Genomic DNA, 144,179 nt, shown 5'->3' with positions numbered 1-144,179 from the left:
TTGTTTTCCCCCCTCTTTCCTCTTTCCCTTCTTTCCTTTCTCCTTTTCTTCCTTCCTTTTATCCATCCTCAATCTCAGTAACTTTAAATAGAGCATTTCTTGGCCTGTTCCAGTCTCTTTATTAGTTAGGATTCCTGATTGCAAGTGACAGAAACCAACCAGCATAAGTAAGAAGGATGAGGAAGAGGGGGGGAAAGAAATCGACTAGCTTGTGTAGCTGGGACTGAGAATACCAGGGACTAAGCTGGTCTCACCTAGATTCAGGTAGTCAAACACAGATGCCATGGACCAACTATTGTTTCCAAAGTGATGGAATACTCTAACTTGGCAGACCTGGGTCATAAACCCATGTCTGTGGCCAGGAGGACTGGATCAGTTACCAAAACAAGGGTGTGTGTGAAGGTTTTACAACAAAAGAAAAATAAGTGACTGTAGTCCGCTACATGAAAGAACCAGCCAATGAGAATGATAGCAGCCCTTGTTCTGTGCACTTTGATACACAATAAAAGTTATGACCAACCTAGATAGTATATTCAAAAGCAGAGACATTACTTTGCCGACTAAGGTCTGTCTAGTCAAGGCTATGGTTTTTCCTGTGGTCATGTATGGATGTGAGAGTTGGACTGTGAAGAAGGCTGAGCGCCAAAGAACTGATGCTTTTGAACTGTGGTGTTGGAGAAGACTCTTGAGAGTCCCTTGGACTGCAAGGAGATCCAACCAGTCCATTCTGAAGGAGATCAGCCCTGGGATTTCTTTGGAAGGAATGATGCTGAAGCTGAAACTCCAGTACTTTGGCCACCTGATGCGAAGAGTTGACTCATTGGAAAAGACTCTGATGCTGGGAGGGATTGGGGGCAGGAGGAGAAGGGGACGACAGAGGATGAGATGGCTGGATGGCATCACTGACTCGATGGATGTGAGTCTGGGTGAACTCCGGGAGTTGGTGATGGACAGGGAGGCCTGGTGTGCTGCGATGCATGGGGTCGCAGAGTCAGACGCGACTGAGCGACTGAACTGAACTGAACTGAAGGATATTTACAGAAATACATTTTCTTTGCTAAAAATCCAGATACTGTAAAGATAAACAGTGTTCTCTGAGTAATTAGTTGAAAAGATTGTACTAAAATCCTGTGGTGTGAGGTGACATCAGCCAAAGTGAACCCATATTTTCATTTTCGGCTTGCCATTAATGTCACCCAAACTCTTGGGGAGTCTACAATTCATACTCTGGCTAATAAATACTCAAAAGTCTGTCACTTCCTGATTATATGTGATATCTGTGTCAAGTGACAGTGAAGTTCTGGGGATCTACAGAGTGAGCCATCTCCACATGGAATTATCCAGACAGGAACACTAGAGTGGGTTACCATTTCCTTTTCCAGGGAATCTTCCTGATCCAGAGATTGACCTCTCATCTCCAGACCCCCTGTTCTTGCCAGGAAAATCCCATGGACAGAGGAGGTTGGCGGGCTACAGTCCATAGGGCCACAAAGAGTTGGACGTGACTGAGCACGTGCGCACACACACACACACGATATCTGAGTGCTGGGAATATTATATAATAGTGTGCTTCTGTGCACTTCCCAACCGTGTTCAGTGAAGTCTTATTGGGAAGTTGAAATCAGCTGTGGTGGGAGTATTTACATCATGGAAATAGGCAAATGCTACACACTAGGGCTTTTTATTTTTATTTCAGAGGGATGGTTGTTAAACATTTACCAGCATGCTAGTGTGTACATGTGTGCACACACATACATACACATGCACCATCCCACAGTGTGGAGTTTTCATGTGCTTTTTAGCACAGATAACATCTCCTATGTCTCAGCATCACGTGTCAAGGAAAACCTTGTCATGCATCAAGATATTGTGGTATATGCATCATTCACAATTGAAGTTTCTTATCAAGATACTTATCAGCTTACTGAGGCAAGTAGAGAAACTACTAGACATCACAGTGTTTAGATTTCTCCCTCAACTTCCTTTTAGGGATTCCACTGAGAGGTTTGTTCTTAGTAGCTCAGTCATTTCTGACTCTTTGTGACCCCATGGACTGTAGCCCGCCAGGCTTCTCTGTCCATGGAATCCTCCAGGCAAGAATACTGGAGTGGGTTGCCATGCTCTCCTTCAGGGATCTTCCTAACCCAGGGATCGAACCCAGGTCTTCCGCACTGCAGGGAGATTCTTTACCATCTGAGCCACTAGAGAAACCCTTCATTGAGAGAGGCCTCACCCAAATAAGATTCCTGCGTCTACTCTCTTAAGTGTAGCATTTCTTTTTTCTGTTATAAAACCACATTTAAGAACATTGTTGGCACAGAACCAGAAGTCTTGCCAATTTCCCAAGTCCTTGAAAGAGTAATCACTCAGTAGCCAAGGATAAATTTACATTGGATGACTTTTTTGGCCTTTCTTGCTGACAGAAATATATTTATGAATTCAGTACCTTCACTGTCCTATTATTTCCTTGCTTTGTAAAATTAAGCCAAGCATCAGCTCAAAATAGAACCAAATCCTGAATAAGTACTGTTTTAAGGCTGATGTAATTTCTCGCTTTTTTTGCAAGCTGCGGTTGAACGTGCATATCTAACAGACCAGCTCTATACAGGAGGCTAGCCAATGCTTTAGACTTTTAATCTACTTAATGAGATAAAGGTTGAAGTGAAGTGAAATGAAGTCGCTCAGTCGTGTCCGACTCTTTGCGACCCCATGGACTGTAGCCTATCAGACTCCTCCGTCCATGGGATTTTCCAGGCAAGAGTGCTGGAGTGGATTGCCATTTCCTTCTCCAGGGGATCTTCCCAACCCAGGAATCGAACCCGGGTCTCCCGCATTGCAGGCAGACGCTTTACCGTCTGAGCCACCAGGGAAGTGAGATAAAGGTTAGGCATAATTAAATATCTTTGCCATTGAATCTCTGAATGCAATAAGCAAATGACTGAGTTAAATCCATCCAGGGGATAAAGTAAAAATATTTATCAAAGTAGTGATTTTGAGGGAATAGCTCTCCTTCCAGTCAAACTCAAAATGGCTTGGTGCTTTGGCCAAATGCCTGAAAAATATGTAACAATTTTAGCATATTCTTAGTAACAGCAGTCATAAAGAGTAAATGGAAAGATGAATTCCCTCATCTCAGTCTTCTGTGAGCCCCAGGATTTTCCTTTTTTAAAAAATTTCCATATTGTCCTATATGCTTTCTGGAAGAATGTTGGGAGGCCTGAAGCAGTACATATCTTGGAACAGCAAGGGTCAAGCATTCTAACTTTGACACACTGAAGATTTTCCTCCATCTGATAAACTAAAAGCACCACTGAGGACAAAGATTATTTGCTCCCAGAAGAAGAAAGTGCTCAGCTCCAGATGACAGGGATCCCCACGGTCAGTGAAAGAGTTCTGCTGCCTTAAATCCTAGCCAGAACCTTTGCTGCAATGTCCTGGTTCCAGTTCAACATGGGATTTTCAGTGTTGGTGACGGCTTACATCACCTGTTGCTCTTTACCTGGAAAGACAGGTGGGAACAGCTGCCTGGGCAAACATACCTTTGCATCCGGGCTCACTGCTGTTCTCTTCTGCCTGTTGACCAGAAAATAATTCATCTACCTGCTATCCAGTACAATAAACCAGACTGACAGGATTCCATGCAAATAATTCCCTAAGATAGTCCGTACTATGTCTGAGATCAGGGACATGAAACCAAAAGGAAGGGAGTAAGTGAAGGCACAGGAGCGGAAAGGGGCTGGTAACCAGAGCTCTGTGTAAGTAAGGTGAATCACATGGTGTCATGTGATGGTAAAAGCAATTCCCATTAGCTGCTCTGATGCCCTCATTCTAATGTCCCAGAGATTTCCTCTAACCTAAAACTTTAGTCCTAAGGGCAAATTTGTTTGCTGCTTAGAAATAGGAAATGGAAGTGAGAATGGTGGTCAAGAGATCTTTCCTCATCTGCACCACTCTCTCTTTATACATGTAAATGTATGTGTGTGTGTTCACATGTATGTGTGTGCCTATAAACACACATGCATGTACACAAATACACAGGTACACACAAACCCTCTCTTGTATGTCTATATGTGTAAGTCCTGATATCAGCATGTCTCGGACCATGTTTTGCTTTTAACAGACATTTTTCTGGATCTCTCCTTTCAGAACATGGTATTATGTGTTTGAATTGTGACCTATGTTCTGTGATCTTTCACCTCCATGTTTATTTTGAGGCATTAATCCTTGGCATTAAGTTTTAAATATTCTACATGTTAAATTCCATCAGTATGTTCCATGTAACAGAACTCGTATGGGTCCAATATCCATAAAGACAGTGTTTGCTTAAGAATAGATTCTGTTTCCTTGTTGACTCACTTTGAGCCCTAGAGTGGAATGTCCTGCTCTCAGAGGCTGCCTGATAAGCATCAGAGTTGCCCTGTTTGACTAGAAGGATGGGGAGTGGACACAGGAAGACTATAGTACTTAAGCTGTGACAACCAAGTCAAGCCCTTTCCTTGGCTCAAACCAAGAGACAGTCCTCTGTGAGAAAATGCAAGCGTAGAAATTTTCAGTAAGACCAAGAGGAAGCAGAGGCAAGTCCGTGAACCATAGATGCTAGGGAGGGCCAGGCAGAACTGCAGTTTGAAGGAGCTGGGCCTGAGTCCACGGGCTCCTTGGGTGAGAGCCAGTGGAAATCTGTGTGGCTGACATGGGCCCGGAGGGTCTCCATAGCTATGAGCTCCTTTGTCTAGACCAGTGGACATCGCTGCCCCTCTCCTGAGTCCTGAGATGCTCATGAACTCCAAATGGATGGGCCTGTAAGAGACAGATCTGGGGGCTGAGCTGCTTAGGAGAATCCAGACACCACAATGAGCACAGACCTTGAGTCTGTTAAGAGCCTGTGAGGTAAAGGCTACTCATTCCCAGCTATAGCTTTCCCATATCCACTGACCTTGAAAAAATAGCAGATGGAACACGAACAGCTGGGCTCTTTCATGCCACAGCCCCCAAAACCCGTGAAAGCCTTCCGTGCAGTTTTCCCCACTGGCGGGTTTTGTGCCTAGAGGTGATGCCCCTGAGCTTGCATCATCTGTGATTTCTATTTAAAGGCAAATCCCAGACAGAGAAATGTTTGTCGTAAATTATTACAGCAATGTGACACACGGCTTTTCTGCCACTGAGGTCACTCTGCCATAGGCCTCTAGCTTCCTTCTCAATTGCTGTTCATTCCAGGAGGCTTCCTCAATTTCAGCAATTCCTGTGCATAACTGCCCGCCCAGCCATTTATCACTGCTAACAGCTCAGAGAGCTGTGATCTTTTACATCTCCACACAATGGTCTGAGTCTTGGAAGCCTTCCTAAACTCCCCGACCCCCTCTGCCTGGCCAGGGCCTCTCTTCCTTTCCGAGTGCCACACATCCCTCTGCTAGAATCCTGAGGTTGACCATCCAACAGATTCATTAACATAGCAATCGCAGGAAAGAAAAGAAGGCCGAGTCGTCCTGGTGAATGCTGAGCCTTGTTCTGAATCCTCACAGAGAATCTTTTTTTGTTTGTCTGTTTTTACCATTGCAATTTATTTACTTATTTTGAAATATAGTTGATTTACAATGTTGTGTTCATTTCAGGTGTACAGTGAACTATGTAAGTAAAATGTATATTCTTCTTCAGATTCTTTTCCCATATAGGTTATTATAACATTTTGAGAATAGTTCCCTATGCTGTACTGTGTCCTTGTTGATTATCTATTTTATTTATGATAATGTATATATGTTACTCTCAAATTCCTAATTTATCCCTCTCCCCTTCCTTTCCCCTTTGGGAACCATAGGTTTGTTTTCCATGTTTGTGAGTCTGTTTCTGTTTTGTAAATAAGTTCATTTGTATTATTTTTTAAGATTCCACATGTAAGGGATATCATATCATATTGATCTTTCTCTGACTTATTCCACTTAGTATGATCATCTCACATAGAATCTTGATAGACCTATGAGCAAGAGATTGGAGATACTGTTTTGCAAAAGAATTTCAGAAAGTCAGAAGCATGGAAGGGAACCATCTGGACAGAAAGTCATGCGTTGCAAAGCCCTACTAGAATAAGCTCCGCTCTAGGGAGAGGTCTTAACTGAAAAAAATAGCCCACAGCTGTCAGTCATTCCAGCCCCATTCCAGCTGGTGAAAGCATTTGAAGATTTTGAGTGGGACTTCCCTGGTGGTCCAGTAGCTAAGACTGTGCTCCCAATGCAAGGTGCTGGGGTTCAATCCCCAGCCAGGGAACTAGATCCCACGTGCTACAACTAAGACCTAGGGCATCCAAATAAATAAATAAAAGTAAATATTTAAAAAATAAAAAATAAAAATTTTGAACGAAGGCAAGAATTCTTTTTTCTTCCTGTCTGCGGTGCCCATTACTTATTCTCTTAGGACTCAAAGCTTTTCTTTAGATCTAACTTTTGGAGCCAGAGGATCCTCTTGCATCTTGTAGACATTTCCCTAGTTTTTGATGGACCCACCCTGGATTTGAGGGTGGGAAGCAGGGTGTGTTAGTTAAATACAAAGTCCCAGGGGATGCATTTTTTGAGGAAACAGGCCTGCATGTGCCTGCTTCTATCCCAGTTTTTGTTTTTTCCATGGATGCGTCCCGCCTGAGTGGCCCTCCAGGCCGACACACCAGCCAGCTTGTACAATGGCCTGTGAGGTGTTGCTGGGCAGATCCAGGACTCTACAGGAGTCCACAGCGAACAGAAAGGTCTGAGCATGTGGGATCTGGACAATGGACCGTCCTGAACTTAAAATTACGTGTTGGGAACAAAAACTATATTATATAGAGATTTAAGGAATTCAGTATTAAGATAAAAGACCAACAGTACTATGAGGGGAAAGCTGATTTTTGCCCCACCTACTTTTTTGGGCCACAAATTCCAGAAAACTTCTGGAATTGCTTATTCTAAAAATCTTAATCAGAAAAAAATCTAAAACACATTTCCCCTTCCCAACCACTTACAAGTACTAGACCTGGAACATAAATCCCAATAAGCCAATCGCCTCTTCCTCCTTTGCTGCTGCTGCTAAGTCGCTTCAGTCATGTCCGACTCTGTGCGACCCCATAGATGGCAGCCCACCAGGCTCCCCCGTCCCCGGGATTCTCCAGGCAAACACACTAATAAGGTGCATTTTTGCTTCACAAAATGCAGTCACAAGAGTTTCTTTCTCTTTACAATTTATTTTGGTAACGAGTTGCTGCAGAGAAGTTTAGTGATAGATGTGCTTGCTCTGCACTGATCCTCCTCCTTTAGCAGCCCAGTTTCCTCTGATCAGAGAGCAAACCAGGTGCCTGCATAGGAGAGGAGCACCTGAGATCACAGGCTCCTTCCTTAGAGGGAGGAAGAGTTGCCATTTCTTAGCGGTCAAAAGTCATGGTCAGCTCATGCTATTGGTCTGGGTCCCTCACATCACAGTAACAGGGGTTGTCATGGGAGCAGACTCATTGGAAAAGACCCTGATGCTGGTTAAGATTGAGGGCAGGAGGAGGAGGGGGCGACAGAGAATGAGATGGCTGGATGGCATCATCAACTCAATGGATATGAGTTCAAGCAAACTCCAGGAGATAGTGAAGACAGGAAAACTTGGCTGCTGCAGTCCATGGGGTCACAAAGAGTCAGACATGACTTAGTAACTGAAAGACAACCACAGCATGGCAGCAGGGAAAGGGGGACTGAGCCAGGTGACTTGGGTTTGAAAGTTGGAAGCACAATGAGATAGCACAGGTTAGAGGTACAGGGATGGGCAGGGGTGGGCTCAGGGCCTGCAGATGCTGAGGGAACTAGCTTTCCTACTTCTGGCCCCTAAGTGCTACCAGGCAGGGCTGACCTGTACAATTCTGGGGGCCCCATTCACCCTGGCTCCTGGGTCTGTGTCTTCCCAGCCCTGCTGCCTGAGGGGAAGAGGTGCTGAGGACTGGGCAGATCTATGACTCTGCCCCGCCTCCACCTGCTGTTCCAGTGTGCTTCCATTCAGAGTTGTGTGGCAGATTGTGCCAGAGTCCATCTCTGAATGCCCCATGTGGGCAAGAGTCTCTTTCTGGTTTGGAGACGCTCTCAGGCTGCCCCAGGTAATGGGGGATGTTGTAAGGACACACCAGAGATGCAGAGATGGGGGTCCTGCAGGAGCCCAGGCTAGAGGACAGAGGGTCCTCATGGAAGAGAGGATAGAGTTCGGGAACTGGAAAGAGCTAAGATTTCTCTGGGGTCTGTTTTGCAGCTCCCTCAGGATGACAGTTTGAATCCACAAGGAATCACAGTGGTGGCACTCTTCCTGTCTTTCCTTGGATTTTCCCAGCGTCTACCTACCACCTGTATCATGTTGCACCTTCTACATCTTTTTTCTACCTTAGAGACTTCAGTTCAGTTCAGTTCAGTTCAGTTCAGTCACTCAGTCGTGTCCGACTCTTTGTGACCCCATGAATTGCAGCATGCCAGGCCTCCCTGTCCATCACCAACTCCCAGAGTCCACCCAAACCCATGTCCATTGAGTTGGTGGTGCCATCCAGTCATATCATCCTCTGTTGTTCCCTTCTCCTCCTGCCCCCAATCCCTCCCAGCATCAGAGTCTTTTCCAATGAGTCACCTCTTAGGGACTTCTGCTAGTCCCAATTCAGGGGTACTCGTGACTTCACTTAACCCCTAACTTTGCTTAACTTGTGGACTCTCACTGCCCACTGCCAATCAGTGCTCTTATGTCTCATTGTCAAGATGCTCCAAGAGACAGACTCTAACTGGCCCCGGGTGTGTCACCAACAATCCTTTGGGCAGAGGCTTTCATTCCGGGCCATGCAATGAACCTTCTGTGACTTACCTGTTCCTTAGCAAGGAGGGGTGGGGGTGAGGAGAGGATGTCAGTGAGGGATTCCCAGTGAAAAACTGGCTTGCAGTAGTTGACAGTTCCCTCCAGAATGTAGGACAAAATGTGAAAAGGCTGAAAATGAGATTTTCTCTGATTCCAAAACAACCCGAAAGTACCCCTGATACTGAGGCATTGTGGGAGCCTGCTTTTAGCAGAGAGGTTCCCAGAACATCTCTGGCATTTCTGCCAACAGCAGAGCCTGTAGATTGCTGGCCTGAAAGCAGCTCGCCGTTGTCTAAAAGCAAAAGAAAAAAAACCCAAAAGCCAAACAAAAACGCCCTCCCAAACCTTTGCTCAAGGCTATGAATACTAAAATTTGCCAAAGGAAGTGGTGGCAACTGCATTACTTAAATCCTTTCAAAATTGCCTGAATAAAGCACTTCACTCAGACATAAGGAGAATAGACTGGCACTAACCCTGCAGGGCATCCATAAGATGACCTCAGAGGGTTTTTCTTTTTCTTTTTTTCCTGCATCTGGTTTCTGTGAAGGAGAAAGAGTAGAGCTGAACCAATGAAACAAAGAAGTAAGTTCATACCCCGTCCCGCCCCCAAGCCCTTTCATCTTCAGTTGGGTTCTGATTGCAGATTGTCTTCACCAAAGAAGTTTTAAAAGCATCCACACATCATGTCATCTTAAAATACTGTAAGATCATCCTTTCCACTTTGCAGAGAGAATTCATTTCCAAGAGCTGTTCGTGTTTCCATTGCTCCTTCCATAATTACTTCAAATGTCATGGTGAGTGGACTCTGAATAATGCTCCAGATTCCCTCTGGTGCCTCGACAGGCCCTCCACCTTACAGCTGCCAAATGGAGCAAAATGCGCCTTGCACGGCTTTACTACGTCTGTTATGAAATAATGGTGGTTTGCTCTTTGAGATCCAAATTATCACAGGGCAGCATCTCAGGCAACAGCTAGAATTCTGAAAAGGAAAAGTAGAAGGAAATAGGCATCTTTTGCAGAAGATATGGCTTTGCTTTCTTTTCTTCTTCTTTCATTCATTCTTCAGTTAGAAAGCAGATAAGGAGGTATTATTTATTGAGAAGGAAGTGTAAGTATTCACTACCATGGTAACTTATGTTACTGTTGGCACTATCCAGGCCAATTAAGGGCCTTTCATAATGCTCATTTTCTTTCTAGGGGCTGGAAAGCCACTCAAGTCAAGATAGATAAGTATCTTACAAGCCCTGAACATCAGGCTTTGAATGTCCCTCTGGTGACTTTGCTGAAAATCTTACTGTGCACAACAGAGTCCAATTTACTCCCAGCCTGTGCCCTGGATGGCACCCAGCTCTGGGGCTGGGAGGGGAAACAGCATTTAGTAGGGTCAGTCTTACCATCATACCCTTCTGCAGCTGCTGCCCAGCACTCTGCAGTTAGATTTTAAGTCTCACTTTTTTGATTCTGTGAGATTTTCCTTTCCTGGCTCTTTGCCCTTGGTCCCTGGGTCAGACCTCTTTGGTGCTAAAACTGCTGGTCTGATGATAACTGCGAGTTTATCCATCTGCTCATCTACACAGTCACCTACCCATCCATCTGTCCATTTATTGCCTTCCTACTACACACCACATGCTATATTTGGTGCCACAGATATGGAGGTGAGTAGGGCATAGTTTCTTCCTTCAAGGGACTCATCGTTTCATGGACCAGGCAGACAAATGAAAAGGCCAGTGATTTTATATGTGGACATATAAAAGTCACATTATATGAAGGACTTACAGTGAAACATTTCATGCCCACTCCTGCAGTGCAGAGCCCCAGTTCCCTTCCTCACTAACTTCAACCAATTAGTTAGCAGGCATCCTTCCAGGGATACCGGGCACACCCAGGTGTCATGGTGAGGTGGGCATATGCCTTCTGGACATGGGGCCTCTGGCTGAAGCAGGTAGTGTACAGTCACACTAGCTGGGCCCACGGGGCTCCGTCCCACTCCTGGAACACTGGCAAACACACTCGCTCTTTCAACTCATTCTTACAGCTGTGGGTTATTCCTCCCAGGCTACTATATTGTGTATGATGTGCCCCAGTCCCTAACTGTCTGCTCATCTGGATACTTCCTTGTTTCCACAACCACTTCTTTGGAGGTGACATGAGGCACCCTGAAACTTGCATTCCAGATCCTACGTGCATCATTCCTGTTGCCTCTTTGGAGGCCCGACCCCTTCATTTCACACTTCATTATCCATGAGGGGTGTTCACCATCATGCAAAATGATGGGTAGGAAGGAAGGTCACACAATCAGGTTAAAAAGTGATTGTTTAGCTCAGGGGAGCATAGCTGAGTGCTCGTGACTCATAGTCTGGAGAATATACACACTAATGGAGGATTTCTAGTGGAAGGATTTTGTAGGTGTTCAGCACTTACATTCATCTAGTATGCAGTGGGACAGCTACATGTTGGCTAATAGCTGGTATATTTCTGATTAGCTGGTGTCCATGCCATACAGATTGGAACCATTTCAGTGATTAATAGTGTTAATATAAATAAGTACTTCACTGGATAGTTTTAAATGAATAATGCATGTATTTTATGTATAATCAATTGTCTAAATTAGTTCTGGGATTTGAAAAGCATTTTCTGAATCCCTTTAGCCTTCCCTTGGAAATTTCTCAGGGGTGACCTCCTTGAGTAAGCAGTGGGGCCAGGCAGTCCGGCCTTGGGTCTCCCTCCTTCTCCTGCCTCCATTTCCTCAGACATCTGCTCTGAGGTTTTGCCTTAGGTTCTGAGTTAAGATTTCTTTTGAAGAAATTAGAAATAAGACTGAAACCCTTTGAAACATACAATCCCCATCCTCTGGTGGTATTTCTAAGAGGGCCATGGGGGTGCATGGGGAAGGACCCCTAATCCAGTCTTAGGGTATGACATGGATCAGGGAAGGCTTTCCATGAAAAGTGATTCCTGAGTGTGTGTAGGGTGTGGTCAGGTGATTATGTATCTTCTGGGCAGAGGTAGCAACACATGTGAAGTCCCAGAAGCAAGGCAAAGAAAGTTCAGCTTCTTCAGAAAAGTTGCAAGGTGTTCAATGTGGCTGGAGCATTTGGTTTAAGATGAGAGTGAAGGGCTGCCTCCTGCCTACTCCTCCTTGACAGTTTCACATCTTCAACCAGTGCTCTGGCCATGGGCAGTACCTCCCAAACTCTGAACTTCAAGCCTGTAAGGGTACCAACTATCCCTGCCTGTCTTCTCAGCGCTGCTGAACTTTGACCCAACCACATTCACTGCTTCCAACCTGACTCAGTCTGAAAGACCAGACATTGAATCCAATTAGCTCACCTGTGCATTTGCTTTTTTTGGACGTCTGTGTATACTCATCAACTTTCTTGATTCCTGAGCCCTGGCACCTGATTTGTTTAAATTGAGTGCTGAACATCCACTGGCCACGACCTAGTTTTCTGACTCTCATTTGGTTTCTTAGTTGAGTCTTTGGACAAGAATGTTGCAATGGACTAATGCAGCAATCTTCTAAATGCTCAGCACCTTACAGCAAGAAGGGGCAGCCCACTTAGGAAGACAGATTTTGGTTTCAGTCTGAAATGAAGTGAAATGAAGTCGCTCAGTCATGTCCGACTCTTTGTGACACCATGAACTGTAATCTGTCAGGTTCCTCTGTCCATGGGATTTTCCAGGCAAGAATACTGGAGTGGGTTGCCATTTCTTTCTCCAGGGGATCTTCCCAATCCAGGGATCGAACCTGGGTCCCCTGCATTGCAGGAAGACTTCTCACTGGCTGAGCCACAAGGAAAGTCTAGCCAACCCTTAACAATTATGGTGCTTGCTTCTGAAGAACCAACAATTCACAGAAGAAATAAAAAAAGAAATAAAAATATGCATAGAAACAAATGAAAATGAAAACACACCAAAACCTATGGGATTCAGTAAAAGCAGTGCTAAGGGGAAGGTTCACAGCAATTCAAGCTTACCTCAAGAAACAAGAGAAAAATCAAATAAATAAACTAACCCTACACTTAAAGCAACTAGAAAAAGAAGAACCCCAGGGTTAATAAAAGGAAAGAAATCATAAAAATTAGGGAAGAAATAAATGGAAAAGAAACAAAGGAGACCATAGCAAAAATCAACAAAGCTAAAAGCTGGTTCTTTGAGAAGATAAATAAAATAGACAAACCATTAGCTAGACTCATCAAGAAAAAAAGGGAGAAGAATCAAATCAACAAAATTAGAAATGAAAATGGGGAGATCACAACAGACAACACAGAAATACAAAGAATCATAAGAGACTACTATCAGCAATTATATGCCAATAAAATGGACAACTTGGGAGAAATGGACAAATTCTTAGAAAAGTACAACTTTCCAAAACTGAACCAGGAAGAAATAGAAAACCTTAACAAACCCATCACAAGCACAGAAATCGAAACTGTAATCCGAAATCTTCCAGCAAACAAAAGCCCAGGTCCAGACGGCTTCACAGCTGAATTCTACCAAAAATTTAGAGAACGGCTAACACCTATCCTACTCAAACTCTCCCAGAAAATTGCAGAGGAAGGTAAACTTCTAAACTCATTCTATGAGGCCACCATCAGCCTAATACCAAAACCTGACAAAGATGCCACAAAAAAAGAAAACTACAGGCCAATATCACTGATGAACATAGATGCAAAAATCCTCAACAAAATTCTAGCAATCAGAATCCAACAACATATTAAAAATATCATACACCATGACCAAGTGGGCTTTATCCCAGGGATGCAAGTATTCTTCAATATTCGCAAATCAATCAGTGTGATACACCACATTAACAAACTGAAAGATAAAAACCAAATGATTATCTCAATAGATGCAGAGTAAGCCTTTGACACAATTCAACATCCATTTATGATAAAAAAAAAAAAAAAAAACCCAGAGTGCAGGCATAGAAGGAACATACCTCAACATAATAAAAGCCATATATGATAAACCCACAGCAAACATTATCCTCACTGGCAAAAAATTGAAAGCATTTCCCCTAAAGTCAGGAATAAGACAAGGGTGCCCACTCTCACCACTACTATTCAACATAGTTTTGGAAGTTTTAGCCACAGCAATCAGAGAAGAAAAAGAAATAAAAGGAATCCAAATTGGAAAAGAAGAAGTAAAACTCTCACTGTTTGCAGATGACATGATCCTCTACATAGAAAACCCTATAGACTCCACCAGAAAATTACTAGAGCTAATCAATGACAATAGTAAAGTTGCAGGATATAGAATTAACACACAGAAATCCCTTTAATTCCTATACACTAACAATGAGAAAGAGAGAAGGCAATGGCACCCCACTCCAGTACTCTTGCCAGGAAAATCCCATGGATGGAGGAGCCTGGTGGGCTGCAGTCCATGGGGTCGCGACTGAACGACTTCACTTTCACTTTTCACTTTCATGCATTGGAGAGGGAAATGGCAACCCACTCCAGTGTTCTTGCCTGGAGAATCCCAGGGACAGCAGAGCCTGGTGGGCTGCCATCTACGGGGTTGCACAGAGTCGGGCACCAACTGAAGCGACTTAGCAGCAGCAGCAACAGCAACAATAAGAAAACAGAAAGAGAAAGAAACAATTCCATTCACCATTGCAATGAAAAGAATAAAATACTTAGAAATAAATCTACCTAAAGAAACAAAAGACCTATATATAGAAAACTATAAAACACTGATGAAAGAAATCAAAGATGACACAAATAGATGGAGAAATATACCACGTTCATGGATCAGAAGAATCAATATGGTGAAAATGAGTATACTACCCAAAGCAATCTATAGATTCAATGCAATCCCTATCAAGCTACCAATGGTATTTTTCAGAGAACTAGAAGAAATCATTTCACAATTTGTATGGAAATACAAAAAACCTTGAATAGCCAAAGCAATCTTGAGAAAGAAGAATGGAACTGGAAGAATTAACCTGCCTGACTTCAGACTATGTTACAAAGCCACAGTTATCCAGACAGTATGGTACTGGCACAAAGACAGACATATAGATCAATGGAACAAACTAGAAAACCCAGAGATAAATCCACGCACCTATGGAAACTTTATCTTTTACAAAGGAGGTAAGAATATACAGTGGAGGAAAGACAATCTCTTCAACAAGTGGTGCTGGGAAAACTGGTCAACCACTGGTAAAAGAATGAAACTAGAACACTTTCTAACACCATACACAAAAAAAACTCAAAATGGATTAAAGATCTAAATGTAAGACCAGAAACTATAAAACTCCTAGAGGAAAACATAGGCAAAACACTCTCTGACATAAATCACAGCAGGATCCTCTATGACCCACCTCCCAGAGTAATGGAAATAAAAGCAAAAATAAACAAATGGGACCTAATTAAAATTAAAAGCTTTTGCACAACGAAGGAAACTATAAGCAAGGGGAAAGGCAGCCTTCAGAATGGGAGAAAATAATAGCAAACGAAGCAACTGACAAAGAATTAATCTGAAAAATATACAAGCAGCTCCTGCAGCTCAATTCCCCAAAAATAAACGACCCAATCAAAAAATGGGCCAAAGAACTAAACAGACATTTCTCCAAAGAAGACATACAGATGGCTAACAAACACATGAAAAGATGCTCAACATTACTCATGATAAAAGAAATGCAAATCAAAGCCACAATGAGGTACCATCTCACTCCAGTCAGAATGGCTGCTATCAAAAAGCCTACAAACAATAAATGCTGGAGAGGGTGCAGAGAAAAGGGAACCCTCTTACACTGTTGGTGGGAATGCAAACTAGTACAGCCACTATGGAGAACAGTGTAGAGATTCCTTAAAAAACTGGAAATATAACTGCCATGTGACCCAGCAATCCCACTGCAGGGCATACACACCAAGGAAACCAGACTTGAAAGAGACATGTGTACCCCAATGTTCATCCCAGCACTGTTTACAATAGCCAGGACATGGAAGCAACCTAGATGTCCATCGTCAGATGAATGGATAAGAAAGCTGTGGTACATATACACAATGCAATATTACTCAGCCATTAAAAAGAATGCATTTGAATCAGTTCAAATGAGGTGGATGAAACTGGAGCCTATTATACATAGTGAAGTAAGTCAGAAAGAAAAACACCAATACAGTATATTAACGCATATATATGGAATTTAGAAAGATGATAACAATGACCCTATATGCGAGACAGTAAAAGAGACACAGATGTAAATAACAGTTTTTTGGACTCTGTGGGGAGAAGGCTAGGGTGAGATGATTTGAGAGAATAGCACTGAAACATGTATATTGTCATACGTGAAATAGATCACCAGTCCAGGTTCGATGCATGAGACAGGGTGTTCAGGGCTGGTGCACTGGGATGACCCTGAGGGATGGGATGGGGAGGGAGGTGGGAGGGGGGTTCAGGATGGGGAACACATGTACACCCATGGCTGATTCATGTCAATGTATGGCAAAACCCACTACAATATTGTAAAGTAATTAGCCTCCAATTAAAATAAATAAGTAAATTAAGAAAAAAAAGTTACGGTGCTCTCTTTCCAGTTTGCTAAGATGTCTTTGGTACCAAATTGTAGTCTAGCCTATGACATTTTAGGTTAAAGTCTAGTCTTTCATTTGTAGGAAATGTTCTATCCTCTTTTCTTCACATTGAACATAGTCAAAGGGGATCTCCAGGTTGTGAAAATTTGCAAATGCCAGCAATTTCTTCCCTTTGTGCAGTGTTGAGCATCATGGTGGGTGCCAGCAAGGGAACTTCGGGCTTGTCAAGATCAAAGAGCTCAGTCCAGAGTCTTTCAGGAGCACTTTCTAATGAAGAAACCATCAGGTCCTACACTGCTTATTATGGTCTCCAAATTGTTGATTGTGACAAAGCAAATTTTGTGTACAGGAAACAACCACTTCCCTTCTCCCTTAGGAGAACCTAAAAAAAATTTGATCTTAGATAAGAAGCCATAAATAATTAGATAAACAATTACTCAGCCTTTGCCTTTTTTCTTTTAATCCTATAATGGTACTTTAGCAAAAACATCAAATACCACTCTTCCTCTTCAGTTTTCAGAGTGGATAAAAATAGGAAGAGAATTCAAATATTATAAGTGCTTGGTCTTTAAGACTTTCATTAGTTGTGAAAAGACGCTATTATGGATGCATTTCTGTCTCCTGATTTGCTAACCCTGCATGACTGCACAACTGAATGCAGATTTTCCCTAAGCAGAGAATAAGACCATTTTTACAGTATGCCATTGGAAACATAAATTTCCAAATATATGAAGTGCTTAGATTAAAATGATGCTTTTAGATGTAAACCCTAGCTCTGATATTTAGTTTTAATTTTCTAAACTTTAACTTCTCCCAAGCCCTGAAGAAGTTAAAAGCCAGGTCACTCTCTAAACAGAGGTTGGGCTTTCTAATATACTGTAATCTTTAATGGGAAGAAAAGTATTGGCAAGGCTCCATACATGTTAAGCTGAATTATCCTATATAGCTTTCTAGGGGAAGTCAGGAATAAAAATATGACCTGTCAATGTGGACAATAAATATTTGCCATGTACTTAGTGATAGATTAGGCATTTACTATTTGGAAACATTCTTGAAAAGAAAGTAGAAGTCATTTGACCATGGAGAATATGACTATCCATTGACAAGTGAAAAGAATTTCCAGGATTTGAAGTTACTCGGAACAAGACTTAATATTTAACATTAGTATTGTATACATTTTAATATTTTATAGCCATGACAATACCTGCTTGTGATTTGAAGGTAAAATATTGGATAATGTGCTCTGCCTAGTAAACCCTATTTCATGAAAAGTATTAAGTCGGAAGCTCTGTTTAATGCTCTAAAGTAGTTGTGTAATTGTACCTTCTATTTTATTAAGCCTGTTGGTGGTAGTAGAGTTGATTGCATAAACACCCTCCTCTGTGCCTTCCTGTGGTGCTTTTGTCATTCATTTATTCACTCTATTTAAGTCATTCATTATTCATTCATTCTACTTAACACCTGTTGAGCACCTAGAGCTGCCAAGCTACTGAGTAAGGTACAAGGACACAAAGTGAGTAGGCCTGGGTCTTCACTCTCCAGGAATAAAAAACAATTGGAACCAGAGTGTTTGACCTGCTCTGACTCAAGTGTGAACAGAGTGCAGAGGAACACTGGGTCTTGGGTCTTGATGGGGGCCTGGTCTACATAGTCCTACTTGATGCAGGATTTACCACAAAATGCAGACGAGAGGTTATCATGAAAGAGTCCTGCCCTGGGCATTGGGAAACTTATGTCTACTGGCTCCATGTCCAGCTACTTAACTAGATTTGTGACCCTGAGCAATTCAACTCCTGGAGTTTTCTAACCTGCAAAACAGAAACAATAATAGTGCTTTACTCATCACACAGAATGGTGGTTTAGAGGCTCAAATGAGCTAATGCATATAATTGTATTATGTAATATTATTTGCACTATAAATACATATATAATATTATTTACATTGCATAATTATATGTACTTACCAAGCGCCGAAGAATTGATGCTTTTGAACTGTGGTGTTGGAGAAGACTCTTGAGAGTCCCTTGGACTGCAAGGAGATCCAACCAGTCCATCCTAAAGGAGATCAGTCCTGGGCGTTCATTGGAAGGACTGATGTTGAAGCTGAAACTCCAATACTTTGGCCACCTGATGCAAAGAGCTGACTCATTTGAAAAGACCCTGATGCTGGGAAAGATTGAGAGCAGGAGAAGAACAGGACAACAGAGGATGAGATGGTTGGATGGCATCACCAACTCGATGGACATGGGTTTGGGTTAACTCCGGGAGTTGTGATGGACAGGGAGGCCTGCATGCTGCTGTTCATGGGGGTCTCAAATAGTCAGACACGACTGAGCAACTGAACTGAACTGAACTGAACACACACACACACACACATATATATACACATATCTTTCCTATATGGGGACTACATATTATTATAACCACTTCTCTTCCATAATAAAAAAGGGGGATAAAGAATTTGAAGAGGACCCAGAAGAGGTGGATAAGAAGGTAAAAAAAGAATAAAATGGGAAACTTGAGACAGTTGTACAGTAAACACAGGAGGGGCTCCAGGTGTTTCCTATATTTACCAAGGCCAAACAAGAAGAAATGGATTTAAATTGCAGCGTGAGGGGTTTAGGTTAGGAATAAGGATGATTTGATTTTCTCTAAAGAGCTGTTAAAATACTAAAATGGCCAGTGAAAGAAGGTTCTGCTGCTTCTCCTCCGGGAGTTTTTAAAAATAGAAAGAAGAGAGCCATCTTACATTGGGTCAGTGGTCAGTGTAGAGGATCCAAGCAGAGTTCAGGTACAAGGAATGTCCAGGTGATACTTGGAACATGTACAACTTTATAGTATTCCTCTGGAGGAGAACCAGAATGTGGAGAAGTGCATCAGGGCCCCAGTTACCTTCTGGACGAAGTGGATGGAAAAGAGACACTTTCTCTTCTGCAGACCTGTTTCTGTTATTCTTTTTTCCTTACTTGGTATAATTTCAGATGTTTCACACCTATACAGCCTGAGGGCCATGAAAGATTTGCTTTAGGACCAACCAAACACACAACTGTTTTCTCTGAAGCACTTGAATGGATCCTCATTTTTTGGTGGGATTCTCTATTTTCATCCTAATACTATGTGGAGTGCTGCACAGGCCTAGCGGACACTGGGTTAACCTAAGTCACCAAATTATAGCTCTCACCTTACTGGAGTGTATTTCAGGGACTCCTGGTATGTGGCTGTCAGGAAACCAGGTACACTCGGACCTAAAGACCGTACTTAACTTGGCTATTTTCCAGGCTCTGTAAAGTGACTAAAATGAAACAGAACCTTTAAAACATCCAGGTACAGACCTAGACCAGGCACAAAGCAAAAGACAGTCCGTATAACCAGCCCCAGTTTACTTCAGAGAAGCCAATTGTCCTATTGGAGATCTTCTGAAATGTTCTTGAACCCATACCATGATTAAACTTGGCTTTCATCCTCCAAAGAAATGAGAGCCTGCAAACGAGCTGTGGCCTATGCTAGGTTTGTCCCTCTGGCTGTGGGTTTGTCTTGCCATTCCTTCCTTGGCTATGGGAGGAAGAGTTCAGCACCAGATGATGACCCAGTGGGTCCTCTATCCTCCAGGTATGTTATTTGTCATTCCTGAAATGGCACTGTTCTTTCTAAAACTTATTTTCGCTCAGATTATACCATAGCTGGGAGCTATAGTGATGCTTTTTTCTACCTCTCATGGCTAGAGTCTGCCTCTGTATTTGTGTAGCCAACAGGGAAAATGGCAGAAGTCGGAGGGAGTTTCTGTTGTAACTGTCTATTTTTAGTGGCTCATAAACTTCCCAATATTCCTTTGGCCTGAAGCTACACATGCTTGGTGTCAGCCCAAAGGGAAGTTATCTTGGAAAGTTTGAGCAAAGTACTCTCCATTGCTGCTTAGACTGGGTAAGGGAGAGAGAGAGAGAGAGAGAGAGAGAGAAAGAGCTTTTGCAACGTCAGATCAGTAACTTTGGGGCTGGTGTGGAACTGGCCACTGGAATTCTGTGTGGGTCCATCCTCCCCTAGCCCCCTATTAGAGGTGGGGCTGCTGGACTGAACACTTGGGGGCCCTTTCATAGGCTGCTTCTTGTCAGAGGAAAGTGGCCACACCATTGCCCCTGAGTTAAGGGCAAATACTAGGGCAGTTAATAGGCTGCACTGTGGAATTAAAGAAAAAACTAGATCAGAACTCAGGAGACTCCCAGTTTGCCTCTTACTATGAATAGCTGTGGGGTCTTGGACACATCCAGTCCCTCCCTGAAGTTCAGTTGCCTCCTCCATAAGATGAAGTAGTTAGGCCAGCTCTCAGTGCTAAGTGTGCTCTGGAGTAAGTGGATAGAAATGTATTTCTGCTTAGGATGAAAATACTCAAATAATTGTGGGGAAATTATCTTCATCCTTTAGAGGCATTGCTCGTAAGAAACCATTGAGACCAAAGGTAGGCTTTTCCTGTAAGGAGAATAAAAATTTGAGGCTCTAGAATACAAATATATAGCGGATTTCTTGTTTTGAAGGGTGGAGATGTAGCAAAGATATTAACAAAAATGAAGTGATGATATTTTTATATGGTCATTCTATGTAGTTTCCCAGAAGTAAAGCTATTTATCTGTCAAAGCAGATGAAAGCCAAGGTCAACTCCCTTTGCTCAAAAAATATGAAAACGTTCATTTGTTTATTTATTCATCTATTTATTTCTTCAACTAATATTTACTGAATGCCCACTAAGTTTTACCCTTTCCTCTTGGAGTGGGAAAGGAAATGGATAGGGGGAGGGAAAGGTAAGGGGAAAAATCTGGCTGACCTTCAAGTCACAGAAGGTGGGCTTGAGGCCTCTGGAGTGCCCTGAATGTGAGAATGGTGTCCTCCAGGGGGGCTTAAAGCATCGCTGAGCAAACAGAGTGACCGATGCCTGAACTGTGTGTTTGTGCTTCCTATGGGCTTCCGGGTTTCAGAGGCAAACCCCCCTTGCTGACTGGCTGAGATGATACCAGGGCTTTGCACTCAGAAGCAATGGGCAGGACGCCATCACACCTACATCAACCTTCTCGCTTCCTTGCTCTGTCATCCATGCCCATGGGAAGCTCTGAGTTCCCACATGTCCTTGGCCAGGAAGGTCAGCATGGACACATCTGTGTGTGTCGTGGGGTGGGACTGATAAGCGCCAGCTGCTGGATCCTATTTGGCCCAGAGTGCCACATCCTCTTCCATATCAGCTACTGCAACAAAACCACAGATCCCAGTCTGCTGATCAGAGCCAGCTTTTAAGAAGGAGAAAGAGACAGCGCCAGGAGCTTGATTGATTTTCTTACCAACCAGGTGAGACTGCTGCTGGCAGGAGCGGCAGAGGGGAAATGGTGACATCTTTTTTCTGAGGCTTTGACATAAAACCAAGAGAAAGGAATACCTATATTCTCACTAACCTGAGAAACTGATAGCAGAGCATAGAGTAGTCCTTCTCAAGCTTTAATGTGCATACAAGTCACCTGGGGATCTTGCTAGAAGGCAGGTTCCAAGTCAGCACAGCAGGTCTGAGATGGGGCCTGAGAATTTGCATGAGTAACAAGCTCATGGGTGATAGCTACATGGCTGGTCCATGGACTACACTTTGAACAGCAAGGCTTTATTTTAGTCTCCCCAGGAATCCTCCTCAGAGGGAACCACATGAACATGAACCAAGCTAGACCAATGATAATATCTCAACACAGGTCAAGAGGCAGCACATGAGCCAATCAGAGTTTTGCCTTTTTTAAAAAATTGAAGTTTGGGGATTCAACATAGACCCAAGGAAAGGAAGCCCTATCCTCTCTATTTGCTAAAGCATGAGTGAGAGCTGCTACTGGCATGAGTAGAGCCCTGAGAAGATGCAGCAGACAGGTGGGAAAGTGAGCAGGGGGCAGAAATCTGTGTTCAGTGTCCTGGTTCCAGCTGTGTCTATGGGCAGCTCCTCCAGGCCTTTCCTGCGGTTTCCTCGGTGAGCCTGCAAATTACTGTCTGTCTCTTAAACCAGTGGTTCTCCAGCTGGCTGCACGTTGGAATCTGATGTTGGGCCCCTCACCTGGGATGGAACTTGGGCAAAGGTCATTTCTAAAGGTCCCCAAGTGATTCTGATGTGCTGCCAGGTTGGAGACGGTGTTTTTTTTTTTACTTTTTAAAGTGTAGTTGATTTATATTATTGTGTTAATTTCTGCTGTACAACAAAGTGATTCAGTGATACATATACATTCTTCATGTATGTTTGTACACACATCAGTTCAGTCGCTTAGTCATGTCTGACTCTTTGTGACCCCATGAACTGTAGCACACCAGGCCTCCCTGTCCATCAGCAACTCCCGGAGTTTACCCAAATTCATGTCCATTGAGTCGGTGATGCCATCCAACCATCTCATCCTCTGTACACACATACACACACATATATGTATATATTCTTTTCCATTATGGTTTATCACATATTGAGTATAGTTCTCTGTGTTGTGCAATAGGACCTCAGTGTTATCTACTCTGTTTATAATAGTTTGCATCTGTTAGCCCCAAACTCTCACTCCATCCTTCTGCTTTTCCCACATCTCCCTTGACAGCCACAAATATGTTCTCTATGAAACCCACTCTCTTAATACTCGTTCAGGTTGTGTACGTGTCAGTAGCACCTGAGAGATTCCTAAACTGGGTTCTTAGGAGCCACTGAAGCCGAAGAGTCAGACTGAGCAAGAGGGTTGGGATAGACTCCCTGGGAGGACAGCATCTACAGAGGGCCTGAAGAAGGGGAGACTTAGGACCGCTCTCCACCCTCCGGTGATCTCTCTGCTTCCTAAGCTCTCTGAGTGCCATGGGACACCATCTCTGAATTATGTGTACTACTGAGTCTTATTTTGGTCTCTGAATCCATGGGGTTAGCCCTTATTCCAGATTGTATGCTCCTCTAGGGCAGGGGTTGCATCTCATGCCTCCTTTGTTTCTTTCAAAACACCAGTCACTGTACATGTACTTGCTAACATTCCCAAATACAAGGTGATAAATGGATATCCAAGCATGCGCCATAAATGACTGGCCACATCTTTCAAACCCAAGTCTCCCTGACTTCTTCCCTGATTGTGAAGAATTCCTAAGGCAGTTCACCATGTTCTCAGCATGTGTTTTGGAGGCAGCCAGGCGAAGTGTTTATTTTATAGTCTAGACCCACATCTTAGCCCAGAGTGGCTGGAACATGCCAGAAGTGGGAGATCAAGGGGATGGCAAACTCTCTTGCCACTTCAGGTTCAACAGCTTGTTCTCTTGAAATAGAAAGAGCTGCTCGGTTTGTGGGTTGTTTTTTTTGCCCCCTAAGTTCACATCCTTTTCTCAGAAATGCAGTTGCCTGTGGAAAACTGACACTCCCTAATGAGCCCTTAACAGCTGTTAGCCCCACAGCAATAGTAATTATTCTCCAGGCTTCTTGCTAAATTCCAGTGATGGCTTCTGCCAGAACCAGAGAGCACATGCACACTGGAGGTGGCAGGAGATCCCTGAGCTCTTCGGGTGGGATTCTCTGCCTTCCCTAGGGAGGATTTGGCCTGGGCGGCTTCCAGGCAAACCTTCTGTGATGGAGGTGAGGAGACCAGGGAGTGTATGCAAGGTTCTCAGGCTGCGCCTTAAGCCTGTTCTCCCAGAGTCAAAGAACCCGAGGCACAGTCAGAGACTGGGCGGATGACCCCAGCCTTGCCAAGAGGAAAAAAAAAAAAGGTACATGAAACCTGTTAATATATAGCAAACCTTTCACAAATTAAACCCCAACATTCTTTCTCCTTCAGTATTTTGTAACTTTTGACCAAAGCCCTTGGGAAGGAGTCCAGCATTAGGCTGTGGTCTTCTAGGCCTTCTACCACCAACTTCCTGTGTGACAATTCAGCTGATTGGCCTGGGCCTCTGATTTCTTACATCTGGATATCCACCTGTTCTAGCAACAAGATTTTTACAATTAGGCAGAATGTTCATTGGATAAGGCATGGACAGTCAACAGTCCTCAAATCATGTGTGGGAAAATAATTCCCTGGTGGCTCAGATGGTAAAGCGTCTGCCTGCAATGCAGGAGACCCAGGTTCAATCCCTGGGTCAGGAAGATCCTCTGGAGAAGGAAATGGCAACCCACTCCAGTATTCTTGCCTGGAAAATCTCATGGATGGAGCCTGGTATGCTACAGTCCATGGGGTCACAAAGAGTCGGACACAACTGAGCAGCTTCACTTCACTTCATTGGTAAGAATAGGAAGGGGCTATTTCCAAGTGACTTGAATGGTTTGGGTGTCGTTTATTTTGTGGAGCCAAGGCCAAAATAAAGGGCTAATTGGGGAGGACTTGTAGCTCCCTGGTTGTTGCCTTAATGTTTCAAATGGATCCCTGTGGCTTAGTAAACTAGAGAGTTCATTTTTCTAACTCACTTGAGAGTTTCCTCTGGGCTCTGTTTCTCTCTCCTTTCTCCTTTCCCCAGTCTTTACCAGAACACCTGGGAAAGGCACGGGGGTGGGGATGTCCTAGATGGGTCAGCTGCTGCCCACAGCACATGCTGTAAGGGCTTTAAGCAAACAGTGCAGGATGCCTATCCAGGGGGCTGCCCCTCCCAGGCCATTCCATAGAGCTGGAGTCCAGCCAGTTCTTTCCAGCTGGCTCGGAAATCCAATGCTTCAGTGATTGATCTCACCATCTGACTCCAAAAGCCTTGCATGCCGGGGTGAGAGGGACATCTCTCAAGAGTGTGTTAATCCACACTTCCTGATGAGGTTTCCAAACACCAACTTCAGTTTTTTTCTCACTTGGTTGTAGATCTTTCTCTTGATCATCTGAAAACATCATTTGGTGTTACAAAATGAGTTTTGTACTCTTTTTCCCTAGAACGTGAAGAATTCAGAATCTGTAGTTTGGATCCTTCATGGCCATTCCTTTCTGTTGCCACATATCAGTTCAGTTCAGTCGTTCAGTCATGTCCGACTCTTTGTGACCCCATGAATTGCAGCACGCCAGGCCTCCCTGTCCATCACCAAATCTCTGAGTTCACTCAGACTCACGTCCATCGAGTCAGTGATGCTATCCAGCCATCTCATCCTCTGTCGTCCCCTTCTTCTCCTGCCCCCAATCCCTCCCAGCATCAAAGTCTTTTCCACTGAGTCACATATCAGAAGGAGTTGTAATTGTTTGTGGTGTTGTTTAGTCGCTGAGATGTGTCCGGCTCTTTTGCCACCCGCCAGGCTCCTCTGTTCATGGGATTTCCCAGGCAAGAATACTGGAGTGGGTTGCCATTTCCTTCTCCAGGGGATCTTCCTGACTCAAGGATCCAACCTGCGTCTCCTGCATTGGCAGACGGATTCTTTACCGCTGAGCCACCTGGGAAGCCCAATTGTTGTGTGTGTCTTCATTTGACAATGATCTCTTCATAGACAAAAGCTGGGCTATATTTATTCCCACTGATTCAGCAACTAGCAACACAAGGTTCTTAGAACACAGTAGGTGTTAACCAAATGTTTTTGAATGGCTGCTTTGCATGAACTACATGAGGGTATTATGATGATTTCCAGGAAGAGTGGAGACCATCAAAAGTCAAAATGTAAGAAACTGCATGGGGTTTTAAGGTATTAGTAGGGGAAATAACATTTGACTCTTGAGTTCAGAGCCTGAGATAACTTTTGGTGTCAGTATAATCCAACTTTTGGTTAAACTGTTTTTTTAATAAATGACTCCAAAATCTTTTAAGATAACATAAAATCCTATGAGGCCTTAAACATGTAGATGTAAAGAGACTGTATCTTCATTTATCCATTCATAAGTTTTTGTCAAATGAATGAATGAGTCTCTTAATAAACAGAAGATACATAAATTCCCTTTAATTATCTTTGAACTCCATTATTTTTTTAAAAACCTACCTTTAAATGAGATAATATACACAAACCTACTATGATGTGTGGCACATAATGTCATCTATTTTGGTTATTTTATTGTGGATAATGAAGTGTCATGCTTCCCCATTCAGTACAAATCACAGCTAATGCCAAGAACTTCCCCACCCTTATGTTTTATTAAAAGAAAGTTAAAAATAACTTTTGGAAAATTCTGTAGCTAAATATACAGAATAATTTCTTATATCTGAAGCACTTTCTGTTTTGTAGCCCTTTTTTCTTTAGGAACAGTTTGATATAGCAAGGCAACAAATATTACCTTCAATTTGTAGATGAAAAAAAAAGAATGGATGGTTTAGGAGAAGAATTTGGCTAGATCTCAGGTCCCAATCTCTCTCCAGGGACCTCTGAGTTGGTAGCTTATTGTTGTTATTCAGTCGCTAAGTCGCGTCTGACTCTTTGTGACCCCATGAACTGTGTAGCACACCAGGCTTCACTATATCCCAAAGTTTTCTCAAATTCATGTTCATTGAGTCAGTGATGCCATCCAACCATCTCATCCTCTGTTCTGCCTCATTCCCTTGGCTTTACATGGAACCTGGTGAGGACAGGTTCTTGGCCCCAAAGGCTCCTAGAAAATGGGGCTGGAGTAAAGGACTGAGGAGAGAGGAGAAATGGAGGGAACTGGGGAATTTCATTACTTACTGGTGTCTTCAAAACTCCTGAGAGGTTTCGGCTAATCCCATCAGGGAACTATAGAGGGTCATCACCACTCAAGAGGGTCTAGTGTTGTTTTTATTTTTACTTATTAAAAGAAGTATTTGTTTATTTGGCTGCATCAGGCCTTAGTTGCAGCATACCGGGTCTTTATTGGGTCATGCAGGAATCTTTCATTGTGGCGCCAGGGCTTACTTATCACAAGGCATGTGAGAGTCCCTGCTGGCTCAGATGGTAAAGACTCTGCCTGCAATGCAGTAGACCTGGTTCAGTGCCTGGGTCAGAAAGATCCCCTGGAGAAAGAAATAGCAAACCAGTCCGGTACTCTTGCCTGGAGAATTGCATGGACAGAGGAGCTCGGCAGGCTACAGTCCATGGGGTCACAAAGAGTTGGACCTGACTGAGACACACACACACACACACACACACACACACACACACTTGGGATCCCAGTTTCCTGACCAGGTATGGAACCCATGTCCCCTGCATTGCAAGGCAGACTTCCCACCAGGGAAGTCCCTGGTGTCATTTTTAATAATCCTGGTGAGTGAGATCTTCTCACAGGACACACAGTCTCCTCACCCTCCACCCAAGACTTCTCCATATCTCATTAGTGAGACTGGGCTCCATCCTCTGTGCCAGCCCCCATGGGTGCAGGGGGAGCCTCCCTTCTTGCCTCCCTCTCTCCATAGGAGGCACAGGAGGCAGTTTCTGACTTCACATGATCCTGTTGTCCCCAGATATGGGCATATGAGTCACACCCGTTTTGAGGACCATTTTGCTATTTGGGACAGGAAGACAGACAGGAGATGACGAAGCTTACAAGATGCACAGAACCCCCATCTCCGGAGCAAGGCTGGAGTTAGAGGGAGGTGAGTGAGGCTGAGTCATTCAAGTGCAGGGTCTGATCTCATCTTTATTTAAAATGTGGATATTTTGTTTATTCTGGATTTTTTTTGCATTAAAATTATAATTGCCTTGATTACTGGCTTCTTTGCCCCCCACCCTCCTTACATTTTGACTGAGTCAGTAGTATTTAAATCACCAGGACTGTCAGACTGGTTAGCTGTTTTTTCTTGAGGATCTCAGAGCATGTCAAGGCCCTGGTACTTCCATCATGTCACAGAGCACCTTGTCACCTGAGTTAACACAGAGGCGCAGGGTGGGAACTTGACAAGTACAGCTTCCCCTCCTTCCACTTGAGTGTGGAAGTGTCTCAAAGCCTGAGCCATGACTAACAGGCTTCAAGTGAATGTGGTGGTTGAGCATGTCTGGGATCTATTCTCCACTGAAATGGAAGGGCTGTCTTTACTTCGGAGGGAAGGAAGCTGTTTGCTTCTTCCTTTGAGCTCCCAAAGCACTTTGTTTTCCCTAAACGACAGCTCCGCCTGCTCGTGTTCACATGTCTGTCTCTCTAGACTGTGCTTCTCTCTATGTGTGGATGCTGTTTCCTCCCAGCACCCAGCACAGTGCTGGCCCTGGACTTGCCCAGTAAGTGTTTGCGGAGTGAAGGCATCAATTGGCTGTGTTTCTGTATTTGTATTATTGTTCTCCAGTTTGCAGGTCACCCACCCGACGAGTATGGGATTTGATTTTATCATGATTGTGCCCCTCCTACTGTCTCTCTGCAGCTTCTTTGTCTTTGGACGTGTGGTACCTCTTTTTGGTGGGTTCCAATGTTCTCCTATTGATGGTTGTTCAACAGCTAGTTGCAATTTTGTTGCTCTCGCAGGAGGAGATGCGTGCACATCCTTCTACTCTGCCATCCTGAACTGGAAAAAAAAAATTTGGCCATGTTTCTGACTCAGAAGTTTTTGAGTAAGTTTTGTATAAACTTTTGGTTCCAAAAATTCTGTAACAAATCAGAACTGAGTGCTTTCTGTGAATGCTCTCTCTGGCTCTCACTTTCCGTATTGCCATTTGGGAGAGTTCAGTATATGTAGGATCTAGCCATTTAGGGATGTTCTTAGGAATTGTCTAGAATGCCTGTCACTGAAGACCGTTATTTTAGCAGCTGAAAATTTTTTTGAGTTAATTGGGAACTTTTCAGTTACAAGCAACAGACTCCAGTTGAAATTAGCTAAAACAGGAATTAGTACAAATAACAGGGGTGCAGAATCTAAAATGATGTAAGTAAAACCCCATCTCTCATTGAGGAAGATGGTTTTTAGCATCTCAAGTTTCACTTGCAACCTACTTTCAACTTCCCTTGAGCTCTACCAGGAAAGTGCTGGCAGAGACTCAGCCAGGCAGTCTCTGCCATGCTGAGATCACATGCCCAGGATCACACGCTCACCAGAGAACCCATCCCTGAGGCCCAAGGGATGGGCTACCTTGGACAGGCTTGGGTCATATTCCCATACCTGTGGCTAAGGGTGGGCCTGGCAATCAGGTCCACTTGAACTGCATGGCCTGGGAGGCAATGGGGGTGGGTCTGGGCTGGCAGAAGCAACAGATGCTTGCTACACTTGTTACACTGGGCATGCGCATTTTCCATTTATTTTTCCGTGTTTGCATTCAGTCTTATTATCTTATCTTTATTTAAGTTGTGAATTCAATTATAATTGGATCCTTTTTATGGTTTGGTCTTTACCTTTCTTTTTTTTTCCTTTGGTAAATGTTTTCAGGCCTCTCCTGAGGTAGCCTGTTTTCTTGTTTCCCACTCTCCGTCCTTGGTCTGCTTCCCTTTGTTTACCAATATCTCCCCCATTTCAGTCCTCAGTTCAGGGTTGGTCTTCATTATCCAGGGTGTATCTTAGGCCTCTGGTTATAAACAGCAGTACGGAGTGTGTGTGTTTTGTTTCCAGTCCTGATTATCTTCAGATGCCACTTCTGATGTCTTCTAGATGGTTTCTGTCTGATTTCACAGAGCCTGCTTCTGATAAGCCCCCTGGGATGCTCACCGAGACTGTGTGGTGAAGTCACGCCCCTTTGCCTGGATATGCAGCACGCTCTCACTCCACCAAGCATTCGTGCTGTCATCTCGGTCGGAAATGACCTTGCCTGGCTAATTTCTCCTTGTCCTTCAAGTGTGTAAGCAGGCATCACCTCCTTCAGGGAGCCCCCTGTCCATCCAGACTGGGCTAGGGACAAAGTTCTCTCCTCATCAGCTGGTATAGCCATTTATGGAGCCAGTAGTTTATGACTGGAGTCAGTTTGGATTGGTCAGTTATATATCTTGAACCCCCCTATTATGTCATGTATTTTGTTGTTCTGTATTCATCTGTTTATCTTGCTCTCCTGGTAGACAGTGAGCAACTTGAAAACCAGGACTGTCTTTTAACTCTATTCCTAGTGTTGGGAACAAACTAGGCCCTTTGATAAATTTCTGGAGAATGACCTAACCCCTCCACTAAGGATCTCTTAAGCTCTGCCTTAGGTCCCCACTGTCCTCAGGGCTCACACTTGTTATAGCATCACTGCTATTTGTTTATGCATCTCATTTCCGCTGAGACATTGGTTTTTTTTTTATTATTTATTTATTTATTTTTTCCCGCTGAGACATTGTAAAGTTCCTGGGCTAACCAACTACGTCTTCATTCAAATTTGTTATCTGCCACTGAGTCTGCCACCTGCCATGTATATAATAGGTGCTAAAAAAGTGTTGTAAAAATATTTTAAACTCTACAAAGTTTCAAAGTGGCAGTTTGCTACATATCCTTTTGTTTTTAGATCTACTGAAGTGCTTGGCTAGTTTCATATGAGGTGAACCATGTGATTTTTGTCAGCACTTGGTTTGGATGTTCCTTAGATGCTCTCAGATACCAGACGGCTAAGCAGCATGACTAGACTTCGGATCCTCTTGATATTATGATGACAACAAACTCTGAGAGACAGTGAGCACAGTCTGGACATTCTGTGCATCTCATGGCCTGAAATGTGTCTTTATTAGGCATCTTGCAGATGGGACTTAAGTCTTTGAACTGGATTCTAAGACCTCAGGTTGGTACTGGATGTAAACGGACTGGAATTTGTATCCAAAACTGAAGGTGGGGTGGGATCAAGTACACGTGGGTAGAAGGAGAACAAGAACTGGTTTGCAAGTAGAGGATTCAAAGGGAGCAGAAGCTAGGGAGATGCCGAAAGGAAGTACTGGAAAGACTGCAGAGGCAATGAAATGCAGCAAGGACCTTGTCTCTGCAAACCTACAGTTGGGTTTGTGGGTGGAGAGGGATTGTTTGGGGGCCATGGGTGAGCTCTGAAAGAGCCAGAAGAAGTTGACCTCTTGGCTTTATGCAGCAGCACGCTTAAGGGCCACCTCAAACATACCATGTATGTCAAAGGACATGGTATAGACGGAATGATGAGTTTCCCTGAATTGGTCTTAGCCTGGTGGCCTTTGGGGCACAATGCAGTGGAGGAAAGATGGGTTTGTTGTTCTCTTCTGTGTTCTGAGCAGCCCAGTCTCTGACAGCCAATAACTCTTCCTTGTCCCAGAATGAGGCTGAACTAGCTTACATAAATATGATAAATAATGTGTCAGAAGGGTCCAGATAAAGGAGCTCAGACCCAGCCTTGGTTACCCAGCCCGTGATTCACACTGGCTCAATAGCTGTGGGCTCACAGCCTGTGCTGGATAAATGAAGGGAGACTGGGATGAAACTCCAGGGAAGAGAAGATGGGAAACCTCGATTCTGCATTTTTATAATACCCATCACGGGGAGCAGGATTAGATATGGAGAAAACAGACTCGATCCACTTTTCTCTCGGGAAGGAGACACTTTATTTCTTAGCCAGCTTACGTCAGAGTAAAAGAAGAGAATTTGATAAAAACAATGTCTTTATTTCCTATGTCTATTTCTTTGTTCCAAAAAGAGCTCTAACGTGTTTTCATGTTAGGTTCAAAGAAGAGACTGTCCTGGAAAATCTCAGCTCTTTTGGAAGGGCAACTGGGATGTGAAAGCCCTGCTTCTAAATCTTCACCCTGTTAAGCTGAGCTCTCTGGCTCAGGTGGTTTTTAATTAAAGCAATTTATATTCAAAGAATGTGCACGCATGCAAGCTCACACAAAATCAATGAAGTCAAGAGAGGAAAAACAACTGATGTAACCAAGAAGTACTTACAAAGAAGGGCAAAAGAAAATTTTTCTGGTTTAATTTCTGTTTAAAGTATTTGTACACATTGCTTTATTTCAGCCAAAATCCTAACAGCGTTGCATACTGTTTACTATTCTCCCCCTCCCTCACTGTTCTCCCTAACAGTATAAGGCTGAGTTCATCCTAGATTCTGCATGGCTTCTTGCTTTTCTTACATTTAAGAAAGCACACAGTTTGGGTGCTTAGTAGAGCACATGGAATCATTTGCTGCCGCTCTCCTTCCACCAGCTCAATGGGAGTGAGGTATTAATGAGAGCGTCCCCTTAAACAAGCTGCAAAGTTTTGTCATTTCCATGAGGTTTGCTGGCATATGAATATATCCCCACATTCTTTTATGAAATACATAAATGTAATCAAATAGTTGCTTTGGTTCTTTTCTGGAGGCAGAAGGAGAAAAATGTCAAACTCTCATTGTTCAGTGTTTCTAACAGACCCCTTTTGTATAACTGCTGACTTTCCAGCACAAAGTTCCAAACTGCAGATAATAGCTTAAAAGGCTATCTGAACCCATTCTGTTATGTAGATGAAAGGAAGTCTTTACAATTAATCTATGGCATCTCTGAATAAAAAAGAAGGGCACTCATCCAAGTCATTTCCTTGGGCCAAGGCAGTGAGTGAACAGAACGAAAATGCCAAATTCTGCTGCTTGAAACCAGAGTTTGACATGGCACAGGGGCAGCCGAGAGCAACCAGATTTTTGCTTTTGACCTGTCACTGTTTGGAAATCTAGAACAATGTGTTATTATTCAATGTTGTCAGTAAATTTAATGTAAGGCATCTGACTAAAGAAAGTGTAGCATAAATATTTAGAACCTGTTACATTGCTGGTTTACAATAAAATATCTTATGAGACTTACATATTTAAAAGGAGATGAAATAATTCTAATTTAAAAATTAGAAGATTATCTTAGAAGTTCCCTGGTGGGCCAGTGGTTAGGACTCAGCACTTCACCTCTATGGCTCAGGTTCAGTCCCTGGTCAGGGAACTAAGACCCTGTAAGCTGCATGGCATGGCCAAAGTAAATAATTCAGACGACTGTCTAAAAAGCAAGGGAAGCAACTAAAAACCTATGTTTGTCAAATTGGAATGAACATACTGGGAAATATGAAGGACATGTCATCCTAGAAAATAAATCTTATAATAAAATTGTGTCTCCAAATTGTATACTACAACAAATACAATATTAAGAAATCAAATGAAAGTTATGATAGAATAAAAGAGATTTTTAAAAATTTCAGTTAATAACATCAGTTAAAATGGTATCTGCCATTCAGGGCATTTGGGTCAAATGATTTAGGATTACTGAGTTATCAGAACTAACAAGCATTTAGGGGGATCAGCTATAAATAATTATGCAGATCAATACTGTTCTGTATACAGGCAATTAATGGAAAATGTAATAAAAAAACAGATCCTGTTCACAATAAGACAGACATACACAAAATATATAATACATGAGAATAGAAATATTCTAGACCTATATTTAGGGAAAAAACCTATTTCCTTTTGACATACGGAAAGGAGGATTTGAATACATGGAGAAACATGTTCTAGATTTCTACTACTAAAGACACAATATTATTAATAAGTCAGCCTCCTCAGTTAAGCTTTAATTACTAACACATTCCTAATGAAAATTGCCAATGAAACTTTAAGGAGAACTTGACAAAAGTGTTCTTTTTAGTTTTTATGACTGGGATCCTATCCATTGATCCTTATACTGGTTGTCCAATCAGTTTAGTACATTGCCTTGTATACAATGTGTGTACAGCGTTGTATATAGCTCTGTTTAGTGCTGGGTCTCTTGGAAGCACAAATGCAGATGTTGAACTCTAGACAGTATTTGGTCACAAGGTGGTCATCCCAATAGTGCAGAACATTCTTATATTATTTTTTTTTAGATCATAATCTTAAGAAAAACTCCAAATCAAAAAATTCTTTCATAACTTGTGAATCTCAGTTTGAGAAATATTGCCCAAATGTATTTTAAGTTGTAACTGATTTTTTTTTTTTTTTTTTAAGTTCAGGATAACAGAAGGCATTGGGCAATCTTTTGTGATTGCTGTAATGAGATTCTGTGACCATTGATCCATATTTTCGACACCCATCTTGGGCTTGAACCAACTGTTCCTCCTTTGGAGATGGGCACTGAGAACCCTATTCTCCAGATGAAGAAAGTCAGGCAGCGAACAGCATTGCAAGGCTACAGAGACCATCGTGGGGAAATTTAGATTAGAGGTCAGAGTAGTGTCCAGTTGAGAGGAAAAATGAAGGGTAATCACACAATTGCTCAGCCTTGGCAGGCGCTGACAATCACTTAAGCTGTACCCATCTCCTTGTGCCTAGAAAGGACTCATCGGTATCTTAAGCCACAGTGCCCAGAGCCTCATCTAGTGCTTGTGCTAAATACACACTCCCTGGGTCTTGTGCCCTTGGGTCCTATTCAGTTACAAGGGACTGAATGAAAGCTAATTGCTTGTCTGAGACCTAGTTACAGGTCCCGAGTTTAACAGGAGCTACTAGTCCTTCCCAAGTACAGACGTTCCTTCTTGAGCAGCTGCCAGGAGCTCAGCGGCTTGGGAGCCCTTCAGATAAATAGCACCTGAGGTTATGTTGCCTCAATCACAGCATGTATGGGCACAACCCTCAGGTATTTGGGCTTGGACTTGCCTTTCAGTCAGACTGGAGAGAATGTTTCTTCAAATTAGACCAAGTTATAACCACTTCTCCAGATATCAGGGTAACATCACCCTAGCCATGTGTGCTAAAATTTTGCCTTATCATTGCTTCTCTCTCTCGAAATCTCTCTCTCCATCTTTGTATACATATTTTTTTCTATGAATCATTTGAGGGTAAGTTGGTGATGATTCCCATAATGTTTATTGTTGTGTCCTTAGTCACTCAGTCATGTCTGACTCTTTGCAACCCCATGAACTGTAGCCTGCCAGGCTCCTCTGTCCATGGGATTCTCCAGGCAAGAATCCTGGAGGGGGTTGCCCTCCTCCAGGGGATCTTCCCGACCCAGGGATTGAGCCCACGTCTCTTACATCTCCTGCATTGGCAGGTGGGTTCTTCTTTACCATTCTTGCCACTTGGGAAGTCACCCTAGCCACAGACACTCTTTTAACCAAAAGAAATCAGCAGAGAACACATCAGAGAGGCTGTGCCAAGTAGATTCCCAATGAGTGTTAAAGAAGATACCATTTAGTATAAAATAAAGCTTTCTTCTGTAGAAACCTATCTGCAATTCAGCAGAATAGTATTAGAAAATAATTTCAGTTCCACAGTTCTTATTCTTAATTCTAATGAGAGCTGGAGTCCTATTTTTAAATTACCAGATTTGACTGATTTTCATGTATGGGGTATCCTTCTGAAGCTTGTCACAGCAAGGCAAGAAGGTTACCCTCTTCCATATTATGTTATTTTGTTTGTCTTTAGTATCCCCACAGTAGGCTTAATACATTAATTAGAGGGATTTGACCTACAGTCTTTAACAGGGAGCTTCTTAAGTTAGTCAAAGTTTGAAAGACAAATATTTATAAACATGTTCCTACATGTTTAAAAGGGAGGATGTAAACCAAACTGTTAACAATGATTGTCTCAGGGGAGTGGTATTGGACAGGGTGGAAAATGTCACTTTCTGTTTCTTACATTGCTATTGTCCAAGTGTCTTTGTTTAATAATGACTCATATTTTAACTTTTTAAAAACATTGTTTTTATTTAGCATAACTTCTTCATTCAGTTGTGAAAAATTAAACTGGCTTCACACTCATGCCAGGAACAAGTATGATTCAAGGTGTATTGGAGTAAGTTGATTTGAATTGATTGACTTTAGGAGGAACTGATATATCCTAGGGTAGAGTCTCTGCTGTGAACAGGAGGCTTGTTTTCACCCAGTGTTTTTCTAATCTAAACCTCTGGATTAGAAGTAGTATGAAACCAGGAAGACTGCAAGCCCTTGTGTGGATCCTGGGTGGCAGTGACTGGTGGTCACCATGTTCTGTTGAAAGTTAGACAGGACCCAGCCCCAGTGGAACATGATGTCAGGACATAGTCACAGAATCTCCTCAGCCTCTACCACTTTAGGATTTCTGGGCAAATAGAACCTCCATGGTTGTGTTCTACTACACAACCCACTGAATTGTAGTATGTTGGGTTGCTTTTGAGAAAAAGAACATGCACTGATCTGGTCTGCTGGGAAAAATACTTGGTGAGATTTGGGGGACTCCTGATCCCATCCATCCTCTGCTGCTCCTAATCCTTTATGGGCCTCAGTTTTCTCAGCTCTACACATATGAGAAGATTGAATTTTACATGCTGCCCAAGGTCTATTTTTGCATAAAAACTTTATGGCCTCCATAGTGGTCCATAAACCAAGAATTCTGAGTAGTGAGTACCACATAGTTCCTCTCTAATCCTTTTTTATTTTAAGCCCAACTTTTTTTTTTTTTTTTCTGTGTTGGGTCTTTGTTGCTGTGCAGGCCTTTCTCTAGCTGTGGCAAGCAGGGGCTGTGCTTCATTGTTGTGTGGATTCTCATTACGGTGGTTTCTGTTGTTGCAGAGTACAGGTTTTAGGCACGTGGGCTCAGTAGTTGTGGCCCGTGGGCTCTAGGGCATGAGGGCTCAGCAGCTGTAGTGCATCAGCTTAGTTGCTCCACAGCATGTGTGATCTTCTGGGATTAGAAGTTGACTCATGTCTCCTGCACTGGCAGGTGCATTCCTAACCACTGGACCACCAGGGAAGCCCCGAAACCCAACTTCAACAAAACACAGCAACTCAGTCAGATATGTCTGTTACATGTCCTATGTAGGATGTCATGTCAGAGGAAAGTCAGTCTAATCTGCTTTGTAGGAATGGCAGTGGGAGAACTGAGAGGGGTATTGTGCTCAAGGTTTCTCATGCAATACACACGGATTCGCGATTAGGATGTAGCCCTCCATACTCCAGCCTGGAGACAAGGCTGCCTTCAAGTCGGTCTTCAACAGCGCAGTTTCTTAGAAATAGAGACCACATCTCCCATTTTCCTTCAAGCTCCAAGAATAGGGATGTATGTAGCACAGTCAGGGCAAGGTGGCGCCATAATTGATATTCTTCTGGCCAAGGCATTCCCACCCTGGTGGGGGCCACTCTCAGATGGGTTCCTGAAGTGAGTTGGTGAATCAGTCTTGGCCTGTCCCTTGTGGTATTTGAGCTGTCCCCAAGGAGCTCTTGTGGAGAGTTGGGGAGTGATACTGCATTCAAAGTGAGTGCATGAAACTTTGGCTATGTGTCATGCTCAGCTTGGGTCACTTCTAAACAAGCATGGCATTTCATGATGACAACTCTATTACACTCTATATTGTTCAAAATAACAGAGGTCAGAGTGACCTTCAGAAGCATCTGATGGGTGAATGCTAACTTGACCACTTCCTCAGATGTACATCCATATTTCTTTCTTCTTCTTCCTCTGTTTCTCTTCTATACTCTTTCTATTTCTTCCTTCTTATCTGACTGACGGCTTCCCATGGTACTCATGGACAGGTATTGTGTGTTTCTGTTGGCAGCTCAGATTCAGAGATGCTACTGAGCTCTATTTGTCAACCATCTATGACTTCCAGGTATTTTCTAAATGTCTTATTGAACATCTCTAGAACTAAACAGTCCTTGGCCTTCTTCTGTAACTGGCCAACAGACACTTCCCTTGTGTTCATTAGAAAAGCTTTGACTGAAGGTCATTTCTGTTTCAAGACATAACTGACTGAAAACCTTCCATATTCCTTACGACAATAAAAAGTCACTCTTAGCTTTCTATTTTCAAAGCCAAATATCCCCAATTTCTTGTTACTTCTCTTGTAAGTCATACTTTAATAATTTTAATTATTCTTGGAACCCTTGCTAGGATCTCTGTATCTCTTTCTTTTCTTAAAGGGTGCTAAAATGACCATGTATACGAAGAAAAATTTGATTAAAATAACCAAAAAGTTTTTCTAAAACCTACCTCTTTAAAAAAATCACAATTTATATAATACATTCCTTTTCATTTAGACCTAATCATTGGATTTTTAAACGATGGTTTCACAGAGGTAAATTATACTTAATTATACATAATTTTTCTTATCAATATTTCCATAATCTCGTTTAAAGTAGAAGGATTTTGTCTAAAAGCAAACTACTTTTCACCCATATGCTTTTCAGATTAGGTTTTTCTGTTTGCAAGGAACAAAGACTGCCCTGAGTTCTGTAAGTCCATGGGGTATGTCCAGGTCCCTGCAGACCACAATGGAGCCTGACAGCACCAGCAAGCACAGCCACTATCTTGCCTGCTTCTCGTGTTCACCCGTGTATACATCCTCTCTCCCTTTTATGTCTGCCTCGTTCTCCCCTCTAAACTGCCTGCCTTGCCGTGCTCACTCAAAGAGTCTGCTTCCATGTGCAAGCAGCTGTGACTGTGCCCACGGCCACAGTGGTCCTTTCCCTACATCACAACTTTTCACCTTGACTTACTGTTGCCACTGGGTCATTCTGTATTCCAAAGCAAATTCCCAGGAGTGGGAATCTGATAAGCCCAGCTCATCTTTTCACTCCAGCCTGTGGACTCACTGTGACCCAAGGGTGACCCGACACCCTGGATCGGGTACTCACCCGTGTCTAGTCATCTGTGCTGGGCGTGGGAGCTGGTAATTCAAGGAGCACAGTGGGGAGCAGATATCTGGCACTGCGATTGATAAACGCCTGGCACTGCGACTGATAAACACCTGGCACATCTAAACTGAATGATCCTTATAGAACTACTTCCCCCATTTTCTGAGCGTTAGTTTGAATTTCTATTGTTTTCCCTGATATTAATTTCACTAAAGTCATTATCATATAAAAATTGAGGGCATATATTCTAACTTTTTCCTACCAAATACTGATATCCAATGAAATAGATTCTAAGAATGAACCCCGTGAGATTTTCTCCACACCATCACAGGTGGACACTGTTCCGCTGAACACTACTACCTTCTGAGTTTAATCTGTAAGCCCCTACTCTAATTCAGACCAAAATAAAATCAGAAGATAACACTTTTTCTTGATTGATAAATAGTCATGTTACTGGTCAAGCAGGTGGGTCATGCATGCTGGCTTTGGAGCCAGCCCACCTGGGATCAAAATCTGGCTCCAACACTTCTGATTTATGTAACCTGGGGGACTTATGTGACCCTGCTGCTCATGACTTTTCTCATGTATTAAACAGGATTACTGAGGATATTAATGACAGGTTTTTGCAAAGATTAAATGAATGAATCAGTGAAAATGTTTGCTACTACAAGGCAAACATCCCATGAAATTTAGTTATTATTGTCACAACTAGTTCCATAAACTTTGTTGAATACTAATTGTGTAGCTTAAGCTAGTTTCAGGTGGGAGTCTGTGAATTTTACAACTCTGGTGGTCTTAAGAAAATGCACCTAGACTTCTTGTCACTTTCTACTAGTTTATGAGCCTGTAATTTTATTATAGAAAGAAATTAGACTGATTGGTTATGCTAAGCTTTTTACGGAATCATCTGTCATCTTCATATATATTATTTCATGAATTTTCTGTTATGAATCTTTTCAAATGCCTGGGATCAAATTGAGAGCAACCGCATGATTTTTCATTGCCTTCCAAAATAGTAGGTATGTAATTTATTCCAATTTAAATTTCCTTATTTTAATATGAAGTGTTTTACAAAACTAATTCTTTGAATCCTATAGAGACACTGCTCTTTGCATCATCTCCCCCCACCCCTCACCCCCGCCTCGTATTACCTCTGGGTATAGTAATTTGAAGCTGAGAGCATATTGGTGTGAAAGTCTACACTGAAATAGACACAAGAGTCACTCTTGAATCCAAGTTCATGAACTGTGAGAAGCCTAATAAGCAAAGAAATGCTATATTGCTCGTGTTAATCTTGAGCTAAGCTGCACAAGTTCTGCTCCAAGGTTCTGTCACAGTAAATATACTCGTCTTGTTAAATACACATCCCAGGTTCACTGCCTCTAAACAGGGAGCCTCTTCTAACCTCATGGTAAACATTTTGATTAGTGAGAAGTGTTTTCACATTTGCTTGTTTCAAGCATAAGTGTTTTTTCTCCTTTTCACAGAAAAACGGGGATAAGGCAATTTCCCCCCATTCATTTCCATTGCAGTTTCAGCTAGTATGTAAATACAAGGCTTGGAGGAGCAGAAAATGTCTTAAATTAACACAGTGCTTAAACTGCATTGCCCAGTGCTGGGGAGTGATGGGAAATTGGCATTCCTGATGGAGCTGTGGTGAATATTCATTTTTCCATCTGGAAATGAAGCACATGCCATTTAGCAGATTGAAAACTGGTGTGACTTCGGCCCTGTAACTACGTCAGCTTTACAATCGTGAGAATGTAACGCACATTACAAAACGAATGTGTTGCTGTAAAAGTATACAGACGAGAAATAGAACTGAGTTGGTTGCTGACGCTAATTAAGTCCATTTTTCAGAGGTAACCACCACATTAAGAACACTCATGGGTGGGGATTCAGGACTCCACTTTGATCATTATTCTGAGGGGCCAGAGGAACTTGGAAACCTTCTCTGCTCATTTCTCCACAGGATTCCAGTTTCTATAAGAATTGCCAGGATCTTCTTAGAAATATAGAATATTGAGGAAATGGAAAGAAATTGAGTCAGTCAAAGACATACCTTATGCCATAAATAAAATCCTGTAGTTAGACCTTGGATTGAAAACCTCCTGGGGACTGACAGCTCGTTCCTCTGTTAGAACTGCTCTCTGGAAATTAATGGGCTTGGCTTTGTATCTCCAACTGTTCTGCACAAATGAACCAAACTGGGAATCAGTTGGAGTCACTGAAGCTTAACACAACTCCAGCTATTGTTTACATGGCTCCCATGAAACCCCCGATGCCAAACTGATTAGATTTACAGTTCATTCGATAAGCTTGTCTGCTCATGGCACATAAGGCAGTGAACCTTTTCACAAAATGAAACTAGAGCTGGAGAGAGAGAGAAAAAACAAAGCCTTTAATGAAGAGGGAGGCTGAGAGACTTTGGTGGGAGAGCTTTTAAGTTTCTAGGAGGGCTCCTTTGTGCTGAGACTGTTCTACTTGGTGTTGGAATGACACTCTGCAATTTGCCCTCCTGCTTAACAGAAAGTCTCTGCTGCCATTTGCAAATTCATTGTGATGATGGATACGTATAATGCTGAAGGGAACTGTCAAAGACTCTTTAAGAAGAAGTGGGTCAGGGAGCATCATGTGAATCCGTGGAAGCCATCTCCAACCACACAATGGCAGACAGAGCTGCTTTTTGTTCTTCCCTTCTCCCCATACTGGAGGCTGTGAGAACCATAGAAAGCCCACTGTATTTGCAAATGCTTTGGACCTATTATTGAGTGATTGGGAATTAGTCATGGAGCGATGAAATCATCACTCCCAAATTCTTTCTAATCACCTTTTCAGCAAGTATAACTGATCTCATTTCTTTAAGCGCATGACTCAGTAGGTTAGTCAACCACATCCTGGCACTGTGGACTTGCTTCCACTGAGAAAGATGGCAGAGGACAGGTCAGCTGAGTGGAAGTTAACTCCCACCTTCAGAGGAATCCCACACAGGAACTTTATACTACATCTGTTTAGATTATCTATTGCTTCATCACAAACCACCCTGAAACACAGTGGCCTGAAACAATCACCACTTTATTAATATCTATGGGTCTGGAACTCAGGTAGGGCTTAGATGGGTGATTCTTCTGTTTCATATGGTCTCAGTAGGGATTACTTGGTTTCCAGCTGGTGGCTGGATAGGTTTGTAGGGCCAAAGATAGTTGTAGGGCCCATTCCCACACCTGGCACTTTGGCACAGATGGGTAAAACGCTGAGCTCACCCAGCCACCCCTCCTCTGCCCTGCTCCGTGTTCTTCTGTGGCTGTTCCATCATGAAAGGTGGACTTCTTACATGGTAGCTCAGGGTCCAAGAATGAGTGTTTCAAGAGTCCCAGGAATGAACGAGCTCTATGGTTCATTATGCTTTAGCCTGGAAAGTCCCAGAATGTCATATCTGCTTTCTTGACCAATTTTTATTGGTCAAAAAAGTAACAGAGGCCAATTCAGATTCAAAGGTAAGTGAAACAGACCCTACCTGTCAATGAGAGGAATGTCAAAAATTTCTATGGTCATCTCAAGTTTGCCTCAAACACTTTCTTGTGATGATATAGAAAGAATTCAGTATTATGTCATTTCTCAAATCCTTTACTCAATAAGAGGGAAAAAGTAAAGGAAAATTCTTAAGAAACTCTTACACACATACTGAGTACGCACTGAGTGCTTACTATTTAGTAAACCCTCATATTCATTGAGTGCTTAATAATATTCAGTAACAATTGAGAGATTTGTACAATGAAATATATGGCTGAGAGTAACTGTACAGATTTCAGGTAGATAGCACTTGGCTGACAATTTTACTATCAACCTTGAATAAATCACAGAGAACTGATAAAACAATATAGTCTGTATGTATTAAACTGGGACTTACACATTGGATGGCATTTCCTCTTGTTTGCCTTGTAGGTCTTTTATCTTATTGCTATAACTGTATTCCCTCACGCACTACCCATGTCTCCAGAATTCTACGTAAGCTATAATTGCAACTTGAAACCGTATCATATCATCTCTACAGGTGCAAACAGAAATCCATTTCCTTCAGTGTTTTAATTTTCATTACAGTAAAAAATATCACATCTGTAGCATGGCTTCAAGTTCAGAAACCTCAGCTCTGTCTGCTAGGATACTCCATGCATGCTTGTCTCAGAAACCTTGTCCTGAGAGGGCCTAGCTGGCATCCTCCTACGTAGGCATGTCCAGGTGTCATGGGAAGAGGGCAGGGGGCAGAGCTGGCCCAGTCATGTACTGTTGTGTACTACTGGGTGGGTCAGGTGGTGGAGGGGGAGGTTACAGAAAGCTACCACCTGAATCTTTCCTATTTCGGGCCACCATGTCTTTGCTTTGTTTGGTGACTAAAGGACAAGGTAGACTGAAGGTGATAACATTGTTAGCACTTTGGGACAGTAAACCAAAGAGTGAAGCAAACATAGTTTCCAATTGTGGGAACCTAGCCTGTTTAGAACCTGGCTGCTTTCTTTGTTCAAAGGAGTTCTGGATTTGCAGCCATCATGCTCTCCTCTCTAATCCACCCTCCTCCTCTCCCCTCTCCCTCCAGTCTCCCCCACATCTTTTGATCAGGATGTCCACTCCAGATTAGGCAATCCACTTTCACTTTTTCTAGCTATCTTCAAATTGTTGGCAGGATTATAGTATTAAAGAGCTTGACTCTAAAATGGTACCTTGTTAAGTGGCTGACTTGATGCAGGGGTTTTCTATTTCCATGAGAATTACTGATCGGAGGAATCTGGGTGGAGAGGATATGCCCTTTGAATAATGTGCATTATTGGGTATGCTCCTTTTTAAAAAGGTGCTTCCTTTAAAGAAAATATGACACACTTTCTTTAAAACCCCTTCAACTTCAAAGAAATCTTCTGGCATAAAAGTTATGATTGGTAAAAACCCTTAGGTACCCTGGTGGTTTAGTCGCCAAGTCATGTCTGATTCTTGTGACCTGCCTGGCTCCTCTGTCCATGGGATTCTCCAGGCAAGAATACTGGAGTGGGTTGCCATTTCCTTCTCCAGGGGATCTTCCCAACCCAGGAATTGAACCCAGGTCTCCTGCATTGTAGGCAGATTCTTTACCAACTGAGTTATAAGTCAGTCGTTTTTTAGTAGCTTCCATGTTCCAGGCTTGTACTGAGGATACAAAGATGAATAAAGCATGGAACCTACTGTGAAGGAAATAACAGTTTAACAGATGGTTGTATAAGCAGATAAATCATAATATTACTCAATATGAAGTAGAAGAGAGGTATATGCCGAGTGTTGATAGAGTCTGAAAAGGGAGTGCCTGGGCAGATGAATAGGTTGTCCACTTAATGCTACTATTCTCTTTGAATATTTATCCTAAGTGGCTGATGACTGGAATATATACATATATATATGTAATTTTCAATTAATATTTGAAAATATTTCAACATTGGAATATATTTTAAAAATACACATAACCCTGAAACTATTTTTCCTGCATTTGAATCATTAAAAAAATGCAGATTGAAAACTGTTTATAACCCCTAAAGACATTGCTAGATGACTGCGGTCAACACATAAAGAAAGTCTCAGAGAAATAGATGTACGAATTTTGGTTATTTACAGAGTGTAAATTAGGAAATTCTAATAGGCCTTCAAAATCAAAGAGCTGACTGTCTCCCATACTCTCTTACCTCCTTCTCAACCAATGTGGCATTTACCTGAAGGTTTCTGTAACCAACAGCAACTAGGGTTGGGTTGGCTACTTGGGGAAAGCAAACTCTTTCTGGAGCAATGGGGTGGAGACTCTATTTCCTACTAGGATCCAAGGCTGAAAAATTCACCGTGGCTCATTGCACTCGGTAGAGCACGAATCCCCCTGGTTAGCCTTTCTATACTTCCATCCTCCTATGAGCAACAGGAATAAGAAGCATGTGTTCATGTATGGACACAACAGCCTATCTGATAAAGTGTGACTGCTAGTCTTTTCCTGCCAGAGAACAGCTTTGATTGAGATTATGTTTCATGAGCTGCTACAATTCCTTGTTTGGGAGGCAGGAAATTTGTTCTCAGTGGACTGTTCGTCAGCCAAGGCTGAAAAAAGGTATGAAGGTGTGGTCTCAGTTATGAAGTCAGAAGTCGGGATATCCTGAATTTGGTAGAGATCCTGACATTCTCTCTAACGAAAAGTCCTTGCTTAGATGTCTCCAGACATGAAATAGAACAATGCCTTTTGTTTTGTGGAGATGCACTGATCTTCTACAGGTTTTGAAAATGAAATGTGGTGTAAGTATCAGTGAGTCCACTTTTCTGCCTTTCACCAGGGAGTATCTGGAAATACCTTGTATAATGCAGGACTGGTTAGCCTCTTAGTTTGGATCATGTGATCTAGGACAGCAAAGTTATTGTTATAGACACATTCTTGGCTGTTAGGTGGTCCAAATTTCTGCATGCTTTTTCTCATTTCCTTGTTATTTGTTCTTTATAGTGGTTCTTTTTTTTGTATTTGTTCGTTATTCTTAGGGCAGAATGTATTACATTGCCTTCAAGTGTGTTGTCGAATGTAGTAAGTACTAAATTATTTGTGTGCAAATGGCTTGCTTTCCAGATTCAAACATTTTGAAGAAATTTTGAAGTTCAGGATCTGATTTCCCTCTGAAGTGTCTGATGATTCATTTTAAGTGGTAGAAGCTGCTTTAATATAAGCAGCAAGATATGTTTGATAAGATAAAGCTAAAACAAAATAACAATGATTTTTACGTTGGCTATGACTTTTGATAATCCTTAGCACTAACTTCCCCTGGTCAATCAGATTGTGGAAATAAGAAGATAAGGATATGTTTGGAAATGTCCAGCTTTCATCTCTTTCTACTACCGGGATTCCTGGCTGGCTAGAGAAAAAGTCCTCTGAACTTTTTCTCTTTCAAACTTACGATATTAAGTTTAGAACCCACTGTTGCTCCTGCAAAGACTGGTAGGAGATGGAAGTGGTCCAGAGTCAGGGTTAAGCACAAACTTGCTTCTACCCAAACCTCAGGCACTGAGAAACTATGATATGACAGAGATCATTTGCCAAACTATAATAAAAAGGAATGGCTTATCGTGACCACTTACATCAAGTGAATGTGGGGTGCAGGTGACCTCATTCACATGCCTCCTCTTCCTAAGTATCTCTGACCTGGAGCCCCCTCTTTTTTTATATTCTAGTATATTTTCTTCTTCATTTTCACAGCTACTATTCTATTCAGCCCATATTTAATAGCAGACATTGCGCTCTCACAATGTCTCACACAGGTAATCTCATTTAATTATTACCACAATCTAGTGAAATAAGATTTCTGGCCATTTTACAGATTAGAAAATTGAGTCCTAGTGAAGTACGGGGACCTGCTCCAGGCCCTCTCCTGGGAAGTGGGTGAGGCTAAGCTGTTTCTCTTGAGTGCTTGCGTTGACCTGAATTAATACACTCCAGAGAACACTGGGTTAAGTTCTAACTCAGAATCAGCTTGTCTTCCCCCTCCCTCCCCACCCCTCGCCCAGTGAAGATATTTTTATAGAAAGCTAGAAAAAATTTTAAAAATGTCTCCTCTAAGTTCAGCCTGTCAAGACTGCATTTGTGTGGCATGAGATACACAGCTTCATGTTTGTTTCTGAAGATGGTAGGGATGGAAAGCCAAATTTTCCAGTGGGGTTTTCACCTCAGCTTTGGGAGCTCAACTTTAAATTTAACTTGATTCATTTAAAGTCTGAGTTTATTTCTGGTTGGCTAGCAAAATGTGGCTTCTTGGCTTAGAAAAATTCCCTCAAAACAAATTTGAGAAAAGAATCCCACATAAAGTGGCAACGTGAAATACTGTACAACATTTAATGAGTTAATAATAATGGAATGAGAAACATTCAACTTAAATATACTTTAAAATAGATCTGGTGAACTTAAGGGTCTATTGATGGATGAATGCATAAAGAAAATGTGATATATATTTCATATATATATATATATATATCACAATGGAATATTAACCAGTTATAAAAAAGAAAGAAATGCTGCTGTTTGAGACAACATGAATGGACTTTGAGGGCATTGTGCTAAGTGAAATAAATCAGACAAAGACAAATACTGTAGGATGTCACCTATATGTGGAACCTGAAGAAAAAACCAAAAACTCAGAGAAACAAAGAACAGATTGAAGATTACCAGAGGTGGGTGGTGAGAGAAATGGGTGAAAGTGGTCAACAGAAACAAACTTCCAGTTTATAAGATAAATATGTTGTGAGCTTGTAACGCACAGCATGGTGACAATAGTTAACTATACTGTATTGGATATCTGAAAGTTGCTAAGATAATAAATCTTTAAGCTCTCCTCACAAGGAAAGAAACTAACTCTGTAAGGTAATGCATGTTAACTAAACTTATTGTGATCATTTCATAATATATACATATACTAAATCATTATATTGTATACCTTAAATGTATACAATGTTCTATGCCAATTGATGCAAAGAAATAGAGGAAAACGACAGAATGGGAAAGACTAGAGATCTCTTCAAGAAAATTAGATATACCAAGGGAACATTTCATGCAAAGATGGGCTCGATAAAGGACAGAAATGGTATGGACCTAACAGAAGCAGAAGATATTAAGAAGAGATGGCAAGAATACACAGAAGAACTATACAAAAAAGATCTTCACGACCCGGATAATCATGATGGTGTGATCACTCACCTAGAGCCAGACATCCTGGAGTGTGAGGTCAAGTGGGCCTTAGAAAGCATCACTACGAACAAAGCTAGCGGAGGTGATGGGATTCCAGTCGAGCTATTTCAAATCCTGAAAGATGATGCTGTGAAAGTGCTGCACTCAAATTTGCCAGCAAATTTGGAAAACTCAGAAGGACTGGAAAAGGTCAGTTTTCATTCCAATCCCAAAGAAAGGCAATGCCAAAGAATGCTCAAACTACCACACAATTGCACTCATCTCACATGCTAGCAAAGTAATGCTCAAAATTCTCCAAGCCAGGCTTCAGCAATACGTGAATTGTGAACTGTCAGATGTTCAAACTGGTTTTAGAAAAGGCAGAGGAACCAGAGATCAAATTGCCAATATCCACTGGATCATGGAAAAAGCAAGAGAGTTCCAGAAAAACATCTATTTCTGCTTTATTGACTATGCCAAAGCCTTTGACTGTGTGGATCACAACAAACTGTGGAGAATTCTGAAAGAGATGGGAATACCAGACCACCTGACCTGCCTCTTGAGAAACCTATATGCAGGTCAGAAAGCAATAGTTGGAACTGGACATGGAACAACAGACTGATTCCAAATAGGAAAAGGAGTACGTCAGGGCTGTATATTGTCACCCTGCTTATTTAACTTATATGCAGAGTACATCATGAGAAACGCTGGGCTGCAAGAAGCACAAGCTGGAATCAAGATTGCCAGGAGAAATATCAATAACCTTAGATATGCAGATGACACCACCCTTATGCCGGAAAGTGAAGAAGAATTAAAGAGCCTCTTGATGAAAGTGAAAGAGGAGATTGAAAAAGTTGGCTTAAAGCTCAACATTCAGAAAATGAAGATAATGGTATCTGGTCCCATCACTTCATGGGAAATAGATGGGGAAACAGTGGAAACAGTGTCAGACTTTATTTTTGGGGGCTCCAAAATCACTGCAGATGGTGATGCAGCCATGAAATTAAAAGATGCTTACTCCTTGGAAGGAAAGTTATGACCAACCTAGACAGCATATTAAAAAGCAGAGATATTATTTTGCCAACAAAGGTCCATCTAGTCAAGGCTATGGTTTTTCCAGTAGTCATGTATGGATGTGAGAGTTGGACTGTGAAGAAAGCTGAACACCGAAGAATTGATGCTTTTGAAGTGTGGTGTTGGAGAAGACTCTTGAGAGTCCCTTGGACTGCAAGGAGGTCCAACCAGTCCATCCTAAAGGAGATCAGTCCTGGGTGTTCATTGGAAAGCCTGAGGCTAAAGCTGAAACTCCAATACTTAGGCCACCTCATGCGAAGAGTTGACTCATTGGAGAAGACCCTGATGCTGGGAGGGATTGGGGGCAGGAGGAGAAGGGGACGACAGAGGATGAGATGGCTGGATGGCATCACCGACTCGATGGACGTGAGTTTGAGTAAACTCTGGGAGTTGGTGATGGACAGGGAGGCCTGACGTGCCACAATTCATGGGGTCACAAAGAGTCAGATATGACTTTGCGACTGAACTGAACTGAAAACTGGAAAAATGAATAAAATGGATCTAGGTGTTAAAATAAAGTAGAGCTGGCAATTTGGATTCTCTTGATCCCAACCAAAGGCAGATTGGTTCTTATAAAATGTGCTGTGACCTAGACCAAAAAAAAAAGCCAAAATGAAAAGCATTAAGGTTCAGTGTAGAAGGAAAACCCCTGAACACATATATAGAGACAAAGCAACTGAGGAAAAACTTTTTTTTTTCTGAAACAAAAATCTACCACTGAACAGTTTAAATCCAAGTTTGGAACAGTTTGCAATATATATATATATTTATATTTATAAATATAATTTACATTTTAAATAAATATAAAGTATATATTTATATATAAACAAATAACATAAATACATTTATTTTCATATATACAAAATATACAAATATGCTTATAAGTATATAATAAATACATATTTATTATATTTATATATAACTAAATATAAATTATATATTAAATATAAACTAGTTTTCAAAACTAAAGGTATACCACAAGTCAGTGCCTAACTTGTAAAAGCCAAATTTTTAAAGCTCATACAAGGGTGAAAGTTCTGGTTTGGACACAACACTCTTTTCCTAATATTTATTTTTATCTATTTATTTGGCTGCACTGGATCTTGTGACATGCTAACTTTATTCATCCCCAAGGCAAGGCATTACTTTACCAACAAAAGTCTGTCTAGTCAAAGCTATGGTTTTTTTCAGTAGTCATGTATGGTTGTGAGAGCTGGGCTATAAAGAAAGCTGAGCGCTGAAGAATTGATGCTTTTGAAGTGTAGTGTTGGAGAAGATTCTTGAGAGTCCTTTGGCCTGCAAGGAGATCTAACCAGTCAATCCTAAAGGAGATCAGTCCCTGAATATTCATTGGAAGGACTGATGTTGAAGCTGAAACTCCAATACTTTGACCACCTAATGCGAAGAACTGACTCATTGGAAAAGACCCTGATGCTGGGAAAGATTGAAGGCAGGAGGAAAAGGGAAAAGACAGAGGATGAGATGGTTGGATGGCATCACCAACGTGATGGACGTGAGTTTGAGTAAACTCTGGGAGTTGGTGATGGACAGGGAGGCCTGATGTGCTGCAGTCCATGGGGTCACAAAGAGTCAGACACACCTGAGCAACTAAACTGAACTGAAGGTGAGGCGACTCTGTGTTGGGGGAGGGTTGCTATCATCTCTACTTCGTAGCTGGGGAAGCTGAAGTGGAGAGAGACTGAATGATTTGTTTAAGGTCACCTGACTGGTGTGGAGCAGAGATGGGATTTGAAGGACTTGGGTTCCACAGGCCACGTGCTAATCACTCTGACAAATGGCCTTCATTAAAGGGCTGCAGGGAATATGTGAAGCTGTTGATACAGAACACAACCACAGAAGAATAAAGAGACACTTTAATAGTTTCCATGTTGCCTAAATGCAGCAAATATGATATCCTTGCTATTGGTGATGATGAAGTCAGTAGAACACGGAACCTGAGAGCAAGACTGATTAAAGTAGGTCCCAGAAAATGGAAAATATATCAGGCATGATGTGAGTTTCTCAGAATCTACAAGGGTAACCCATAGTTTAAAATTATTGCAAGCTCTTCAACCAAAAGTGGGATATAGAACAACAAAATTTCTTTTGTAAAGTGTATTGGTAAAATACAAGAATTCGAAAGCTGTCAATTGAGCAAATGCCTCTGTTCATTGCTTTCACTGTTTTTTTTTTTTTAATTTAAAGTTTTCAGTTTGTAAAATTTCTTCTATGGTATCATCACAAAAAAGGCCTATGACACAATTTTGTCATAACCGGATTTGTGCCCTTTGGATTTCTTATCCATAAGTGTGTGTAATGCCATCTGATGGTCAGCATACCTTTATTATCAAGCTATCTTTCTCCCTTTGGTCCCAGACAAGTTTCTTCTTTTTCCAGATTATTTTTCCTTATAACTATGTACCTCCCTCCTCAGATCTTTCCTTCATAATTTCTAGATTTCTTGATTCTTTCATTCCTTTGGCCCTATAGGCTGACAGTGTTCTCAGCAGATCCTGAAGGACTTCTAAGTTTCCCTTTTCTAAGACACCTCTATTTACCACAGAATTGACAACTAATTCACAAAACACGATTGTTACAGTTAATCAAGAAGAGGGGACAATCTTCAAAGGGATTATTACTAAGACTCAACTTCAAGTATGTTTGGTATCACAGCCAGAGGTAGGTGGAAGGCAGGAGCAAAAGTCATACGTGATGGGCATGTGGCACACTCCAGAACAAGACTCTCATCCTTGTTTTCCTTTATCCCTCACTTCTCCTACACAAGCATTGTTCATTAGTAGCACTATGTTTTTGGCTTCCCAGGTGGCTCAGTGGTAAAGAATTGCCTGCAGTGCAGGAGATACAGGAGATGTGGGTTCGATCTCTAGGTCGGGAAGATCCCCTGGAGAAGGGAATGGCAACCCACGCCAGTATTCTTGCCTGGAACACTCCATGGACAGAGGAGCCTGGAGGGCTGCAGTCCATGGATCACAGAATCAGACATGACTGAGCAACCGAGCACACAGCACTATATTTAAATTTAACATTATGTAAAATTTCAGTTTGAGCTCAGTTGATATTTGAGATCAACTAGCTAACTCCGGCTATTCAAACATCATCCACTAAATGTATCTTGGGGAGGAAGCAAGATTACTCTTGGAAGCAGGGTGTGATATTCGGTATAGTTAACAGCTGTTATGACATGGGCACACCCAATTGGAAGATGCCCTTGTAGTGCCAGGCAGAGCTTGAGGGCTCAAACCTATTAGTTGCTGAATTGTGGGAAAGTTGGCAGGTCACAGGAAAGTGCCAGGGTGGGGCCGATTGAATTTGGGGAGCTCATGGCATGGCTTTTATCTACCAGTTCAGGAGTATTTCAGCAACCATTACAGCCCCATCAGTGCTCCTGCTGAGTACCAGCCTACACTGAGGTTGTGCTCTAGCTATAATAGCTGGGACCTGTCCCTCTGGAATAGTATGTGTTTAACATGAAAAAGAAAGGTTAATTTGCATGAAAAATCATATTGCAGGTGTTTCTTAGCTTGCTAGATTATAATCTACAATAGTTTCTCAATCTTATCACAGTTACCACGTACAGGTTAAAATAGTATGACCTTCAAGACTGTCTACTGAACTTGACTATATTTGACTGAAGGTATTGATTGGAAGAAGAATTGATGCTTTTGAATTGTGGCGCTGTAAAAGACTCTTGAGAGTCCCTTGGACTGCAAGGAGATCAAACCGGTTGATCCTAAAGGAAATCTACCATAAATATTCATTGGAAGGATTGTTGCTGAAGCTGAAGCTCTAATGATTTGGCCTTCTGATGCAAAGAGCTGACTCATTGGAAAAGACCCTAATGCTGGGAAAGATTAAGGGCAGGAGAAGTGGGCAGAAGAGGATGGGATGGTTAGACAGCATCACTGACTCAATGGACATGAATCTGAGCAAACTCTGGGAAATAGTGGAGGACAGAGGAGCCTGGTGTGCTATTGTCCATGGGGTCCCAAAGGGTTGGACACAACTTCACAACCAAATAACAACGATTGGGAGAGAAGTGGGACATACCCCACTTCTAGCAGCTGTTACCACCTGTGGACCCTTGTCATGTTCAGGTGGCTTTTCTGTGTGGTACAGGCTGCTCCCTGGGTACAAATACCCCTTGAGGCCACGTGGCACGTGACCCTGCCTCCCTTCTCCCCACATGCATATTCAGAGCTCCAGCTCTTCCCTGGGACTCACTCAGCTTCTATTTCCAAAGTAGGGATGTAAGATCAAGGCAGGCTCCCCAAGGCATTCCAGGAATCTTTGAGCTAGCACTTTCCGCAGACTGCTGAAGGCCATGGACCCCTAGAACAATGTTTTTAAATGCATAAAATACATAGAAATATAAAGGAAACCAATGCTAAATATTAGGAAGGAAATACTAAATATTAGTTAAAGGATTAGTGAAAATAAAAATGTAAATTTTGTTGTCATCCAAATTCAGAGTAACCTGAATTCTCTCTCCTCCTGGGTTAAGAACCCCTGCAGGATAAAAACACCCCAGGGGTCAACACCTCACTAGAGGCCCCACCTCTTGTGCTGGAGGCTGGAGGGTTTAGGCCACCCACGCTGATCTCGGAGAAGTCTCTAGGCAGGGAAATTCTCCTCCCAACTAGTTCCGGGAATTTGGGGCAGGAATGAAGGGCTCCTGAGCGCCTGGGTGCCACTTTAAATAACTCTTCCTTCACTGATGAGGACCTTCTCAGCCTGGGAATACCTGGAAATCAAGTTTTAAGTTGCCTACACTAGTGTGACTTTTCCCGCAAACTCTCCTTTCCACCTGGACGCAGATCCCTGGAGACACTGGGACAAGGCTGAGCTTCAGTTTTCTCATCTGCAAAAAGAAAATACCCACGTCAAAGGATTGTTAGGAGCAAGAAATGAGATAATAGCTGTGAGTTTGCAATTGCGCAACCCTCTTAAAATCTGTGCTGTTATCGTTTTTGACGTTAGGTCTATGAGGACAGAGGACAATCTATACAGCTCCAGTCCCCAAGTACCGGGCCCGCGTTAAGCGCTCCATAAACACTTGTGGAATGAATGAACGCAGCCTTTGCACGTGGGTCGGCGAGCACCAGGGGCTCCCGGCCTGCCGGCGCATCACCACTTGTTTTTAGAACAGGTAGTAAACGCCTTTCCGGCTCTGTGCCGCACGGCAACCACAATTCAAGCGCTTTGCTCCAGGAGGACCCGCAGGCTGGGACTGCCCGGCCCGCAGCTCGCCTCCGGGTCTCCCCCGCGGCTTCCCGACCAGGTGTGGGGATGGCGGGGGCGGCGCAAAGGGGCAGCGCAGGGTCGCACCGCAGCCCGGCGGGCCGCAAAGGTGCCGGCGGCGGGCGCGCGAGGAGGGGCCAGGGGATGGGGAGGGCCGGGGCGGGGCCGGCGTCCTCGTCACTTGATAAAACGCCTGCGAGTCTCCAGAGAACAACGGGCTCATTCAGTGGTCGGGAGCTGCCCGCGAGGGGGAGCGGCCGGGCGGAGAGCGCGACTCGTCCCGGGGGTGGGGCCGGGCGCGGCGGCGAGAGGAGACCGAGGTGGCCGCGGCGGCAGCGGCGCTGTAGCCCCGAATCCGGCCCGAAGCGCGGGGCGGCCGCGCAGTTTCCCGCTCCCCTCTCGGAGCGCCGGCCCATGGCGGCCGCGGGGCGGCTGTGGCTGCTTTACCTGTCAGTGGGGCTCCTGCCGCGGCTCGGCACCGCCTTCAACTTGGACACCCGCGAGGACAATGTGATCGAGAAAACCGGGGACTCCGGGAGCCTCTTCGGCTTCTCGCTGGCGATGCACTGGCAGCTGCAGCCTGAGGACAAGCGGCTGTGAGTTCCCGACTCTGTCCACCCCACCCGGGCCCCGGCCCACGCGCGAACCAGGTCGAAGGCTCTCCGCGTTCCCGCCGGCCGGCCCTGCCCGGTCCGGCACTCAGCAGGCTCCGGGGGAGCGGGGCCCGGCGCCCGGCGCCCCGCGCGCTCCCCTCCGGCCCCGCCTGGCGCGGCGCCTTCCCCAGTGCAGCCCCGGAAAGAGAACCCGGGGGCCGACTCTGCACACCGCGGCCCCGGTGCCAGGCGGGGCTGTCCTCGGACCGGGAGAGTTTACTTTTTTTTTTTAAACAAAGTGCTTTCCGGCGATCCTTCCCTCCGGGCATGTTTGCTGGGAACCCGGCAGGTGGCACGCTTTGCTGAGCTTCACGTGCGTGTTGAGTGGGGGATGACTTGGGGTGTACGGGGGTCGCTGTTTTCGCTGCGGTGAGATGACTGAGAGGGTCGTTAGGGAGATCCAGGCCTTTCCCAAACACAGAGAACACCCCGCCCCACCCCGCCCGCTCCCCAGCAGACTCGCGCGCCTCGCAGAACTTGGAAAGCCACCTTTCATCACGTCCTGCGAGGCTTTCCCCTAAGGGCAGGTTCCCTGGTAGGCGAGACTTTTACACGCCTCCCCCGCTTTTAAAAAGATGGACCCAACCAAGCACCTGTTCCGCAGAACTAGATCAGCTGAGAAAATAAGACCCTGTTAGTGGTTTGGCCGACCCCCCACCCCCACCCCGCACAAGCCACAAAGCGTCCGGCGCCACCCGAGACCCGGTGGGCCCCAGCCCTGGGAGGCCCTGCCGAGGGGTTAAAGCAAAATGTCCGATCTAGGTTGGGGGCTTTGCAAATGAGGTCTGGAAGTGACAACCCCCGACCCCCCCCAACACCGTGGCACAGCGGTGCTCCTCCAGGGAGAAAGTGGAGACCGGCACTCGTAGCTTCTCCTTTTCTTTCTTAGACAGTGTTTGGTTCCCACATGATCAAACTGTTTAGGCAGGAGAGGGTATTTGGGAGCTTAGTGGCTTTAATCGCTGTGGGGCCGCATTCTTGATCTGGGCTACCGAAAAATAAACTCACAAAAGGTCTCGCACCCCCCACCCCCAGCCCTTTGGTTGAGCTGAGGTCCTTCCAGGACCAACAGACCGAAGAATGCAAAGTACAGCCACAGAGGACAGGACTTTATGAGAGGGGGATGGGGTTTTAGGGCTGCAGAGAAAATCTTGATTTCAGTAATTAAGAACTTCGGAATTGGTGAAGGTTGTAGGTGCCTGAATCTTAAAGTCAGATTTTTCTAATAACACCTACCAGTGAAGCAAAGAAATTAGTACAGGGTGGGAAGGCCGGGGGAGTGGTCTGCAGGCCTGAGCAGCTGCTTATACTCTATTTTCTCTCAGCAGAAATAATTGTGATGCTGTAAATTTGAAATGAAAGGTGGTTTCTGTTAACTCAGTTAATAGATGATGTTTGCTGTCTCTGAGTACTTGAATGTGTTGATGAGCATTCACCCATATGGAGAATGAACTCGTTAGTGCAGAAATGACCACGGGCCAGCAGAGGGAATATATTCTCCTTGGCATTCTCTGCACTAGTCCTCTGCTGAAGCTGGTGGTTTCCTTGAAATACTGGTTCCAGCAAACATTGTGAAGGGGAAGTAGTGTGGCGGAAAGTTATCTGTAGGGGTGGAGATTTGCAGAAGATGGTTTCAGCCAGGATCTCTGTTGTCACCAAGGTTAGTGGTGTGCTTGCTCAAACTTGTTCTTGCTGGTGGGCTTCTTTGCTGTTAGACCTGCTGCAGGTATGTAAGAAGCAGCCTGTGTTTGGGGACTGATGCCTTCTAGAAATGCTCTTAGGGACTGACAGAGAGGAGTGGCCCACTTTAAGGGAACTGTATCTTTCTCTGGACCTGGGAGTGTGGCAACAGCCCACTCTAGGGGGGGCTGTGATTTTTCAGGTGCCACGCCCCCACCTTCTTTTGGTAAAGTAATCTGGCAGCACTAGCCTCACCCAGGAGAACCAGTACACACAGGCCATACCCATATTAGTTGTCACCTTTGTCAGTAAAAGATGTGGGTGTAAAGTAACAGCCGGTAAGGTTGAGACCCCACAGCTTATGGGCCAGCCTCCTAAACTCTGTACTTATTGGGAGTATTTCAGGGCACTGGTGAGAGAGACCTAAGCTCAAAATTCCTTCTTGGTATTTCGCAGCTGTTACTTTGAGCCTTGGTGTTTTTTATCTGTAAAATGGAGCTGTTACTACTGCTCAATAGGCTTGTTGTAAGGATTAAGAGATAACATGCAAAGTGCCTAATTCCTGCCTGGCATGGGTATTTGCTGACTAAATGGTAGTTGTTAATGGTGATGCATTTAGAAACAGTAACTGAATTCCTCCTGTGTGCCTGTGACTCTGCAGGTGTTAAACATCATATGAGTCTCACTCTGCCAAAGAGTGAAATCGAAGGTTATTGGCATTGGGTAAGTTAAACTTAATCACATTTATGAACCCCATTTTCAAAGCATTTTAACTTTAATCAATCTTAGATTTACAGCAAAAGTAAATGTCTCAAACAAGGGACTTCATTGAGGCAGAAGAAGTAAAATATCAAAGATGTGTGAGCATGTCAGATGAATGCAGCGTTGTGGGAACAAACCATAGATTTTTGTGGGTTAAACTTTCTACGATGCTGTTTAAATATTTCATATCTTAAACTCTAAGATTAACTCTAAGATTTTGTAACAGAATAATATTGTATCTGAGAGCCTTAAAACATGTTTGTTGTTGTTATTTAGTTACTAAGTCATATCTGACTCTCTTTCCTTAAGATTTTCCAGGTTAGAATACTGGAGTGGGTTGCCATTTCCTTCTCCAGGGGATCTTCCTGACCCAGGGATCGAACCCATGTCTCCTGCTTGGCAGGCAGATTCTTTACATCTGAGCCACTGGCTATTCCTAAAACTTTGGGGACTGTAAAACTGAAATAGAGATCATAAAACTTCACTGGGCTTTTTAGGCTAGATATTAAAGAAGTTTGGCTGAGTTACTGAGGTCAGGATCTAAGGTTGAGTCACCCCAACTAGGTAGAAAGTATGGGATGGCATCTGTGGGTATGTCCATCCTGTGAGTCAGCCCTTTTTACTCTTCTGGGAAGAGCTGAGTCTGGGTGTGATTGCAGGACAGAATCCAGAAGGAATAGATCTTTAAGTTATATCTTCGATGCTGGGAGTGATGCTGGGTTTATCCCAAATGACATTTTCTTTTTGGAAACTTCCTGATCGCCACTGTCTTCCAAAGGCCCACCAGGCCCACTGTTGCTTCTGTTTTGACTCTATAATGTTTACTCTTGGTTTTTCTCGCACCTGTGATGCTCTTGCTCTTAAAATCAATTTTACTGAACTAGAGATCGTCTAGTCTAGCTAGATAAAGAAACTTTATAGATGAAGAAACTAAAGCTGAAAGTTAAATATCTATAGTCTCATGAGTGCTTAAGCAGAATCTTAACAGAATCTGGATTTGAACTTGGCATTTCTGACTCATGCTCATTTCACCTCTAAAAGGAAAAGTCAGACGTGTCCTTCAGACCTGGAGAAATTGAGTTTTGGAAATGTGCTATGTTAGGTTGATTTATTCAACCACTCGCCACGTGGGTCAGGGCTGTCTATTTAAATATCTGTGCCTGGTCTCTCTTCCTATGGACACTTACTCCAGCTGGCCTTGGATCAGCTTCTGGGTCCTTCCTTCTTTGCCTGTCATTCCTTCCCCTTCTGAAAAAGCCCAGTGAGAAGCCAGCTGGGGATCAGAACTATGTCCAGGATGTGTACCTAAGCACTTGCTTCCTTGCATTCATTCAGAGTGCCATATGGCCCAGGGCCATCGTCCAGGGACTGTCTCAGTCACCTTGAGTCCTGAGAGTGGAGAAAGAGCCAAAATGGGCAGGGAGACTTAGAGGAGATCTTAGGACTCTGCAAGAAGGCAGAAATAGACAAGTTTAATTTTAACACAGGCTGGTCTCGTGAGTGCATCAAGTCATGACTTAGGGTTTACAAAAAAAAGTATTTTTGTGATATGAATAATAATGTCAGGAAAGTCAGGTAAATGCTCATGTAAAAAAGCTTTATATTAAAGAACAGTTACTATGTTCTTAGTTGTATAATTCCCTATTTTAGCATAGCAATATTGTTCTTGTTCAGTGGCTCTAAGTCTTATCAACTCTGTGACTCTATGCACGATTTAAGCTTTGTCACCAAGTAGTACTGGAACTGTGATGCATGGATTCCCTTAGACCTTGACTCAGCATAGGGACAGAGTGACAGGTGAGTGCCCAGGCACTTTCAAGATAGATACTGGAGACGTAATAGAACATAATATCCTGTGCTCAGATAACAGGGTCAGTTTTCCCTGGAACGCTGGTTAGTTCCAAGTCGGTCCATCCTGAAGAACATCATCATGTTGTAAGAACCAGTTTGCCTTTCTCCATGAAAGCCTTTTGAGCCCAATCCATACTACATCACGTTCTCTTCCTTTGAATGTAGTTCTTCCTGTCATGTGCCTGACAGCTCTGATGGTTTTGTATTATTTAATTATGTAACATTTAACTGTTGTCGGCCATTTTCAGGGTATGGGCTAATCCCGCCCAGGTGGATAATAGGTTATGTGAGGGCAGGGGTCTTATGTTCATTTCTTTGCCTGATAGCACCTTGAATATGCCTTGCACATAAAATGGAGTCATAGCATACGCTCAGTTTAACTTGTGCAATCAACTTCTCTGGCTCAGGGCAGAGAGGGAGAAATCCCTTTATTTAATGGTCTGCACTTCTTGAGCTTGCTGTAGATGTTGCTCTCCGCTGCCTCCAGGGAAAGGGGAGCTAGTGTTTTGGCAAAGAGACTGTCAAAGAGGTTCAGTTCAGTTTAGTCGCTCAATCGCAGCCGACTCTTTGCTCAAAGAGGTTGACTCTTGTTGTTTTGAGTTCTCAAGGGCCCAAAGCCCTGCTAAGGGATTTTTATGAGTGATTGTTAATTACGCTTGACTTTTGCCTTAAAGGCACACTTTATAACTTAACCCCAGAAATACAGGCTGACCTATACTGCACTGGGTGCTGAGATCTGCTAGTTGCTAAATCAAGACTACATAGAGAAGGTGGCTGTAGACTAATGTCCTGAAGCTACTTGACAAGGGTGTGGGGGTCAAATGGAAGGAAGCATGTGAGGGCATGTGTGAATTGATGGCTAAGTGTTAGTTACTCATGGTCAGTAAGGGGGTCTTGGATACATGTATCTCTTTAAGTGCAGTGGTGGAGTAGCTGCTAACCCCCTCCAGTGAGAGCTGTATGTAGAATGGTGATCCAGGTGGGCAATGGGTCAGAACCAGAGTTCTAATGGCCTTTTGAGAGGGTGGTCAAGGTTGAGCCCTCACAGTAATGGGTCCTGGGAGCAGGGCCAGCCCCCTCCTGTGTTTGGGTATAAGTTTAGAATCAAATAATTTTGTCTACAAGGAACTTTCTGGGTTCTCAAACCTGGCTGGTCATCAAGGTAACACGGAGAATCTCTTTGTAAAAATATAATTTGAGGCTCACTAAGTTGTGTCCAACTCTTGTGACCCCATGGACTGTAGCCTTTCAGGCTCCTCTGTCCCTGGGATTCTCCAGGCAAGAATACTAGAGTGGGTTGCCATTTCTTTCTCCAAATTTGAGCTCAGGCCAGATCTATTATACCAGTTTCTATAGGTGTGATCTGAGAATCTGTTCATAACATTTTCTAAGTTTGAGCCAGATGAGCTTTCCATTTTTACCCAGAAGGAACATAATATAATGCATCGGAACAGATTCTAGAGCTGGAGTCTGGATCCCAGTGGATGGGATTAAGTCCTTCTCTACCACTTCCTGCTGTACATTGTGCAGAATACTTAACATTCTGCTCCCCATGCCAGTGTGCAGGGGTTTTCCCCACACACCATCAAACCATCCTCAGATACCAGTCGGCTCAGTTCTGTCAGTCTCCCTGGAGATAGCAACAGATCCCGCAGATTAAGGGGCTCAGTGCTACATGGCTGCCTCCCCCACTTCAGATGCCCAGGCCAAGTCCAAGGTGTCCCCTGGGCTTCTGACAGACTGGCTATAGATTGGAATTTCCCACGATCCCTGCATTGGGTTTGATTAATTTGCTGTAGTGGCTCACAGAACTTGGAGAAGCTTTTTCTTTTAAACTAGATTACTAGTGTATTATATAAAGATATAACTCAGGAACAGCCAGATGGAAGAGATGTGTAGGGCAAGGTATGGAGGAAGGGTTTAGAGTTGGCATGCTCTGTTCCAGCATGCCGCCCCCCGCCCCATCTCCACGTGGTTTCCAACCCCAAAGTTCCCCAAACTCCATCCTTTTGAGTTTTTATGGAGGCTTTGATACATTAGGCACAGTTGATTAAAACATTAGCCATTGCCAAGTGAACTCAACCTCCAGCCCTTCCTCCACCCTGGAGGTCAGGAGGGTGGGGCTGAAAGTTCCAACCCCCTATAAAGTGCCCCCCTCCTTAGGTGCAGGCGGAGCCACCTCATTAACATAACAAAAGGCACCTTTGTCGCTCTCCTTACTTGGCAAATTCCTTGAGTTTTAGGAGTTCTGTGCCGGGAACAGTAGATGAAAACCAAACATATATTATTATAAATCACAACACCTCATCCCTCTAGGTCTCTTTCCTCAGCCGTAAAATGAGGATAATTGTACCTTAGACTAGTCCTGACTCAGAGTAAGCACTTTGTGCATGTTAAATAAATGTGGAAACCAAGACAGTGAGAGGTGAAGTGCCCATGACATGTTGGGCGAGTTGGTTCTCTGTACGCAGCCTCCACGCTGCCTGGTTTGTGTGGGTGCACTTTCTCTTCAGGGCATCGATTGTGATGATGTTCAAGTGTCCATCCTCTCTCTGCCTTCATTCTACAGTTACCATGTTGGGAAAGTACATCTCAGGAGAACCGTACCTTGTGGTCTTTTGCTAGCCGTGGCGTTAGATGAACAGCAGCAGGGTTTCCACAAGCAGTGGAGATGAATGGGCAGACTGGTGCAGGAATGATGGGCAGGGACTTTGGGCATAGAGTACCTACAGAGGGTGGCTTGTGCACATTCAGGCTGGCGTTATTCATAAGGAATACCAAATGTCTGGTTTCCAGATCTTCTCAGACCTCTGGGACTTGGAAAGTCGCACCCCTCCACTCCTATTCCTGGCAGGCTGGGTAGTGTACACTCCGCCCAGGGCTGGGCTGGTGATGATTTATTTTTCTTAGTCCTTTGTTTGGCATTAATGTATGCTAGGAAGGAGCCTGTGGAAAGCTGGATCTGATTTGTCAATGATGAAGCTGCCTAAAGTTGAGAGATGCATGGACAACGTGTGGAAGTCATGTTTTAGCAAATTCTTGTTTATTAAACTGGTGTTTAGAATTGCACACAGAATTCTTGGAACTAAATTAAGAGACTAATTGTTAACTAGCTGTGAACTTCACCAGTGTTGGTCCCTGTTAGTCTAGTAACAGGGTGGAATGATCACCATCTAAATGGATGCTGTCTGGCTTTCCTATTCCAATCAGCAGGGCGAGACAATTCTGAATCAGCTCACCTGTTGCAAGGTTGGTGTGTTGGCAGAATGACGCCTTCCTTAGGCCACAGTGTAGCCGCCGCTCTTCCCCACACCACACCTCCACATCTACACATGCTGGATTCTACTGTTGGGTACCGCTGTCACTTCATCTAATCCCAAATTGGCGAAAAGACTGGAGGAAACTTTGAAGTCTTGAAAACCAATTAAGTGGTAAGGACAACTGTTCTGAATTAGCGGGAATGGGGAAAGTACCATGAAAGAAAGTGCGGAAGGCCAAAACAAGGGACATGAAGCCATGGTTGTCTCCTCGCATGTTTATTTGCCAACCAGCTGGATATGTTTTGCATGTCGTACAATCTGAAGATTACTTTTTTTGAAAAGCCTTTCAGATATGAGAAAAACCTTTTAGAGAAATAGGCTTTATAAGCTTGGGAATATAGAAATAAAAATAAACCTTGGTGTAGTTTGCAAGGGGCATACTGGTGATACGTAGACTAAACAGAGCACAGGGTAATGCCTCTTTACCCTTGGTCTGTGCTTGCTCTGCTTGGTGATATCAATGTTGCTCCAGTTTCTTCATTTTGAAAAGGACATTCATTTGTACTGAGGTTATTTTAATCATGTGTGTGTGTCTAAGAGAGAGAGAGAGATACACATGATGATAAATGTTTCAGACCCAGAGAGTAGAATGTCACTGAGCTGTACGTCTCCTGAACCAAATAACCTCTTCTGTTTGCAGAATCAGTCCTTGTCTTCAGGGTATACTGCTGTCGATCAAGGGGTCAGTCTTCCGTGCTCCTGATAAAGCAACACGATATAAAGTTAACTGGAGGATCCCATCCATGGGAGCTGTGCTATATGTGTAGAGCGGTAGTTCCTTAGTGTGAATGGCCCACTGGGTAGCACAGGGAATTTGAAGTTTTGTATTCCCTCTCTGCTGAGGAAAGTGAAAAAAAATTTTTTCCTGGGTTCCCTTCCCACTGATATGACCCCTCCTTTCCACCCCACTTCCTGACAATGTAGTTCCATCTGTCCCTTGAGTACAAGGGAAATGGAAATATTTAGAATTCTACAAGGCCCAGAGAGATTGGAGATAGATAGGAGAAGATATTTAAAATACCTGGAGGAAATGTGCAGTGTTGAAAACCTGTTGTTTGGGCTTTAGGAATCCAGAGGCCTTGTGGTGGCTAGTGAGAGTAGGCCCACAGACCAACTTAGAACAGTACTCAGGAAAGTTGAGAGCTGGCTTTCAGATCTGGTGATAGAGTCTTATGGAAACCCACAAGTGCAAAAGGAGGTGGATCTGCACTCTGCTGGATCTTCTAGAGGCTCAAGGGTAGAGTCCTGGGGAGAACCGAAGGAGAAGCCCCAGAATTAGATGGTCCAAACCTCAAGGGAGGACTTCCAGGGGCCAGCTGGAGAAGTGTTTGACTACCCACCACATAGTAAAGTCTTTTCAGATTCCATATCAGATCAGCCAGTTCAGAAAGAAAAGTACTTTCTAAGCCTTGTTTTCAGAAAGGGCCCAAGGCTGCAATAGGGCCCAAGCTGAGAAAGAGCTTTGGGGAGTGTAGAAGGGCATCCGCGGAAGCCTTGCTCACAGGATAACCCTAAGAGATGAGCCCTGAGACACGAGGGTCCCCTCAGCTTAGCTGGAGTAAGAAATGGTTGGCTGTCAGGCAGCCAGGAAGACTTCATGGAGCAGGCACAAGCCATGTCAGTATTGGGGGGAAAGTATTTCTGGCAGTAAGAACAGCAGGTGCAAAGGCCCTGGGGCAGAAGCATGTTCAGGAGCAGCAAAGAAGCCTGTAGTCTCCTTGGAGCCAGATTGTGGAGGGCCTTATAGGTCATTGGAAGGCTGGTTTTTACTCTTGAATGAGATGGGAAGCCATTGGAGGATGCTGAGAAGAGTATGACATGTTCTGACTTAGATTTTGCATGGATTCTCTAGCTACTGTGCTAAGTTACTTCAGTTCTGTCTGACTCTTGGATTTTCCAGGCAAGAATACTGGAGTGGATTGTCCTGCCCTTCTGTAGCTACTACATTATTGGGAACACACAAGTACAGATGTAGTGATCTTAATGATGAAAGTCCTTTTAAATAATAGGTAAGAGATGATAGTGGTTTGGCCCAAGGTGGTAGTGAAGATAGTGAGAAGTGGATGCATTCTGGCTATGTTTTGAAAATAGAGTGAATAGGATTTCCTGTGGACCAGTTAAAGAGAGAAAAGCTAGAAGGATAAAGTTATCATACAATGGTTTAGAGTGAATTAAAAAAATAGATTTGAGGAGAAGAGCAGGAGTTTAATTTTGGAGATCATAGTTTTGAGATGTCCAGATATCAAGTGGAGTTGTTGAGTAGGCAGTTGAATGAGCGTGAAATTTGGATGGAAAGGTTTGGATTGGAGATACAGATAGCAGAGCCATAGCTCTAGGTTGTATGCGGAGCTGTGGACCAATGAATGAGATCACCAAGGAGGAGAGGATAGAGACTAAGGACAGACCTGCAGGGTATTCTCTCATAGAGAGTGAAGATGTGGGACCCAGCACCAGTCATGAAGAGGAATGGCCAGTAAAGTAGGGAACTAGGCAACGTGCTGTCCTGGAAGCCACACGATGAAGGTGGTTTAGAGAGGGAGTGATCAATCAGTTGTGTCAAATAGCACTGAGATTTGATCCCTGGCACAGCAATATGGAGGCCATGGCCGACTTTATCAGAGCTCTTGTGGAGTGGAGCAGGAGCCGTGCCTGGTGTGGGCTGGTGAGAGGCTCAGTTCAGTTTAGTTGCTCAGTCGTGTCTGACTCTTTGACCCCATGGACTGCAGCACACCAGGCCTCCCTGTCCATCCCCAACTCCCAGAGTTTACTCAAACTCATGTCCATTGAGTCAGTGATGCCATCCAACCATCTCATCCTCTCTCGTCCCCTTCTCCTCCTGCCCTCAATCTTTCCCACAATCAGGGTCTTTTCCAATGAGTCAGTTCTACACATCAAGTGGCCAAAGTATTGGAGTTTCAGCTTCAGCATCAGTCCTTCCACTGAATATTCAGGACTGATCTCCTTTAGGATGTACTGGTTGGATCTCCTTGCAGTCCAAGGGACTCTCAAGAGTCTTCTCCAACACCAGGCGAGAGACTAGAAGATGAATCGGAGGTCCTGGAGAGGGGAGCAGAGCAAGAGCTGGAGGGGAAACTGGAGTCGAGAGGGAATTTTATTTTAAATGGGAGAAAGTGACAGTGAGGGGGTTTGTTGAGAGAGTTCAAGGAGAGTTCAACAGAAAGGGAGAAGTGAACATGGGTGGGGAGACTTGCTGGTGTGATGTCTGTGCGTGGGTGAGAGAGATGCATTGTGGGAAAGGTTACCTGGTTACTGGAGAACCAGTAACTCGTCAACCGCAGAGTAAAGGGGCGCACATGCAGGTCAGTGGGTAGTTATCATGGTGGGAGACTGTGAGTGTTTTTTTGGTTGCTTCTAATTTCTCAGTAAATAATAATATATCATTACGGTGGCTCAGTGATTAAGAATCCACCTGCAACGTGGGAGACATGAATTCTATCCCTGGGTCGGGAAGATTCCCTGGAGGAGGGCATGGCAACCTACTTCAGTATTCTTGCCTAGAAAATCCCATGGACAGAGGAGTCTGGCAGGCTACAGTCCATGGGGTTGCAGAAGAGTCGGAGATGACTTAGTGACTCAACAACAAACATAAGTTACTCAGCATCTGTAGAGACATTTGCCTTATAGGAGTAAGAACTTTGTTCTACAGGCAAAGGAATGTGGGGTTTGAATCTCAGCTGCTTCACACTCTGTTGATTTGATCTTGAGCAAGTTGCTTGCCCTCATCAGTGAAATTGAGGCACTAATGAAAACTGCCTCATAGAATTGTGAAGATGAAATGTAGTTAGTAGGAAGCCCTGAGCATCGTGCCCAATACTTCCAATAAACAGCAGCCTTTAATGTCACAGGTGCCTTAAAGTAGAGTAGTAGTCGGGATCCCCTCACATGGGGGAGTTCCGTAGCTGTTTTTACAGTCTGGCAGACAGCGGAATTTACCCTTTGGGGGTCAGATCAGAGGTTAAGTTGCCCCCAGAGGTGGGGGGAAGTCCACAGATGGATGGGAAATACCATATTGCCTTAAAGAGGGGCGCTTGGAAGAAGGAAGAGAACATGACAACAAAAGTAAACTCCGTAAGGATTTCCAGTTTCTTAGGCCATATTTGAGCTACAGAGAACCGCAGCTGCTTATCGGGTTGGCCAAAAAGTTCATTTGTTTTTTTTGTCTGATGTTATAGGAAAACCTGAGTGAACTTTCTGGCCAACTGGATATTTTGTTAACCTCTTACAAAACTCACTTTATGTGCTGGATGGAGGTCTCTCATATGGGGGTATCTGCAGCTCCTGCATCTAGTTCCATCTCAGACAGCGCAGCATCCGTGTGTCCTGCGTGCCGGGTGGACATGCAGGGCGCCAGAGCCTGGCTTCCGGTTCCCTGCTCCCTGCTCGTCGCTGGTCTTCCTGATCGTCCTCAACGAGCACAGTGTTTCACTGTGTGTGTTGAGCAAGGATGACGTATGGCCTTGCTGAGTTGTCAGGGATGGAGAAAACTGAATGGCACCGGGGATTCTAAAGCCCTGTCAATTTCCGGTCCTCTTCTTTCAAGATTAGTGGTATTGGCTAAAGAGGCGACGAGGTAATTCTGAATCTGAAAGGAAAGAAAGTATCTCTGGAGTTATGCAAGAGTGTGACTCACAGGACCTTCGAACCCTTGTCCTGGTGTGTGCCACAGATTCATTAGGGAACATCTTCTGGAGGTGGTGTGGCGGTGAGTTACTTAAAATAAAAAAGTTGTCTCAGTGTAGTGCAGGTTGAAATATGAGTAAGTTTTAAAATGTAAAGCATAAGACTTTTAAAGACAGTTCAAGCGTTTGCTGGCCACCTTGAGCTGTGCTCCCAAACTCGGTCATCTCCTCCCTCATTCAGGACTTCCGTGGAAATGATTGACAGGCGGACTGGCTCAACCCTTTATCTGCAGAAGTACGACTGATCCCCAGGAAAGTTGAGTGACAGCTGGGTAGTGGCAGTGTGAGTCCTGAAATCTACCTGCTCAATGCCCAGTGCTATGCCATACACGTGAACATCTTGGTAGCCAATTCCTGGAATTAAATCTGTACCGCCTGATCTTGCTCTTAACGGAACAGTATCTTACAGTTTGAAATGTTTTTCTCCCACAGTGGCCTGGTATAGCGATAGCAAATACACAGCCGCTGATGCCCTTCCACCTGCTAACTGGGGACACTCCACACGACCACAGCACTTCTTCAGCTGAGTCTCTGAATTCTCCAGGCCAGCATTAGTTAACTGATGTAGCTGTGGGTGTTTGCACATAAGACAGCATAGCATCTTAGTTGCCCTCATGGCCTGGCCAAATCCTATACGTGTGGAAGATACTCTCTTCATGTCTGTTGGAGGGACATTATTCCTCCTGGTTTGTGAGCTTATGAGCAAGGCTGATGGCTTGTCCATTTCTGCTTCCAATCTGATAGAAACGGCACCCAAAAGGCATTTGTTAAACTCTTTGAAAGTACATGGAGGTACATGGAAGCCTTGTGGAAAATAGGAAGTAAGATGACAGTTTCTTTAGAATGATCCTTTATATCCTGGTACTAGTACTAATACTACTGCTACTTAAAAAAAAAAAACTGGTGAAATACACGTGAAATTTATCATCTTAACTATATGTTAAATATATCCACATGGTTGCAAAATCTAGCACCCCATAGACTACTAGAGTGCTCAGAGATCAGGATGGCCCTGTTATGAGACCATTAAATATTGATAGACCAAACTTACTTAAACAGAGAATTGTGCTTAATTATATCATCCGATGTGATATTCTAAGATAGGTTAGTGGCAGTGGAATTAAAAGTTTAACAAATTTACGGTGTTAAAAATTCCATCTCCTAGCTTAGTATGTGTTTTCCAATCTGGTAAAGGAAGCCTCCTGGTTGATTTCAACCATTGTGCCCCTGAATCCATTTGTGGAGCCCTTGGGTTCCTCATGCATATTCCTTGAGAAGCCCAGGTAATTAAAGTCTTCTGCTGAGTTATGAGAGAATTGCAGCAGATTATTAAAAAACCAAAGAAAACCCCGAACCTGGCTGTTCCTTTTGTCTTGCTACTTTTCCTAACTACCTCTTAGTAGCTTTAAAATGAAACCAGTTTTAGTGGCACGCTGAATTCAGATGGAGCGGAGGTTTGGTGTGTCAGTAGTGCATTCGTGGTTGATGCTCAGGAGGAAGTGTGTGTTCAGGATGTCAGAGCAGACTGGCCCCTGGCCCTGTTGGTCCGGCCAGCTTTGGCTTGTCGTGCACTCTCCTTGTTCATAGCACCCTCCCACCCCCACCCACTTCCTCTAGAGCCCTGTTATCTAACACCTGGGAACAGCTTTATCTTTTTTCTCTTTGGTTTCCTAATGATTAATTTCTCTATTGCCTGTTGAATTTAATAGGCTTCCTTTGTTCTTAATGATATTTTCACTATGAAATTTCTGGTAAGCTTTTTGGGAGCTGTCAAAATAGGAGTTTACTGACCTGAATTGAGGGCCCTCTGAAGGTGGCTTGGGTCTGATTTATCTGTTTGCTTAGAGCTTTAACGTGGAGCCTGACGTGTCATTCATCAAAAATAAAACAAGAATGTGCTTTAAAAAGAAATCTGACCTCCACACGCAAACCCATAGGTATTTTCAGCTGTACAGAGAGTAGTCACATAACCCAGCAATGCTTTTGCGGATTTCTTTACCACTGAAATGACTTACCACTTGCAGAAGTTAGAAAGGAACCCAGGGAGTGATCTAGAAAGGTAGCGCATGTCTTTTTTTCTTACAGATCGAGAATTGGAGGCCTAGGATTTGTTGTCCGTCATGCAGCTAGCTCCTAACAGAGCTGCCCCTCCACCCCTCTTCCACCTTGTGTCCAGAGGTCTCTCCTGACATGAACCCCTGTCTTCTGCTTCCCCTGCCCAGCCCAGCAGGGATCGATCTAGCCAGTATGTCTGTTTTTTTAAAAGTGTCACTGGAAAGAAGCTTCAGCTGTTCAAGTTCTGCCAAATTTCTTTGAAAATCTGTACTTATCAAAAAGAGTTGCCATCCTGAGTTCCTGAGATAGCCATGTCTCTGTGAGAAACCCAGCCTGGGCTTGCGGCTGAACATGCAGAAGTGATTGTGTGTTCTCCAATGGATCCCCACCCCCTTGCTTTAAATGAAAGGTGAGGTGCTGACTCAGGCTGTGACTCACTCCCACTCCTCCCTGAGACAGGTGACTGCTGCGGGTGGGGTGGGGCAGTGTCCACAGCATCTCAGACAAAGCCTTTTACTGGACCCTGCAGCTGTTTATAAAAGGTACTCACTGCACTTAAGCCTTGTGTATCCAGATGCCCCTGAATGGGGCACATTCATTCCCTTCTAACGAGAGATGTGAGGGGTGAACGTTTTGTATTGTTTCTCCATAGCTGAGACATCTCCCTGAATGCGTCAGTTTCCTGGACTTTTACAGCCAGGGCGGGAGTTCCCCTCTCTGATGTCACTGCATTTTATTCTGCACCTCACTTGACCGCGGTGGAAAGCTTGTCCACCCTCTCAGCTGGTTGGATTTCCTCTCTTTGGTATATTTCTTTTTCTTCTTTTTTTGGAGGAGTAGAAAGGGGTAGCTTTATTATTACTTTGCTCAGCAGAAAGGGAGACACTGTGGGCTCTTGCCTCAAAAAACTGTGTCCCTCCTCAGTATATTTCCACCTCTGTCCATTACAATAAGTTTGCACTGTATTGAAATGCCCAGATGGCCAGCATGGTGCCTGGTACACAGTAGGTCTGGGTCTATATGCTTCTTTATTGATGTGTTGTCATGCCTCTGGAATGGGCTGTGAAAGTCAGTGTCTGACTCTTGCTTGCCTGCAGCTGCCTACAGAAAGATAGCACGTGTGAGCTTGTCTTATGCAATTATGAGGTTTGCCTTTTTGTGATTTCTGGGCACTGATTTTTGACTTCCATGATCATCTATCTCTGTCATTTTCTCTGCAAGACTTTTAATGACCCAGTGTCCATAAACCAACATCATTTTAAAAATTACATTAAAATTGATCTTTGACTAGTAATACAGTCACGTGGTACAAAGATATGAAAACTAAACACAATCACCCTTGCACTTTTGGTTTCTAGTCCTGTTCTCGGAGGCAACTGTTGTTTTGCCAGCTTATTGTATATGTTTGTATTTGTTTATAAATTTGCAGACAGCTGTGAAAGGATTTATATTTTTTTACATGTGATAGTGTGCCACAAGTATTCTTCTGAATCTTTTTTTTTCTTGGTGTGTTTTAGAGCTTGTTTGATGTAAGTAAAGAATTTCTTCAGTATTTTCTAAATACAGAATTTCTTCAGTATTTCTAAATACAGAATTTATTCAGTATTCAGTGGAATCATGGTTTCCAAGCCATGATTCACTGAACCAATCTGGATATTCCGGTATACTCTAATCTTTTGCTCTTAAAAGCAGTGCTGCTGTTAAGAATTTTATACCTTCCTCTTTTCTGCTAGGTAGAGGATCAGTCCCTACTGCAGTGGCTTGCCCAGCATTGTTTCAGTGATCATGGCTAATTCTGGAGGCGTGACTGAGTGCTCTGCAAGACTTTCTATCACAAACTATATCCTATCATCTGATATTATAGGCTTCTCAGCCAGTCAGTTTGCTGGAATCTTTTCAACAGCTAGAGCTGACCGTCTTAAGCCCAAGCTGTTGGATTCCTGGTGGCTTCAGCGTTTGTGCCCCACCTGGACCTATGCTTGTTAAAAAGTGCTTGTTAAAATTAGAATGGCTTGTTGGAATGTGTGTTGACCGGATGCTGATAAGAGCACATGCAGTGCTTCATCGCTGCATTCGAGTTTAAAAGGTTATGTGACGTTTCATTTGATCCTTGCAACACCCTGTGAGAAATCTTAAGAGCATTTCACAGATAACCCGTACGGATGACACCAGCTAATAGGCGATACAGCCAGGACTTGAACCCACTAGGTCTTCTTGGAACTCCCTCACTTTTCCGATTATAGTTTTGACTTACCAGTCTGTTACCGGGCAGGCAAGGCCTGGGCTAGCTGGAGGTATCTGCTATAAGCATGTACTATGTTTTCCTGATAATGACAGGCCAAGCAGGACGGATGTTCAGCTAGTGGATGCGGTGCTGGTGGTTTAGTTGCTAAGTCGCGTCTGATTCTTGCAACCCCATGGACTGTAGCCCACTAGGCTCCTCTGTCCATGGAATTCTCCAGGCAGGGATACTGGAGTGGGTTGCCATTTCCTTCTCCAGGGGATCTTCTCGACCCAGGGATCAATCCCAACTCTGCTGCATTGCAGGTGGATTCTTTACCGACTAAGCTGTCATGAAGTAGGGCTAGTTGTTAAACTATCAAAACATCCTGGTTGGTTAAAAAAAATGGTTAAGAAAAAAGCTTCCCCCCATCCCCTGAGTGTCCCTTGGCACTGCCTTGGCCAGTCTTCCCATAGGACACCCTCCTCCCATGTTTCACCACAATCCAACAACTAATGGGGAAATGTCCTAATATGATGGGGCAATCTGGGATGTTGTTCCAGGGCTATAGTACCATCTGTGCTGATTAATTGGTTTCCAAGCCATACTGATTGCTAAATATTTTTAAATGCTATGTTTAAATGCAGGAGTAGGGTGGCAAGCAATGTAAATGTTTAGCAATGTAACTTGACGTCTATAAATATATATGTACACTTTTTTTTTTTGCCTTTTAAAACTTTATTTCAGCATAACTGTGCTCACAGAAATACACTCATATGGGTTAATAGAATGCAATTTAACTCATCTTAACACAGTTTGTACCAAAAATCTGGTGCATGGTTTGCTTAAAAAGAAAAAAAGGATTTGCAATCTGGTTTTCCATCTATTGAAAGTGTATGTAAAAGATCCTCCATAAAATGCTGCTAAAACGAACAGCAAGAACCTTGAGAAATACACCTTTTTTTTTAATCTCGGAAAATAATGTGTATTGCACTGTAAAAGTTTGTAAAACTGGCACAACAGAACATTGTTGTAATGTTTCAATGCCATTTTACCAAGTTTAATAACTAATGGATGTTGACAAGGATGGAGAAAGCCTATGTATACATGTGAAAATATAAAAGCTATCTGATCTAGTTAATATTATATGTAGATCCTAAATCTACTCAAACCAAGGTTCAGATAATTTCTTAAATCTGAATTAACACTTATCAGTACAATTCATCTGCTGAAGTCAACAAGGGAAAACTCTGCACAATAGCTTGTTTTTTGTGCAAAAAAGAAAATGGAGTTTCTTCCCCAGCTTTTTAGTCAAAAACTATAGCAAAGTATTTCTTCCATTATCATGGGGTGAGAAGCAATGAGGTTACTCAAACTTAAATCTGAATTAGCACTCAGACACCAGAGTCCCCAGGGTTAAAGACCCTGTGATTTTAGAAGTGACTCTGAAAAATAAAATGGCCCTTCTTGGAGGACTAGAGCAAAACATCCGGCAACAGTTAAAAGAAGTCTTACAAAAAAAAAAAAAAAATAGCCCTTTATGAATTACACCTCAGTTTTTTTAAAAAGCCTCAAAGAAGCAGCTCTGAAAAGAGAAGAAAAACATAACTTAAAATATCTTGAAAAGCAATGTGAACATATGTTCAGAAGATAGAGATGTATTTTACAAAGTTGCCTAGGATTAGGCTTATAATGTATTCTAAGTATTTCAACTTTCACTCTAATACTAAACATCAGTTTACAAACAACATATTTACTTTTTATTCCTTTATGAAAAGGGGAAAGTCTAGCTTCTGTCCTATCCAGTGGAAGGGAAACTGAGGGGGCCCAGAAAAAAGATTACAATAGTCCCATGCAAATAGCACATTTTTTAAATGGAAGAACTCCAGAAGTTCATTTCACTAATGTACTTTTCAATGAAATGATTTTTTAATAAGAACAAATACATAGCATTAAGGTTCAGAACCTAATATAAGCCTGACAATCAAGTCCTGGTTTTCTGGAGGAAAGGCCTCAAGTTCTTTCAATGTCCAGTAACAATGTTTTCATAGATCACGTTAATAAGAAGGAGTTTTAATTTCTTTCGTGTTTTTGTTTTTGGCATTCTAGTCTAAAAATCTAGATAAGAAAATTAGTCCAGTTCTCCTGAAGTCAGTTTTTTTTTCTTTTGAAGTATAAAAGAATCTTAATTGATTCCCTGTCTCCAGTTTGTACTTAATATGAATATTTTCATATGTAATATGGAAAGGGTAGTACTCTTGCCTGGCAAATCCCATGAGCGGAGGACCCTGGTAGGCTGCAGTCCATGGGGTCGCTAAGAGTCGGACATGACTGAGCGACTTCACTTTTACTTTTCACTTTCATGCATTGGAGAAGGAAATGGCAACCCACTCCAGTGTTCTTGCCTGGAGAATCCCAGGGACGGGGGAGCCTGGTGGGCTGCCGTCTCTGGGGTCGCACAGAGTCAGACACGACTGAAGCGACTTAGCAGAGCAGCAGAGCAGTCTTCATGAACATTCAATCTAGTTGTTAGAAAGGTTTAACTAGCTTTATAATTTAATTTTAAAACATAAAATATTTGCAGCTTAATCTGTTTGTCAGATTGTCAGAACTGAGGATTCACCTAGAATTCAACGTCATTTACAAATACCTGCTATGTATAAAAAATGCACTACAATAATATACAACTTCTTCATGTCTTGAGAAAAATCTGCTTTTTTAAAAATCTTCTGCTTTAAATCTTTGGCCTCCTAGTCAATTCCAAGTTCAAATATCTTTTACCTTAAATTTCACTCTTCAGATTAACTAGCTTTCCACCCTCACTTTAATACTTTTTCCTAATCTTTCGTGTTGCATTGCCAAACCCTGAAACCTGCCTCAGAGATCACCAGAAAAAAAAACAAATGAAAGAAATATAAAGCGATTACTTCGGAATAGAACATGGGGGATAAGAATCAAGATTCCCTATTGGAATCATACTTTATTGTACTGTAATGAATAACTTACCAGCATATATGTACACTTTTAAATGGTGCTTTTGTTGAGGTTCCTGGCATCTTGTTTCTAAATCCTTTTGTCACCTGAAAAATTTGTTTTGGTTTTGCTTTTGTGTAGTTTTTGTTGTTGCTCCTGGATATGGAAGTCTGGGTGGCTGGTCTGAGGTGTCAGGGACCCCAGGACTCATTCTCCTTGCCCCCCCACCCCCCCAGGCCTCAAGCTCATAGTCCACGATGGTAGCATCTGCACTCTGAGCAGCATGGACAGAGGGACAAAGACGAGAGCTGGGGCCCATATGTTCGCACTTTTAGAGACAGTTCCTGGAAGCAGCGGTGTGACACTTGGTCAGAGTCCTGGTCAGCAGCGCCGAGTTACAGGGCACGGCCAGCAGGGAAGGGAGGCTGGGCCGAGTAGTCTTTCTTCAGGGTGGCCTTATGCCCAGCTACAAATTCTTTTACTGTGGAGAAAAGGGGAAAACTGGCCCTGGGTACCAGCCAACGGTCTCTGGCACAGCAACTAAGCCTGTTGCTTTAGTTATCTCATTTAAAAAATAAACTATGTGATCCTATTCATTTCCTTTTCAAAACATTGAAAAATCTGGATTTCCTAAGCTATTGAAATATTCAAATGGATATGCTGACCTACCAGGTGTTTACGTTTTAAATGTACCTTTTCTTGGTTTTTATTAAAAGTATTTGAAACTTGGTGAAAACGGAAATGTCGTTTTTTCCTTCGCAAATGAGCTGTTTGAGAACAGCCTTTAAGAAATGAATCTATTTTTTTTTTTTGAGTTAGCCCTGATGATACACTTAGTCTACTGGCATAGAAAAACTGTATAGTAACAACATACTTGCATTTCAAATCATGAAATGCAATGATAACTATAAAATTTCATTTACCAGAAATTAACTAAATGCCTATGTACTGAGTACTGCGTGAAGGTCAAGGATAGAAGGGTGCGCTCACAGTCCAGTTCAGATAGGTCCTTGGACTTGGTTTCTTGAAAGGACAATTCACTAGAAGGACAAACGTGATTTGATTTGGCAACTGGAAAGTCAGGTATCTGATAATTGAGAAACAGAAAGTGAGCCAGGGGCACACTGGACAAGCAGCTGCTTTGTAAAGCTGAAAGAACAGGATTGCTTGGAGGTTTTCATTCTTCCTGTTCTTACTACAGTAGATAAAAGCATTTTTATCATAACTCCTTGAGTGATGTCTTACTGGTAATGAGTTGCTTGGTCAGCTAAAAAACTGCTTTGCATCTGATGATTCAATTTTTAAAAATAAGCTGGTTATATGTTTATACTTGATCATTTTCTGTTCAAGTGGAATTCTTGGCCATTCTCCATATAGGCTAGTATCTATTATGATTTTGTCTTACTGGGTGCTAATTATATTCTTTTTCCTTGAGATTATTTAAATCTTTGTTGTTGGGAGATTAGAAACAAGTGTTGAACCAAGGTTATTCCAAAAATCGATGCCAGGGCTGGAACCCAAATTCCTTCCCCATCCCCTTCTCCATGTTGCTATCTGACTGCTCTTGTTGGCATTCCAGTTAAATAGTTGAAATTGGTGCCGGGATTTCACATTTTTCACCCCTGGTTGATAGTGGAGGTTTCTGAGCCAGAAGAGGAGTTGCATGTTGTGGGTGATAAAAACATGTTCTGCTTGGGTGTTTCTCTATTGCATGAGCGCTCTTGTTCTTGGTCAGCGACACACCTGTTTGAAACCTACCGAGTCAGGTAAGAACTGGAACCCTCAGGCTCAGGCGTTGCAGGAGTTTCATAGTCGCTGGAGACTGAATTTAGTTCCAGCATGTTTCTCCAAGGAGACAGGAAAAACATCTGAAGAAATGTTGGGAAGGCCAAGAAAGGATGACTGGTTTCAAGATACACATAATGGCTGCAGTATCCTTTGGGCCCCTGTGGCGTGGATCTCAAAACACTTTCTAGACTTTAATTATAACTCTTGTAAAATACTTAAAAAAAAAAAAGATGGATCGATCAAAGTGCTTTTGTGATGTTATCCAAAGAAGCAGAAAGGAGATTTTCGGTGTAGTGGTGCAGAGCAAGTTCAGGAAGTGCTGGACACAACCCCAGTTTGATCGTGTACCAGCTGTGTGGTGTCGGACAAGTTACTTGTCCTCTCTGAACCTGCATCTGCATTTGTAAAATGGGTGGTAGTCACAGTGTCTACTTAAAGAACTCAGAGTGCCTAATGCATTGTGAACAGCATGAAAGATGATGGCTCCAGTGTATAACTGTGTGTGTGCATGCTCGGTCATGCCAGAATCTTTGTGGCCCTATGGACTGTAGCCCACCAGGCTGCTCTGTCCATGGGATTTCCCAGGCAAGAATACTGGAGTGAATTGCCATTCTCTTCTCCAGGGGATCTTCCTGACCTAGGGATCAAACCCACGCCATCTGCATTGGCAGGTGGATTCTTTACCCACTGAGCCACCAGAGAGGACCCTAGTGTATTCTTAATAATCGCTTATTTGCCCTGATTTGTAGTAGGGTATGTATTTCTCATGAGATCTCTTAGCAAGTTGTTAGAAATCTAAGTCTTTTGAAAGTGAGAGTGTAGATCATAGAGGAAAAGGAGCCTTGGCCTTTAAATCACCTTTCTGTGTAAATGTGAAAACCCAAGACTAGGAGGTGAACAGATTTGTTCTGTGAATTTCCGCTCATGCTTGCTCTACTGGATCAGCCAGATAATATAGTTAAATAGGGTTTTGGTGTTTCTTGGCCAAATATCCCTCGAGGTTATGATTATGATTATTATTTTTTTAATGGCACCAGATTCTTGCCTTCAAGGAATAGTCAACTTAAATGACATTGGGAGAAATCCTTTTCCAGGCAAGTTTACTTTGGAGAGGTGAAACTTGAGGCAGAGACTTGATGCTTAAAGCCTAGAGCTGGAATTGGAAGTAGTTGTTGAGGAGGATTTGGTGAATTGGGGGCAGGATGGTGTGAGCCAAGGCACCAAGGCCTTTGTGTGCTGGGCAAGTGAGGGGCACAGGGGCAGCTGGGACAGGCGGCTAGTGTGGGGCCAGACGGCAGGGGCTGGCTGCGATTGCAGTGAGAAGGTAATTGGGCTTGAAGCCCCAGCCACGTCAGGTTGTATCTGAGCCTCAGTTTTTTCACCTCTGGGATGCAGATACCTACCTCCCAATTGCTGAGACATAGCTGAATCAAGGGAACTTCCTTGGTGGTCCAGGGGTTAAGACTCTGAGCTCCCAGTATAGGGGGCACGGATTTGAGCCCTGGTTGGAGAATTAAGATCCCACATGCCACATGGTGTAACCTAAAATAAATAAATGAAGCCATAGATATTTCATTTATAAAAAAGCTTATGTTAAGGACTTTGTAATTAGAAAGTGCCGTGCAAAGGTGAGTAGTTTGCTCCCTACTCAGAGTGCTGTCTATTTGCTAAGACAAATCTTGGGATGTGTGAGCAGAATCGACCTGCCAGGTACTGCTCTAGGTGCGAGTTCAGGGAGTGAGAGAAGAGCCCCTGCATCCTTTGAGCCAATAGCATTCCAGTGCGAGGAAGACAAGCAGTTGACACAAAGCGCCGAACATAACATCTTTTTCGGTACTGCTGAGGGTTGTAACAATCTTTACACAGGGCGAATCTGTAGAGAGTGACTTAGGGGAGAGCTCTTGCTAGTAAGGAGGGTGAGTTGAGAAGGTGACTTTTCAGTTGAGCCCTAAGGGATATAAAGGGTGCAAGCCACAAAGGTCTGTGGCAAGAGTGTTCTCAGCTGAAGGAAGCAGCCGCAGAGACCCTGAGATGGAAACCGGTGGGTGTGTTCAAATGACAGGAGCCAGACCAGTGTGGCAGGAGTGTTCACCTGGCTGAAGCCGCAGGTAAAGGGCAGTTCCTGTAGGGCCTTATGGAGCATGGCGGGTGGTTGAATTCCATGCCAGTGGCCATGTAACCAAGAGAGGGCTAAGAAGAGGGGTGATGTGATGTGACTTAAGACGTAGAAAGAGCAGAGATTGCTTTGTGGAGATGGGCTTGGGTAGGACCAGAGTGGAAGCAGGTGGACCAGTCAGAAGGGTCCTACTACTCTTGTCCACGTGCGACCAGATGGAGGCTCATGTCCTGATGGCAAAGTAGCCACTGAGAAGTGGGTGAGGGTAGAAGAGCGTCAGAAGAGAGAGCATGCCCTGATGCCTTGGATGTGAGAGGTGAGGGAAAGTGAGGAGTCAAGGGTGACACCTGGGTTTCTGGCCAGAGCAGAAATTTGGGTGGACAGTATTTATTTATCAAGAGAGGAAAGGCTTGTGGGGAGCAATGGGCGGAAGGAAGCTGAGTTCCGTGTTAAACACAGTAATTGTGAGATGGTAGGTGTAGACATCCAGTACACAGCCGGGTGTTGGGGTGTGGTTCTTAGTGGAGAGGCCTGGACAGAAAAGGGACGTTCTGAGAGTCACCTGTTAATTGAAGGTGTTTCTAGCCCCAGGACAAGAGTATAGCCAGAGACATGGAAAGACTCCCAAGATCTGTTGGAAGGAGAGCTGCTGGCAAGGCAGGAAGATAGACCTGGCAAGTATCAGCAGGCTCACACAGGCCTCCTGCCCTTCCCTCCGGCTGCCCTGTCTTTTTCCTAGTTAGACAAGACTAGAGGGTCAACATGAAGCTAGACATGGGGTCCCTGAGACTTCTGGGTCCCTCTCCTTCTCCATAAGGGAAGTGAGCCCACAGTTCAAAGCTCTGCATGTGGTGCCCCCCGCTAGAATTATCATGTAAAATCTAACAGTGAAGCTCCAATACTTTGGCCACCTGATGCGAAGAGCAGCCTTGTTAGAAAAGACCCTTTTGCTCAGAAAGATTGAAGGCAGGAGGAGAAGGGGACGACAGAGGGTGAGATGGTTGGATGGCATCACCAACTCGGTGGCATGAGTTTGAGCAAGCTAAGGGAGACGGTGAAGGACAGGGAAGCCTGGCATGCTGCAGTCTATGGGGTCACGAAGAGTCGGACATGACTGAGCAACTGAACAACAACAAAGTCTTGACAGAGAAGAGGAGCCCCTAGCGCTCGATCTTAGATTGAGGTAAGATTGTGGAGGAATTTGATATTCTGGGGATTCCTCTCAGTGAATGAAATACGGTTTCAAAATTTGATTAAGAAAGAGGTGGAATGTAGTCCGTTTCCTTGTCCAGTTTCCCTTGATCTTCTAGTTCCTCTTTCCAGGTGATTACTTGTCTTGACTATTAAGGTCTGAAATGTAGGCTGCATAATTGACCAGGGGACCTGCATAGGTCCTCTTGACCCTTGATTCCTGTTCCCCTAAAATTAGGAGCTCAGATGAGATCAAGCTGGGATCTGTGAGTTCCTCCAGGAACCTGGGGCCTGGTGGGGGTTGGTAGGTAGGGGATCTGCCCAAAGAGATACCAGGGCTTAGCTGTGGTCCACGTGTGGCCACCAGCACCTGAGGAGGCAGAGAGGGCTGGACGTGGCCGATGGAGATGATGCTGGAGTCGAGCGGAGGTGTCGGGAGGAGCTGGGGACGGGCCAGATGTTCTGCAGGGAGTGGACAGCGTGTGCACAGTGTGGAAGCATGAGCCGAGAGCCTGGGGGAAAGGATGCTTTCCGATGGTCAGTCTGGAGGGCGTCTCACTGGGGCATGGAGCAGAAGTGATGTGTGACACTAGCAGTGTCACAGGACTAGACATGGTGACTCCCTGTACAGGAACAGGGCACTTCTGTATTTTCTCATCTGTAAGTAGCCCTGCTGAGAATCCAAAGTGGGTCAAGTAAAGGCATTCACGGACGTTAGGGCCATAGATTCTGTGTGTTTAAAACCAGGAGCAAAATTCAAGCTTCATTTGATAAGTGATGTTTCTAAGGCTTTCTCTCATAACCCAGCGAATGGGCTCATTTTGATGTGTGTGTTGCAGCTGAGTCATGGGTAAGAGCATGGATATAAAGCTACCTTTGAAACCCCCCAGCCCCTCTTTTGGTTCCCAGATGCAGTGTGGCCCGTGGAGGCCAAGTGCTATCTATGTAAGGTGTTGCTGAATATTCCATGAGGGGAGACTAGTTTCCTTTGAGTCTCCTGGGAATGTGTTCATCGGTAGGAATCCTGGAAATTGGAACCACTGATGCCTCTCAATAGGTAACTGCGGTAGGGAGGTATGTAGGCAGAGTGGTCCTGATGTGGGAGTGTGGAGATACTTCCTGAACATAAACAGGTGGGTGATTGAAAGGTCGTGTGCTCAAACTGGCTGCCTGCATTTCACCATCATTTATTCAGATTTGTTGGCAAAACTGTTTTAAAACAATGGTACGTTATGCATTATAATCTAGTTGTGACATACAGTTTAGACATCACCGTGCGAAACAAAATACAGACTTTTTTTGAAAACCAGCTTGAGCCCTCTAGGAATGTCTGACTTGCTGGAATTCGGCCAAGGGGTGAGGGTGTGGTGATGGCAGGCAGTGCCGTTTCCCCGTTTTCCCCTCCTTTGGTTCTCAGTTTAGTTTAAATCTGCTGTGTTGAAATGATTAAAAGTGAACTTTGCTTTTGCCTGTATTACTGTGATAAACTTGGTTCGTTAGAAATACTTGTTGAGTGCCCTTTAAGTGCTGTGCCCTAAGCTAGACACTAGGGGCCCAGCAGTGAGCTGAGCAGACGTGCCACTGGCCCCATGGGGCTGACCTTCTGGTGGGGCAGGTAGTTGGTACGCCTCTCACGTTAGGATCACTGACGTGGTCGCGCTGTGGAGGGCAAGTAAAGGAGGACTTCCAAGAGGTGGGACCTGACCTAGGCTGGAAGGTGCAGTAAGGTTTTTAAGCAGAGACCTGAAGAGGCGAGTAGGAGGATTCCAGGGGGTGGGAGAGGAGCGTGCTGAGCCAGGAGAGCATAGTAGTTGAGGGGTTTGAAAGAAGCCTAGTGTAAAAGGGTCAAAATTGAGGGAGAAGGTAACCCCCGAGTGGGCTCTTCACATAGATTTAGCCTCAGCAAAAGCATTTTAGGATGCTGTTCCAAATTCATGTTCTTGGTGTGTGTGTACAATTCAGTATGAAAGAGACTATTTAGATTTCCTGCTCTGATAGGCAGAATAATGCCTACAGAGTCTGTGTCCTCAACAACCCGCACCCCACCCCAACCTGTGACTGTGTTAAGTGGCAAAGGGGCATTCAAGTTGCAGATGGATTAAAGTTGCTAGTCAGTTGATTTAAGATCAGCGAAATTGTTCTGGATTATCCAGGCGGGCCCAGTGTGATCACAGGGATCCTTACAGACGTAGAAGAGGGAGGCAGGAAAGGGATCTGAAGGTGCTTGGCTGCTAACCTCTCAGATGGAAGAAGCTGCGAGCCAAGGAGTACAGGCAACCTTAGAAGCTGGCAGGGCAAGGAAACCTAATCTTCAGAAAGGAGTTGTCAACACCTTGATTATTATTTTTTTTTTCCCCCGAGTCCAGTGAGACCCATTCTAGACTCCTGAACTACGGGAACTGTAAGATAAGAAATCTGTTTCAAGCCACTTAAGTTGGTGGTAACTTGTTCTAGCAGCCACAGAAAAATAATACACCTCCACTCAAGGTCTTGTTATAGACAGCTGTTGCCACCAGGTCACTTAGTAGTAATGACCTCTGATACTTTTCTTTGCCGTTCAGGGCAGTGGAGAGTGGCTCTTACACATCCCACCTGGAGGGGGTTGGGCTGTGGTCGTTTTTCAGTGAATACTTGTGCATCCCCATTGCCAGCAGCTGCTCCAGGAGCTTGGGATAGGTCTCTGGGTCAAAAACAGCAAGATTTGTGCCCTCATGGAGCTGCATTCTAGGTGCCTTATTCCCCTGACCTATGTGAGGGCAGAGACTTTGTGTCCAGACACTCAGCCAGGCAGAGGGTCACTAGTACATGGTTGTGAATAGCAGTGACTTCCCTGGAAAAAGACCGGTTTGTTTCCTATTTGACTACTTCTTGGAAGGCTAGAGTTTTAGCCAACATACTTATACTTAGTTTTCAGGTTGTTTGGAAATTTTTCTTTAGGACAAATAGTACATGTTTAATACAATAATATTTGCTAGTGCACAGCTGACTGCTGCTGGATGTCAATTCTTGTGAGTGCAGAATTCTCTCATATATTTTTAGATCTCCAAATAACCAGTCATCAAAAAAAGAATAGTTTGTTTTATGACTTTAATAACATATGATATACACTTTGTTTGGAAAGCCTAACAAGGGGGTTAGTCTGATGATTGACTGATTCTCTAGTTGAGACTGATTGACTGATTCCAAAAGAGAGAGAAGCGGGCCCTCTCTCCTCTGAAGGAATTTGTTTCGGAGGCGGAGTTTAGATTAAAGCGCGAATAAGACTCAGTGCTTCCTGTTCTCTTCACCTGGTGGAGAAGGACGGAGGGGAGGAGCGAACGGATAAAACTCTAGCAATCTGGGCAGGTTACCAGGTTTGCTGATGGTGGCCAGGGGTGATGCGTGGGGTGTGGACATTCCCTGTTTACCACTGTTCCTTGGCAGAGGAGGGACGGTGCTTCTGTTGGTGGACACCTGGAGACTGAGCCTGGCCAGCAGAGGGGCTCTCAGAAGGCCGGTGGAGCTTCGGTGACCAGACAAGCTGTTCTTGGGCAGCCTGATCATGTGGACATTGACTGTAGGGCCTCCCAGGCCAAAATAAACTCCCCGGTAGCTGTGTGGCTGTGGCCAAACCCAGCCACACAGTTAGGCTGTCAGGGATAGCATTGTTAAATTCAGGCTTTTGCATCAGTCAGGTTACATTGCTCTTCTTGTATCTGAGGCTGGGAGGACTGTATAATTGTCTACCAAACTGGGACATTTTTGGGAATAAAAGGGGGCTCAGGTGTGAGTCAGGCGTGTACTGGGGAAACCTGCACCTTGGTCAGCCCAGCGAAGGGCAGGAAGCTGTAACCACTTTGTGGACACACTGACCAAAAATGACTCACTACAGCGTGGCCTTTGTGTGGAAGGGCCTAGACCTTTTAGAGGAGGAGAAGGTACGATCTGGAGTCTTTTGTAAGATGCCTGTCCACCACAGAGAGCTCTCCAACTTGGGGGTTTTAGAGCTGTTTTCTGTAAGGCAAAATCTATTTTTTTCTCCCCAAATTATGCCACCTTATATTTGAGCCCTTATAAAATAGTTCTCTTTTGAGAGCTGCCCTCTTGATTACTTTACTTGAGCAACAAAGTTTTGTTTGCTGTAAACACAGTAGCCTAAAGGGACCTCAATCAGTTATAATTGTGGATGCTGATAGAGGTTAAAATGTTTTAAAATATTTAAGTAAAATATGTTGATTTCAAAAGGCAAATAAATTTAGCTCACATTTAGTGATAATTCTCAGGATTTGACACCATAATTGCAAATTTTGGATGTGGTTATAAACCTTAAAATGTCCTAGAAATGCTTTGAAAAAACTGTGTTAGACAGTGCCTTCAGAAAGTAATGTCAAAGCAGCTTTTGGAGTTTGAATACAATTAATTGCTTCATGAAATAAAACTATTAGATGAATGTTAAATAAAATGTTATTCAAAACCGTTGTATAAATGATCAAATGTCAATGGACTGTTTCATCTACATTCATAAAGGCATAAATATACAAATTGATTAAAAAAGGATATTCTCCCCCCATGCATGGAGTCTTATGAGGCGCCCTTGGTATTCGAGGGGTGGCGGTTATAATAGAGATGGTGTGGTAACAGCTGGGAGAAGGAGATTATCATCTTCTAACTGCAAGGACTCTGGGCAGGGTGAAAAATCTGATTCCTTCAGATTCCTTCAAAAATGACTGGATTTTGATTTATGGTTTCAGATGGCTGACTAGGTGTACAGGTTCCCCCGCAGGCTCCTCAAGGCTCCGTGACGGCTGAGAGATTATTACTAAAGGCAGAAAGCAGATTGGGATCTGATTTATGACTTCACAAGGGAGGGAGCCACACTCAGGAGTGTATCCTGCTGGGACCGCCCTGTGTCCACCCTGAGACCTCTCAGGTGCGGCAGGGACTGGGAGTGAGGGGTGGATCTGGAGGTGAAGGTCTGAAGGCGACCGACCACAGGTGCCAGGTAACACCTTCATTCCCGTCTGGAATGCTGGCGGTTAACACTCTGGCAAAACGAAATGAAACAAGACATAGTACTTTTTTCGAAGGGGAAAGGGGATGGAAATGTTGACAGGTGCATGTTTTACAAAGCTTAAATGATTACATCTCAGAGATAAGAATGGATTCTTGCAGACGTAAGTGACGCAGTTATGGTATTTGAGAAACAGCTAGGGAAACCTAGGTTTCCTTATTGTGAATGCTGGCACCCCAGGAACTCAGCCGTCTTCCTCTGGCATTGGGGCCTCCCAGGCGGCACTAGTGGTGAAGAACTTGCCTGCCAGTGCAGGAGACACGTGCTCCATCGCTGGGTTGGGAAGACCCCGTGGAGAAGGGCATGGCAACCCACTCCAGTACTCCTGTCTGGAGAATCCCATGAACAGAGGAGCCTAGCAGGCTACAGTCCATAGAGCTGCAAAGAGTCGGACATGACTTAAGTGACTTAGAGCACCTCTAGCGTTGAAGACGGGTTTGCAGTCATGACAGCAGCTCCCTACTCACTCAGCCTAAAGTGACGCCTCTGTTAGCAGTCCCCACCCAGAACTCCCTTTCAGAATTCCTGGTCGAGGTGAGACGGAGCAAAAAACCTGACCTTTTTTAGACAAGAGCAGAGCAAGGGAAACAAGGATTATCAGACATGTGATGAGAGCTGGCAGCATAAAAGGGAATGCCTGAAGTAAACCAGGAGGAAACTTGGAAAAAAACCCAGAAGCAGAAAGAGCAGAGGGGGAAAACCCTTCTAGGTAAAATGTTTAGAATTTTGAGGATATGTTAATTCACAAAATAAGAATAGGGTGCATTGTTATGTGAAAGGCACAACCCATCAAAGAGCTTTTGGACACTACAAATTTAGTTGCTGAAACTTAAAAATTAGAAATACTAGAAAATTAAGTCAAATCTCAAAACTATCAAGAGGGGAGGAAAAGGTAAAGATTAATCCAGGAGGTCCAACACCTGACTAGCTAACAGAGGTTCCAGAAAGAATAGAAAATGGAATGAGTGACCTGATGGAGGCACCATGAGAATTCTCTGGAACTTGATGTCCTAGCTCTCTAGATTAAAAGAAGCCACACAGCACACAGTGAGTAGTAATGGTTCACACATAGGTACTGTTGTGCTGTTCGGAATCCCTCGGATAAAATGCAGAGCCTAAAAGTCACCTTTAAGAAATGAAAGTAGGACTTAACGTCAGAATTTTCATTGACAACACTGGATTCTAGAATAAATTAGAGCAGTAATGTCAATGTTTTGTAGAATGTGTTGTCCAACCTAGATCCTACACCCAAGCTCTCAGTCAAGAGCAGAGCAAAATAACATTTTGGTGTTATTTTGAACAATAGAACAAAGAACAATATCACTGTTCTTTAGGATGACATTTAAGAAAATCAAATAAGAGGAAAACATGAGATCCTAGGTCAAAGGAGACCAACTTGAGAGGGCAATGAAAGGAAGGGCTAGGATGACCCCGTATAACAGCCAGAGATGACTCTGACCTTGCTTCTAGAAGAACACTCAGGAGCCCCAGGGGCCCTGAGGAGGACATCTGAGCAAAGACAAGCTCCTGACTTCCACCCAAGGTATGATTGGGAGCTTAGAAACCATAGAGGTTGGAATGAAAGCAAACAACAGAAGAGGGGAATAGAGGTAATGAGAACGCCAAGAAAAGCAAAAGTTGTGGTCCAAATGTCAGGCACACCAAACAATTGATAGAATGTAAGGAAAGCAAGTCTGCTTGACCTTGATGCTAGGAACAATGCCCTTGGGGGCCAAGAGCTTTTCTCACATTTTATTTATATTTTATTTTGGCTCCACAGGCACTGTGTTGCAGCAGCACAGGCTTCTCTGGGTGTGTGTGTTCTAGGGCATAGGTTCAAGAGTTGCGGAGTCTTATCCACTGGACCACCAGGGACATCCCCAAGAGCTGCTAATAGTGGTGCCTGATAAAGAGTAATTTCAGTGCTGTTTGGTTCAGCACTGAATAACATTTACCTGGTCATATAAAAGAACAGGTGACCAAACTGTGGTTACAACACAAAATGTAAATGGTAATGGTTCTGATAATAGTGTAAAAATAGGATTTAGAGAAACCAAGAGGAAAGTTGGGCAAACAGTGCTGATAGCATCATATTCCTAACTGGGGAATGGAAAAATTTTTGTCAAAAGTTGATGAAGGGAAAGCATAAGTTAAAATATATTACTTAAAACATAAAGGGTAGCAAATAGAAGAAATAATGTAGTTATTAAACATAGGAGGGAAAGTAGCTGGTAGTTTAAGCTGTCTTTTTTTTTTTCCTATTGTGGCATCAACAGTTAATTGCCTAAAGCTGGTAAGCTGAGAAATAAATGTATCAGCATAATATCTAGAGTTACAGAGTAGTAAATCCAGAATTTTTAAAAAAGGACTTTGCCCAGAGAGTAGGGTCTTGAGATGAATGTGGAATCTGTTGCTCTCTCCTGTAAATTCTTTCATTTTTATTTCTTGCCATTTGTCTTTATTACTGTTAAAAATTAAGGACTGAACTCGAAGATGGGCTGAATGTAGAGGTGACAGCTGAATTATTAATGTCATCTTCTAATTTAAGGCTTAATTTGGACAAACTAAGAAGGCTGTGTTTTAAGTTAAGCAATAATAGTGTCCTTGTTCTAATGAAGCAGTATTTCACATTTCCTGGGACAAAGTTGCATAGCTAGAGACAGAATCTTTAATCCTTGAGGAAATGAATTAGTGCCAAAAACAATGAAGCAAAGCTGCTATTGTCCTTAGAGTTTTAAAAGTACCCCAGTGTTGAGAACTTTTGGTTGCCATATTAATAGTTATGCAAAAGTATACCGACTCTGTTTGGGAGAGAACTTGACTATAGGAAACAGGAGTAAGGCTTACTTGAAGTTTGAAATAACTTTGTGATTAAATAGCATGATAGGGTCCTGAATCTTTGTGCCAAGAATTTTGATCTAGACTGCAAAGACCTGAATTTATGTTACCGCCACAGTTGTGTAGTTTAACATCGTATTTCACTATTTCAAATTTTGTTTCTCATCTTTAAAGATGATGTGGTTTTGCACATTTTGAGTTTTGTATCTTACAGGTAGGTTTCCAATATGTTAGAATCCCAAGGCAGTTTTTATGTCAGTACAGCTTGAAAACAGTGGAGGTGACTGTCCACTGGCCCTGTGAAAAGCAATTTGGGAAGTAATTTTTCTTGTTCATTTTGGTGTCTAAAACAATCTAAGTTCAAACTCAGACTCTTGCCCTTCCTTGATTACGGTTTTTCTTTTGACCTGATAAGGGAATAGGTTTCTTGGACCTTGTTCTGTTAATTTCCACCATTTCCCTTTGAAGGCCGTAACTTTTAGGTCCCTTGATCCCTGTCACTCTGAATGTGAGTTGCTACCGTACTTCTGAATTCTTCTACTCATCCTGGGTGGGTCAGTAAGAAGAGCAGCCGCTGCTGCTGCTGCTTAAAGGAAAATGAACTGCCTGGCAGCTGCTGCCTGGGTCCTAGGAGTTGCTGTGGGCATCCAGGCAGTGCCCATACTGCCTGCTGCTCACTAAAACCAGCTTCACAGGGGGCAAAAAAGTAGGATTTGAGCAGAAAGTGGATTCGGATGTGGCCCGAGTCTCGCCGCCAGATTCAAGCTGCTGCCCTTCCTAGAGCTGCACTCGCTGTGCTGTTCCAGGAGCTGGCTGGTTCCAATTGGCTTAGGCCGGTGCCCAGGTCCTAAAAGACTTAATTAGGAAGTAGAGGGGTTGCACCAGGCCAGTGTCATTGACTGGATACATACAGCTCTGTTTTCATTTCTTTGTCCTTGCTAGGCATAGCCTTAGCGAATGGGTTGTGATCTTTTGTGATGAAGGCTGGTTCTAAACAGAAATCAGAATTTGCTTAGTTCCTGAATAAGCGAGGGCAACTTTACCTTGAGGATTAAGAGACCTATCAGTTGTTGACTTTGATGTGAGGGAGGGGGGGAAGTACCAGGTTCTTCCATCAAAGTGCTTCCTTACCTTTTCTGTGACCCTGATATTATCTGACTGAGCTCCACCTGCCCTCCCCATTGTTTGCCTGATTTTCCTGTAAGTGTGGGTTTCATGGAATGGGGTGCAGTTAGAGCAGGGACCTGGGAGAAGGGACAGGGCTGGGGACACAGGGGGCAAAGTGACAACTAACACTGTCTTCCAGAGGTGCATTTCTCTCCTTTTGTCAAGTTTTCTTTTCCTTTCGTGTCATCCCCTCACCCCAAAATCTTCTATAGGAGCTTGGCATTTATAGCACAGGGGGAATTTTTGCTGCCACAGCTCCATTAACCAGCCAGCAAACTGGAGTTGAAGGGCCAGTCTGTCATGCGTGTGTGGAAACTGGAAATCTGCAGGCACCCTAGAGGCAGAAGTCCTCCCAGGTAGCTGGGGGCGGGGGTGGGGCTGGGGTCGTGGCCGGAAGGACCTGGAGGGAGCAGCTTGACCTGAAGGATTGTCTATGTAAATGGAACAATCTCCGCAGCATTGTCAACAACAGGAAACCCGGAAGCACCTGTTGGGCTAAAGGGTTGGCGGAAGCCAGCCTGCTCGGCAGGTGCGCCTCTGTGGCCCTTTGCACAAGAACCTGGAGCTCCGCAGACCAGGTTGCCCATCCCCAAACCCCTTCTTGTTGCATCGCCGATTCCTATGCCTCCATTAACTCTGGCTCCTTCCCTGTCAGCCTTTGCACGTGCTCTGCCCCTCACCAGGCCACCTCCGGCTCCTAACATCTCTAGGTAACACTTCCTTGGGGCAGATTTAGTGCCCTCTGGACCAGGCACAGCACTCTGCCCCGCCCTGGCATGGCTGCTGCTGCTAAGTCTCTGCAGGGTCATGGCTTCTACCTCCCTGCAATTTAAAGATAATGGATCTGGCTTCCTCAGGGCCAGGGGTTGGGCAGGGAGAGGGGGCAATTCTTACTCATCCTAGGAGGCTCTTAAATGTTTGTGAAATGAATAAATGAACGAATGAGCAAGGGTCAACGGGAAATAACAAGCCCAATACCTGCCTTTGGGGTAGCTTGCCAGGCTCCTTGGGTGGGGATGAGGAGAGGAAGTGGTCAGAGAAGATACACTGTAATAACCTTGGAACTCCTGGCCTGCTCTTTCTCGCCTTTCCCTTGGAGTCATCATTACCTTTATAGGAAATCTCCTCCGGACCTTCACCCCACCCAGCTGCAAAAATGCTCCGCCTTCCCTCACCCTTTCTGAATTGGTCTTAAATCTGCCAGGAAAGGAAACCGGTCTTGTTTCAATATTTCACTTGTGTAGGTTTTGCCCTTCCAGCTAGACTGTAAACACCTGAAAAATCCTGGGTTTTATTTCCTAGGAAGCAATTTAAAGGAATGGAGAGAACATGGCTCCAAAGTAGTTTTTTTCCTGACTCTCAGCTACCTATGAGACCTTACGGGCAGAGTACTTGCCCTCCTCCCAAAAGCCTCTGTTGGCTCATCTGTAGAGTTAGAGGCTGAACACATTTTTCCAGTGCTTCTGGTGCCCACATCCTGTGCTTCTGATCCCAGCAGTTTGCTTATCCCTCCCAGTACCTGGACAGGGTTCCATCTTCACCCTTGCTGAGTCATTGAACTTGTCCACTCACAGGGTCTAGGCTAGTTCACCTTGCAGCTCTTGGTCTGAACCCCTGGGATCAGGCAAGGATGATGTTAACGAAATAGGTGTGGGATAGGAGCCCTTGGCCTTGCTCTGCCCAGAAGTCCTGCCCAGTCCAGTGTCTGTTCCAGTTCTGTACCGAGTGTGCTCCTTCGTCCTGTAAATGCTGGGCGGATTGGAGGTAGCGGCTGATGGTGCTGCCATCCGAGGGGCTGGGGGGAAGGATGGTGCTAGGGCCCCGTGCTCACGTGTGAGTGAGTCTGCCAGTGTTCTGTAAGGTCCGCTTCACTGGCTCTCCCTGGCAGAGTCTGGCACCCCTCTCTGTTTTCTCTGCATTTTTATTCCGTTGCACCCACTGCACTGCATTGGTTTTAAAAGAAAATGTGTTAAATCATTTATTGGGATCGTAGCAAAGACAAAAGCTGTAAGGCCTGTCGTTGAGCCCGGAGAGGGTGATGTTTTATTTGTCTTACTTTTTGTTATTTGCATCTGAGAGTTACGAGTTTCCTGAAGGCCAGGATTGGCTTTTCTGTTTTGGGAGTTGGCTGTTGGTTTACATTTGCGTTCCCAGCCGTTTTTCCCAGCTCTAGCCTGGTTGCTCTTTCAGCTCTGTTTCTCTCTTTCCAGGTCCGGTGTACGTCCTTTTCTCTTTGTTTCTTTTCCTTGTTGTCAGTTAGTTAGCCAGACCCCAAAGACTGTAAAACTGATGGTAATTAAAAGACATTAGAAGGCAATGGCACCCCACTCCAGTACTCTTGCCTGGAAAATCCCATGGATGGAGGAGCCTGGTAGGCTGCAGTCCATGGGGTCGTGAAGAGTCATACACGACTGAGCGACTTCACTTTAACTTTTTACTTTCACGCATTGGAGAAGGAAATGGCAACCCACTCCAGTGTTCTTGCCTGGAGAATCCCAGGGAGGGGGGAGCCTGGTGGGCTGCCGTCTGTGGGGTCGCACAGAGTCGGACACGACTGAAGTGACTTAGCAGCAGCAGCCCAAAGACCTAAACAGACGTTTCTACAAACAAGACATACAGATGGCCAAAAAACACATGAAAAGATGCTCAACATGTCATTACTAGAGAAATGCAGATCAAAAGCACAATGAGATATCACCTCACACTTGTCAGAATGGCCTTCATCAAAAAGTCTACAAACAATAAATGCTGGAGAGGGTGTGGAGAAAAGGAAACCGCTGTTGCACTGTTGGTGGGAATGTAAATTGATATAATCACTATGGAAGATGGTATGGAGATTCCTTAAAAAACTAGGAATAAAACCACCATATGACCCAGTAACCCCACTCCTAGGCATAAACCCTGAGGAAACCGGGGCTGAAAAAGACACTTGTATCCCATTGTTCATTGTAGCACTATTTACAATAGCTAGAACATGGAAGCATCCTAGATGCCCATTGTCAGATGAATGGGTAAAGAAGTTATGGTACATATACATAATGGAATAATACTAGGCCAAAAAAAGGAACGCATTTGAGTCCGTTCTGATGAGGTGAATGAACCTAGAACCTATCATACAGAGTGAAGTGAGTTAGAAAGAGAAAGATAAATATTGTATTCTAATGCACATATACGAAATCTAGAAAGATGGTACTGAAGAATTTACTTACAGGGCAGCAGTGGAGAAACAGACATAGAGAATAGACTGTGGACACAGAGAGAGGGGAGGAGAGGGTGAGATGTATGGAAAGAGTAACATGGAAACTTACATTACCATATGTAAAATAGATAGCCAACAGGAATTTGCTGTATGGCTCAGGAAACTCAAAAGGGGCTCTGTATCAATCTAGAGGGGTCAGATGGGGAGGGAGATAGGAGAGAGGTTCAACAGGGAGGGGATATATGTATACCTATGGCTGATTCATGTTGAGGTTTGACAGAAAACAACAAAATTCTGTAAAACAATTATCCTTCAATGAAATAAAAAAGACATTAGCAAAAGAACACAGCAAAAAGATAGCGAGTCTTTAACGATCCCATTGGCTGAGAAGCAGTCAGCTTTTAAGGATTGTGGGTTTAGCTTAGCAGCCTCTCTTACTGGAGATGGCAGGAACCCTGAAGCGGGAGGGGAGAGGGAACATTGTGGTGCCTACTGCATGGAAGGTACTCTCAGACCATCCCTGAATCCTTGGTGGAGAGTGATTGGATGAAAGAAGAGGAGCTTGTCAAGAGGACCAAGTGCCAGAAAGTGAGAATTGATGCAGAAAGAGGCTACAAAACAGTAATTCGGTTGAGGTGTATCTCGGGCAAAGATTTGGTTCCAAATCTATATTGTTAAAAGGTAAACTGAGGCATGTTAAAAACTTGACAAGTTTATTTGAGTAGAAATCAGTGCAAACCTGGCAGTGTCGAACCAGCAGGAGCAGGGAAAGACACAGAAAGTAAGGACAGGAAGGAAGCAAAGCGAGGAAGTGATTCCATTGGCTTACCGTCTGGGTGCCTGTTTGCTACCGGTTGCCCTTGGGTTTGGTTTTGTAACCTTGAGACGTTTGCAGGCTGGGATTTCAGTTTGCTTCCATAGGCTGCCATAGCCTTAGACCCGCCTCAGTCCAGTGGCCGCCTGGTTTAATCAACTAAACAGTATATAAACTGGAAACCTGGGGGATATTCAAAAATTACCTTTGAACCCTGCACCCCCACCCTAAGAAGACACAGTGTTAGAAACAGATGTGTTATCATTTCAGTTTAATGTGACCATTTTTCTCCCCCAGCGAGGGAGTGTTTGTTTTGTCTGAGTTCCTTGTGATGTCCTTGGCTTAGGTGTAGGGAGCAAGCTCTGTGGAAAGTGCCTTCTAAAACACCAGACTCGTGCCCAGCAGAGAGCTGCTGATTCTGTGAGAGACGGGCGTGTCTTTCACCTGTTTCAACAACCCCTTTTCTTGTGCTTTACTTGCATCTTTGTTTGTATGTCACAGGGCTCTGCTTTTGTTCTCCCTCACCACCTAAACTGGCAGAGAATTAGGCGGCTTTTTGACAAGAGAATAATTCCTGTATCTCTTGGCTCTGACTCTAAGTGTTAAATGCATATTCAGCTCAAATCTCCAAATTCTCTGTTTCGTCAACAGATTGCTCGTGGGGGCTCCCCGCGCCGTGGCCCTTCCGCTGCAGAAGGCCAACAGAACAGGAGGCTTGTACAGCTGCGACATCACCTCCCGGGGGCCGTGCACACGAATTGAATTTGATAACGATGGTGTGTTCTTTTGGACTTGCTCGGTGTTCCCTTGGCCAACTCAACCTGTATCCCACTTGCCCTTTCCAAGAGGAAGGAAAGAGGGGGACAAGCATTTATTCTTGGAGAGAAGGCCTCTCTTAATTGCCTGGGCCTTGACTGTTTCTTGCTTGCCCTGTGAACATTTACTTTTTTAAGTCACTTTGGCTGCCCTGTTTTTGCTGTCTCCCCAACCCTGGTTTCCAAACTGGTATGGTGTATTGATGTTGCCACCTAGTGATGTGTTGAGGTTCTACAGGAGACTGTTGAAAAATTGTTCAGAAAATAGAATGTGTATCCTGTACTCAGCAGCCAAAAGTTCTCATTTGCTGTTAAAATATTAGGGAGAAAGGCTGTTAAATATAAGATCTCTCTAAAATGAGAGCTGGACAACATGGATAAAATTTCCCTGTTGTCTCAGAGGCTTGTTTTGTATAGACTGTGTGGTGGGCAGAGCAATTAGTGTCCTGAGAAGCTGCAACCAAACCTATTTTGGCGTTCTTGGTCGACGCAGATTTGCAGCTTCATGTTTATGTTCTTCTCTTGTGTGTTTTTTTTAAAATCTTTTTAGCAACAAATTTTTTTTAACTGATTGGAAAATAATATATGTTAATTGTGAAAAATCTGTAAATGGTATTGAACTATAAAGAAAAACCCAAACCCACCAATAATGTAGAGATAATCCCTATGTATTTAACATTTTGGCATTTTTCTTTCTGCCTACCTAAAGTTGTTTAATTTTGAAGTTTTCGTAATGATTCAGAATTGAAAATCATGCCTGCCTTCTCATTAAGGAAGGCAAAATTTTGGTTGTAGGGATATACAGTAGGCTCAAATTGATACTGAAGAGCACACGGTGAGATTTTTGGTTTCCCTCTCTCTTTTTTGGAAGGAGGAGGTAAAAATAAATATATCGTTTTCCTTTTTTTCATCAATAGAAAGATAGAAAGTGGATCTGAGGCCTTGTTTTCCCATCTCCAGTAAAGAAAAGCAAAGTTCAAGCTATCATGTAACAAATTTGAGGGTATGTAGAGAAGTAACTCCCTTTTTGTTAGTTTGGATGGTCATTTCTGTTCTTGGGACTCTGGGTGTCAGAGAAGGTGAAGGGCCACCAGGTAGAATTATATACTTTATGTAAAGAATTTAGTGAAACATTCATACCAATAACCACTCACCTGTTTCCTTAAGATGGAAAGTAATTTTTATGGATTGAGTAACTGCACTTACTAAGTAGTTAGACTTGGAGTCAAGGCAGTTTAGAAGCTGTTTCTTACATTTTGCTCATAATTGGTTCATGGCGTGTTGCAGTAGCTTTGAAGTCGTAGCTCTGTGTGTGTGTGTGTGTGTGTGTGACCTATGCTGCTTTCTCCGCAGCTGACCCTTCATCGGAAAGCAAGGAAGATCAGTGGATGGGAGTCACTGTCCAAAGCCAGGGTCCAGGCGGCAAAGTTGTGGTAAGTATACGGAGATGTGTCCGTTCTGCGCTGAGTGCCCATTGTGCGCTGCTGCTGCTAAGTCACATCAGTCGTGTCTGACTCTGTGCGACCCCATAGATGGCAGCCCACCAGGCTCCCCCATCCCTGGGATTCTCCAGGCAAGAGTACTGGAGTGGGTTGTCATTTCCTTCTCCAATGCATGAAAGTGAAAAGTGAAAGTGAAGTCTCTCAGTCATGTTCGACAGCTCTACAAGCTGCTTTTCCTTAGAACGTTTAGATCCAAAAAACTTACTTAAAAGCCTTTACTGAATGTCCCTACAACTTTAGGTCGTCTTGAAAAACCAAAGCAAAACTTTACATGGTTTTTGTCCTAGGAACTATGTAGCTATTATAGATGAGTTACAAAAATATGGGAATGGTCATGCAAAGTAAGGATCAGATCATTTTAAACTCTTTAGTTTCTGGGCTACTTCAGATAGAAGTGGTAGCCAAGAAAAAAGGGTTGTTCGATGGAATGTGTTAGGTGGCCTTGGAGGTGCCAGACTGGATCATGACGTTCTTTCTGTCTCTTTCAAAATCTGGTTGCTGTAACAAATTTATGTAGAATTTTGAGAAAAATGAGAATTTTACCAAGTATTGAATTTTTACATTTAAGGAGATGCATTATAGGATATTGACTTGGACATTGTGTTTTCAGCCTGTGTTATATGGAGGGTGGCCATGAATACCCATATGTGAAAATTAGAGTTTATTTAGTCTCTCCCGGCAGTATGATTTTTCTCTGCCTTTTAAAATAAACTTAATCTCAGAGTTTAAAGGATAAGTTAAGATAGGATTGATTGTGAGGAAATAGTATGGATAAAAGGAAAATGCCTTTGTTTTAGGCCAGTTCTTGGGAAAATATGTCCATGATTTCTCTCCTCTGGAACATGTTCCTTCTTTTCGTGAACATACTGATACGAAGGTTTATGTAGCCACTAAAAGCCAATTAAATTGAGATTAAATAAGGTGTTTCCCATTGTTTATGTGACAGGTAAATTTACAAGTAAATTGCCTGTGAATTGCAGATTGTTGTTGTTTAAACACTGAGTCATGTGTATGTGCATGTGTGCTAAGCTGCTTCAGTCCGGTGTGACCCTACGGACTGTAGCCCGCCAGTCTCCTCTGTCCATGGGATTCTCCAGACAAGAATACTAGAGTGGGTTGCCATGCCCTCCAGGGAATCCTCCTGACCTAGGGATCAAACCTGCGTCTCTTATGTTTCCTGCATTAGCAGGCAGGTTCTTTACCACTGGCGCCACCTGGGAAGTCCCACTAAGTCATATCTGACTCTTTTGCGCCCGCATGGACTGTAGCCTGCTAGGCTCCTCTGTCCATGGCATTTCCCAGGCAAGAATACTGGGGTGGGTTACCATTTCCTTCTCCAGGGGATAACAGATTGGCCTTCAATATTTAGATTGCAGCATTATTCTCTGGGTGACGATAAGACAGAAGTCCTGTGCTGGATAATGGTCTCTTTCTTTCAACTTTGGGGAACATTTGCTGGTTTTCTGGCCTACTCTCAGGATGAGGACACATTTAACATCCCATTTAGAATTAACCTCTTGATTGTTGACAATTCCATTGGTTTGCAATGAAAAACTTCAGGTTTGCCAACACATGTGGGCTACTTTATTCATCTGCTTGCAGACGTGTGCTCATCGATATGAAAAAAGACAACATGTTAATACAAAGCAGGAATCCCGAGACATCTTTGGAAGGTGCTACGTCCTAAGTCAGAATCTCAGGATTGAAGATGATATGGATGGAGGAGACTGGAGTTTTTGTGATGGCCGATTGAGAGGTCATGAAAAATTTGGTTCTTGCCAGCAAGGTGTAGCAGCTACTTTTACTAAAGACTTCCATTACATTGCGTTTGGAGCCCCAGGCACTTATAACTGGAAAGGTATGCCATATATTTATAGAAATGGAGATTAGAATGACTGTATAATTTCTGCCTATGCACCGTGATTTAGTACATTTTAAGTTAAAACAGAATGTCATAAGGCATGTTTATATTATAGAAGTAGAGTAGGATTATTAAAATATCTTAATTCTGATTTTTAAAAACAATAGTCAAAATCTCTGTTCTAAGATTTTTTTCCCTCTGCCAGCAATTTACATTCATATAACTAATTAACTTCCTTTTGTAAAAATATAGTTAGCATTAGTTTTTGCTGTTTTGTATTTGCTTGTCTGATGAAATTGAAAGTTTTAATTTTAACATAGGGATCTGAAAACTGAGAAGAATTGAGTGGTGTTGTATACAAATAATATTATATTGATAACAGACATTTCTTTAGTCATGTATTACTCGGGCTATGTTTTGCTAATAAAGCAGGGTAGTTAGAAAGACAGATAAGAAATTAGGAAATTTTGAGATGATTGCAGATAACTTGTGGAAAGGTTGTTGAATGATATTGTTTAAATAATTTCAAGATGTAGGTGAAGGGCACGACATCACATTTTTTGCCTGGAGGAACACGGTCAGTGCCCCCGTAATAAAAGTTCAACTTCTGAAGAAATTAAGCAGATGTAGAAAACCGCTCTATTATAAAGGACAATTTACCTGATTCTAATTCATAGCGAAGAGTAATACATCTGATTCAGAAATAAGATTTTTGGGGAAGAAATTTACTGTAATAAATCCTATGTTCTAACATTTTGTATAGTCGGAAAAACATTGGGAAAATTTTTCATTGTTCATTCAGAAATTTCCGAGTTTTGATTTCTGTTAGGAATGGTCCTTGAACACCTTCCTGGGTATGTCATTCATAGCAACCTTTGGGAATAATTTCCTCAGGCTACCCACCCTCAGCTGAATCTTCCGCATAGCAGCATTTGTTGGGTTATCTTGACCTAATAACACACAGAATTTAGAAATAGTTTTATTTTAGCAAGAGATGGCATACATGGTAAAACAAACTAAAAACACCCACCAATTATGTATGTTTTAATTTGTGGGAAATACATCTTGCCTGCTTTGTAAATGCTGACTTAAAATGTTACCACTTTAAAAAAAAATCATATAGTAGACTTATTATGTGAGATATTCTCTTTTCAATGATTAGGTCTGAAAATTTTTTGAAGATTTAAAATCTCTGGTTAAAAATGATTGGAAGAAAATATCAAAATACTAATCTTGCTTTCACACCATAGTAGAGAAGGTAAATTGATTTAGGATTATAGAAAATATAAAATATATCAGGTTCATATAATTAAAGAGTTTTCTGTAGGTTTAGTTAATTAAGCATTCCATTTTCCATCTATAATTCCATTTTCATGGCATTACAAAGATAATTCATGAAAACACGTGTGCATTTTTTTTATTACTAGAACAGTTTTGTTTGATGTAAAAATCTACACAAACAGGATTTTTTAACTTTAATAACCTCAAAAGTCACCTTTTGCCTTTTGTCCCTCCAAACTTTTCTTTCTGAACTTAATGATAACATCAGGAATGTTTATTAGAACCATCTATTTTATTTTGTTTCATCTTCATTTTTTTTTCTTTTTTACCATTTCATTCTTTTAGGGATTGTTCGCGTAGAGCAAAAGAATAACACTTTTTTTGACATGAACATCTTTGAAGATGGGCCTTATGAAGTTGGTGGAGAGACTGATCATGATGAAAGTCTAGTTCCTGTTCCTGCTAACAGTTACTTAGGTAGGCGTGAGAGTAGATGCCGTGCCTGCCTCCTCAGATGCCTCTGTGTGACGCTGCTGTCACAGGACCCTGGACTGCGAGGCTGAGAAAGGGCCAGACTGGGGCTGGGGGCCTGTGGCTGCATTTAGTGGAGTTTAGAGCTTGGTGATCCCTGAGGTATTTTGACTGATACTTGGGGTATCTGACCCGAGCTGCCTCAAAGCAGGAGGAAACCTGCTGTCTCCTAAAACCTTCTGTCCTGCCTGGAGGTCTGTTTCCTGAGCCACCGTCCACTTCTGTAACCCTCACCAGGTGGTCCATGCAGCCGTGACACAATGCATGCTTGTAAGCAAGAGGCCGAGTTGTCTTCCTCTCCCTTCAGGGTCTCTTTTCGGAGAGATACTCTTGAAGAGCTGCATTTATGAAGTTACTCTTAAGTGGCAGGTCAGGACCTCCAGGTCTATCCTCTGTGACTGCCCCTCTCCAAGGGTTGGCCTTGCTTCTGGATTGTCACAAGGCCCCTGGCGGGTGGCACGGGGGCTTTCCAGCCGAGCCAGAGCCGCACTGCTAAAGCAGCTCCGAGGACACCCAGATTGTGGTCTAAGTGCCAATTCCTTAACTCCTGACGCTTGTTTGCGTTACTAATGGGTGTCCTAAATTATTCATGTGCATTATGGTAATTACACAAAGGCTTTTAAAAGCTTTAATTCTTGGTATGAGTTGACATAAAGAATAATTACTGTGTAATTCTTGGAAAAAATGTAAAAAATCTACTAAATCTAAATAGTATCCTATTCTTTTTTAAAATAGAGAAGTACCATATGCTGGAGATCTTACTAGAACAATGGAAGGTTAAAGGGGGGAAAAATGGGTGTAGATCTAAAAATAATTCTAAACAAGGTATTAGTAAACATATTCTTTAAAAATTGTTCTAATTATATAGATATGTATGAACAATACTGTTAATTAAAAAAAACTTTTCAGAAACTCCCCCACCCCTAAATTAAAAACTTGATGTGAAGACATAGAATGGAGAAAACTTATACTTACCACTTGTTAAGCACCTACTGTATGCTATAAATCACACACTCTTACTTACTACTTTATAGGTTTTATTTGTTCTTTCCAACTATATTGTAAAATAAGTATTATTTTCCTTTTGCTGATGGGCGAAAAAATCCCTGTGACTGAGGGAAATTTCCTAGTCCAAGGTTACACAATTAGTAATCCCCCAGCCAAGGGAAGAAATGCTCATGAAAATGATTGGGACAGGGTGGGAAGCAGCTGGGTATGTGAATGCTGTCAGCGGCTTTGCAGGACAGGAGGGGAACACAGGGCTGAGTGGTTTGCAGTCTTAATTATTAAATAGGATTTTCCAGGGTAAAATTATTTTCAAGGTAAATATTAATACTATCAATAAGCCAATATTTTATTTGAATAAATTTTAACAGAAAACCTCTTCAAATGAGTTACTTAGGGATTAGTTTATGCCATTTCAGTTTAATGGCTCTGGTCAAGAAGCCAACACTTTCGTTCCTAAGATAGATGCCCATGGATTTTATCTTAGTATCTTAGTGGAACACATGAAACTATTAAACTTTTTTTATTAAACACATTTGCCACTTTCAGAATGGATTTCCTCAAAAGCGGGTACTGGGTCGGGGTGGAGAGAATAGTGCCACATTTCTACTGCTACATTTTGGCTGTCTGTGCATCTGTCATTTCAAAAAAATCAGCAGGTTTTAGGAGGGAAATGATCTGCGTGAGGTTTGGAAGCTGGCAAAGAGGGTGGCTTGCCGGATGCAGCGGTGGCCTCATCATTGCGAGCACGGCAGTAGCCAGTGTGCCTCTTACCAAGCATAATTGCTTTTTCTTCAATCTCTTCTGTCCCATGCATGTGTACAGGCCTGCTGTTTTTGACCAGCGTTTCCTATACAGATCCCGATCAGTTTGTTTATAAAACACAGCCTCCCAGGGAGCAGCCCGACACATCCCCTGATGTGATGATGAATAGCTACCTAGGTTTGTGACCTCTGAGATGACAAATAAATGGTCTTGGTCATGGTCATTTAAGAATTTTTTTTTTGATCCATACAGAGCGTAAATCTTTTTATTTTCTATTTCATTTCAAGTGAAGCACACACAAAAAGCATGCCATGGTTGAGGCTCTGCAGCCAGAATGGCTTCCAGAGCTGGATTCAATTGTGTCTTCTTTCTAAACTTGTAGCTCTTCCTGTTTTTCAACTCACTTCACAATTTGAGAACTGCAACAGTAGTGGTGATGCTTTTCGTAAACAAAACCCAATTAAAAGGGTGAGCTTATAGTATTCTGCATCTGCCTCATCTTCACATAGGAAGGTTTGCTTTATTTGGACAATTTTGATGCGTGGACATTTGTGTCTGCTTGCCATTTAACCTCAGTTGGTAATCTCACATCCTACCTGATGCTTTATGATGAGGTTTCTAATGTTTTTCTGCCCTCCGAACAAGTGTGTAATTGATACGGATGACAGCTTGCTCACCTCTGTTGTTTACGCTAGGTTCTCAAATCTCATCAGTCATGATTTTGTTTGCATGTTTCTGTCTGAGAACTAAGTTGGCCCTAAGGAGTAAAATGCTGGCTGTGGTATATTAATGTTGTTAGCATTCTTTTATTGCCTGATGACCAGAGAGATTGATGAATATAGAAGTTAACTAATCACTGCATTATAGCAAGACCCATAGGCACTCAATTATGCTATGTCAGGTTGCATCTTGGTGTACAGGATGTAACTTTCCCTTGATAATTTAGTATCTAGCTTGATCTCCTTTTACAGCAGTTTCAGTATTGGAATGGAGTTTGAACTGATTCTTAAGTAGCATGTATGCTTCATGATTGAAGTTACACAAATGCTAACTAGCACAGGTGCTTTTCTTTAAATACCTTAACAGGGAAACACCTACTATTTTGTGCTTGAGTCACATCTCTTGGTGCTGTAATTCTTATCATAGATATGATAGCTTGTGGGGAGGGTCAGAAGGAGAGTGGTGGGAAACGAAAGGTAGTGATGAAGTAACCACTGTTAGATACCTCCTGAAAAACAGAGTTGATAAGTACCATGTTTTGTTTTTCTAGGCTTTTCTTTGGACTCAGGGAAAGGTATTGTTTCCAAAGATGAGATCACTTTTGTATCCGGTGCTCCTAGAGCCAATCATAGTGGAGCTGTGGTTTTGCTTAAAAGAGACCTGAAGTCTGCACACCTTCTCCCTGAGCACATATTTGATGGGGAAGGGCTGGCTTCTTCATTTGGCTATGACGTGGCAGTGGTGGACCTCAACAAAGACGGGTAAGAGCCTCTGAGGTTATTTTACATTTGCAAAGAACTCATTGCTGCTCTGGCTTCTATAGGTGTTGAGAGGAAATACCCTTCCAGGTTAGTTGATGGAAAGAATATTTCCGCTGCCAAATTTTTACCATCCCATCAGTCTTCCTCACTTATATTTTGGTAGCAGACATTCATTACCCTCTCTAGGGTGTAGGATTACATTTTCAGGCTTCAGTTTTTACTATGTCCTAGGATCATGGGTCTGTGAGAATTAAAATTTAACTAAAAAAAAAAAAAAATGACAGCTACGTGGTTCTGTTCTGTGGTTTCTTAAGGGGATTTTGGAGCAGCCAGAATGTCCTCTTGAAAGTAGGGATTGGTGACAAAGTTGATACAAAGGTCTCTGGTTGATAGTGCCAATCTGGGTCTTTGGTAGAAGGTCAAAGGTGGAAGGGAGTGGAATCTTTACTGGGAGGCTCTCTGCACTATAGATGTAACTTGGAAACTGGCTTCAAGTTCTTACAGTTGATGTTTTCCTTTGGGTGTTATTAGAGGCTACCTAGTTTTTTAAAAAAATACTTCAACTGATGAGATATAAATTCCAGATTTGAGGTCCTTTTTATTGTATCTCTTTGTGTCCTTAGTACCCATTCATGTGGGATTCTCTCTAAGCTTGCTGATATTTTGGCCAGTGGTTCACAGTTCTTCCCCTCATTATGTTTTCAGGTGGCAAGATATAGTTATTGGAGCCCCACAGTATTTTGATAGAAGTGGAGAAGTTGGAGGTGCAGCGTATGTCTACATTAACCAGCAAGGCAGATGGAATAACGTCAAGCCGATTCGTCTTAATGGAACCAAAGATTCTATGTTTGGCATTGCAGTCAAAAATATTGGTGATATTAATCAAGATGGCTACCCAGGTAGACAAATAGATTGTGAAATGGTCGTGATTTATAGATTATGTGATTGTCTAAAATAGTGAGTCCTCATGATCTATTTTAAAACATTGTATTGGAATGCTTTTAAAATGTGACGTTTGTTAAAACGTGGTGTTGTTAACAGATATTGCAGTTGGAGCACCCTATGATGGTAAGGGGAAGGTTTTTATCTATCATGGATCTGCGAATGGAATAAATACCAAACCAACACAGGTAACCAGATAACTTGGATTTCTACAGTTAAGGTCTCAGTAGTTTTCTTTCCAATGGATTGTTTAGGTTAATGTGAATTTTCACACTATCATGTGTTACTTACAAGTCTAAAATAGTGTGAACTTTGGTTTTATAAAAAATGTATTAGAAGATAGCTTGTAAACAGATTTAAATGCAATGAGCTGCTTGTTTTAAATTGTAAAATTTCTTTGGTAAACTAAGGATCAAACTAAGCCAAAGGAAAAGACTGTTCTACCCTGACAGCATAAAGAGATAGAATGTGATATATTTCCTTTAGTAGCATATTAAGAAGGGATGAAACTGGACAGACATAAGGGATGATTGTAATTGCATAGAGAATCAGATATCAAAATCTAAAAATTGCTTTAGAGGAAAATAAGACATTTGGAGGGCAGGAAGAGAAGTCTGGTTTGAAATACACTGATTGACTTAATATGGTACATAAGGTTATCAAAAATTCTCTTCTGTCTTTTGAGATACACCATAAATCAGGTAACTTCTGTGAAAATAAAATGCATGGAATGTTTGATCATGTGTGTACTTATTTATAATTCAGTTGTGATTTAATATAATTTGTAAGTAAACTCTTTAACTTCAGTTCAAAAGAGACTTATCTTCATAGCATAAATGAAAGACTTATCTCAGTAGCCAGGTGTCCGTTCTGATGCCCTGTTCCTTTCAGGTTCTTGAGGGTAAAGCACCTTTTTTTGGATATTCAATTGCTGGGAACATGGACCTTGATAGAAATTCCTACCCTGATGTTGCTGTTGGTTCCCTCTCAGATTCAGTGACTATTTTCAGGTGTGTAATCTCTGGCTTTAAGCTTGTTTGGTAAATCTACTTACACTAGGGTTGCGGTTTTTTTTGACCTTTTGAATTGGAATTTGTAACAACTGTACTTCAAAGGCAGAGTCTAGGTTTTTTCCTGTGAATATACATGTATGTTTAACAAAATTGAGATTGTAATGTACATATCGTTTTGTAACCTGCTTTTGCTGGTTTGTAATGAATAGTGGCCTTTTTCTGTGAGTGAGTATAATGCATAGTGGGTTATTTCCCCGTCGTTGAGTACTTTTTTGAAATGAAGTTAACGGTTGCCTGAGACATCACATGGGTCATGTGTTTATTTAACAACTTTTGGGTTGTTTATTTTGGGTCATAGTTTATTTAACAACTGCCATACTGTCATACTGTCATTGGACAGTTAGGTTGCTTTCCAGGTTTGGTGGTTTACTTCCTTAATACACAAAGCTGGTGAGCATCCTTACTTTTCTTCATGTCCTAGATTATTTCCTTATGATAACTTCCTAAAAGTGAGTTGCGAAGTTGAAGGGCATGTGTGTTTTAGGACTTGTGATTCCTTCAACCAAAATGATCTCCAGAAAGGCTGCAGCGGTTTGCCTATCAGCTGTGTCTCAGTGGCCTTATCCCAACAATTCCATCACTGCTGGAAATTGCCAGGAAAAATTGTGCAAAACATTTTTTTTTAATTTAAAAAGTAGCACATTCTTTTTCTTTTTTTAAAAAAAGGTTAATACAGAATTGCAGTTAAGTGCAAGTTTTCCAGTATTCTTTCCTTCCATCAAACAACTTTTAATAGTTTTGAGTCTCTCTCCACTTCTAGGGTATCCTCAAACAGCCATACTATAACTGCTGTCTTCTATTCTGGTTTGTAAAAATTAACCTCTTCCATTTTCTCTCCTTGTTAATACAGATATATCAATCTTATTCTTTTTAAAAGCTCAATGTTATTCCATAATACGCATTTAATGAGTCCTTGGTTGATGGAATTTTTAGATAGTCTGTGACTTTTAGCTATTATAAACAGTGTGTTAGATGAATGTATTGTATATATATATCTCCATGTAATGGAATTTTTTAAAGAAAAATTCCTAGAAATAGAATTGCTGGGATCAAGGTTAGCACATTTTTGTATTGATCGTGTGTGTGTATGCATACTCAGCCAGTCTCTGACTCCAGCCACATGGACTGCACCCTGCCAGGCTCCTCTGTCCATGGGATTTCCAAGGCAAGAATACTGGAGTGAGTAGCCATTTCCTCCTCCAGAGGATTTTCCTGACCCAGAGATTGAACTCTCATCGCCTGCATTGGCAGCTAGATGGATTCTTTACCACTGAGCCACCTGGGAAACCCTTACATATACCCACAGAAAAGTTGTAGCAATTTATGCTCACAGCAGCAACCTACCAGAGGGCCCATTTTCTCACACCTTTACCATCCCAACAGGATGAATCTATTTAATTTTTGCCACTGTGGTGTGATCTCATCTTTTGATTGAATTTGCAATTCTTTGATCGTTGGTGAAAATGAACCATTTGGGTTTTGTTTGTTTTTTTAAAAAACTATTTGGCTTTATAGTCATTTTTATCTAAAGAATCTCTTCAAAGAAATGGGCAACGAAGTACAGCAAAACCCTAAATGAAAAATAATCTGTATGTCATGTGTACACTTGGTACCGCTGTTGCTCTGTATTCTTCTGGAAGGATGCCAAGCATAGATGTAGCATCTATATCTAAAAGAGTATCCTAACCAAAACCCCTGGGGATAATAAATTGATACCAGGATACTTTTGAAGATAATACTACTTTAAAAAAAGACAGAATATACTGTGTATTTATATAATGTGGTATAAAATACTATAGAAAAATAGTCTCCTAGTTAAATGGCAAGATCTATGAAAGTCATTTTATGAGAAAGCTAAGAACCAGAAGAGACATTACAGATGGCAAAAGTGGGAGATGTGAAAGTAAGTGGAGAAAAATGTATCTGGAATATTAGGCCAAAGGAAGAAGTTAAAAAAAAAGTTTGAATGAATGTCTGTTACTGCCTTTATATGCCTGTTTCTCTCTGTTCATGTGTTAGGTATTAACCTTAAAATAGTCAACATTTTTAAAAGGTAGAAGAGTATAGTATAACATTCAATTAACTTTAGCAGCTTCCATCAAAAAGCAATTTGAACTTCTAGTTTGAGATACATACCTCTGGTGTCAAGAAGACTTGAATTCCTGTAACAAAATTTGGTTACCAAGACTTCCCCAGGAGATAACCTGTCTTTAGCTAGTTAAATATTTGTATCTCTATGTAATTGATATTTTAATACCCTTACTTTCCTGTCCCCATAAGTAGGTTGACTCTGAATCCTGTATACATGTTCCTTCTTTCCTCATAGATAGTATGAAAATGAATTTCAAAAGCCTTTGCTAGTAAGATAACTTTCCTATTTTACAAATAAGAAAAACAGAGGCCCAAGACTTGCCTGTGCTTTTGAGCCTGGATCCTGTGAGAGCAGGGCATGGTACCTAAATCGTCCCAATGTCAGTCTCCACTAAATCATGCTAATACTTAATACTAATACTTAATAATTAAGTATTAATACTTAATAATTAAGTATTAATACTTAAGTAAATGCCCATTAAACACAAGACAGCTGGGCAATAAGATTTGCTTTAAGTGTTAAGAGGCATTTTTACGATTCCATATATAATGTGTTCTGAAAATTGTGTATATTGTATGTTTAAAAACAGGATTTAGGCAGAAGTGTGTGTTAAAATATTTTGAAATGTATGCAGCACCAAAGCCTTAATACTATTATATGTAAAACACTCTAGCATCTGTAGCAACTGGTATTAAAACATTTATGAACTTTTTGCCTTCTAAATATGTGCTCAAAACTTTAGAAACATACCTACAGGCATACCTCATTTTATTGCACTTTGTTTTATTGTACTTCACAGATACTGTGGGAGTTTTTCGTTGTTGGTTTGTTTTTTTTTTTTAAATTGAAGGCTTGTGGCAAGGTGTTATTTTCCCAACATGTGTTTACTTCATGTCTCTCTGTCACATTCTGGTAATTCTTGTAACATTTTTCATTTACTGTTACTTTAATTATGGTGATCTTGGATATTACTGCTATGAATTCCTGAAGGCCCAGATGCTGATTAGCATTTTTTTTTAGCAATGAAGTATTTTTTAATTAAGGCAGGTACATTGTTTAGACATAATTCCCTTGCAACTTAATAGACTACAGTATACTGAAAACGTAAGTTACAGGAAACCAGAAAATTCAAGTGACTCCTTTCTTGCAGTCTTTGCTTTATTGCTGTGGTCTGCAACCAAACCTGCAGTATCTCCAATGTCAAATAACAATAGAAAGATAAACAGTTAAGATAAAGGGGAATGAAGAAAATGTGCTCATCATTTGCCGTTTTATTGGCTCCTGCCTTCCCCATGAAGGTGCTCACTCTGTCTGGCCTACAGACTGATTCCAGAAGTTCAGACTAGCTCTTAGGAATGTGGAGTACATTTGGCTGTGGAACACTATTCTCCAGGATGGCTGGGTTTACCACAAACCCACCAAAGGCGGCTGACTGAATCCCTGTGCTGATGGAACCATGGTAGCCATTCAGAGTTGATGTGGGGAGTGACAGAGGCCAGAGGTGTACCATCTGCCCAGCCCATTTGAAGCCCCAACCACCACACCCTTCCATTCCTGTGGCAGTGGTGCAGGGATCAAGCCATAGGCCCTTGGTGACCCCTTTGGCTGTGGCAAGTAGGGAAGAATGTATAAGGGAGAAAGATGATGTTTTTACATGGTGAGAAGGGCTAAAGGTGTAGGACTCTGCTGCTTGTGTGTCCGTGAGGTTGGGTTAAGGCAGAGATAGGAAAGGATAAAGGATTCTAGGCTTTGCTTATAGAGATATTGTGGGGGTAGGAGAGTTGTGGTCAGTACTGGCAAGCACGTGAGGTTGGAGATAGCAGAGTCCGAGGGAGGATAGGAAGCTCAGACATTGTAAGATGGGGACCTGTGAGATCAGGAATTGCCTACATTACTAAAATTCACATATGTGTAGAAATCCTGGTAGTGAGCACCCCAGGTTTTAGAAGTATGTTGGTATAACCTTTTTGGAGCTTTTTTTTCGGGGGGGTGGCAAGATTACCCAGAATTAAAAATGCATATATTGTTTGACTCAGAAATTCTGCTTAAGAATTTATCCTACAGATACACAGATGTATGAACTTAGGACACATACATGTACATAGATGTGTATGTAAGGATGTTTGTCAGCTGAAAGCCTTACAAAATTATAAATGTCCACTGATTAAGGGACTGGTTGAATAAATGATGTTCCATTGGTAGATGCAACACCACCAGCTGTGAGAAACAACTAGATTTGTGCGTAGAGATATGCGAGGACCTCTGAAATGTGAATGAGAAAAAGCAACATGCAGACCAATAAGCATGAAGAACTCCCACTTAAATAGAAATGCTTGTTTTGTATTTAATTTTAAGTAGTATTTTTGATTGAACCAGACTGATATGTCTGGAAGGACATGCAAAGCTCCTTGAGAGTTTGGGTGGGGATGAGACATATTCACCTGAAAACTCTGGAACTTTTTACATATGGCCCATATTATTCTTTCAGTTTAAAAACTCCATTAATATTAAAATTATTAATATAAAACAATTTATAATTTTGAATGTGTCAAGTTTAAACAGTTTTATAACTATCACGTCATCATGTTTTAAATTATGTCTGTTAACAGCTATTTTCTTTAGTAGCGGGGAGCAGGAGTAACATTGGGAAACAGAGTTTTTCCTGTGGTTTTTAAGATGCAGCATCTGAGGATGCCTGTGTCCTCACGCTCATCTTACATCCAGATAGCGAAAGGCTGAGCTGGTCTTCTCCTTTCTTCAGATCCCGGCCTGTGATTAATATTCAGCAAACCGTCACAGTGACACCTAACAGAATTGATCTCCGTCAGAAGACACTCTGTGGGGCGCCTAGTGGGATATGGTGAGCATTTGCGCCGTGTCAACTCTTCCCCCACAGTTTCATATCTCTGCTTTATGGTGACCCGGTTGCCCCGAGGAGCCACAGGGAAGATTAAGAGAAATGGGGAGGGAAAGGGAAGAGGAATCTTGTCAAGTGGATATATAACATTTTACTCATCGGTCGTCACTGGGGGGATATGAGGATGAGGAACGTGTTGAGATTTTTTTTTCCAGGGCAGTAAGGCATTTCTTAATGACTATGTGTTTGATTTCATACAGTCTCAAGGTTAAGGCCTGTTTTGAATATACGGCTAAACCCACCGGTTACAATCCTTCAATAAGTAAGTACCTAGTACTTTTTGTTTGTTTGCTTATCTGAACATCTTTATTTTGCTTAATTTCCTTTAATTGGAGTATAATTGCTTTACAGTGTTGTGTTAGTTTCTGCTGTACAACTAAGTGAATCAACTGAAAGTAGATCTTTTCTGTCTGCCAGGTTGAAAAGTTCTGAATAAATAACTAGAAGAACAAAACTGTAGTGGCCAACATGGGTCCATAAATTCTGATTTAAAGAACTAAGTCTGTCATCTTCTTTTTAATCAGAAGAGTGAAGCACAGGAGGGAAAAAATGCATTTGGTCCCCATTTGAGTTTTCCAGAGCGGATGGTTTAGGGCAGAATGACTGCCTTGGATGAGTACTCATTTGCTGCCGCAACCGTTTCCTCCATGTCTGTCTTTGAAAAGCAGGGTGGGAAATTGGTTTTGTGGTTGTGAGGTGGCGGGTGGTAGTTGTAGAAGAGTGACCGCGGGAACCCGAGTCCTACTTGAATAAAATTATCAGTTTCTAGTCTCTTTGCTGCTGGGTCCCCTCCCAGAGGCCTCTGTGGTCCAGAACTCCCATGCTGTGTCCCTGAGTGTGGGCCTGGGGGGACCTGAAGACTGGGCTTGAACTCGAGACCTGGGCTCTGCTCCTGGATTTGGTGCTTCAACACAGAGCTAATCCCATAATGTTTGAGTTTTTATTTTCCTATCAGTTAAAAATAAATGCCTCTGATGGGAATTAACTACGTAGGATTGTGGCAGAGTTCAGATGAGATATGGTGGAGAAAGGGCTTCCCTGGTGGCTGAGACAGTAAAGAATCTGCCTGCAATGCAGGAGACCCAGGTTTGATCCCTGGGTTGGGAAGATCCCCTGGAGAATGGAATCACTCACTACCCACTGCAGTATTCTTACCTGGAGAATGCCATGGACATAGGGGCCTGGCAGGCTACAGTCCATGGGGTCTCAAAGAGTTGGACACGACTGAGTTTCACTTTTTCAGGGTGGTGAAAGCAGGTTGTCATTCATAAGGTCTTATTCTACTTCACTTTTTTTTTTTTTAAAATAAGAAAGACAGGAGTTTTGCCACAGGGTTTGACAAATTTTTAATGATACTCTCACAATAGTGATGATCACCAAGGCCTTCTCTGGTGTGTTTTAGTAGCAGCTGTACCTCTTCAGGAGTAAGCCAGAGTAAAGTTGGGGGCCGAGGAATCTAAAGACATCTTTTCCCCAAAGAGGAAGTGCAGAGCGAAGGTGATTTCCTTCCTGGGTCAGCCGTGGTCTGCCGGAGTCCAGCCCCGGTGGATCCAGGGAATTCGAAGCAGGGACAGCGTTGGCGAGGAAAAAACTTATTTATTTATTAATATAAGATTAGATTAGGAAGAAATAGTGTTGTAGGAAAATTAAGTGGAGAAAGAAGGCTGAATAACTTGGCTTACAGGGAAGGCCAATAAAGTTCCAGACAAGGAGCTTGCACCATCTACGCTGGGCCACCGGCGCCCACTTGAATATCTAAGGGTGCCCCTCCTTAGGCTCCCTTTCACGTGGGTCTTAAAAGCCAGGGCAAGTAAGTAGACATAGTGAGCCGCCCCACTCCAGATGGGAATTCAGTCTGAAATTAGAGTAAAGAGGAGACACGGGGGAAACCAGTCCAGCAGCGACTGGCCCCGTCCTCTGTTGTTCAGAAGGCCTTTTATACTTTTGATAAAACATGGAGATCAATGGGTAACACAAAGTTATGCAGCGTTAGCAGCCCAGACTCTTATCAAAACCAGGCTTTTCTCTCTGCATACCTAGTTGTATACACAAATCTTAGGTAATTTACGTCATCTTCCAGCCAAAAGGGCCAATTAACATTTTACAGCCTTTTTTCTGATAAGGGTTTGTCAACCAGAAGGCTTATTTGTGTTAATCTTCCCAAAGTCTGGTGCCACTCTCAGAAAGCACTAAATAAAGTTACATTCTTACATAGCAAGGACACAAGAGGAGTGCAGTGATATATAACAAAGAGAAAAGTAATTAACTCAAAAGTCTAGAGTTGCTAACATCAAAACTACTATATATCTTTTTCCATATCCCGTTTACATTGATTAACATCCTCCCAGGTGCCTAAAAGATAAAGAATATGGAGGCCTGGCAGCAATCATTAAGTCAACAGTGAAAACCCTCTACCAATATGATTTTTAACTGTTTAGAAAAGGCTCTGTATCTTTAAGATGCTTTTAAGCTTTCTGCCTCTCGCAGTTGGGGGGCTGTAAGCAATTCACAAGCTGTAAGAGGTCCGGGGGAACCTGTTAGGCAAGCTAGAGAGTTATCAGAGGGGGTTTAACTGAAACATCCCTTTCAAATGCAGAAGACTAAAGCCCTGAGTTGACTTTTTCCAGAGAATATTAGAAGAGTGGAAAAGCAGGCAGGTTCTTATTTTTGGGGGGTGGATGCTCAGGAAATTCCAGGGGGAAAACCTGAGGTCTGATTAGCCTTGCCATCAGAGCTCTGCCGCATGACCTGCATGACCTTGTCACGGGTGGAATTCCTCACGCTGGCTCCCGGCAGTGGTCCCAGCGGCTAGGTGTACCAGTGCAGCAGAGCCGCCAAGGAAACCTTTCTGGAAGGACAGGGTGGTTCTCAAGGTTTTCAGTTTTTACTCCTCTTTGAGATGGAATGAGTTTTCTTAAGGCTTCTCCATGTTACCTTGAGTATTTCTTCTCTTTATGAAAAAAAGATGTCCCTTTATGATATCCCAGAACTTCACAAATATTATAAGTCTGCCTTCACCCAATCCATGCTGTCATAAACCCACCTGGCCTTCATCTTCCCAGATTTTAAACTGTCCTCAGGAGGTTTCTTCATCTCCTTCACCTTTTTAGGCCCCTCTGGGCCCCTCCCCCTCTATTGTCCCTCCATGAGCTCTGCAGACCTTGCAGTGTGGTGTGCATGTATCAGGACTTCCCACCCCCAGAGGAGCTGTGGCCTTTTACTTTGCTCTTGAAGTAGCCGATATTTTACCGAGTATAGAAAATACTGTTCTTTGTGTGGCTTTCAGTAATAGAACATATTTTATGATTTCTCACAATCTCTCACCCTCTCAGATTTTGCATTGTTTTTACCCAGCCGTGGTCCCTTCCGCTTGCCAGCTCGGATCATGGGGCCTTTTACCATTGTGTCTGGAAGCAGCCTAGAGAGACCAGAAAGACAGAGACTAGGCAGGGAGAGGAAAGGAAACATGTTTTTATTCTATTGGTCATCTTCTCAAACCACACTGTTTGTCAAAGATGTGAAATCTCATCAGAACATTTCTTGTCTTCCCTCAGATCAATCATTTTTACAAAAGAAGTGACAAACTTCCTTCTAGCCTAAATGCTGCCCTTGATGCCATGTATATTAATTCTCTATAACTACCTCTACGTTAACCAAGTATTTATGGATAGCCCACTATAGATTGGGCTTCCCTTGTGGCTCAACTGGTAAAGAATCTGCCCACAATGCGGGAGACCTGGGTTCGATCCCTGGGTTGGGAAGATCCCCTGGAGAAGGGAAAGGCTACCCACTCCTGTATTCTGGCCTGGAGAATTCCATGGACTGTTTAGTCCTTGGGGTTGCAAAGAGTCAGACACAACTGAGCGACTTTCACTTCACTATAGAAAGAACATTTTTCCTCTGAAGAAATTGAAAGCAAGCCTGTTTTTATTGCCATTGCTTCCATGGTATTGGGAAATTCTAAGTCAAATAAAGCAGAACTTGCACAAAGCTGCAAGAGTTAATACATCTAAAATCTGTTCACCATGTCCGAGTGTGTGAGCTTATTGTTCGGCTAGGCTGTTTTAACTCGGCAGTCCTTGGGTATAGTGTTCCATCCTTACAGATATTTATAATTGAGCCTTAATGACTGTTCTACTTGGTTTGCCCCTGCAAAGGTCAGCAAAGGTGGCCAGCAAGGATTTTAAGATGATGTGAACTGTCTGGAGGGTCAGAAAAGGTTGGAGAGGGTTTGGTAGATAAATGGTTTTAATGCCCCCACGCACTCCCCTGCTTTTGGCATGAGGGGCACTCAGCATGTGAGCCTTCGCCTGGTTCATTGTGAAGTTAGCAGGTCACTGATAAATGGATGATGTCAGTGCTCACAGAGGGCCTAAAATGGAGGCGCATTCCATTTGGCAGCCATGACATTTAAGAATTCTTCAGATGGACACAGAAATTACTATTGAAACTGTTGTTTCTAAATTTTGGTTTTACGTATGGGAACAGCCATTGTTTCAGCACAAGGATGGTGACAGTGTGTGTGTGTGCATGTACATGTGCATTGGGTGTGTGTTGATGTGCTTGTTCATCTGTTCTACTAACCCTGTTTATGTCAAGTGTTGTGCTGTTGCTGGGGAATACAGTGGTGAACAGCTGGAGGTGGTCTCTGAAGCGGCTTTTCCTGGGAAAGTGATTGGGCATTCACAGTGCAGCAGACTTAAGTGTAGTGATGCTGCTGCTAAGTCACTTCAGTCGTGTCCGACTCTCTGCGACCCCATAGATGGCAGCCCACCAGGCTCCTCCGTCCCTGGGATTCTCCAGGCAAGAATACTGGAGTGAGTTGCCATTGCCTTCTCCAGTGTGTGAAAGTGAAGTCGCTCAGTCATGCCCGATTATTCATGACCCCATGGACTGTAGCCTACCAGGCTCCTCCGTCCATGGGATTCTCCAGGCAAGAGTACTGGAGTGGGTTGCCATTGCCTTCTCCGGTGTAATGATGAGAGAAATAGAATACTGTCGGACCCTCCAGGAGGGGCTGGGAGAGCTTCCTGGATTTTGAAATCTGCAGGAGGAGTAGAGTTAGCCCAGCAATGAGGAGAGGTAAAATGAAAGAGCAGGGTGGTCCAGCTGGCAGAAGCCTAGGGGAAGTGGGAACCTGCACATCTGAGAGGCTTTATAAGGCAGTTATCTTTTGTGTTTGTTACACAAAAGGAGCTGACTCTTTCTTGCTGTAGGACTCTGGGCCGGTCATCTAGTTCTGTGGGTCTCCAGTTCTTCATGTGTAAGTAGAGGGTATTAAAATAGGTGCTTGCAAAAAGGTCCCTTCCAAACTCTAATGTGACTATTAGAACATGGATTCATTTTCTGGAGCAGATTTTTTTTCCCTGAGGCTGGCTTCTCTGACCCTGTACACACTGGTTTGCTTTCCCTTCTGATGGTTTTGTTGCTTAGTTGCTAAGTCATAACCTTCTCTTTGGTGACCCCATGGGCTGTAGCCCGCCAGGCCAGGCTCCTTTTGTCCATGGGATTTCCCAGGCAAGATTACTAGAGTGGATTGCCATTTCCTTTTCCAGGGGATCTTCCCAACACAGGGATCGAACCTGTGTCACCTGCATTGCAGGTGGGTTCTTTACCGCTGAGCCACCAGGGAAGCCCCTTCTGATGGTTTTTTGTTGTTTTTCAGTTACTAAGTTAAGTCCAAATCTTTGCAACCCCGTGGACTATAGCATGCCCAGATCCTCTGTCCTCCACTGTCTCCAGCGTTTGCTCAAATTCATGTCCACTGATTCAGTGTTGCCATTTAACTGTCTCATTATCTGTCTCCCCTTCTCCTACTTCCCTCGGTCTTTCCCAGCATCAGGGTCTTTTGCAGTGAGTTGGCTCTTGGCATCAGGTGGCCAAAGTATTGCAGCTTCAGCATCAGTCCTTCAAGTGGATATTCAGTGTTGATTTCCTGTAGTGTTGACTGGTTTGATATCCTTGTAGTTCAAGGATGGTTAAAAGTGAAAGTGAAGTCGCTCAGTCGTGTCCGACTCTTTGCGACCCCATGGACTGTAGCCTATCAGGCTCCCCCGTCCGTGGGATTTTCCAGGCAAGAGTGCTGGAGTGGATTGCCATTTCCTTCTCCAGGGGACCTTCCCAACCCAGGAATCGAACCTGGGTCTCCTGCATTGCAGGCAGATGCTTTACCATCTGAGCCACCAGGGATGGTTAGTGAGTGATTAATAAATAAGTATTAAAACATAGCAGCTATATCCAGTGAATTGGCAAAGAATGCATTCTGAAGTTAAGAAATGAGATTTTGATCATCCAAATCGTAGCTTATCTCCGAGCTCTGTTAGTGTAGGTAATCACAAGTAGGATGTGCCCTCTGGGGCTTTGGAAGTGGAAACCTTGATTCTGGGAGTTTTCTTAACGGACAAAGGGGCCCTCTAACCACTGAAAGAAAGTATGTTTTACCTTTAAATTCTTCATCAAGACATCTCCATCTCTAATGTGTTTTTCCTTTTTTAGACAATTATTCTTTATGAGCGCTTTAATGTGTATAAGAACCACCTGATGATCTTATTAAAATGCAGCCTCAGGTTCAGTAGTCTGGCTGGGCCTGAGGATCTGCATTCCTGATACCACACAGGAGAAGCTGCTGTTGATCTAGAGGCCTTTTTGGAATTTAAGCACCGGACTGTTAAAGAGGGAGTCAGTTTAGGTCCTTCGGCCCGGTTGGCTGCCCTCCTGTTTGTTGTACTCTTGTGAGTTCTTGAAATGCAGTGAAACTGATTCTTAATGCGTTTCTGAAGTTTTGACTTATTCTTGAGCTCCCCCACGTGGCCCAAAGGAAATGTAGCTTTAAAAATTGTTCATAGTAATAGGCAGGAAAGGACAGCTTGATTTGAAACTTCATAAGTCAGAATGTGCATTGCCAGGAAATATGAAGGAAAACCATGGCAATGAGAAAACATGTTCTAAGAGGAATTAAAATATATCAAAAACAAACAATATACTTATAGCTGTGTTGTGTATGAGTACGTTTTAAGTTCCTGTGATTTTGTTGATTTCATCTAGCCATTGTGGGCACTCTGGAAGCTGAAAAGGAAAGAAGAAAATCTGGGCTGTCGTCAAGAGTTCAGTTTCGAAACCAAGGTTCTGAGCCCAAGTATTCGCAAGAGCTTACTCTGAACAGACAGAAACAGAAGGCGTGCATGGAGGAAACCCTCTGGCTCCAGGTGAGGGCCGCAGACAGATCAGTTCTGTCATGCAGATGGATGGTCACAAGTGTAGATCTGACATTTTATATAAATACCAGCAACACATTATCCAGGACAAAGGAAAGCATTGTTTTGGAGTTCCCTGGTAGTGTTTATAGCATGCTTCAATTGCGTCTCTGCATTCTTTTCAGGAAAACATCAGAGATAAACTGCGTCCCATTCCCATAACTGCTTCAGTGGAGATCCAGGAGCCAAGCACTCGGAGGCGAGTGAATTCGCTTCCAGAAGTTCTCCCAATTCTGAATTCAAATGAACCCAAATCTGTTCATACAGATGTAAGTATTTCTGATTTTCATTTTACTAATTGTTTGCCATTTTATTATGCTAAATCAAACATCTCTGAAGGCAATAAACTAGTGATTGATTTGCCCTAAAGGCCATTCCTTTGTATATTAAATAAGCTTTTTAATATATGTATAGTTTGGAGAAAATTTGCTTCCCAGGTAAACAATGGATATAGAAACCTTCAGAATACAATTTGGAGATGAGAGTTGTTTTTCTTAATAATTTCTGGCCATTGAGCCTTATTGAGACTATAATTGATAAAACTTATTCTTCTCATGAGCTTCGCTGGTGGCTGAGATGGTAAAGAATCCGCCTGCAATGCGGGAGACCTAGGTTTGATCCCCAGGTTGGGAAGATCCCTTGGAGGAGGGCATGGCAGCCCACTCCAGTATTCTTGTCTGGAGAATCCCCATGGACAAAGGAGCATGGTGGGCTGTATAGTCCATGGGGTTGCAAAGAGTCAGACACAACTGAAATATATGAACAATGAAATAGTCAAAATTCAGTGTCTAATGTAGCCTATGTAATCTTAGGAAGTAAAATTTATATGGTGTGGCTTGCTATATACCTCTTAATGAAGCAGTGGGTGTTTGTTTGCTGTAGGATGCCTGCATCTGCAGGGTTAGGCTGGGGACTGGTGACATCTTGATTTAATGTTTGTACTTGTCAAAACATAGCTGGTAGTGGAGTGTCCGCTCTGAGGCCCTGGTTCTGGTGCCCACGGACGAAACTTTCCATGAGTGAGTTAGGCCTAGGGGCCCATGCCTACACCTGCACGTTGCGGTATTTATTGCCATCACGTGTAGTTGCTTATGTGCTTTTCAGGACACTTGCAATGTCATTCGTGCAGTCACTAAGTCATGTCCATGGGCTGCAGCCCGTCAGGCTCCTCTGTCTGCCACTGCCTCCCAGAGTTTGCTCAGATTCATGTCCATTGAGTTAGTGATGCTATCTAGCCATCTATTCCTCTGCTGCCCCCTTCTTCTGTTGCCTTCAGTCTTTCCCAGCATCAGGGTTTTTTCTAACGAGTCAGCTCTTCGCATCTTTGCATCAGGTGGCCAAAGTATTGGAGCTTCAGCATCAGTCCTTCCAGTGAATATTCAGGGTTGATTTCCTTTAGGATTGGCTGGTTTGATCTCCTTGCTGTCCAAGGGACTCTCAAGAGTCTTCTCCAGCACCACAATTACTCAGTACTCATTTAGTACTCAGCCTTCTTTATGATCCAACTGTCACATCAGTACATGACTACTGGAAAAAACCATAGCTTTGATTATGTGTACCTTTGTTGGTGGAGTGATGTCTCTGCTTTTTAATACACTGACTAGGTCTGTCATAGCTTTTCTTCCAAGAAGCCAGTATCTTTTAATTTCATGGCTGCAGTCTCCATCCACAGTGATTTTGGAACCCAAGAAAATAAAATCCGTCAGTGCTTCCACTTTCCCCCCTTCTATTTGCCATAAAGTCATGGGACCAGATGCCATGGTCTTAGATTTTTTAAAAGTTGAGTTTCAAGCCAACTTTTTCACTCTCTTCTTTCACCCTCATCAAGAGGCCCTTTAGTTCCTCTTCACTTGCTATTATTAGAGCAGTGTCATCTGCATATCTGAGATTGTTGATATTTCTCCTGACAGTCTTGATTCTAGCTTGTAATTCATCCAGCCCAGCATTTCCCATGATGCATTCTGCATATAAGTTAAATAAGCAAGGTCACAATATACAGCCTTGTTGTACTTGTCAGTGTCACTTATTGTTACATTAATATTTCTTCTGTATATTCCCATATACACAAGCTTCATAGTCATGTTAAACATAAAAAACAAGAAGACCATTTTCCTAATTATTGATTAGTGTGATTATCAAGCATCCCTTAGCATAGTGCAAGATACTCTGCCCTTTGCTTTCCTAACCTTGAACTCTGTTTCCCCATCTGTGCAGTGGGTCTCTGAACAGTATACGTGTCATAGTCCCTTGTGAGGATTGCATGAGTTTAAATACGTAGTCATGTGTTAGGTAGTACTGTCATTATTATCGTTAATTCTTACAGTAACCCTGTATAGCAGGGCGGTGGTATCCCCACGTCACCTGTGTTGAAACCTAGACTACGAAAGATTAAGTGACCGGCCCAGAGCCACACAGCTGAGCCAGGCCTACTCTTTACTGCCCTACAGCATCTCAGTGCCTTGGTCAAAGTGTTCTGAAACCAGTTTCATTAAAGGACAGAGTGGGCATTCAGTGCAATGTTTGCAGTTTGAATTCTGCTATGGTAATTGTCACGATGGGAATGAACCGTATGGAAACAGTCTCCTATTTACAGTCCTAAATGGTGTAAATTACAATTTTGTTTTCCTACAGGTGCACTTCTTAAAAGAGGGATGTGGAGACGACAACATATGTAACAGCAACCTTAAGCTAGAGTATAAATTTTGTACCCGAGAAGGAAATCAGGACAAATTTTCTTATTTACCAATGTAAGAATTGCGCTGTAGTACTAGCAAAAATGGCTCTGGCTTTGCAGTGACTTTTTGTGAAAGGTTATTGCAAATCTATTGAGAACTTTGTTGTTTTCCTTTTTTTTTTTTTTTGTAATAGTCAAAAAGGTGTACCAGAACTAGTTCTAAAAGATCAGAAGGACATTGCTTTAGAAATAACAGTGACGAACAACCCTTCTAACCCAAAGAATCCCACCAAAGATGGTGACGACGCTCACGAAGCTAAACTCATTGCCACTTTTCCAGACACTCTGACTTATTCTGCATATAGAGAACTGAGGGCTTTCCCTGTAAGTATTTTAAGAGACCATCTTGGAGGGGAAAAAAAAAAAAACATTGTGTGGTAAGTGAATGTTTTGTGATCTGGCCTGTTTTTCTATTACAGGAGAAGCAATTGAGTTGTGTTGCCAACCAGAATGGCTCACAAGCAGACTGTGAGCTTGGGAATCCTTTTAAAAGAAATTCCAGTGTAGGTGATGCCTTTACATACTGTATTTTAATTTTGAAAACACCATTGCAGTGTCAGTATGTTCAGCCTATGGTAACAGCTATTTCTGTTTCTTAGGTTACTTTTTATTTGATTTTGAGTACAACTGAGGTCACCTTTGACACCACAGATCTGGATATTAATCTGAAGTTGGAAACGTAAGAGATTCTTTCAACCTTCCATTCAGAATTATTTCATGAAAACACAGCCAGTCAATGAATTGGCCTTTATCTAACTCATAAAAGAAGTGTAATTTAATGAGAAAACTGACTGTTACAATAAAACCCTATTGTTTCCCTTTCATTTTTTCAGAACAAGCAATCAAGATAATTTGGCTTCAATTACAGCTACAGCAAAAGTGGTTATTGAACTGCTTTTATCTGTCTCTGGGTAAGTGTTTGTGTTTAGCATAACAAATCAGTGTCTGAAAGAACCATTTACAATTCTCACTAAAACTGGTGTTTTTTAATTGAACAGAGTTGCTAAACCTTCCCAGGTGTATTTTGGAGGTACAGTAGTTGGTGAGCAAGCGATGAAATCTGAAGAGGACGTGGGAAGTTTAATTGAGTACGAGTTCAGGGTAAGTGGTTGCAGTTGGCCCTTCCAGTCTGTGTATCAGAAGCTAACCTATGCTGTATATGATCTTGAATATGTAGTTTTAATAAGTAACAATAAACAAGCGTGATAAAGGGAGCTTGCCAGTTTTTAAACAGCGTAGTGGCTTAGTGTAAAAGTTCTTTCAGAATGGAGAACCACAGCTTCATTAAGCATAGGACGTTGTTCAGAATCAAATTCAGTTTGGTCTTTTTCTTCTTAGGAAGTTTTAATGTATTAATAATAAATGTGGTGTTGAGACAAAGAAATACTCGATTTTTTTCTCCCTAGAGTCTGTCTATAAAACAAAAATCTCAAAATGTTATTTGGCTTTAGAATGTATGAATGAAGAAATAAATTTTCTTCCTCTCTTATAAGGTCATCTCTCTTATTGCTTATGGTTAATGTTCACTGACCTTTCCCAAGCAGTTTTATGATGGTGAATGTGGGTTTGACGAATACCTGTTAAGGAAGGCTAACGATTGCTCTGACCCATTCCAAAGTAGGTAGTCACAGTGGCTCTTAAGTCCAGTCAAATGAACATAAGTGCATGGTACAGAGGGGACTCATAACTCATACGCAGGTTCAGGTCTGTGTGGCTCAAATCATATTCCTGAAAGCATAGTGACCGTTGTTGAGGTGAAAGTCTGAAAAAGAAAAATGGGTCCACTCTTGACTCTAGCAGGATGAAGAGGTGGAATTCTCCTCTGAAAGCATCTCTTAGCTTTACAGACAGAACTGTGACAGCTAGTGGGTGGTGGTGATTATGATACCTATGCAGATGTGGCTGCAAAGAGGTCTGTGGGTTCTGGAGCAGTCTTTCACACAAACTCTTTAGACTTCTGTTGCACGGAGTTGCTCCCTGCCGTGTCCCCAGCTTGGACTCATGGGTTCACGGCTGCCAGAATGGCCCTACTCTGGGTCTCTCATTTGTTATCCCAAGCCCCCGCCCTGTGGTCAGGACAGAGGCAGCTTCATTTTTTGCAGTAGGTGGGGCTTCCCAGAAGCAGGTTATAGCTGCACTGTCTCCACACTGTCTCCACACTTGTGTCGCCTGCAAGGCAGAGTGGTTACAGAGCGATACGAGAACACACGTGACTTTTCCCTGGGCATTTTGAGAGCCTGGCAGATTCTGTTGCACACAGAAATTGTTCCTGGATTGAAGGAACAATTATTTCTCTTTGAACTCCCCCCCCCCATTTTTATTGACAAGAATCTTTAAACACAAATCTCTATTTTGAATGCCCTAGCCAAAGTCCACTTTCGGTGCCTGCGCTTTTATTGTTGGATTATGCCAGATATTTTGGCTTTTTTTCTTGGCAATAGGAACTGCTTACTTAATTTTATGTTGAGAGAATTACACTGAGATAATACATATTATTTTCTAACAGGTAATTAACTTGGGCAAACCTCTTAAAAACCTCGGCACAGCAACCTTGAATATCCAGTGGCCAAAAGAAATTAGCAACGGCAAATGGTTGCTTTATTTGGTAAAAGTAGAATCAAAAGGATTGGAAAAAATTACTTGTGAGCCACAGGGTGAAATAAACTTCCTGAAACTCACGGTATGTTGACGCATCTGTCTCATGTCTCCATAGATGTTAATATGAGAGAAGGGGGAAATCATTGCTCGCCTTGGGAAACTGACATTCTGGCATGTTGGATTTTTTTTTCCTTTGGTGTCATAGTTTCTGTTTTGTTGTGAGTAACCAAGTCAGGCTGAGGATTTCTGCTGATTAGGGACCACTGTGGCATATAAGTCAGGGTCATTTTATGCATGTTGAAGCAAATGACATTTTCTGAAGTTTGAAGGCCCAGTGTGACATATAAGGGCATGCCCTGGGGATGGGCCAGCCAGTGTTAACTCCCAGTAGAATCAAGCATTACAGAACATACTGGCACCTTAGCAAGTGACCTTGAAGACTTTTCATTCTTTTTAAAATAGAAAATATTTATTGAGTACTTGTTATGTCTCAAGCACCATGCTTAGCATTTGGTTTGCATTTTCTCATTTTATTCTCTTGCTTGTCTGATGAGGTATTTGTCTCATCCCCACCATTTCATAGATGAGCACATTGAAAATCAGAGAGATTAACCTTCTCAGAGTCACTCAGCAGTTATGAGGGCAGTGCATTCATGCACAGCCCTGCTTGTTTTCACAGCCTGCACTGTTAACCTCTCTCTCTACTGCTCCACACTTAACTATCTGGTCTATCATTTATGCTCCATTTTGATAAAGACTTGCTTTGTTATTGCAAGTCTGTTTCTTTTAAATTCTAAGGTGACTGGGTGTGACCAATGTTCATAGTTGGTGGTTTATATTCATCAACTTGGAGTCACAAGATGGTCCATTATTCCTAATCTTTAAGAAAAATGCAGTTTATTTACCTGTTTTGGTTTTGCTGGGTCTTTGTTGCTGCTCTTGGCTTTCTTCTAGTTGTGGTGAGCGGGGGCTGCTCTTCCTTGCGGTGCGTGGGCTTCTCTTTGCAGTGGCTTCTCTTACTGTGGAGCACAGGCGCATGGGCTCCCTGGTTGCGGCTGGCAGGCTCTAGGGCCTGGGCTCAGTGGTTGTGGCACATGCGCTTTAGTTGCCCTGAGGTATGTGAGAGCTTCCTGGACCAGGGATTGAACCTGTGTCCCCTGCATTGGCGGGTGCATTCTTATCCACTGTACCACTGGGGAAGTCTGAAAAATGAAACCTTAAAGCATCTTCCTTGGCTTAGTTTTCAGTATTCTCCTTTGAATAAATCACGCTCGATCTTTTGCTACTTTCCCTTTTCCTCATTCCGTGTCGCTCATTCAGGATGTGCTGGCTTTTTACAGTTATGTTAGGTACTGATCTAAGTGCCTAGGGGTAGAGGAATGAGATTGGTTCCTGGTCTCAGGATGCTCACAGTTTGGTGAGGAGACAGCAGAACAAAGAAAGCCTTTGTCTCACTCTGAGTTTTAAGGCTGGAATGAAAGGAAATTACCTTGAAAAATAAAGTTGAAGTGAGGTTGGTAATTAACACTTTGTGATCTTACACTTACATTATTTATGCACCTTGGTGCTGGCAGAAAGGTGAAGATTATCAGTCGTGAATTTGGCATAATCTGGGAGATTTGTACTGCTGCTGCTGCTGCTGCTGCTGCTAAGTCGCTTCAGTCATGTCCGACTCTGTGCGACCCCGTAGACGGCAGCCTGCCAGGCCCTGCCGTCCCTGGGATTCTCCAGGCAAGAATACTGGAGTGGGTTGCCATTTCCTTCTCCAGTGCATGTATGCATGCTAAGTCGCTTTAGTCGTGTCTGACTCTGTGACCCTGTGGACAGGAGATTTGTACAGTAATGCCAAAAATTACACTTGGTGGAAGTATTTCAGATGTAATTCTTTTCAGGAGGCTCACAACTCAAGAAGGAAACGAGAAATTGCCGAAAGACAGACAGATGATGGCAGAAAATTTTCTTTATTTTCTGAAAGAAAATATCAGACCCTTGTGAGTATTTTTCAAGAGCTGTGAGTTTTCCAGGTGGTGGTGGGAAGGCCTTCCCCAGACCATTGTGCTGTTACTCCTGTTCTTCTTTTTCTCCCCAGAACTGCAGCGTGAACGTGAACTGTGTGAACATCAAGTGCCCGCTGCGAGGGCTGGACAGCAAGGCCTCCGTGGTTCTGCGCTCGAGGTTATGGAACAGCACGTTTCTGGAGGTGTGACCCCCACTGCAGGCTGTGTCCCCCAAGCCGTCTGCCACCTGCTAGAACATTTCTCTTTTCACTCACGCTTTCACTCACTTTGTCTCCAAACAGGAATACTCCAAGATGAACTACTTGGACATTCTCGTGCGGGCCTCCATTGATGTCACTGCCGCCACCGAGAACATCAAGCTGCCCAACGCAGGCACTCAGGTTAGGGTTCTGTGGGCTTCACTTAGCTGATCTCTCTGCCTCTACCCCACGCCCATGGCCTGAGGACACGCTATTCTGGACTCATGTCTCTCACTAATACTCCCTTTAAAGAGAAAGCAGATCGTGTCTTAAGGTGGTACCCACCCCAAGTTGTATTTCAGTAGAATCATGGAAGAAAGACGTGACTCAAGTCATCTCATTCTGCTGCAGATGGGACAGACTTGAGAGCTGTTGGCTCAAGGAGAGGTGGGGTGCACCTCCTAAGTCTAAAGGTCCCACATTTTGTACCGCCCCTCATGCCAATGCCAATGTTGGCGTACTCCTACTAATGGTAACCTCACTGTGCTATGGGGGAGCTCTTGGCATGTATGGCCAGTGGCAGTGGTTAGAAACCATCTCTATATAGGCATTGAGACTTGAATCTTCTAAGATCAGTTCCTGATTATGCCCCCGGAACAAGTCCCAACATAAGTCCTCCTTCTCAGCCATGTAGCAGCCTTTGAAATAATTGAAGGAAACTGTCATGCTTTCTCGGACATACCTCTCTTACTCTCTTCAAAGCTGACCACCCAGCTCTTCAATTATCTGTCCTGCCCGATGCAGCTGCAGAGGTTCCAGATCTCTTTTCTTCCTGGGCCAGCTCCAGGAAGGAGAGTGGACGTGTGGTCTGCCTAGTTCAGCTTAACTTTCCCTTTAACAGCCTCCCAGCTTCTGTTAGTTCAGCCTAAACTGTGGTCTTTAAATGGTTGCTGAAGATGGTTTGCATTTCTGACAGCTACTATTTTTCTGTTTGTTTTCTACTGAAACTTCCAGGTGTTTTCATCTGAATGTGCTGTCAAACTGTATTTCCCACATTGCACCCTTGAGCAGTTTTTAAAAATGTAAATACACGCCTTTAAGTGCATCCTGACATCTTGCGTGGTTTACTTTTGGTCTGTTGTTTGGGCTTACAATGTAATTTTGAGTCTTGATCATTTGCTCTCTGGTAACTTTCTTTCCTTGCAAGCTTTATCTTTTTAAAACCAAGAAGCATATCTTGGGTGTTTTCATCCAGGTAATTAAGAAAACTGTTGACCAGGACTAGCAACAGAAGCTTGTGTATAGTAAAGGGCTCCTAGTTGGGGGTAGGGGGTCTGGCCCCACAGGGACTTGTATCAGGCTCTCAAAGTAAATGACTAGAGGTCACAGGTGGGAGTGTTTTGCAAAAGAGAGTGAATGGAGAAGAACTACTGTCCTAAAGCTGATCTCTTGATGTACTTAAGGCAAATGTCTAGGCTTCCGTCCTTTGACCAGCTGAAATCCAGTGTGTCTCCCTGATGACCTTGGTTTCTGGAATATAGTGACCCTTAATTAAAATTTACCATCTCAACTGGAATACAAACATCTGTCTGGGCAAGTGCTAAACTGGGCAGGATGCTGGGGCATGTGGTGTAAACTGGGACTGTCCCAGACTTAACCAGGATGTACCCTCACCATGACCTTATGTTGTCTTTGCAGGTTACTCCTACCTTTCTACATCTTTTTAAAAATTTTAAATTAAATTTAATTTTTTGGGTGCACTGAGTCTTCGTTGTGCACAGGCTTGTTGTGACATGTGGGCTCAGTTGCCCCTTGGCTGTGGGATCTTAGTTCCCCAACCAGGGATTGAACCCACATCCTGTGCTTTGGAAAGCAAATTCTTAACCACTGGACCACCAGGGACGTTCCTCTACCTTTACTAATAAGGCATCATCAGTTCAGTTCAGTTCAGTCACTTAGTCGTGTCTGACTCTTTGCGACCCCATGAATCGCAGCACACCAGGCCTCCCTGTCCATCAACTCCTGGAGTTCACTCAGATTCAAGTCCATCGAGTCAGTGATGCCATCCAGCCATCTCATCCTCTGTCGTCCCCTTCTCCTCCTGCCCCCAATCCCTCCCAGCATCAAAGTCTTTTCCAATGAGTTAACTCTTCGCATGAGGTGGCCAAAGTACTGGAGTTTCAGCTTTAGCATCATTCCTTCCAAAGAAATCCCAGGGCTGATCTCCTTCAGAATGGACTGGTTGGATCTCCTTGCAGTCCAAGGGACTCTCAAGAGCCTTCTCCAACACCACAGTTCAAAAGCATCAGTTCTTCGGTGCTTAGCCTTCTTCACAGTCCAACTCTCACATCCGTACATGACCACAGGAAAAACCATAGCCTTGACTAGATGGACCTTAAGGACCGTCAAACCACACCCTTCCTGGGAATCCTTTCTCTCCCTTTCTGACTAAAGGCAGTTGCTATAACTTTCTGTAGCTTTAATCAGCAATCCTGAGAATCACTGCGCTTCAAAGAGAAGAAAACTTCAGAGGGAAGAAACTAATATTAATAAAGCACTAATTAAATGTCTACCATCTACTAGATGCTTTACCCATATACTATCATCTAAGCTGCAGGAGAATGCCAAGGTAGACATTGTACCCACTTTACAAAAAAGGAAGCAGGCATAGACAGGGGATGTCATTCGGGGTCCTGGATTGAAATCTATACCATTCTGGCTTCTGGGCCCCTATTCTTTGACTCTAAATTACTTGCTCCCCATGAAGTCCCCAAATCTCAAGTTCAGATGAGAAAACTGAGTCCAAGGAAGGTTGTCTGTCCCTCAGGGTCACAGGACCAGCATGTGGGGTGGAGGTAAGACCAGACCTTGGGCTCATGACTTCTTATCAAGTGCTCTTGTTTTCTTGAAGATGATGGAACTGAGGGCCATGGTGTCTAGACTGGTGGCTGGGTCACAAATGCAAATGAGGTTCTCTTGGGCATTTCATATTCTCAGGGCTTTGAGAGCCCATGCCTACTAATGGGAATTGGAATCTTTGCTATAATGCTACTTGATTTATTTAATAACTGGTAGATTTGAAAGTGGATTAGTCTCATATCTAGAACCCATTTCTTTTGAAAACAGAGACTTTTTAATCTCTACTGTTACCTTTTCTATTAACTGATTTCTGAGATATAATAGCTCATCTGTCATATCTACATGTTTCTTTAGTATTTTAAGGTGCAGTTTGGGGGGTGGGGGTCTAAAGATTCAAGCTTATTTCAAGTGTCAAAATGCCTTCATTTATTATTCCCTCACTTACTGAGGATTTCAATTTCATTTTTATCTTGATTCTCCGTCTTTTCCACTGTCTAGATTATTTTTCTTTGGACATGAAGCAAAGGAGGTTGAATAATTCAGCCTTGTCTTTTGGTCTTAATGTTGATATGTTTTCCCATTGCTTTTACTCTAATCCTGGCTTTAAAAAGATAAAAAAAAAATATTTGTTTCCTTATAACCCAACCAATTTTAAGAGTTTTGTGTTGTTTTTTAAAATATTTATTTTTTTAATTGAAGGATAATTGCTTTACAGAATTGTGTTCGTTTCTGCCAAACATTAACATGAATCAGTCATAGGTATACATATGTTCTCTCCCTCTTGAACCTCCCTCCCACCTGTGTTCATTTCTTAATAAAACACATTTAAGATATTGTTATAATAAAAGTCAGGGAGAGCTGGTCACCCAACTGAACCAGATAAGATGGTTACTAAAATTTTAGCGTCAATTAAATTGATCCAGTTAACAAGCCAATTAGCCATGGATGCACTGCAGAAGTGCTAGAGAAGCCTTCCTCACAAAAGTGCTAGAGAAGCAAAATTGAATAAGATAGTGTCAGTTGCTACGAATTTCATGGTCTAGGAGACAGTGAGTGGGGCTTGCCACATGGTGCAGTGGTCAAGTGGAGAAGGCAATGGCACCCCACTCCAGTACTCTTGCCTGGAAAATCCCATGAATGGAGGAGCCTGGTGGGCTGCAGTCCATGGGGTCGCTAAGAGTCGGACACGACTGAGCAACTTCACTTTCACTTTTCACTTTCATGCATTGGAGAAGGAAATGGCAACCCACTCCAGTGTTCTTGCCTGGAGAATCCCGGGGATGGGGGAGCCTGGTGGGCTGCTGTCTATGGGGTCGCACAGAGTCGGACACGACTGAAGCGACTTAACAGCAGCAGCAGTGGTAAAGAATCCACCTGCCAGTGTAGGAGACACAAGAGATTCAGGTTCAACCCCTGGGTCAGGAAGATCCCCTGGAGTAGGAAATGGCAACCCACTCCAGTATTCTTGCCTGGAAAATTCCATGGACAAAGGAGCCTGTGGGCCACAGTCCATGGGGTCCCAAAGAGTCAGACACGACTGAATGAACACAGGAGAGAGTGAACCGGGAGAGATTTGTTGAATTCAGCCAAGGAAGGAGGAAGTTTCTTATTGGTTGTACTTACATATCCCCACTTCATTCCTTCTCAAAGAAAGGCAGTGCCAAAGAATGATCAAACTACTACACAATTGCACTCATCTCACACGCTAGTAAAGTAATGCTCAAAATTCTCCAAGCCAGGCTTCAGCAATATGTGAACTGTGAACTTCCAGGTGTTCAAGCTGGTTTTAGAAAAGGCAGAGGAACCAGAGGTCAAATTGCCAACATCCGCTGGATCATCGAAAACGCAAGAGTTCCAGAAAAACATCTCTTTCTGCTTTATTGACTGTGCCAAAGCCTTTGACTTTGTGAAAGTGAAGTTGCTCAGTCGTGTCTGACTCTTTGCGATCCCAGGGACTGTAGTCTACCAGGCTTCTCTGTCTATGGGATTTTCCAGGCAAGAGTACTGGAGTGGGTTGCCATTTCCTTCTCCAGGGGATCTTCCTGACCCAGGGATTGAACCCAGTTCTCCTGCATTGCAGGCAGATGCTTTACCCTCTGAGCCACTGACTTTGTGGATCACAATAAACTGTGGAAAATTCTGAAAGAGATGGGAATACCAGACAACCTGACCTGCCTCTTGAGAAACCTGTATGCAGGTCAGGAAGCAACCGTTAGAACTGGACATGGAACAACAGACTGGTTCCAAATAGGGAAAGGAGTACATCAAGGCTGGATGTTGTCACCCTGCTTATTTAACTTATATGCAGAGTACATCATGAGAAACGCTGGGCTGGAAGAATCACAAGCTGGAATCAAGATTGCCAGGAGAAATATTAATAATTTCAGATATGCAGGTGATACCACCCTTATGGCAGAAAGTGAAGAACTAAAGAGCCTCTTGATGAAAGTGAAGGAGAGTGAAAAAGTTGGCTTAAAGCTCAGCATTCAGAAAACGAAGATCATGGCATCCAGTCCTATCACTTAATAGCAAATAGATGGGGAAACAGTGGGAACAGTGGCTGACTTTATTTTGGGGGGCTCCAAAATCATTGCAGATGGTGATTGCAGCCATGAAATGAAGACTCCTTGGAAGGAAAGTTATGACCAACCTAGACAGCATATTAGAAAGGAGAGATGTTACTTTGCCAACAAAGGTCTGTCTGTCAAGGCTATGGTTTTTTCCAGTAGTCATGTATGGATGTGAGAGTTGGACTATGAAGAAAGCTGAGTGTTGAGGAATTGATGCTTTTGAACTGTGGTGTTGGAGAAGACACTTGGAATGCAAAGAGATGCAACCAGTCCATCCTAAAGGAGACCAGTCCTGGGTGTTTATTGGAAGAATTGATGTTGAAGCTGAAACTCCAATACTTTGGCCACCTGACGTGAAGAGCTGACTCATTTGAAAAGACCCTGATGCTGGGAAAGATTGAGGGCAGGAAGAGAAGGGGACGACAGAAGATGAGATGGTTAGATGGCATCACTGACTCAATGGACATGGGTTTGGGTAGACTCCGGGAGTTGGTGATTGACAGGGAGGCCTGGCATGTGGTGGTTCATGGGGTTGCAAAGAGTCGGACACGACTGAGCAACTGAACTGAACTTCATTCCTAAGGAATAGGAAGAGTGGGTAAATTTCCTACCTGCCAAAGATGAGAATGAGTGTGATAAGTGGAAGTAGGCATGTTATTCTTCAGGGTGGAGGAGATTTTCATTTTTTGGTTCTAAATTCAGAGAAGGACTTGAGATGTGGATTCTTCTATCAGATGAATTTCTAATATGAAGAACACTCACTAAGGGGATGGTTTCCTTAATAGTTTTGTAAAAGATAACGAAAATCCCTTCATTGGGTGAATATCTTATACTAAAGTTCAATGAAAGTGGAATATATTACATTGAAGAGTGATTTAGGGAAACAGTTTTGGCTGGGGGCAAGCTCATGTGATCTCAGCACTGCTCACTGGTGATGGAATTTAATGCATCAGCAGAATTAAACCCTTTTCCTCTGATGGACGCATGATGGATGAGGTTCACGTGCAGAGGTCATCCCTGTGGAAATGCCTAGATTTTAATGCAAGCAAAACAGTTTTTTTGTTTGTTTGTTTTTGAAGTTGGAGTAGTTTCTACTCGCCTGAACCTGTCACTGTTCATCAGTAACAGTTGCCGTGACGAGATGAGACAAGGTGTCCAGAGCTCTGGGAATCTCAGCTAATAGTTGGTCTCCCCCCACCCGATTCTTAGGCCGGCTCCGCTCCCCTCCTCCTATTCTCAGTCCCAGCTGGAGAATGACCACCATACACGCACACACAGACACCCCACACAGAGCTGACAGTTTAAGGAAACAAACAATAAAATCTTGCTGACCGGCCTCTCTTGCCTTCCTGTGGCGTGGCCTTGCACACAGACAGACACACACTGGGTTTGCAGAGCACATCTGAACCTTAAATGTGTGGCGCAGAGCCTAGCATTCGTCCTCAGTCTGAGGCACAGTGACTTGTTTGAGTTTCTAAAAGGCTCCAAGATCTGATTAGAATGGTAGCCAGACCTGGGGCTTAGAGCTCTCAGCTGAGTTCCTGCCAACACTGCACCCGACTCCCAACCCCACAAAATAAAAAACTACCTTGTTCAGCCCTTATGGCTGTTGGATTGCAGCCATTTGGGGGCGTGGTTTCCCTCTAGGAGAATCCATTTGAAAGACTGGTACCGCGCTGATTCCTGTGTCTGTGGACCAGTGTCCGCTCTCCACTTCAAAAGGCTTCATCAGGACTTATTGTTAAAAATGAGAATGGCCCTTCCAAGTCATCACCTTGCCCCAGGGATACTGTGCGGCTTGCCTATGCTACATACTAGGGAAGCAGAGTTAAATGAGATAAAGCATGTGTGTGTGCATGCTGCTAAGTGGTGCCCGACTTAGTGCAACCCCATGGACTGTAGGCCGCCGGGCTCCTCTGTCCTTGGAATTCTCCAGGCAAGAATACTGGAGTGGGTAGCTGTTCCCTTCTCCAGAGGATCTTCTGGACCCAAGGACTGAACCTTCATCCCTTGTGTTTCCTGTACTGGCAGGCAGATTCTTTACCGCTGTGTACCTGGGAAGCCAAGATAAACCGTAGGCTAGTTGAAGTAATATTTTTAGTTTAGGATTGTCTGATTTAGCACTACACATCAACTACATTTATTATTTACTGGTCTCTCACCATTCTCTCTTCCCTACTTCTTGGGTACCTCTCTGCTTCAACCAGTAATCTCAAGAAAGAGTTGTTTTAGCTTAAAGCTAGGACACCTGTTGGGGAAAGGGAGGCAAGAGGAAGTGAGTCAGGAGGCCCTGCCCTGGGCTGAAAGCTTAAGTGAAACTTCATTGAGACCATAACAGGAAACATTGTAGCTGATAAAGGTGTTTATGTGGTTAGAGTTTAGAAAACTCTTAATGTGAATTCTGTCCTATTAAAGATGTTTAAAGGAAAGCAGTTCCTGCTTTTAAGTATAAACTGTAAGAGCAGGTTGAAAACTTGTTTTCTGGTATAGATAGAAGAACTTTAAGAGGTCTTTTTTTTTTTTTTTTTAAGTATTCTAGTATGGTAGTATTGAATCACAGTGTAGACATGGAAGCATTTTAGGCAGCATCCAGAATTCAATACTAATGTAGAATACTTAACTAGAAACACTTCTCAGGAGTTAAATTGTTCCCTCTTAAGTTTTCTTTACCCTTCACTTTATATTCTTTAAATTCAAAAACAGCAGAAACTTCAAACTGATAGATGAGTAATCCGTATAGTTTACAAAGTCATATTTGTGGCTTTCACCAGGTCTTTTATAAGCTTTGAAGATTAGTTTCCTGGAAAAAACCTTCTGGCATCACAGAAATCCGCTTGAATTCTAAGCTCACATAACCAAGTTGTTGCAAATTACCATAAGCAACTTTTTAGATTTCTGAATAAACACTTCTATTCAGTTGGTATTTGCCAGCTATCAAGTGTTTAGAGCTTAAACACATCAGTCAGTCAATTCAGTTGCTCAGTCGTGTCCGACTCTGCGACCCCATGAATTGCAGCACGCCAGGCCTCCCTATCCATCACCAACTCCCGGAGTTCACTCAGATTCACGTCCATCGAGTCGGTGATGCCATCCAGCCATCTCATCCTCTGTCGTCCCCTTTTCCTCCTGCCCCCAATCCCTCCCAGCATCAGAGTCTTTTCCATCAGCTGCTGCTTAAAGCTGTGAGCTGCCTCTGAATGAATTCAGTCTCGTTTGTCTGTACATATTGTCGTAGTAAATGACAGCAAGCCATTTCAGGAAATGTTATTCTTTATGAGGGTCTTTAGTTTGCTATCCTGTTGCTGAACTCAGGTTTGGCTTCCCGTAACCCAAGAATCCAATACTGAGAGAGAAGTGTTAGGTAAAAGAAAAGAGAGATTTATTGAGGAAGCTAGCAATCCTGGGAAGAAGGTGAACTCGTGTCCCAAAGAACCAACTCCCCCGGTTTTGTTCTGAGATTACTTAGGGAAGAGAAGAAGGGGCTATGTGCTGGGGAAGAGGTAATCTTCTGTTTTCAGAGATGACCATCACAATCGTGTGGTTCCAAGTAACTGTCAGGTTTGAACCATAAAGGTTTGGTCTGCTGAGAGGGCCCCACTGGGTCCTGCTTGCTTTCAACCTTAAGGGAAAATTAGAATGGTGTCAGTAGTGTAGCTCCATTCCTCTTTTATATTTCGTAACATCTTTAAAATATGAGTGAGGAATGTAGGCTAATTGTGCATAAATGGACCCTTTTGTTGCCATTGTTGAATGCTTAATTAAGAGAGGGTGATTGTTCTCAAAAAAATACCAGGTTATATTAATGTAGATATAACAAGATTGGTTGTATCCCTCTTGGTAACTGTTGAAACTTGCTGATGAATAAATGATGGTTCATTATACAATTTCCTCTACTTCTGTTGATTATAAAAATTTATAAAAGATAAGTTAGCACAGAAGCAATTATTTCATCAAAACATAATTCAGCATTTTCCAGGTTCTGGGAAAAGAGCTCCAAGAAATGCCTCTTGAAGCAATATTCCATTACTAAAGGAAAGGAACTCACACCAAAAAGACACATCATCCATCTATAGGCTACATTGACCAAGTGTATCTAGAAGCAGAATTAGTGATACAAACTCAGGGTTTAATTCTCACCCAAGTTTGTAATGGCATTGCTTTCCTTTACGCCCCATAGGTTCGTGTGACTGTGTTTCCCTCAAAGACTGTAGCTCAACATTCAGCAGTACCTTGGTGGATCATCCTAGTGGCCATTCTTGCTGGGATTTTGATGCTTGGTCTATTAGTATTTTTACTGTGGAAGGTAAGTCATATCTGGCACTTGAGTTTTGTGATATAAACTTTATTTCAGGTTTTCTTGTTAAAGTAAATTAACCCTGATAGTACATACATTTTTCATTGCTGCTTTTCCCCAACATTTTTTTCTATGAAAATTTTCCAAAATACAGCAAACTCAAGAATTATATAATGAAGATCTGAATACCTATCTAATATTTTATAAAGGAATAGTATTTATATAAGGAGTTTCTTAAGTGTGTAAATTTCAGTGTTTTCACATATACTATAGCATGTTTGGCAGATAATAATTTAAAAAATTTTTACCACTATGACCGTTTCTTTATTGATGATCAAGTTCTGAATCTAAGCAAGTTGGTTATCACCCTAATCAGAATCTGTATCCCTATTAATTTCAACTTTTGTTGAAAAGAAATGTTCATGGCACCATGGGGGCTTGTTACAGTTGCAGCTAGATTAGGAAATAGGAAAGCATGAAATCAATGACTCTCAAAGTGGTCACCATAGCCTATATCAAGCATAAGGAAGATCTGTGTTTAATATGATGTACTTCATTAGAGTCTGGTCCTGTAAATATAATGCAGTATCTTCCCTCTGCTTTCTACCAGTAAATAGTCGACATTACAAAAAATGTATGAGATGTCACATACTTTTCTTGGCAAAAATTATCACCTATAGATTTTGGGTTATTCTCAGTTAGTAATGGAGATTCACAGACTTATCAACAATCCCAAAAAACTCAAAACAAAGTTTGTAATGACTTATTTGGCAACTCAACTTGACATGATGTGAAGAGAGGATATTTATAGTCTCTATCCTTTACTCAGTTCTAAAACATTAGGAATACTAATGTTTTAATTACTGTGACATTATGTATGCAGTGTATTACTTTTCTAAAAGGCCAGAAATTTGGGATTTCCAAACATGTCTGGTCTAGAGGCCAAGAATGATGAAACTCAACTACTAGTCCCTAGGATCAAACTATCCTTTTCTTTGGATCCAAGTATAATGGACAAGGACTTAAGATAGTTTCACTTTCAAATATTGGGCATCTCTTTTTATTTTCCAAGTAACTTGCTTTTGCCAAGATAATTTTGAGATAGTTTTTGGGCGTCCTCCAGTCGTGTGATTGAAGTTTGGTATCTGCTTATGCCACGACCCATCCTCCCATGGGAAGTCAGCCAGCCCTACCTGATGTTTATTTCAGATAGTAGGTTTGTTTGAGTACAGCCAGCTGATACAGGAGATGCTCTGGAAATTATTTTGATATCCAAAGCTGAATATGAAGTTTGATATTTGAGGATGGCCTTCTATGCTCTCCAGAAGAGGTCCTACAAGGACAGTCTTTTTCCTATACCTCTGTAATTTAGAGTGACCTAATCTGAGGAGCACAGATTACTATCACTTAAATGTTACATGGTGGCTCAGAATTTGGGGAAGTGATAGCAATCATTATTTCATGATGGTATGTTCAAATTTATATTGTGATTTACCCCACAGAGGCCTAAGTAGATGGCACTTATCCCATCAAATTCACTGAAAAGGACAGAAAAATATTCAGTGTCTCTTTTATTTGGATTTGTGCTAAGTCTTAGAGAATTTATTCTTTACACTTTGAATCAGTAAACTGCAGATGTCAATCTTTTGCATATTTCTAGACTCCATATCCCCTGCAAGAAGAAACTGTGTGCTGAGTTGTGTCCAACTTTTTGCAGCCCGATGGACTATAGCCCATCAGGCTCCTCTGTGAAATTTCCCAGGCAAGAATGCTAGAGTGGATTACCGTTTTCTCCTCCAGGGGATATTCCTGACCCAGGGATCAAACCCATGTCTCCTGCATTGGCAGGCAGATTCTTTACCACTGAGCTACCTAGGAAGCCCTGCAAGAAGAAACTACCCAAAACTATGATCAGATGTGTAAATATTTTTCCTTTTAGAATGATTTTGGCCCTTAGGATTTGTTACAAATAGAAAAATCAATTTGCTAGTGTCATCCGTATAAATATTTGACCAGAGACCTCTGGTAATAGAGTTGGATTAATTGACGTCACTGAGGCTTCCCAGGTGGCGCCATGGTAAAGAATCTGCCTGCCAAGCAGATCCCTGGGTCAGGAAGAGTCCCTGGAGAAGGAAATGGCAATCCAGTCCAGTGTTCTCGCCTGGAAAATTCCATGGACCGAGGAGCCTGGTGGGCTATAGTCCATGCAGTCTTTATAAAGAGTCAGACAGGACTTAGCAACTGAGTATACAGCACACTTGATGTCACTGTGTCATACGGTATGGGGTTTGTTCCCTTTTGGTTGATCCATAGTGGTCTCTTTGTAAGCAAGCTGTAAGGAGGAAACAGGTTAAACTCTGAGATTTTTCTTTTGTTTAGCTTTTACACAGAACTGTAACACTGACTAAATACCTTGCTTCTTTGTAGTGTGGTTTCTTCAAGAGAAATAAGAAAGATCACTATGATGCCACATATCACAAGGCTGAGATCCATGCTCAGCCGTCTGATAAAGAGAGGCTTACTTCTGATGCGTAGTATTGATCTACTTCTGTAATTGGTAATTGATCAATGTTTTTTAATTGCTAGCTGTGGAACCTGCTATGGTTGTGGTGGCTAACTTTAAAAGCAACAGCTTGCTGTGTGTGTCCCATTAACAGACGTTTTCCAAATGTCCACACTGGCTTGCCTTGCTTGAATTTATTTTATTTCATTTATTTCACTTGAAAGCTTACTTTAAAAAAAAAAAAGTGCACAAAGAATCTTTCGTTGCAGGTGAGTTACTTTTTGTTGTTGTTAATAGACATCACCCACAGCAATGAAGAAAACTGCAATCTACGTACACATAGGAGGTGTTAGACCTCTACAGTTGACCAGTTTGCCACGTGTTGTTAATCTAGTATGTAGCATACCACTTGGAATTTCAAAGATGCATAAGAAATCATGCCAGATTTCTTGTCCATTTTGGAATTTCCCACAGATAGAAGCTTGTGTTGACTGCCTAATTAACCTGTTGCATGTTGGAAACATTGTGTTTCTCTTGAAGAGAAGGCTTTCTCACTGTCATCTTTTTGATTTTTGTGCTATAAAATGATGGGGCAAGGCTTGGAATGCTTTTATTATTGCTCAGAAATTGTTTTATGCTGGCTAAGCATGCAACTTCCTTTCCCTGCATATCTACTACAAGTCAAAGACCATTACAACAAACTCTTCACTACTGGTGTGATAGACATTATGGTCAACTTCAGAAGATGATTCTTTGCCAACATGGCCTTCAGTTTATAAAAGTTTAATATAAAAATGCTGTGGACAGTTTATTCAAAACGTTGTAATGGAGTTTGATCTTGTTCCATGTTCCTAGAAATTTTTTTCAGCCCTGGGTCTCAGCTGATTTTAAGTTCATTTTGGCTTCTCTTATTTGTAACTCCATGGAAACAGGAATTGGCAACGATTCCTTTTTCCATTTCTGTGGGCACCAGAGGGTAGAATTACCCCTGTAATCCCTTTCCATGGCCCTGTCATGATGAATCCCAGCATTTCCATTTCAGTTTATGTATCACCCCGATTTCGTCTGTTTAAATGGGGCAATAGTCACACTATGTGACAGATAGGTGTTTTGGCTTTTTTTGCAGAAAATAGAAAAGGCCTTAGAACAAAAATTCTTGTCCCATTTTCCTCACCGATTTAGTGATAAACTTGTACATAATTTTATTTTGCCCCATGCCATTTTTATAGCTTAACATCATTCAAAACAAATGTTCTGTGCCTATTGATATCAAATAGTAAACACATTAATCAACATATTCTAAGTATCTTCCTCATCCATCTTTTATCTGCATTTAAAAATTAAAGACATCTTTTTAAAAAATACATATATATTTTATTCATTAAAAAAATTCAATCTGACTTAAGAATTTCCAGGTATGTTCCCAATAAAAACCTACTTTGGATCAGATTGAATATGTTTTAAAGATTAATAAAATATATATTCATTAATAATCTAAGTGTAAATGCTGTATTTTTGCCAAAAAGAAAAGAAATTAGAGGATGCTCTGAAATTCAATCTAGTGATAGTTTCTCAAATTCTTTGTGGTGAATGATTTTATTGCAGGACACAGTCACTGCATGATTTATTAATGAAACAGCTTAGTTTGGAGGCTTCATTTGGAAATCCAGGCAGTATAAATTACATCTTAGCTATTAAGAAAGAAGTACTGGAGCCTCGAAGGAGAGGAGATTAAATCACCCATTTCAAGTAGTAATTTGTAAAATATTTGTGACCTGATTTCCATTTTGTTAGTGGAAGAGGGGCATGGAATATCTTTGGTTTATGACCTTGAAAAAAGTTGTCCTTGAAATTAACATGATGTTCTAGTAATCTGAAAGTTAGATCTTTCACATATAGTATGGTGATTGTAAAAAAAATGGAAGCACTATTTCATAAACTCTTCAACTCTTAGAAGTAACTAACATTGCTATAATAAGATGGAAAGACAAGATGGGAAAAGGGACTTTTCTTCCAGTTTTACAGCTGTTCTCTGCTGTTTATCCTCACTGGCTATTACTATTTCTTTTTGACCTATTAGTTCCTTCTTAAAAGAAAACCATGTCTTTTACTCTTTGTCCCAGTCCAAATTTAGGCATAGCTGAACAGAAAGCTTAGATATTACCATCTAGTGGACTTGCCCTTCTTGGAATTACTTAATTTGTATCTGTTTCTTTTCCCCCCTGTCTCCAGTGTGGATTCTTTAAACGCTCTAGGTACGATGATAGCGTTCCCCGATACCATGCTGTAAGGATCCGGAAAGAAGAGCGAGAGATCCAAGATGAAAAATATAATGATAACCCTGAAAAAAAACAGTGGATCACAAAGTGGAATGAAAATGAAAGCTACTCCTAGGGAGGCCAGAAAAGCTTCACAGTACCCAAACTGCTTTATTTTTTCCCCAACCCAGACACTCAGATGGATTGAAAAACCTGTTCAATATCTGAATACTGATTTCAGACAGACTGCACAACAGTACGGGCCTACAGTTTTAACTGTGGACATTGTTACGTAGCCCGAGGCTCCTGTTTTGCACAGCCAAATTGAAGGCTGTTGGAATGGATTTTTCTTTAACTGCCTTAATTTAACGTCCCGGGTTGCCTTTGTTTTTGACTTACTTGTGCTGGGGAAGGGCCTGCCCGGTTACTCTTACGCGACATCCTTCCAAAGGTGTAGCTGGAAGAAGGCACCATGACCCCTGCGCCAACAGAGTGACCGTCCCAACCTCGGCACCACCTCTGCCAGTGTTCTTCTCATAGGACGGGAGAACATGCCAGTTAACTGTCCTGCATCACAGCCCTATGCCATCAGGGTAACCGTGTTCAAACTAAAGTGCTCCCATAAATTAAATGTGCAATAGAAGGTGATGTTGCCATCCTGCCATCTTTTTCCATTTCCTAGACGTGTGAATACCTGCTCACGCCAAATACACACAGGTTTCATTTCCCTTTCACTAAAATACACAGGCATAACAGATTTGAATGCTAGTTATACTTATTTGTATATGGTATTTATTTTTCTTTTTTACAAACCATTTTGTTATTGACTAACAGGCCAAAGATTTTCCAGTTTGCCCTTCAGGTTGGATTAAGCAATCAGAATCAGAACATGAGAGGTCACTGGTTGGACCTCAATTACTGACTGCCTAAAGAACATAGTAAGTCTTTATAAATATAGCAGAGAGTTGTTATACTTTACAGAGAAGTTTAAGTTATTAACTCCCTTCATGACAGCACTCATCCCCTCCCTCCAAACCCAAAACATTTAAGAAACAGAATTTAACTGTGAGATGTTTAATTCTTAAAGACAGAAGATATTTTTTAGTTTAGAGCCCTGTGTGATATTCATGATTTTCTTGCTATAACTATCAGGAACTCTTGGAAATAATGGGATTGTTGTTGGACTGTAGTGCAGTTTAGTCACTGCTGAAAATATTGTGTATTCAGGACTTGAAAGAAATGGTGAGTGCCGATGGTGGACCCAAACCGATCCAGTGTAAGACTACTGAATACCTGATACCAAAAGTCTAAACATCATGGCTTTGAAGTTTTAAAATATTATTGGAAACATTTAATCAATGAGTCTATGTTCTGTTTTTTGCTTTGTTTCCTCCCCTGTCTGTATCCCCCAAAATACTTTAACTACTCTGAAAAGAAGTGTAAATTGTTCAATTTTAAAGATGAAGGGGAGGGAGGAGGAAGTTATTATTATATATATTCAATAGAGATTGAATAGCTGGAAAGCTAAATTTAAAAAAATTACTGTACTTCAAAATGTTAAGTTACGGGGGGTACAGCAATGAACAGGTGCTAATTTGTTTGGCTGTAGTATAAGTAGCATCTCAAAATCTTTTAAAAGAACAAAATACAGCTATATGTGACATTGATGCTTTTGCGTTTTTTTTTTTTTTTTTCCCAGAAATCTTATGCCCTTAAGATATTAGTTGTGCTTTGGAATTTTCAAAACAAAAATAGTTTTACAGATGATATTTTGTTTACAGAAATTTCTCTAAAACAGGTCATAACAATGTTTAAAATCTCAGTTTCTTGCTTAGATAACTTGGAACCCAGTGCACTGGCTTATAGGTTGCTGAGAAGCTGATATTTTGAAAGTGTTTATAGACCTTTGTTATAAAAATGAATGTCCTAAAAAGGGGGGTGGGGTGCAAGGGTGGTTCACCAACAAAAGAAACACGAATGTAGTGGTGTTTATAGTCGTTAAAAATGTCATCTCAAGTCAAGTCACTGGTCTGTTTGCATTTGATACATTTTTATACTAACTAGCATTGTAAAATTGTTTCATGATTAGAAAATACCTGTGGATATTTGTATAAAAGTGTGAAATAAAAATTTTTTTATGAAAGTGTTTGTGGCTTAGAAACATAGCATTGTACATGTGAAATTATAAATAACCTGACTTGCCTTTCTTTTTATCGCATCAAGCTGAACTATAAAGGTTTTGGTGTTTTTATTTATGGGACACTAAGAATAATCTCAGATCAGCCAAAGATATTAATGCTCCACAAAATGCAATGTAAATGTGATTTTTTTCCTCTCTTGGCTTTACTGTTTGTTGAGAATATTTTCAAAAGAAATGATCTTAAAGGTGGTTTGTTCAAGATACCTGCAAATTGGGGGTTGTGTGTAAGCATTGATTCGTCTGCTTCAAAGGCTTATTATGCCTCTGAAGGATAGGGTGTCAGTTAGCAATGACACATGGCACAAAGGAAAAAGTTCTTATGGCTGAGTTGCTTTCTTCTTAGAACACACTTTCACTGTGACAGCAGTCCAGCTGTGACCTGCCTCATCATGCTGATCACCAAGCACTGACTAGGCAGAATTGACAGGTCAGAAAATATTTTCTTCATCAATGGATTTCATTTAAATTTAAGCAGCTTTTTGAAACTTCTCTAGCCAGATTGTCACACTGTCCATTAATAAATGGAAGGCATGTATATAGTGTGCAGACAGTGTAGCATGCCCTGGCCTGAATAAATTTTCCAGTATAAAATGTCCAGTCTGTTAGGGAATAGTTTTCCATTGTACTTGGTATTACACGTTATGTCTTAGCCTTGTTAGTTCTTTGAAGGTCAGACAGGTGATAACCATCTAAAGAAATGAGTGATAGGTACTTTTTAGACAGGCCAGTGGCTGGGACTCTTAACCACAGTCCCATGGGTATACCCAGTGTAAGTCACTGCAATGATGTGTAGTCAGTGGTTACGAGCATCAGAAACTGGTTTGGCTAGGGCTGTGGCATAAATGCCCTTGGCAGAGGTCATGGTAGTGCTTTATGGGACTCCTGGGACTCTGCTTCCTTCTATTCCTCACAAAAAACCAGAGATGCCTCAGTGTGATAGCAGTATTCATACAGGGGACCCTTGGACCTGTCTGTGAAGACTGACAGGTAATTGTTGGTTGCAGGTTACTTGCTACAACCTCACAGCATATCATGCAGAGTTATGGCTTATGTCATGCCCCTGTGGTTGAGAATATTCTAGAATGTGGGGCAGATGTTGGTGGGAAATGCCTTACATTGTCCGGACCAGGAAAATAAGGATAAGCTCAAGCCTTTTACCCTGGATGAAAACATCTTAGTAAGAAACTTAGCCCTAGTACAATGAGGACCTTGTGGGAAAACAGGCTGGGACTGATGGGCTGTTTTGTTTTAAAGGAGAAAAATGGTGAAATGTTGTAGGTGACTAGCTTCCACAGGGCTAAGAAAGCAGGAACGTGGAAGGGTTATTTGATGAGCTTGAAGCCGAAGTAAATGATTAAAGGCAGTTCCTCGAGCTCAAAGGATGAGTGGTCCGTCCTTTGGACTTCCGTGGTCCAACCTCTTACATTGAGCCTTAAAGAAAGAAAATGAACTTCAGGATGATTTCAAGAGTGGCTACTGCAATGAAGCCAGGGGGCATCTATTCCACCACTCGTTCTCATTGTGGTCAAGTGGCAAGTAACTTTTCTTTCTCTTAAAAATAGGTTTTGCCTTCTCTGGCCCAGCTCTCTGAGTCTGAGAGTGCTGTGAGCCAGTGGCTGAGGCCAGGTCTGCAGAGGTGTTACCAACAGACCCATTTAGGAGGGAAATGTTACAAAGGGATTCCTGGTTAAACCCTGGACAGGTAAGTGAACTGTAAAACAAGTCAGCGCGAGAAAAATGGATCTAACACAGTTCAAAGTGGACCACAAAGGGAAAAGCTAACTGGGTGATAGTTGATGACTACACTGGAGTGAAGGAAAAGTGTGACTTTCATAGTAGTCAGTAAAGCGTAAATGCCCTGACCGTGGAGCATCTCTTTGTCAGGCTGCTTGTGCTGGGGTCATGGAAGTGGGCAGAGACACATCCATGTTAGCAGGGGTCAGATAAAATTTATGCTATTGACACACTGTCCTTCTAGAACATCCCCAAGAAATCTCAAACTCTAGGAAGAGAGTATGCTGCTTTTCCTATCTCAAAGCCTAACAGGTAAGTATTCAGTTCAACAGTAACCAGCAGATTTGAGTGAGGGTTCTGTCAAGATCTTGTTCTATGGAGATGGTTAGATGTGGTTTCATTATTTCCTTCCCAATTGGGAATAAAACTTGTAGGGAGATTACCAGGCTCTAGGGACACACATACAAATGAGACACTGGCTCTGCGGTTTTACAGGAAGCTTATCCAGAACAACAGATGGTACTGACAAACAGGTAATCTACTTTACATATGTGTGCGCAGTCAGTCAGTCATGTCTGACTCTGCAACCCCATGGACTGTAGCCCACCAGGCTCCTCTGTCATGGGATTTTCCAGGCAACAATACTGGAGTGGGTTGCCATTTCCTTCTCCACTATATAACTAGCAGAATTAAAAAATCTTGTGTCAGGGTATCAATGGTTGACACATCAGGTCAGTACCTGGTCCTACGTGGGTAGAACTTGCCTCCAGAACCAACCCCATTCCTATAAAGTTGGGAGTAGTCTAGTCTCAATCTGGGATGCCTATTTGAATTCCTAAAATACATTAAAAAAACAAACAAACCCCAGTGCTGAGAATTCATGTCAGACTGACTCCATCAGAAACTTCAGTGTGGAATCCAGGCATCCATGCTATTTAAGGCTTCCCTGGTGACTGTTAATGTATAGCTAAGGTTGAGAGCTGCTTCTAAAGCACTGGACAGCTTCAATATTTATGGCAAGGGCTCTGCCCTCTGTGTGGAAATATCTTATTGCTGCGTGTGAGGTTTCCACTGCACCAGTAACAAGAGCTCGGAAGTTAGAGACATTTGCAATAAAATAGGCACTGAATAGGGTGTGTAAGAGTGAGGCTGCAGTCAGACTGCCAGGGTGTGAATCAGTTTCCCCTCTTAGAATATAACCCCCACGAGTGACTGACATGTCTGTGCCCCAGTTTCTCTATTTGTAAAGTAAGATTGATATTAGTACCGATCTCATGGGTTCTTAAAAGGAATAAATTAGAGGATCAGAAAATGTTCACTAAATGTTATTTTAATAATTACACTTGTTATATAGAACCATAAAATGTTAAAATAGGAAGGAAACATGGAAATCTAGTTCTACGTTCTCATGTCACAGATGGAGAAATATAGTTTAACTACTGCTGACCTGTCTCCTCATCTAGGTTTTCATACCCCTGGGTTTACCTGCTATAGCTACAGTCTGCAAGTGCAAGTAACCTTCACTAAAAAATACTGTGAGCCTAACTCTTACATTTAAACTGCTCATCAACACAGGTCATTTTGTACAAGACTGACTTATGTCAAACTGGTTCAAATCCTTAATACAATGACCATAATGTGGGCTTGGAGCATGCGCACCAAGTCCATATGTTGGTATCTTGAAATTGCTATGTACTGACTCATTGACTTTCCCCCCGCCCCAGAAATGGAAGAGTGTAAATAGGATTCTTTTTTGAACCATTCCTCAGTTCTTCACCCACAAGATAGATTCTTTGGTTTCCTGCAGTGGGAAGGCATGTTATAGTTCTCTTGCTTATATATTTTTATTGCTGTGCAGAAGAGGAAGTGCTCATAGGCCCATTCATGCTTGAGTTACATCATGTATATTAGACCAGATTTGCAAGAACAGTTGAAAAACCCCCTTTTCTTCTTCCACGTGTCACAGTGCATTGACTGAAAGACTCTAAAGTCCATAAAAGGGGAACGTTTCCCTAGAAAGACTGGGGGTCTGTTGGATTCCAAGGTGTCATCAAATTGCTGATGGAACTCAAGTTCTAGAGTGCTTACAGCCATACCCATTTTGTTGCTGCTGCTGCTAAGTTGCTTTAGCCGTGTCCGACTCTGTGTGACCCCATAGACGGCCTCCCACCAGCCTCCCCCATCCCTGGGATTCTCCAGGCAAGAACACTGGAGTGGGTTGCCATTTCCTTCTCCAATGCATGGAAGTGAAAGTGAAGTTGCTCAGTCGTGTCTGACTCTTAGCGACCTCATGGACTGCAGCCTACCAGGCTCCTCCGTCCATGGGATTCTCCAGGCAAGAACACTGGAGTGGGGTGCCATTGCCTTCTCCAGCCACTTTGTTAGGAAGTCTTAAATCAACAAAGTGGTTAAAAGCTATCCTCCTCACACTTAAACATGCCTGAGAATCACCTGCAGAAATTAAGCTGCAGGTGCTGCTTCAGAGAGCTTGGGAAAGAGCCTGAGAGTCAACTTTTCTAATGAGCTCCAGACGCTGCAGTCCACAGATTATACACTGGGTAGCAAGAGTCTGTGGAATCGATCTTCATTCAAGGTTCAAGTCACTTAGCTGGCACTTTTTGTTT

General features: G+C 42.7%; 1 protein-coding gene and 2 non-coding genes across 6 annotated transcripts; 2 read left to right on the top strand and 1 right to left on the bottom strand.

Moving 5' to 3' along the window:
• Positions 1–24,402: 24,402 nt before the first annotated feature.
• On the top strand, positions 24,403–24,475 carry TRNAC-GCA (transfer RNA cysteine (anticodon GCA)). The gene has a single exon. It is a non-coding gene; the product is annotated as a tRNA-Cys (tRNA).
• Positions 24,476–54,126: 29,651 nt separating this feature from the next.
• Positions 54,127–139,707, top strand: ITGA6 (integrin subunit alpha 6). 4 transcript variants are annotated; one of them, XM_068969050.1, is made up of 26 exons: positions 54,127–54,308; positions 92,742–92,866; positions 94,259–94,338; positions 96,010–96,265; positions 97,895–98,026; positions 99,911–100,027; positions 101,121–101,331; positions 102,037–102,230; positions 102,373–102,461; positions 103,165–103,283; positions 108,200–108,298; positions 108,556–108,617; positions 115,400–115,560; positions 115,734–115,877; positions 118,240–118,355; positions 118,477–118,666; positions 118,762–118,845; positions 118,942–119,021; positions 119,176–119,253; positions 119,341–119,443; positions 120,849–121,022; positions 122,833–122,931; positions 123,030–123,140; positions 123,240–123,338; positions 132,744–132,869; positions 137,596–139,707. In XM_068969050.1, exons 1-26 carry the CDS (start codon positions 54,127–54,129, stop codon positions 137,755–137,757), a joined length of 3,393 nt encoding a protein of 1,130 aa, XP_068825151.1. In that variant the 3' UTR covers positions 137,758–139,707. The 4 variants fall into 4 exon arrangements, with proteins under 4 accessions (XP_068825151.1, XP_068825153.1, XP_068825154.1 ...); XM_068969052.1 differs by lacking the exon at positions 99,911–100,027 and adding an exon at positions 135,288–135,417 and having other exon boundaries at positions 137,596–137,709; XM_068969053.1 differs by lacking the exon at positions 99,911–100,027 and having other exon boundaries at positions 120,849–120,975; positions 122,831–122,931.
• Positions 114,473–114,544, bottom strand: TRNAC-GCA (transfer RNA cysteine (anticodon GCA)). The gene has a single exon. It is a non-coding gene; the product is annotated as a tRNA-Cys (tRNA).
• Positions 139,708–144,179: the final 4,472 nt, after the last annotated feature.

This window comes from Capricornis sumatraensis, chromosome 3 (assembly GCF_032405125.1).
Source record: "Capricornis sumatraensis isolate serow.1 chromosome 3, serow.2, whole genome shotgun sequence".
NCBI classification, from domain to species: Eukaryota; Metazoa; Chordata; class Mammalia; order Artiodactyla; family Bovidae; genus Capricornis; species Capricornis sumatraensis.
This window is presented reverse-complemented; position numbering and strand designations above follow the sequence as displayed.

Excerpts from the sequence above, each read along its gene's own strand:
- ITGA6 (XM_068969050.1), top strand. The coding sequence starts at position 54,127 with ATGGCGGCCGCGGGGCGGCTGTGGCTGCTTTACCTGTCAGTGGGGCTC. Across the intron at positions 115,878-118,239 it reads CCAAATCTGTTCATACAGAT|GTGCACTTCTTAAAAGAGGG; the intron begins GTAAGTATTTCT and ends GTTTTCCTACAG. Across the intron at positions 119,254-119,340 it reads CTGCTTTTATCTGTCTCTGG|AGTTGCTAAACCTTCCCAGG; the intron begins GTAAGTGTTTGT and ends TTAATTGAACAG.